Here is a 142,837-nt window from a genome sequence, read left to right on the forward strand (position 1 = left end):
CAATTTTAAAGCAACAGTGAAGACAATTTAGTCCAAGGTGTTATTAGAGCCTCTTTTCTTTCCTCTCAAAGGTATTAAAGTGATATTGAATGACAGTACCTCAGCAGCTTTCCTTTATATATATTCTCTTGTGTTCAGCACTGAAAATATATATGATGTCTAACACTTTGTAGTTAAAGGTTTTATGAATGTACCCTATTTTCCACAACACCAATACAGATGAGGAGCTCAATTGCAAAGGGGTGGACCGCCAGAATAACTGCGATTGCATTCACTGAAGACCTACAGTAGTGTCCTATACAAACACAAAACCTTCACACCAAATTACTCTGAGGACTTCTGGGTTTGTTCATGTTTTTCTTATTTTAAATTAATCACATTATTGTGGTATAGGAATAGAAGAACACAAGGAAGGTGTAAAGGAGAGGAGGCATCAAGTCCCATCTTGCTTGCTTTGTTTTCTAGCAGCTTATTGATCAGACACTATTGCAGCCTGGCTGGGAGACCTGTTGCACACTCCCAGGACCTGAAATTAACTGTATACCATTGCTTTCAGATTAATTCTCAACACCTCAGTTAAAGGCAAGGCAACACACGCCCAGGGTAAAAGCGAAAAGAAAAAGCCCTGACGTGTGGTCTAGCACTGCCGATCACGGCTTCGGTGACCCCTCACCTGTGCCGACACAGTCTATGGTATCTTTAGGCCTCCAGGCGACTCTGCCCCCCCCCCCGACACTGTGCCTGTCCCAGCCAGGGAGGCTGACCGGGGCAGCTGCGTCTTCAAGTGCAAAGATACACAAGTGCTGGAGTGGGTCGAGATTAAAGGCATCGGCGCCCTCTCAGAATAATTGGCTGAAACATGCCGCACACTTGGAGAAAGTAACTAATTATGAGAAGAGTGCCTGGCTATCTTTTTCTTTTTTAAGATCCTTTGATCTTATTTATTACTACACAATTAGCTGTTCCCTCCCTTTTGTCTCCATCGTGGTGCATCCGAACGGCACAGCCTCTCGACCCATTTAGGCGGAGCAGGCTTTTCGGTTGCTATCGAGAAGACGTTCTTTGGGCTTAATCTCTATTAGCCTAGGAGATGTTGCATATACTCATTAAATCTGTGGTATTGTGATCATTACAGCAAACACACCCTGTATTCAAAATACCAGTAAGCAGAATTTCCAGTCCATCTAGCCCTACGATTGAAATATGAAATCACTGAGGCTCAGTCAAAGCCAAATATTTTATTTCGACTTTCCATGAGTCATTCTGGATTCACAACAAAACAGGAAAAGAACCAGAGAAGGAGGGGAATAAAGATTTGTGCCCACCATGCTTTCTTAAGGCGAGGTTAATTGCACACTACGCCACCTCCGTGTTAGTGCGCTTCCTGATCCTTTTTTATTTTTTTGTGTGCCTAATTGTGAAACAAGAACACATGTTACATGGTTTTCAACTACAGATAAAAACATGAGCTGGAGTTATAGTGTCTTTCTACATTGAGCCACCTTTTAGCCATGACGTGGTATAGAAAATGTCAGTATTTTATAACCACTAACTAACCCACTCCATAACATTGAAATAAGCCGCAAGGGAGTTAATTACAACAACAAACGCAGCTCAGACAGAGGCATTCCTCCCTTGCTTTCTGTCTATAGTCTGGGTACGCCTTCGCTGGCTATTAGATTGCTTTTGATTCCTGCTGTATTGTATCTAGGCCATTTACAGAACATGTGTATGTATGAGGTTGTGCCTGCTCTTAAAAGGCTTGACCTTTAACCCCAGACTCAGCCCACACTGACCCTCGGCCATTAAGCATGATTGTGCTTTTTTGCAAGTCTTCCCATGGGTTAATGCTGTGCTGTTTCGCCAGTGAGCCGTGATTCATGACCGAGCCTCGGTAGATCCTACTCAAATTCCTGTTTGCATGCTGGAGAGAAGAGAGCTGGGACATTCAGCGAACCCATCCGATGCCACCACCTGCCTCTGATGTCACCACCTGCCTCTGATGTCACCAACTGCCTCTGATGTCACTACCTGCCTTTCAGTGTCACTACCTATCTCTGATGTCACTACCTGAACTAAATAAACAGTTGCCATTGGAGCAACTCGGACTGGTATCTCATTGCAACATACATATTTTGTGCCACACTTCATATAGGAGGTCAACAGTGAAGTTTATTATAGTATTATTATTATTTATTTATTAGCAGACGCCCTTATCCAGAGCGACTTACAGAATTATAGACTTGAATCTGAAATAGGGGCTTTTCATTTTATAGTCTGTTGTTTTTCTTTTACATATTTAAAAATACTCCACCGTGTGATCAACGTGCTGTAGCTAATCCCAACAGATGGTTTAGACACTCAGATCCTCTTCTTATGGCTGTGTCTGGATTCCTGGCTACAGATATATATGACTTGAAATAAATGTGAGAGATGTACCTGCGCATCTCAGCGCTCACATAAAATCTGTAGAGTAGGAAACAAAAAAAAAACAACTATGAAACCCTTTGTCTCCAGCAGAAAGAGTCAGAGCATGCCATGTTATTTACAGTCCCGAGATTCCTTTGATTGTGAACAATGTGGAAAAATGCTCCTTTATTCCTGGGGGGGACTTGAATGCACTCAAGTCATCATGATGTCGTCAGTATCTATTGAACAGGACAAGATTGGTTGTATTGTTGGATGAGCCCACCTCAGTGTTGAAACGAAACTTGAACTGTGATGAATCAGGTAGTAGTTCCTGATGAGTAATAATTTTTTCCTCGGGGTAAAAAAGCCTTCGACTGATGGCGCGAGTGAGAATAATGGGAATATATGTGTGAGTGTCGTTAATTAGAAACCCAGGGCCAAGAATTACACTACAGAATTTTAGCAGCCTGGATTCAGTCCATTAAACACCAAACACAGTCTTATCCAGCTAGTTTTGTGCTCAGTATGAATGAATTAAAGAATAGCGTGTTTATTTTAATATTGGTCAATGCACAGGTCTAATTATTTTTCATCCTTGTGTGTCTTTTCAACTTGTATATCTGGATTTAGAAAGCAGCATAAGAAACGTATCTTGCACACATCACATGAAGATTGGTGTGTTCAGTTGGACCTCCCAGTTGTCCAACCATCAACTCCAGTTGTTCAAAGAGACCTCCACTCATCCCCTCCCCAAATCCACCATAGAAAGAGTCCCTGTGTTGATAAAAACCACGTCAGCGCGGTAAATGTTTGACGTTCAAGCGATAGCCCTTTAAATAACGCACCCTTAGGCATTACCCCCCGAAATAGGCCACACCGCACCTCACCGTCACATCACGTCATTAAATAATTGAACGTGCTCAGCGGAGGTCTTTGTGTCTTTGTGTTCTTTCCTATCATGGTCTCTAGAAGACAGGTCCTTCACTCCTAGCTTTCTAAAGTATTTCGATTTGTGGGGAGCACACTATTGTATCTAGGCCTAGATGTGTGAGTAGGTGTTGTGAGCCCAGGCTATCAGATCCCTGTTCTTGACCGGTGAGATGTTTCTTCACTGCTCGTGTCACAGGAGGAGTGAAACACACTGGTGTCTCGCACTCCTACAGACACACTCCCGTCTTGTGGAACTGAAATCGTTCTCCTTGGAGCTCCGCCCACTTTGTAAACAGCCAGGCTTCTTCATAACATGTCAGATCTATGAGTAACTGCAGTAAACCACCCACTTGAGTTTTATCCATTTTCTTTACAATTCTGGAGAGTTATATTGGGAGTCTAGGAGGTTCGTTATAATAGTTTTAACTCAAGCTCAAAGAATATCATTCATGGTGTCGGGATATTTGTTACATGAATGCAATCATTAGGCACTGCATTTCAGCGACAGCCCGAACCATGATTGAATTCATGTTTTGTTCCAGCGCTTAATGAATGTTTGTGAATGTGCATCAGTAAACAGATAAGTATTTATCCAAGAAAAAAGACAGAGTGGCAAAAATGGGTCACTTCATGTAACACGCCTGTTTTTTCCTCAGATACTCATTAATTATGTCCGCCAACGCTACGCCTGTGGATATCCCCTGTTGCTTGAATTATGCACACCGAAGTGCCAAGACTTGTACTCAGAAGTTCAAGGCAGCAGAGCAGACGATCAAAGCCTCAGCAGACACAGGGATTTGGATCTCACTGCGAAGTCTAGCGGGTGGGGGGCTTTATGGCCTAGATACATCCTGGCTCGGAGCATCGATTCTGTCCAGGCCGAGCCAATCAGGAGAGCGCACGTTTCAGGGTTTTGCCGTCGTCGATCAATGGCGTGTCCACAGGAGATCTGCCAGTGACCGCCCCCTCATCGCCACCGCCCTGCCCCGCTCCCCTCCTTAGTCTCCGTCTTCTGTGTTTGCATATCTGTCCTCCTCGCCCAATTCTTTCTGGAACATTTTGCAGGCCTCTCCGCTCCGCCTTATTTTTGTTTTGAGATTTATTAACGCAAATTAGCAGCACTTAACAGTACAGCCTCCCATCTGTCTCTCTGCGCACATGGGCAGATGGCCCCTCAGTCCTAGTGAATATTTCAACGTATTTATGCCACGTTCACTCTGCCTGAGGCAACGGCACTGTAGGAATTTTTATTTCCTTTGTCATTGTTCCTAAAACACCAGTGAATTTAATAAAATATGTCAGAGAGAGAGCTTAATGTGAAGCACCGGCGCCTAGAAAATATGATTGGAGATGAGAGTCCCCATCAATAAAGGATGATTGACAGGGACTGAGTGTTTTGCTAGCTCGTGCAGCATTGCCGAAGCTATTAACGACCGCACACAGACGGCAGCGCCTCTGTCTTACAGTGAGGACTGTCTGCATCCGCTGATATAAGCCGCTGTTCGTGACAAGCGGTGATCCGTACAGGAGGGAACGTGGAAGTTCTTATCGGGCATAAAACACAACAGCGAATTGCAGCTTTCTACATCTGTAACGTCTTTATTAATGCATTAAACTGTCCTGTGCCTGAGACGGGCTTCTTAAGTCTGGTGACGTCATTTATCTACAAAACTAACAATAAGAGAAGGAAAAGGATTGCCAAGAACAGACAAACAGGTCAGGCATTGTGGGAGAAAAAAGAAGAAGAAATTAGTCGACCACAACGCTCTATTGAAAGAAAATTAATTCTCCAATATATTATTTATTTATTTTAAGACTAAAGTATTCCCGATGCTGAGGAGGCATGTGTACTTTGTGATAACATGCAAGCGTAACATGAAGAGAGTTCAAAAAATCAAAATAAAACTACAGAAGTCTCGTACGTCCGTGTTGTCCTGGGAGAGCGAACAGATGAATAAATCACGATGCTGCCGATGAATAAGTTATAAGACTGGGCAGAAACTCAAAAGAATATAAAAACCGCAGCGATGGGAGGCTGTCGAGCCGGTGGGGTGCGGGGGGCCGCGCCCCACTGGTTCTTTGGCGCTCCCCTCGGCTTTGGCCGCGTCAGATCTGCTAAGAAAGATGTTCCGTTTCTCATCCGCACCAAGGAATAACACGGCGCACGCCCTCATTAATCAACCAGTTAGCGCTAATTAGTGTTGATTCTCTGGGCACTGTTGCTTTCTCCATAACAAAGAGGGGAAACCCAACATCTCTCTCTCTTCTGAGTGGTGACATAATTGGTAATCCACTGCGGAGGACGGGAGGAAAGACAAAGAGAAAAGCTGAGTGTTGCGCCTGGATGCGAGAGGAGGGGAGACCTGCTGGAAAAATCAAGAGGGCACGGATAATGAGAGCTTGTCACCCTTGATTAAATAAACAAGAAGGTCTCTGTAATCATTATGTTTTAAGTGCTTTACTTATAATTCTGTCCCATTACTCTTCCTAGGCAATTATCAGTCTGAATACATGAATATTTTAACACAAGGCAGATTAAAGGCAGTAGAAACACCTACTCAACCCTCACCATTGTCCAATATGAACTCCTCCTCCGCGACTCTCCTGGGCAGACCTGGGTTCAGGTATATTAACCTTACTGGTGTTGATTTGACTACATGCAATCGAGAAACTGCTGTCTAAAGCAATCCTGTGATACTCCGTTTGACATTGGTCTTGTGTGTTGTCATCCAATAAAATCCAGACCTCAGTAACGTCCCTCGCCGACTAATGATGCCCTCGAGGTTCTCCGACACCCTTTCATCTGTAAATGATTATTTTAATCAGAGAAAGAAATATAAATGAGAGGGGCTACAATCACTCAGCTGAAATTTAAATCTATTTCATCTCAGACTTTATGAGAAGCATCTGTGTTATCAGACCCACTCTGAAAAGAAGGCCAGTTTATTCCTATTAGCACCTAACAGAAAGCGAATGATGATGGTCTGAGTTGATGTCCAGTCTGGAAGCTGCCCAGTAGTGCCAGCTGGTTTGCAGGGCGCCGGTGAGCGTGCCGGGACCTGGTAAGCACGGCGGGGGGGAAGTGATTATCTTCTCACGCCTAGTCTGTGAAGCACTTTTCCATGCTGAGCTCTCCCCAGGCCGGCATTCCTTGCCTCCCCCGTCAGACGGCCCAGGTTTTTATTAGGGGATTTCTCCGCTCCCCTGCTGTAAATGCCACCGAGGCCCAGATTGAATCGAACCTTCGACCCGGCTCAGACTCCGAACACCGCGGCCTGGAGGCGGCTTTCCATTTAGCGGACGTGAGGGGCCTCTGGCAAACGGAAACCTGCCACCGCGCTCTGAACGGGACGTGTTCGGCATGTGCTCTGGGATGGAGGAGGGTGGAGGTTTTAATCAGACAGGAGTCTTCTCGGGAGAAGCTAGCGAATGAGGTTTGGCGTCTCTCCACCTACTGAGCTGGAGGTCAACTAATACCTGCCTCCAGAGCTACAGTCACTGTAGTGGCAGAGAAAAACAAACAGCCTGAAAACCAGCATTACAAGATGATGCCCTTGTGAACAGGGTCTCGAAATGGGATATCTAGTAAATTAATTAATATAATAATGTGTAATTGTAAAGGCTCCCAATATAAAGTTAGTAAAACAGTTGCTTAGCTTTAGCGGTCCAAGCTGCTTTCACTGAAGCCAGAAAATGACAGCTATTGATTCCGTTAAGGTATTGTTTACGCTGAGGTTTACAAGACTCATCTGTCAGACATTGTGAACTAGATAAAAGCTGTTATAATTGACTATCGCTCTGGACTGCCTGAATACCACTCCAAAAGAAAGATTACTATCTCCCCTCTTTATTCACCATCATAGAGACGTGTTCTCAGCCTCTTTTCTCTTGTTCAGTGAAGGCGCTGAACTCGGTGAAATCGAGGAGGGATTCGACTCTCAGCCCCTTGTCAGCGTGACTCTAATGGCAGCTTATTATTTCTCTTTAGTCGGGACTGAGCTGTGATGGGGAGCAAGATTTCCTTTCCCGGCATTTCATTTCAACGCAGCTCCCTGAGGTTCTCATTCTTCGTGAACAAAAAAGCTTTTTGAAAAGGCACACGAATCTCCAAGAAATACTTCAATGGGCCTCTTTGTCACACACATTTCTTGGTTGTTTTTTGACCTTTTTTGTGTATTTGCTTTTAAATGGTAACAAAAGAACATGGATTCATAAACCATTGCTCTTTTTCATGAGACACGTGTACCAAGGACATGTAGAACTGCAAGGAAAATGTTCTACCTTCAAAGATGGTTCTGCAGCCTTTAGAAGCAGCTCGGACAGATCGTTTAATTAAGTTTTTATAGACATTGGCTCAGTTGCACAGCTTTCCAATGAAATAATACAAAAAAAGTGTTATTAAAGGAGAGAGTGAGTGTCTGAGATGCTGAAGCAGAACCGAGCGCTCTGTTATTTTTAATTAAATGTGAAACTGTAATTCAGCCTCTCCTGGCTATAATCAAAAGATCAGAGAACCAGGAAAGGTAGACAAGTGTGTCCACAAGAGATAGCTTGCTGGGCACTGAGACAAACTGTAATTCACCAGGATGAAGGAGTAGCCTTGCTCTCAGTCAACAAAGAAGTTTCAGACTCCGATTTCAGCGGTAAATATATGTTTGATTAGGTGATAATGCTGTGCGTGTTTTAATCGCACTGACAAATCAAAGCTGACTTTGGCCGGGGCTGGGAATAGCACTTAATCAATTTAATGTGATTATTCAGTCCTTGTAAATGTAAATGTATTGAAATGAATTTGATTCGGAGCAGAAAAGCGGGCGTGTATTACAGCACCATTATACATAAACACTAGCATATCATGAGGATGATGAGAATGGCTGATTATAAATCATCTGATAAATCTCATGTATACATATAATTCGATTTTTTTTCTATAATGATTAAGTTGTTCAATCAAGTCTCAGGAATGCAAGTGCCTCTACAGCAGAAAATCATACATTTAAACATGTAAACTGATTTGTAAATCATCCTGGAATAGTTTATTTGGCTGCGAGCGCTACTGTGAAGGAAGCCGCTTGTCTTTTGTGCTCGTTGGTCTCTGGCCTTCTTGATATTTATTGTTTTGTGATGGAAAGCGGAGACCCTGAATCACAGACGGTGCTGCAGAGGAGTGTGTGAATTGATGTACGCAGCACATGTGATGACAGCACCAGCCAGCTGCGCTGTTCCTTGGTGACAAAAAAAGTCAAGCAGTTGACCAGGGGACAGAAACCAAGACCCCCAAAAAAATGTAAAATAAAATAAACAACTTGCAAAATTTAGAAGAATGTGGCCACTACAGTGTCATGTTTGCAGAATGATTGCCTTCCTGGATGAACTCATCCAAGAAGGTTTCATTTGTGAATGTTGTCAGCATGTTGAAATCCTAGAGATCAAGGTCCGTGATCTTGAGGCTCAGCTTGTTGCTCTGCACTGTATTAGTGATCTGGAAGAATCAGTCAATCAGTCCATTAGAGAGATGCGAGAGTGTGCACGCCAAAACCTAGGAGAGTTGAGACCTTAGAGCAGGAAAGTGTACAGAACTGCTGGACACCGAGTTGGTCAGTGACAGCTCCGAGGGTGATGGGAGGGCAGTTGAGCACCAGAGCACCATGGTGCCCACTCCCGCCAGAACAGGGAGGTAGTTATAGTAGGAGATTCAATCCTTAGAGGTGTAGATCACACACTGTGTTCTAGTGATAAGGATGGTATCTTGCCTGCCTTGTGCTCAGGTTGCAGATCTCCCTAAACTAGTAGACGGGCTACTGGCCAAAGCCGGGGGCAATCCACTGGTCACTGTCCCCATTGGAACCAATGACACAGGAAAAGATAGGGCAGAGGTTCTGCAAGAGAAATTTAAAGAGTTAGGAAAGAAACTAAAGAGCAGAACCTCCACAGTAGTTTTCTCTTAAATACTTCCGGTACCACATGCATGGCCAGGGAGACAGAATGAGATTAGAAAGTTTAACACGTGATTGAAATCTTGGTGTAGGGAAGAGGGGTTTAGGTTTATGGAGCATTGGTCTTTCTTCTGGGATAGACGGGACCTGTACAAATCGGATGGTCTACATCTAAACAGAGGGGGGGCTAATGCATTGGGAGAGCGTATGGGCAGAGAAATTGAAAATCTTTTAAACTAGGGACCAGGGGGGCAGGGAGCTCTGACAATGTGAGATGTTCCACTAAGGAAAGAGAACCAAGGGAACCTGCTAGTAGGAAAGTCCTGAAGTGTTTGTACCTCAATGCCAGGAGTATAAGGAACAAGATGTTAGACCTAGAAGCCACAGTGCTGGCGTGTGACTATGATGTTGTGACGGAAACATGGCTTACAGAAAATGATGGGGATGCATACAAGTTGCAAGGATACACACAGTTTAGGAGAGACAGGAATAATCGAAGAGGTGGTGGGGTAGCATTATGTGTCAGAAATGACATTGAGGCAGAAGAACTCAAATCAGATCCTAGTAATGAAACAGAATCTTTGTGGGTTAAACTTTTGAACAAGAGATCTGGAGGATTAGTGGTAGGAGTTTGTTACAGGCCACCAGACTCAGATATTCAGAAAGATGCTGCATTGTACAGTGTAATCAGGACTGCATGTAGCAAGGATGTGGATGTTATAATGAGGGATTTCAATTTCCCAAACATAGACTGGGAAAGCCCAGTCGGGACTACAGAAGCAGAAATAGAAATGGTTGAGATGGTAAATGACTGCTTTCTAACTCAATTTGTCAGGGAACCAACAATAGTCAGAGGGACACTAGTTAGAGAACCAATGGCAAATTGTGATCACAACATGGTTAGCTTTGAGGCATTCTTTCAAAAAACAAGGCCCAAGTCTAAAACACTGGTCTACAATTTTAGAAAAGCTAAGTGCCGCCTCATACCTTCAAGGTTTGAAGAGGTAGACTGGAGCACACTGGATACAGATTCAGGTGAAAATGGATGGGTATATTTTAAGAATATACTATTTGAGGCTCAGGAGAAATTTGTACCATAACTTAGCAAATTGAGGACCAAAAAACAGTGGCCCAAATGGTTTAATAGAGAATGTTGTATAGCGCATACAAAAGGGATAGAGATTACACAAAATGCACATGTTGAACTGCAAAGAGATCTTAAGAAAGGGATCAGGAAAGCAAAGAGGGAAATAGAAAGAAACAGCTCTTGGAGCTAAAACTAATGCAAACAGCTTTTCAATACTACAACAGCAAGAGGACAATAAAGGAGGAAGTGAAACAGATAAAGGACAAAAATGGAAGTATCTTGGAAAATGAACAAGATGTGTCAAATGTTCTAAATGAGTATTTCATAGAAGTTTTTACAAAAGAAAAAACAGATGACATGCCACAGGTTAACAATCAGTCCAGTCAAACCCTAAGAGAGATCAGGATAAATGAGGAGGAGGTACTAAAGGGACCAGCAGAATTAAAAACAAACAAATCACCTGGGCCAGATGGGATATTTCCAACAAGGGAAATTATTTATAGGCCGCTAACTCAAATATTCCAAAAGACACTTAGAACAGGGGATGTGCCGACTGACTGGAAGACAGCAAATGTCAAACTAATCCACAAGAAAGAGGACAAAACTGAGCCAGGAAATTACAGACCAATCAGTCTCACCTACATCACCTGTAAAATGTTGGAGAAAATGATTAGACAGAAAATATCTTAATGAAACCCATATTCTTAGAGATAGTCAACATGGGTTTAGACGAGGCAGATCATGTCTTACTAATTTATTAGGATGTTTTGAACATGCAACTGCAGCTGTAGATCATGTGAAAGCATATGATATGATATACTTAGATTTCCAAAAAGCTTTTGATAAGATTCCACACCAAAGACTGATCCTCAAATTGGAAGCTGTAGGCATTCAGGGTAATGTAAGTAGATGGATTATGAACTGGTTGATGTCTAGGAAACAGAGGGTGTCGATTAGAGGAGTCGCTTCTAACTGGAGTGAGGTTGTTAGTGGAGTTCCACAGGGATCAGTACTAGGGCCTGTGCTTTTTCTAATCTATATTAATGATCTGGACTCTGGGATAGTTAGCAAACTTGTCAAATTTGCAGATGATACTAAAATAGGTGGCTCAGCAGATACAATCTCGGCAGCACAGGCTATTCAAAGGGACTTAGATAATATTCAGTTGTGGGCCGACACCTGGCAGATGAAATTCAATGTGGACAAGTGCAAGGTATTACATGCAGGTAACAAAAATGTCCACTATAATTACACTATGGGAGGTACAGATCTAGATTAAGTAACACATGAGAAAGACCTAGGAGTCTATGTGGACTCCTCACTTTCTCCATCCAAACAATGTGGGGAAGCAATAAAAAAGGCAAACACAATGTTATTGTCAAAAGTGTAGAGTTGAGAACAAGGGCAGTGATGTTCAGACTGTACAATGCACTAGTTAGAGCTCATCTGGATACTGTGGACAGTTCTGGGCTCCACACTTCAAGAAAGATATCGCTGCTCTAGAGGCAGTTCAGAGGAGAGCAACCAGACTTATTCCAGGTCTGAAGGGAATGTCCTACTGAGAGACTGAGGAACTGAACCTTCTCACCCTGGAACAGAGGATCCAAGTCTTCAACATCATGAAAGGCATCGACCACATCAAACCAGAGGAGCTTTTCCAGATCAGCAGGGACACACGCACCCGGGGACACAAATGGAAATTGGGCTTCAAGGCATTCAAGACAGAAAACAGGAGACACTTCTTCACACAGAGAGGCGTCACAATCTGAACAAACTCCCCAGCGATGTGGCTGAAGAGACAATTTGGGAACATTCAAAAACAGACTGGATAGGATCCTTGATCACTGAGTTATTAATGGACACCAAACGAGCACGATGGGGCGAATGGCCTCCTCTTCGTTTGTCAACTTTCTTATGTTCTTATGTCCTTATTGTAATCTTATATTGCCATCAATTCAAATCCAAACTTGCCATCAATATGTGAATTATTTTCCTCTGGCGTGTCTTCTTAAAATGCTTCATGAGTGTAGCGAATTAAATCCCCCTCTGTGGCGCATGGAGCTTTATAGGGCAGCAACATCATTTTTAAGGCTTCACATTTCCCAGAATCCTCCAGTGTGCCTATGAGTTGCATGCAATGTAGTTAAAAACTCACTCCGGATTTAATTTCGATCATTGCTTTGAGCGAAATGCTTGATTCTGCAGGGAGATCGTATTGGGCAGCTCAGGAGGAGAAAATAAGCAGTGCATTCCAATTGGTACAGAAATTATCATTCAAATTGAGCCAAGCCAAGGGCAAAGTATACTTAATAAGAAAGTCTGGCTTCATTATTCTTTTAATTGCCATTTATTACCTAATTCACTTGCTTGTGATTAATCGCTGGCCTGTCTGTGCTGTACTGATTCACCGCTGTACATTGTGTATTCCCCCCCCACTCCCAGTCTGTTACTGTGTGTTTAGTGTGAGACGTGTGTTCAGACTCCCCAGCTGACTTCATGCCTTAAAGACAGACAGTTTCTTACCCGAAACTCGCTGAAGGATCCCAGATGGCTTGTGTTAATGCATTACCTATTGATTTACCATCCAGAAAAGCATGGATTGTTCTCTACACCTAATGAATGCAAGAAGGGGCCTAATAAATAAACAAGTCGTGATCCAATATGTCTTGGTTTGGTTGCCCCACTGTGACTCCAGCTTCTGAAAGGGGCCACACATATTCATTCATGGCTCTTGCAGTAGATATTAGGTGTATTTTGAAAGCTTTGATTCTTCTTCTGTTGTCCATTGAGAGTGTGAGGGCTGCTGTGTCTGAAGCCTCCGGGGCTTTCCTCTCCTCCACCAGCTCTCGTTACTACAAACCATGGAGATGACCTGAATATTCCTCAGGGGGGATGATTTCATATGAATCTCTGCCAGAGTGAAATAACATTTCGATATTTCAGTCCCCGCCAGATGAGCACTCAACGGCCACTCACGATCCCGAGAGCAACGACAAACACAAAGCCCGTTCGAATTGAGCTGGATGGCATCCTGTTCTGAAGGGGGTCCTTGTTTTATCCTGCCCTTTTTTTTTTTACTAAATGAATACAAGAATTGAGAGCAGGCTATTAACGTGGGACTGCAGGGCCGAACGCTGGCAGGAGTGGTTTAGCTGTGTGGATCCGGAGGAGGTCTCTTTGTGCCGGCGACTGATGCTCTTCAACTTGAACTGGACCCGCACACTGTAGCTCAGAAAGCGTGTGCTGCCAGGCGGTACACAGCAGTGCTTGTGTGGGCGTGTTTATTCAGTGAGACTGGCGAGGACTTGGAGGCTTTGTTGCAAATATCAAAGGGAGAAAAACAACAACCACAACAACATAACCCTTCATTCTTTCAGTCTTGCTAGAACTGGTTTCTGACAGATTGGCTGAAGACCTGTTGGCTTCACGGGTTGCAGTTGTTTTGAACAATATGGAATGACTTTGTGTGCTGCTTACTGTGTCTAGCCTCTAACGCAACGATGTGGCCAGGAAAGCTTAACTCCCTCAAATTTGAGCAAATGCAAATTGTACCTGGCCCGAGTGACAGCTGGGTATCTTGAGAAATCTAGACTCAGATACTCAGGTGATATTCCTGTGCTAGCGCTGGGAATACGCAGTTAATATTTCAGTCTTTATTTCTTTAGAAGTTACACACATCTTAAAAAAAATACATAAATGAATACAAATTGAAATCTACAGGAGGAAATGAAAATAAATTAGTGTGTGATTGCTTGTAAAACAGCTTCCTCTTCCCAGTGAACCATGTGGGTGACCTATCCTTTTAGACGTCCCCGAGGCACAGCGCTGTACAGTGGGGCTGACAGGGCAACGCAAAGTGTTTCTTCTGCTCATTTGATTGGTTTCATTACACGCAGGAAGCCATTTGGCACCGAGCCCGTCTTTGACCCGAATCCACGCAGATCAGCCGCTGAGCTGCAATTTGAGACGAAAACGTGAATCTTGGCAGAATGAGAAAAGTGCTCTGAGTGTTGTCTAAATTACAGGGGAGAAAATGTATTCTGGGGCAGCACAGACCCTGGAGAAAATAAAACAACTCAAGATAATATAACACGCTCGCAACATGTGAAGTGCAAGGGGTACAAAGTCATATCCGTGCTGCGGATTCTGTTGAAGCCCCAGGGACTGTGCATCACTCCCAGATCATGGGTGTCTGTCTCTCAGCTGTAGGACACGCTGTCACCGAGATTGAAAGAGAGATTCTGGGGAAAGCAGGTGTAAAAGCACTGAGCTGCATTGTCAGTGCTATAGAAGCAATCTGTCAGCCCGCCTCTGAAGAACGCAGTGTTTGATGCGGCCTAATCTCTCCATCTCCTAGCAGATGCTGTAGAGTTTGCATGGAGTAAAATGGAGTGATAATGAAAGGTGCCGGGACTTCACAGGGACGAGAGATGGAGGATGCACCCCCCCGGGAGACTTGACACTATGTGCTCTCGGGGTTTTATCACATCAGGTCTGCGATTCAAAATACATGTGAGGTTTCCTTTCAATCCTCTGATTTTATTCGTTTTTTTAAATTCATATTAAGAAGAAAACTTTCAGAACATATGCGTATGTTTATTTGTTTTGATTCGTGACCCCTGGACAACTGAGAAGATTTAAAAATCAAGAGTCTAAGTCTTGCAAGTAGCATTGAAGCAAAATTATAGAAAAGAATACAATCAATAATCTGTTTTCTTTGTTGTCCAAATTAATGCTGTATTTGTTTTTTTGTAGACTGAAGCAAATAACTTCTTATGGATTGGACGAAGTGTAACTATTAACTCACCGAATGATTGATTGCCATTCTCGCTCATTAATGGGCGACACTTTGTGGGAACTTGGCATTTCAGTTCTTTATAATAACAGAACCTTGACAAGGCTTTTTCAGCATGGTTGATGGCCAACACAAGCAGTTCATAGCAATGGATTCAAAGCCAAAGAAAGGAGTACAAAATGAATAATTATTTACTAGATTAATTCTGTGCTCTGGCATTGATTGTAAACTCGGGCATGATGAATCATTCCCTCTGCTTTTTCATCAAAGCTTGAAATGGCAATTGCCATTGAAATGTGAAATGGCAAGGTCTGCTTTTTGTGTCCTGACAGCACAGCAATAAAAAACTATTGTTCACGTAAAACCACAAACACTTACAATGTAACTACTTACACACAGATTGCTTCTTTTTATTATGGAGTACTTAAGTGTACAAACATTGTATATAAATATATGTGTGTGTGAGAGCGAGAGAGCAGGCACCCCGGAGGCAGCAACAGAACTAAACTAAAAACACTGTTGGGAGGGGGCAACAAAGTACTGGAAACTAGGGTGCTGATCATATAAACTAATACATTTAAAATTAAATAAATACATTTAAAATTTGAGAAATGTGTCGTTCTGGTTGATTCCCTTGAATCATTGATATAGTACAATATATTCCACATGTTGGAAAGTAACAATATAGCTCATTACCAGTGTTGTTCATGTTATAGAGGGTGTCGATACCTTCGTGTGTGTGTGTGATGCAGAGTAAAAGGCTGTTGTATTAATTGAACTCTTTAGTTGGTATTGTGCGACTGGCTGCCCGTCCTCTGCTCTGAAACACACAAGACCTTGACTAATGCGATAGAGTTGTTGCCATGAGAACAATGCTGTTTTCAGGCAACGCTGCCGTCTGCGTCTCTTGCTGTTTTTTTAGGTTTTATATAAAACGATAACTCAGAAGAGGCTGGTAAATTGAAAGCAGGGGCTCATTGAGTGTCTTTACACCATACTGCCATTTAATTATTTTTTTGCACGATGAGTTTATGCTGTATCAACATGCCATTATACATTGTTGATCGGCCTCGCAACCTTGACTAAATGAAGTGTGTTTAAATGCATTAACTATTTATGAATGCCCATCGCAGCCTCTGTAGCTCTCCCGGAAAGCATCAACAAACACATCGTACTCGTTTCCACGGCTTGAGTCCATTTTCTGCTCTTTGCCACTTCTTAGCAGAAGTCGTTTCAGACGTCCGATCGTTAGACTCTCCCCCAGCATCGCATCTCTTTGAACTCCTGGTCAGCTGGAACCAACTGCCAATTCCAAGTGTTGCTTTCTTTCAGTGTAGCAGGAACATACATATTTGTATCATTTTTGAGATTGCGTTCTTCCAGAATCGCTCAACGGCAGAGCGGTTAATATCTTCTGCCTCCTGTATGGGCTGCTGAAGGAGAAACACTAATAAAGCTGGGTCTTATGGGACGATATCGATCGTGAAATTAGTTATTTAATCTAAACTGCATCGGCCCTCACTCTTGACCTTTTCTAAATTAGTATTCTTCAGACTCGAACTTGGTTCAAATAACCCGACCTATTATTGTGACCAACTGCCTCGTTTTATGTATTTTTTCCCCATTTCACCTCAATTGAATTTGAAAAATCCCCCAGAGATTAGAAGTTAGAAGTGTTTGTATAGCAAAAACTAATAAAATTTTCTATACTATATGCTGGGAAAATAAATAGCAGCACAGAGGTTTTATTGAATGCATAGCTACATAAATGTCCCGATTACTTAAAGGGAACCTGTTCGGGGCCTTCGGCTGAAATGATGGGTCTTCTATCGCAAGAATATATTTATACCGAGTTCAAGGGGAGTATAGTTTGGTTGATGAACCACCTCGGTGATCGGTCATAAACCTGGAGGCTTCAAATCACATTCAGATCAGACGCATGAATCATAACCCCTCAGTCTGCCAGGGAGTGCATTGTTCTAGTACAATAAACACTCACTGCATTGCCTAATTAATAGACTGAATGGTTTCCTGTTCAATAATGGCTTACTTTCTTAAACATGAAACACTCGCAAATCATGCACTATACATCTGAGAAAAAAAAACAAAAACACAAACAACGGAGCTTTTACAAATAAAATACATTTATTTTCCCCAAGAATAATTACAAGACCCCTGCTGCGCTCTGGTCGCAGTATAGCTCCACACCCGTCTGTTCCCTAGAAACCCAGATCAGCCGGTTGAACCTTTCACAGTACGAGTGGCGTTCGACTGTTGTGAAGAATCAGTGGCGGCGATTTACAGAGTCCTATTTAAATCACAAAGCTGAGTAACAGCACACTGATTTGGACATGCGGAGAGCGGCCTCTGCGAAGCTCACAGGCGAGTCGTTTGAGGCGTTACAAGAGCAGGAAAGCAGGACGGCAACTTCTGTATCTCACTGAAGCTGCGCCCACACAAGATGCTGGTAGTCTAACTTTCTGAATGTCACTCTTAATGGTCCTTAAGCATTCACAGATTGAAAAGCACTCCTAACATCAGAACGACTGAACACAAGCGGTGAAGCATCAGACTCTGTTTCCTTTGGCGTTTGTTGTACAAGCGGTCCCTTCAAACACACGACCCGCTGCGCGTTGGCCCCCACACACAGACTGGCACCGGCAGACAGTGCCAAGAACCCACAGGAGAAACCCACCTCTACTCAAAGTGATCATCTGTGCGTTACCCGGCAAAGACGAGAGAAAGTCTGTAGACAATGTAGTCACACTATCGGACCTCATGCCCTGCACAATTCAGGGCTGGTTAGAACCATCATGTGATTTATTTTCCTTAGACACCCCCTTTCAAACACACACACACACACACACACATTACTGTACATGCAGACAATCGAGATCCCTTTTGGACCGTTCTGAGTGAAAGGTAAGGTCTCCTACCATCCCCTCTTTCACAGAAGTGAGAGATTATGTAGTTATGAGTGTGCGACCACGGAGAGGTGACCAAAGGCCTTGGGAAAGATTCCTTATTGAAATGAAACTGGGGAAAGCCGTGAGAAAGCCGAATCGCTGAGTGGGGGTGGGGGTGTAAATAACAGCCAGGGCTGAGCACTGAATTGAGGTCGTCCAGGTTGACAGCATTTCCTTTACAAAGTCATCGTTTTAATCTTATAATAATTATATCTATTTATTATTATTAACACAAGGTGAGGGGCAGGTGCCGGGAGGCTGGGTTCACTTTTTGCGCGGCTGGGCGGCCATGTAGAGCGCGACCAGGCAGTACAGCGTCCCCCCGATCGTCAGCGCCATGGTGGTCCGGTACAGCAGCTTGTCTGGGACGCCCCGCTTCAGGTGCACTGGCACGCCGTCGGATATCTGAGTGGGGGGAAACGGCACGTCAGCACACAGCGGCTCACCTGCTTCCACAGCAACATGTTCACCTGGCAATTAGCAGACATCGCCTGTCCTTGTATTCACCTAGTCAATTATTAATTTAATTATTTCTCATTTAACTTAGCCGGTGTGCGGTCTAAAGCAGTTTGTGCATTATAGATCGGGTAAAGGCAATCCGCAGGGGTCTTCGGGTTTGCGGATGGCCTCAAACACCTCAGAAAGAAAAGAGCGTACCTGAAACAGCCTCTGCAAGTCGGGCACTTTGTTGATGCCTAAATACTGGGCAGCCTCTCCCGCCTGGGACACCACTTTGGTCGGGGTGGCGAAGATCATGGTCGGGGGCTCAGCGGGGACGCCCGGTCTCAGTCCCTGTGGAAACAGTGCCCTGCATGCTCAGTAAGGGCTCAGAAGCCACTGCGAGTCCCCGGCCACGGGCCCTGCCGGACCGTGGTGCCGGAACAGTGATATTGTAATGCTCACATACCACACACATCTGTCTGCAGAGGTTAGAGCTACGACACGCTGTGGACAATGACAGACCGCCTGTGCTTACGATCGGCAGATTAGGGCCTCCGCTCACTCATCAGAGGGTTGTCAGACATATCGTTTCACTTGCGATTCATGTTAGATGCCAACCTGTGAATAACATCTCACTGCTGACGTAGGTTATGCAAAATGTTACGCAAGTAGAATAACTTTAAATCCCACAGCAAAACGTGATTATTGGTTCTGGTTATATATATATATATATATATATATATATATATATAGATCAACCCATATTGATCCACTGATAGCTGAATGCCTCCCCACGATGTTTCTAGTTGCTTCGATCTACAGCTTCTCTTTTCCGTGTCTCATACAGTGAGGGAAAAAAGTATTTGATCCCCTGCTGATTTTGTACGTTTGCCCACTGACAAAGAAATGATCAGTCTATAATTTTAATGGTAGGTGTATTTTAACAGTGAGAGACAGAATAACAACAAACAAATACAGAAAAACACATTTCAAAAAACTTATAAATTGATTTGCATGTTAATGAGTGAAATAAGTATTTGATCCCCTATCAATCAGCAAGATTTCTGGCTCCCAGGTGTCTTTTATACAGGTAACGAGCTGAGATTAGGAGCACTCCCTCTAAGAGAGTCTCAGCTCGTTACCTGTATAAAAGACACCTGTCCACAGAAGCAATCAATCAATCAGATTCCAAACTGTCCACCATGGCCAAGACCAAAGAGCTGTCCAAGGATGTCAGGGACAAGATTGTAGACCTACACAAGGCTGGAATGGGCTACAAGACCATCGCCAAGCAGCTTGGTGAGAAGGTGACAACAGTTGGTGCGATTATTCAATTGGAAGAAACACAAAATAACTGTCAGTCTCCCTCAGTCTGGGGCTCCATGCAAGATCTCACCTCGTGGAGTTTCAATGATCATGAGAACGGTGAGGAATCAGCCCAGAACTACACGGGAGGATCTTGTTAATGATCTCAAGGCAGCTGGGACCATAGTCACCAAGAAAACAATTGGTAACACACTACGCCGTGAAGGACTGAAATCCTGCAGCGCCCGCAAGGTCCCCCTGCTCAAGAAAGCACATGTACAGGTCCGTCTGAAGTTTGCCAACATCTGAATGATTCAGAGGAGAACTGGGTAAAAGGTTTGTGGTCAGATGAGACCAAAATCGAGCTCTTTGGCATCAACTCAACTCGCCGTGTTTGGAGGAGGAGGAATGACCCCAAGAACACCATCCCCACCGTCAAACATGGAGGTGGAAACATTATGCTTTGGGGGTGTTTTTCTGCTAAGGGGACAGGACAACTGCACCGCATCAAAGGGACGATGGACGGGGCCATGTACCGTTAAATCTTGGGTGAGAACCTCCTTCCCTCAGCCAGGGCATTGAAAATGGGTCGTGGATGGGTATTCCAGCATGACAATGACCCAAAACACACAGCCAAGGCAACAAAGGAGTGGCTCAAGAAGAAGCACATTAAGGTCCTGGAGTGGCCTAGCCAGTCTCCAGACCTTAATCCCATAGAAAATCTGTGGAGGGAGCTGAAGGTTCGGGTTGCCAAACGTCAGCCTCGAAACCTTAATGACTTGGAGAGGATCTGCAAAGAGGAGTGGGACAAAATCCCTCCTGAGATGTGTGCGAACCTGGTGGCCAACTACAAGAAACGTCTGACCTCTGTGATTGCCAACAAGGGTTTTGCCACCAAGTACTAAGTCGAAGGGGTCAAATACTTATTTCCCTCATTAACATGCAAATCAATTTATAACTTTTTTGAAATGCATTTTTCTGGATTTTTTGTTGTTATTCTGTCTCTCACTGTTAAAATACACCTACCATTAAAAATATAGACTGATCACTTTGTCAGTGGGCAAGCGTACAAAATCAGCAGGGGATCAAATACTTTTTTCCCCTCACTGTATATAAAGTATTTTGTGCTAACTTTTGTTACACGAGAACAATTCCTTGAAATGTCATTGAATATCTGAAAGTTCCCCCATTACAAGTGTCCTTGGCAGGCAGAGGATGGCTGTGAAGGGAAGGCTGGTTTTTAGGACACCGTCTCAGCTCGACGGCACTATTATGCCTCCTGTACCTGCCAGCTCCCAGTCCCTCTCTGACAGTAGCCAGGGTCACCTTGCCAAACGCAACTCGGTTCAGTTTGCAATACTCCCCAGCTCCCGTCAAGCACTATTTGTAAGACAGGGGAACGAGCTGAAAGCTGAATCACTGGTTGGACTTAAATCTATGCAATCAGGGAAACACAAATATAGCCTTCAGCCTCCCCCCCCTCCCTCGTGTCAGACACACTTACTCCCTGACAAATCTGATTTCCTTTGTTGCAACTGTGTCCTATTGCTCCACAATGTGTAATGAGCTTCACTAGGTGCTACGGGTGCTTTAGCAAACTAACCAAACTTGCTCGTTATCAAATCTATAAAGGCCTGTATATCTACTACACTGTCTTTCAAGGTCTTACTCCAGCTGGTCAGGAAGGGTAGGCTATTGTGGAGAAGGTCAACATATTCCCAACAATACGAACGGGTTGTGAAATCCCATCCGTGTCATTTGCTGTGGATTTATTGGCAGGAGTGTAATTAGTCTCGTTAAAATCTAATTTGATCGATTCATCCATTCACTCAAATGAATGGCTGCTTTTACCACAGTGAGATTCAGGAGTGACAACTGTCCAGCTTTCCAACCCAGACAAGAAATAGGAGATATTTGAGTAGGAGTAGGGCAGCAGTTTTAATTGAATGTTTTAATGGGCTGAATTAAGTGGCACTAATGTTCTTCAACTGTGAGATAAAAAACGTCTGTTATCCGTGCAAACAAAACACTGAAGCTGAATCAAAATAGTCTAGACTGTAATGCGTCAGGGGATATACACTTCATATTAATATACACTAATTATTAATACTAAAAGTACCAACAGCAAACAGCTTAATCCCATATGGATAAGTACTATACATTAACTCATTTATTTCAGTTGTCTAGATCAGTGGTTTTCAAACCTGTCCTGAAGGAGCCCCTACCCTGCTGGTTTTTATTCCAACCGAGTTCTAAATTACTTAATTGAACCATTAATTGGACTAATAATGTCCTAAATCAGAGTTCTTTAAACAGTAGGGGGTTCACAGTTAAGTATATAATTGTATAGATAACTTAAGAACCAACTCATTACAAAATTTAAAAAGTCAAATCTAAGCAGATTAAGGATCCAATTAATCAATTAAGTAATTGAGAGCTCACTTGGAAGAAAAACGAGCAGGGCAGGGTGTCATCCAGGACGAGGGTTGGGAAGCCCTGTTCTAGATGATTAGAGATAAGATACAAATCATGGCTAACTGTACTTCGAATAAAGGAAAACAGAAATCCTGAAATGGAAGTGTATTTCACAAATCACAACATGCAGGAGGCACCTGAATAGTGTGTGGGTCTGGATGGAGCATGGCATAGGGCATGTTTGAGACCGGTCTTAGCTCCGGTATATCAAGCCACACATGCATCTGTCCTTAACAATAATAATAACAATAATAACAATAAAAATACGCCGAGTGTGGAAGATGCATTTGTAATGGTATGGGACACCGGTAGTGTCCCGCTGACAACCTGCGCTGAAGGTCACCCTTGAAACCCCGTGTCTGTCGTCTCTGTGCCGCTGCTGGTCTTACCTGGGGGCTGTAGGCGGTCGTCGGCGCCGATCCCGTCAGTCTCTGTGTAAATCCGCTGAATTTGTAATACATTTTACACTTTTATTGTCCGGTAAATAGGTGACTAGCTGTGCACCGCACACTTCCACCGGCAACCGAGTGGCAAAAGGACGGACCCCGGATTTCGTCGCGCAGCAGTGACGTAGTAGGCTGGCTTTACAATGCCTGATTGGAAAGATGATCACATTCTCAGTTTCATAATTATCTTAAAAAACAACACATACATATATATATACACACACACACACTAAGGTGGGTTTTGGTAATTAAAAAAGTAAAGTAGTAATGATAAAGGAGTAATGATATATATATATATATATATATATATATATATATATATATATATATATATATATATATATATATATATATACACACACACACACACACACACACACACACACACACATAGTATGTATATAAATAAATAAATATATGTACAGCTCTGACAAAAATTAAGAGACCACTGCAAAATTATCAGTTTCTCTGTTTTTACTATGTATAGGTATGTATTTGGGTAAAATTAACATTTTTGTTTTATTCTATAAACTATTGACAACATTTCTCCCAAATTCCAAGTATAAATATTGTAATTTAGAGCATTTATTTACCTTAAATGACAACTGGTCAAAATAAACAAGATGCAGTGTTGTCAGACCTTGAATAATGCGAAGAAAATAAGTTCATATTAATTTTTTAACACAATACTAATGTTTTAACTTAGGAAGAGTTCAGAAATCAATATTTGGTGGAATAACCCTGATTTTCAATCACTGCTTTCAGCTCTCCTTGTGACCATCCATCTTCCTCTTGATCACATTCCAGAGGTTTTCAATGGGGTTCAGGTCTGGAGATTGGGCTGGCCATGACAGGGTCTTGATCTGGTGGTCCTCCATCCACACCTTGATTGACCTGGCTGTGTGGCGTGGAGCATTGTCCTGCTGGAAAAAACAATCCTCAGAGTTGGGGAACATTGTCAGAGCAGAAGGAAGCAAGTTTTCTTCCAGGACAACCTCATACGTGGCTTGATTCATGCGTCCTTCACAAAGACAAATCTGCCCGATTCCAGCCTTGCTGAAGCACCCCCAGATCATCACACCGATCCACCACCAAATTTCACAATGGGTGTGAGACACTGTGGCTTGTAGGCCTCTCCAGGTCTCCGTCTAACCATTAGACGACCAGGTGTTGAGCAAGGCTAAAAAATGGACTCATCACAGAAGATGACCTTACTCCAGTCCTTTACGGTCCAATCCTCATGGTCTTTTGCAAACCTCAGCCTGGCTCTTCTTTGCTTCTCATTGATGAAGGGCTTTTTTCTAGCTTTGCAAGACTTCAGCCCTGCCTCTAGGAGCCCGTTTCAAACCGTCCTCGCCGTGCCAGCTGCCATTTGCCATTCTTTCTGTAGGTCACTTGATGTCATCCTATGGTTGTTGACTGACATTCGAATGAGCTGGTGGTCATCCCGGTCAGTGGAGAGTTGTTTTCGCCCTCTGCTGGTCTGTAGCTTTGTTGTCCTCAATGTCTGGTGCTTGACCTTGTTCTTATGAAACGCCGTCTTTGAAATTTTAAGGATGGAAGCAACCCGACACTCACTGTATCCGTCTGCCAGTAAAGCCAGAACTGAACCCTTCTTTTCCTCACTCAAAACTTCCCTTTTCAACTCTTTTGGAATGGTCAATAATTATTTTTTGATTCCAATTACTTCTGAGGTACTACTAGCACTGTATTTGCCATCCAGCTGGTCCTATTGCAAGAGGATAGTGATGACCACAGCAGTGGTTTTTATACTTTTCCTCATTAAATAAGATTTGGTTCAGGTGATCACCTAATCAGTACCTCATTCAGCAGAATGAGGTGTGCCTGTGTTGGAATTCAACAGACACTGGAATGGAATGGCTGCCATACATGTAGAGATGCTGATTTAAGAATTGCAGTGGTCTCTTCATTTTTTTCCAGAGCTATATATATATATATATATATATATATATATATATATATATATATATATATTTATAATTTAGAGAGAGTGAGAGAATTCCATGCAGGTTAATATCAGTGATAGTTTGCAATCGAAAAATAAGTAGTAGTTCTGTACAATTTGTAATCTTATAAATCAATAATTATACTATACTGTACTGTACCGCACTTTGCACTAGAACAGGAGCAGGATTAAATTACTCTGACACACCCGCTATAGCAAACTGCACACCTGTAGACTACATTCACAAGAAGTGTATAAGCCACCCCTGAGTACAGTATTATAGTTTTCTGTTAATGGCTGGGTGCTTTTTTTATTTAATCCCACCCCAAATCAAACTTTTGACCCGCAAATCAGGAAATTGATTTATAAATAGTATGAAGTGGCTTCTAACAATCAATACATTATCCAATCTGCATTGTAGGTCAGTTTGATTTGGTCTAGCCCTTTGTCTTTTCTTTATTGGCTTTGTAATTACTCATTAATTAATGGATTATTTCCGGTGTGCGATCAGTTCAACTGTAGAAGGAATATCAGTCAGGTTTTGCAGTATTGCAGTGTGTATTATGAATGCTGCAGTGCTTTCTAATACAGTGTAGTGTCGGTGTGTTACATGCATACTGCTGTATCATCACAGCTTCTGACAGACCTACGCTACAGCTTCTCATTTAAACTCGGAAGTATTAAATGTGTGATCAACCATAAGGGATTCATCCTCTCGATATGTCATCTCAGCTCAAGACATTCTTCCTCGGCTGTGGCTCTGGATGCGATGCACATCAGTGCGATCTCAGAAACTGTATACAAAGGCCCTTGGCAGTCACTCAACCCTGCCTCCTCATTCCCCATTCTGTTTCATGTGCCAACCTCTGGCCTGCCTGTTTGACAGCGTTCACGCGGCACAAACATGGGTTCTCAGTGCTGTCGGAAACTCTCCGCTGTGAAGGATGCTAACAGCAGTGGTAATTGATCATTAAAAGGAAAATGGAATAATAATTCAAGGGCAGAGGGATCTCACCCTTTGAAAGGTTGGGTTTAACCTGAGTTCCCGGAGGATCTGTGGAAATATCATGCTCTCCAACAGGACCTTTTGTGTTTGCGTGCTTTTGAATGTGAGAAGTGTGTTGGTGATGTTGCCAGACTGGACACAGTTCTACCAGTAGGCTTCACACAGGCCCGGGCTGTCGGATCAAAGAGCATCCTGGGAAGCACCGTTCTTCTCCGCAGTGTCAGCGGTCAGTGTGGAGGAAGTGACACCGATACAGTCCTTGTAGGATTCAGGTCTCGAGCTTTGCTTGAAGTTTCTCCATCATTAACCCGAACATAAACCATCAGAGACACAGGAAGTGAGAAGATTTGTTTTATTCATATTCAAGTTTTTTTTCTTTTGTAGCCATAGCCATTCTATCTGGAAACATAAGCGATATATAAAATAGATGTTATATAAAATTAAAAACTATAAACTTTCTTTTTCTGCTAATGAACAAAAGGGTTTCCTGCAGAAATCGCAGTCACATTGTACACAATAGAGATTGAATCCCCATATTGAAAATAAGATTTCTATTGAAGCAGAGTATTAGTTACTAGAAATACCAAAATAAGCTGTCCTGTGATCTCAAATCTTGTAATATATTATAGTTATATAATAAAGGGAGAGTGTAGCCAATGAAACCCACAGGTTTGTGAGCAGTTTTCTACTCTTATACTGCGTGTGATTCCAATATGGGTACAGTTTTACCATACTGTTGTTTTTATAAGGAAGAAGAATATAATGTACAAAAGGGTGCTCCTATACAGTGGATATAAAGCCAACTTCTGTCAGCTACTAGAGCATTAACCCTATTGGCTATCTAATGATAATGCCACCTAATTTATCAAGGACAACTCACCAGAGTGCAATACATTCCACATCTCTTGCAAAGAGAGAAAGAAAAAGAAAAAAAAGCAATGAGAGAACTTGAAATGTGAATTTCCAAACTAAAATGGGCACTTAGCTGTTTGTAGAATTGAATAACTTAATTTTCTCTTTTAAAAAGAAGGAATTACACGATGATGAGCAGAGCTAAATAAATCTGGCAATGTAGCTTGATTATAAATTCACAATAAAAGCCTTTCTGATTATATATTTGAATATGTAATAATAATAATAATAATAATAATAAAGTCCTTTTGCATCATCCTATTGAGTCAAACGCACGGCAAGTCCCAGACAGACAGTTCCCAGACATTTTGTGTGTGGTGTGCGTCGTTCTCACTCCTCTTTGTAAAGAAAGGCCTTTGTGTTGACTATCGGGCGACACAGAGGAGAGAACAACGGTGGAACACAAACACGGCGAACAAATTGACAACGAAAACCCGACAGCGACTGCGGCATCTGTGATAATTATCTCAGGATTATCTCTGAGGAGCAAACAAAAACAGGATATCCTCGAATCGCGCGCAGATTAACGGCAGGACTGGATGACGTGAGATCAAAGCTTCCCTTTGTTTTTATCGACAGATAGTCAGATACTGGAGAGAAAAAAGCAGTGCTGAGCATTGTAAAGACACGAAACAACACGTCACACACAAACAGATGAGAAGTGCAGTGTGCTGATGTGGAAGTAGGCGTCTTCCCAGAGCAGTGTGTTGATGCCCTCCAGGAACCCTTTCAGGTCCCAGGAGACTTGTTTAACTGTGTTTTGATGTGTGTATTGTTCACTGTGTGCTGCTGTGCTGTGTCATGACACAAACCCTCCACAGGGGGCAGTCTGCACCAGAGTTATTGTATCCAAGCAGGCTGGGGAAGATCTGACTCAATCTTGTTCATCTGTCAGTCCAGAGCTGTGCGGGGTTACTTTAGTATGGCTGGCATGCATTTCATTCATCATCGTTTCTTTATTGATTTGCTATCCCGTTTTAAGAGAAAGCAGAAGCCACACACACGGTTATATCCACTGTCGTTCCCACACGCGTGCACAGGCAGCTTTGCCGAAGCTAAAGATCTATCAGTTCTGATATTCCTGCCCCAGTGCGCTGATACAGAGGCTGAGGTTGTGTGGCGTGGATTGAATTCACTGCCTTGCTCTATTTCAATATACAGCTCGAGCCATTCAGGCCCTGGTAGCTGTATAAACCCCAGGCACCTGAGACTGGTGAAATGCTGAAGCAAGCTCCGGGTCTTAACGAATGGTTTCATATCAAAGGAACGCCTCGTCCGCCTTCTGTGTTGTACTGTGAGCGCTGAACCGCCGTCAACGCTCGCTCTGGCGTCTCGGATGAGTTATTCGATAGCTGTCTCCATGCTGGGAGGCAGGCCGGGTCGCTTCCAGCTCCCAGCTTCCCCCAGTGGCACCGTCACGGCACAGGGGGATCGCTGGCACTCGGTGGACTGGGAGAATGCCAATTAACACCTAGGAAAAGCAAAGTGTGTGTGACGCCTGTTGTGGGAGTATATGAAGTTATTTTGGGCGAGAAAGACAAACGAAAATCAATTGGAGAGCAGGTATGAATGTCATCCACGCGTTCCGTGCAAAGAGCAGTCATCTCTGTTTCGGTTCACCTTCAATTACAGTTGCTTTTGTTGGACAGCTGCCTGCATGAAAGGAAATCACCTGTTTGTGACCCTATAGTTGTGCTTCGGGTTAATACAGACGCCTCACCGCCTCAGTTACAGCAGAGTTGGGTCTCCTGCGATCCTCAGACACACAGATACGGAGAGATCTCTGCTCTTACTGGGGGCCGAAAGCGCTGGGAATCACTCAGACGTACAGTGAGATCGATAGCCCTACTTAAGCGAACACGTTTGACGTCAGTGTGTTTCCGAGGCAGACCTGGTAGTCAATAAGCTGGTGTTTTAATTTCATATTAATGTGCAATTTAAATGCTGTTGGCATAAGCATGGTTGTAAATAATTATCTCTGTTGCCAAGGTCACACTAAAGCAATAGACTTCATCTGTGTCTTTCGGTGTGTCTGTGCAGATTTCCGTTACTTGGCAGACTTCATCTCGGTCTAATTGAGAGGCAATAAAACACTCTTATCTCACAGCTGTTGTGCAGTGTTCACACACACTTAATAGATATGTGAACCGACATGTTGCAAATATTGTGTAAATGACATCTTTTCATCAAATCAAAATCAGCATAATCGATGTTGGTTTAGGTTTGCATTTGGACCTTGTATTTTTAATTAGGGTGGTTTAATTGGCTGAATTTACATGTGTAATAACCAGAGCAGGTGGCCAGACAGACACACTGGAAGGAGATCAGAGGAGCAGCTGGGCACACCTGGCAACATCTGGACACACCTGGGCACGGTCTCACAAATACTGCATCCGCATTCTGTAACTTTACTTATTTCTTATTGTTGTTGTTGTTGTTGTTGTTGTTGTATTAATTTATTCTGATGCAGGGAGTTTTGTATTAAACAGATGTTATTTTAAAAGGCCGTTTTAAGAATCTCTTCTCAAGCGGTTCTTCCGATAAAATGTTTGTGGTGTAAGACTGTTCAAAATAAACGAGTTAATTGACTTCCTTTGAGATGTCTAAACCTGCTGTCACACAGGGCCGCTCCTCGCGTGTCACGTGTGCGGCGGAGTGACGGCGAAACAGTGGCGGGAAGGAGAGGGATAATCCCCTGCCAGGGAGGTGTAAATGAAGGGATGAATCCTCAGGTAGTTTGACTTGGCTTATGCTCGACAATGTGCGCCCGAAATCGTCGAGCAGAGACAGTGGGTCTGCTCTCTTGTGAACGTGAGGCAATTTAGAAGATGAGAGACAAAAACAAAACAAACAAACAATAATAATGATACAAAACTCAGACAAATAATGTCTCAATGTGTCAAACTAGCAGTACAACAATGTGCGCTAAGACAAAAATGCTTCCTCACACACTTCTAACCTACGGATGAAGCTTTTTACTTCAGAAGAGACTGTGCCTGAAAGAGCTATTAAATACCATTCATAGAGATGGCTCAGGTATGCGAGGGCAGTAACCACAGGGAACAGGGACATGGGAACAGTTGAAACAAATAGTTGATGGTTTCAAAAATCGAAATATATGAGAGAGAGACCTGCTTCTGTCCTTCAGATCTTGTTATGCCTATTTTTTTGCTCCCAACAAATTGAAAATAGTAAGTTCTGTCCTGGAGGTAAGGTCCTGTATGTCGCTTTGGTATGGAGACCCCAATAAGCACGGCCCTCCTGTGACGAGACAAGCAGTGTTCGGTGAAGCTCAGCAGCCCGGTACCGTATCGGGAACACTGCCTTGGCCGCCAGGAGTCAGCCGTGCCACCCACTTCTCCGTGGAATACCGACACGGGGAGACTCAGCGCCACACAGCCGTCAGTACCGGCAGTGACCTACGAGCCCTGTTTCTGTCAGTCCCCCCAAAGGATGGGTCAGTCCAGTCCAGTCGAGCAGATAACAAACACACCAGAAGTCAAAGGCAGATCCACGAATCGGCTGGCTGGGAGGGGCGATTGTACGGCAGGTTTTTCAGATATGCTATGTATGACAGGCAAAGGTTTTTGCCCCAAAGTGTACAAAGTGCACAATTTCTGAGAAAGGAAAAATCAAATCGGACATTATACAAAAATGGCACGTTTCTGGTTCCGCTCTCGGTACGGGTTCTGCCACTTCTATAGCTCTGTCGGAAAGCAGTTTGTTTTTCCTTCCCCAAAAGGTTTGCGCAGGCTGCACTTTGCAGTAAAAACCTCTATCAATCCATCGAAGATAGCAACCCAATCTCTCTCCCCCCAGCCAAAGTTCGTGGTGCGTGCCGTTCCACACGAGAAAACAGCGTCGCCAGACTCGGCCTCGTCTCCTCACCTCAAGGGATGTGCTTTCGTTCAGACCATAAGGAACTTTAGGCTGGTTACTTATAACTGTGCGCCAGAGAAGGAGCTCAGGAAACCCAAACAACAGCCCTCCATGACTGTGGACACCAGCAGTAGAGAAGGTGGGATTTTGACTTGAATCCCTTGCTACCATTTGTAAGGGAGAAGTCTTTTTTTAAGGCCATTAAAATGAAACTGTCTTTCTCTGGTTCGCTCCTTTGTGAGCACCCAGTCTGTTTCTCTGTCCACTCTTCCACAGTGGGTGAAGACCCCTCTATGATCTTCTACAATAAAGCCCACTTCTTCATCAGCTGGACAAACCCATATCCAAAAGCACATCCTCAGATCCCACTCCCCAGACCCCCGGAAACAGAGACATTAAAGAAATCACCCAAGTAAAGAGTCATTAGATCATCTATAAATATAGGCAAAGAAACGAGTAGTAAGCAGGTAGGCACCGCAGATGGTTTGAAGGCCAGGGGCCGGCTGGGGGGGACGTGTGTGTCCTGGCGAGTGGTCGGGTCAGTACCGGGGTCAGTTTAGGAACTCGGCCGACAGGCTCCGGCTGCACCGGGCCGAGCGGAACTTGAGTTCGTGATAGCACTGGACGAAGCTGTGGTAGATGAAGGTGATGGGCAGTGCCAGGAGGACGATGCCACTGACCACACAGACCCCTCCCAGCACCCTCCCGGGCATGGTGATGGGGTACATGTCTCCATAGCCAACGGTGGTCATGGAGATAATAACCCACCAGCAGGCGGCAGGGATGCTGGCGTAGTCCTCGTTGCCCATCTCCAGGTCCAGGCCGTGCTCCAGCAGCTGCGACAGCGCTCCGAAGATGGCCATGGCCACGCAGATGAACACCAGGAGCATCACCATCTCCCGGTAGCAGCGTTTCAGTGTCAGGCCCAGCGTCTGCAGCCCCAGGAAGTGGCGCGCCAGCTTGATGACCCAGAAGATGCGCATCATGCGCAGCACCCGCAGGGTGACGCCAGCGCGCTGCAGCTGCGAATTCTCGCCCGTCAGCACGGTCATCAGCACCGAGATGTAGTAGGGCGTGATGGCCAGCAGGTCGATGATGTTCAGGGGCCGCCGCACGAACTCGCACTTGTCCTTGGACACGATGAAGCGCACGATGCACTCCGCCGTGAACCAGCCGATGCACACCGCCTCGATGATCCTGCAGGGCCCAGCGTGGCCCGGGGGGGGAGAGAGAGGGGACAGCCTTTACTGGGAGCACTGGGACACGCGCCACGCAGCCAACTCAACATTACTCAACACAGCAGCCTCCACAGCTTTGTTTCTTCCTTATTTCAAATTGGGACTAGATAAATGTACATACAAATACATATATAGTACAGATATATGTCTATATAAAGGTAAATAAACCCAGCTGACTTTAGTATTTTAAAATTAAATTGGAGTATCAGCCCTTCAGTAGCCGTGCAATCTATTAAGCAGGATAAAGACAATACCTGCTCACAATATCTGCTCAAGACCCGGCTGAAATGAAACATGGTTCAATGGCTACTTCTCAATCAAGAAACATCAGCATAGTGCACAATTAAGAGTCTTTATTTATTTTTTAAATGTGGCTGGTGAGTATATAAAACCAGCTACGGTCCAGACACCAAGCAAAGAGCTTCCAATGGTGAAAGATTTCACAAGACTAGAAATCATGGGCAGCAACAATTCACCAGCAAATGTCAGGTCCCTTGGGTGCCGCCGGGTCCACAGACAAATGGCACCATCAATTCCCATCAGATCCCATAGGCACACAGAATACATCCACAGTATACTGAATAAATGCATTAATATGAAGACAGTATTTTAATCTCTGTCGTATTAGATGCAGGTGTTTGACTATCCCAGTGAATACAGTTCAAAATACTGTTCTCATGTCAAAAAGTAAGTTAAATGTCAGAAGTACATAAGGGTGCATCCTAGATATATTTATTTGTCACACAGTCTGAGATTAAACGTCCAACGTCAGTCTCTTTGTGTCTATAGGTCTATATGAGTTTGGCAAGGCTGATGATAAATAAAAGGTCAGGTCTCTGATTGATTTTAAATGATTAATTAATGGTTTTAATCAGGACCTTAACTGTATAGTGGTTTTCATTCCTGCAATTATCATCCTTACAGGAAGATATGACTGCTTTATAGTTTTCTCTTTTTCTTTGTCATAATAACATGGGTATTATATTAAATACCAAATGTGATAAAATATTTGAATTGCACCGGCACTCTTGTGAGATTAAACCCATCTGACTGGACCCCTTGGGCTGTAACTCCAGTCAGCCGACATTTGTAGCTTCATGCGTCTCCCATGATCACAAACCTCACCCATGTGCCGCTGCGCTGCCCCTCTGAGCGCCAGGTGTTACCCCTCACCTGGCCTGAGATCCTGAGCTGTGATTGGCTGTAAGTTTACCCCGAGCTCACCTGTCCCCAATCGCACCCACTCACACATTTACACCCTATCAAACGGGTGCAGGGGGTTAGGACTTCTGGGTCGCCTGTGGCCGGGGCCGAGTGACAATGATGGGAACAAAGACAGACACAGGGGTTAAAACACACAGGACGCGCCTACTGCGAGGAAACGGACATTGTTGGAAACGTCAAAAGCCGTAGGAAACCGGGGATCTGATTCAGTCGAAGCCAAAAAATAATAAATCTGCAAGCCTTGGACAGCATGTCTGAGGTACGAAATCTGAGACTGAGGCTCCGGTCCATTAAACACTGAGCTGACATTAGCCACCCAGATGGTTATTAAGATCTTCAGTCTTATGTCTGTGTTTTATCCTCTGGGTGCAGACTGCATCGCTGCAGAATCCTATTAAGAATAACAACATATAATTACCAACTAAATATATCTATCTTTATATAATATACTGTAACGTTTTATTATTGTTATAAAAGAGAACAGGCTGTTTTCTGGTTATGTAATTATGACGTTTCTGCCTGTACTGACTTGAAGTTGGACAATGCTAAATCAGAAACCTCTGGCTGAAGTGGTTACAGCGGGGAAAAAACGTTTTAATTAGCATTTACCGATTTACCGAAACTGATTTACTTCACGACTTTCAGTTCAGTTTCTAATTATTTCTTTGTGTATCTATTATATGCTGTATCGTGCATTCATAACCAAGGTGTCCTGCCTTCATCCTGAATATTGGCCATCAAATAAAACATTAAACATTTTACTACACAAAAGAACGTTCGATTAAAAGTGTCCTTGATGATCTACTATTAAATCTGTTTATTATTATTATTATTATTATTATTATTATTATTATTATTATTATTATTATTAGCCTATTATTTCACTGTGTAGTTTTAACGGTTGAAGGGAGCTTCGGTATATGTAGTTATTAACAGAAACCACATATTGGAGACAGTTGGGGCCGGTAAATTGTATTCAAGGGGGATCGGGGGGCCATTTTCATGTCTTAAACAGCTCCCCGCTGAAATCCGCTTGCTTTCTGCATCGGGCAGGCTTTGAGTTGAAACTCGAGCTGTGAGACACACGGCCTCTCCTCCGGGCTCAGCCAGGTCCCTCCTGCCAGACAGAAGAAGACCAGGGTCTCCGAGTGGCCCCAAGGCCCCTGTGCGTCATCTCTGTCCAGCGGTGCGGAGGTCCAGACACCACCGATGCTGTTGATGTCGTCGAGCAGAAACACGGGCTTGTGGGTCTCCCTCCCTCTCTAAGTGCACTAGTGTCTCAGAGTGGCCCCAGGTCCCCTGTGGGGCATCTCTGTCCAGCTGTGGAGACACTACCGATGCCGCGGCCGATGCGCTTCTTGTGCTCCGGGTTCATTCCCCCTGATCGATGCCTGTCTAAGTGCACTCAGACCGCCGCTTCAGACCCCAGTGATGGGTGAGAAAGCAGCTGGATTAAATTTTAATGCACACTTTGTTGTTCCGGCATCTCTCGTATTTTTTCAAGCACGCAGGTCTTTAAAGGAAAATACAAAAATAGAATTTGAATGCGATATAGAGAGAGAGAGAGAGAGAGAGAGAGAGAGAGAGAGAGAGAGAGAGAGAGAGAGAGAGAGAGAGAGAGAGAGGGAAATGCAGTGCGAGGTCTCGAAACGGTTCACGGAGAGAAAGAAAGGATGAAAGAATCAGGCCGACGGCGTTTCATGTACTTCTTACCTCTTTCTTATGTATTTAAATATTTATATATTTATTTATTTATTTGCTTAGTTATGTGTTTGCTAGTTTCTATGACTACTAATCTCTTTAGATTGATAGGCTGATTCGACTGATTTGGTCGAAATTATTTTATATCAACGTTTCAATTTATTATAATAATAATAATAATAATAATAATAATAATAATAATAATAGTTATATCAATTGTTGGCGTTTTCCTTAGAACGATTTCGGGGAACACATTGAAACATAAACACAGGAAGACACTAAATCACTGTTAAACCAACGTTTGATTGTTAGAAAATACACGAATGACTGATGGCTTTTGTATTTGATTTGATTCAGATATATAGAGAGAGATCTAGTGTGGCGTACATTTAAATTCTGAAAAATAAAAGACAGAAAAGTCGTGAATACTGACACAGAAAAGACAGGAGAACATTAGACATTTGACAATGACTTTCTGCGGTACTCAAGACAAGGCTCATGAATAGCACTCCTATAGTCACAGATCCATCTGATGTGTGCAACCAGACCGTCTCTGGAAACATCTGTGTACATACATGTGCTTGACAATAAAGCGCACATCGGCTGTTGTCTAAAAACAACACATGCAATCCCAGTAAAGTGTAATGGTTTGTATCATTACAATTTCGATTTGAAAATGTGTCTGTGAAAGCCAAATTAGCGGTCATGTAATCTCGGTCAGATGCGCGTTTCTGTTAGCCTATATAGCGCCTTTCTCTGGAATTGTGCAGACCCACATTCTGCTTCCATAACACCCGTCAATCACTACTGAAACCAGGTCATTGAAGAGCAGGCGCCGTATCTACCGTTTTGGGTGCGTTTATGCGTTTGAGAACCCTGCTTTTTATTGTGTTGTCTGTTTTTGCTCTTCATACCTGCATCGTGAAAGAGTACAGGTTTCCTAACACCATCTCTGTTCTTTTAAGCATGACAAGTGCTTGTTACGGATGGTGGATGTGTTGTCCTAATCACTTATTCGTATTGCTTTTTGGGAAGTTCAGATGAAAATGCTAATTTTAGTAATACAAAGTATTGCACCTCGACGGAAACATTCTTGCATATTGTGTGCATGCCTAGATCATGTGTGCGTGCGCATTTCAGTCAAGTAACAGGATGGACCAACACTTTGAATCTGCTTTAGCAATTCTCAACAGACAAACTGTGTTCAAAACACCCGACAGAGTGAAGGCAAAACATCAGCAACCATGCATTGGAATGAAATAAGATATAAATACCCTGATGGATCCATTAATGTGTCTGTGTACCTGTGCTCCTCCACGCTGTTATTCTCGGCGGTCTTCCAGTCCGGCAAGGTGCTGGCGCACAGTATCACCATGGACACAATCACGAAAATCACGGACACTGAGGCCAGGATCTGCGCCGCCACGGACGAGGTGGGCTCCTCAAAGGTCCTGCGCATCCTTTCCAGCCACTTGGTGCTCCCCCTACCCGGGCTCTCCAGCTCCTCCTCGGCCCTCAGCTCGTCCTCCGTTTTGGGGTCCTCCTCGGAGTAGTAGGTGTAGGTCTCCGACATCCTGTCGTCCAGGCGCCGCTGGCAGCAGAACTCCAGGTGCGAGCTCTCCAGCCCCCAGTAGAGCATCTCGTTGTAGAAGGAGAGCTCGCACATCTGCGGCACGAAGCGCAGCTTGCCGGACTTCACGTAGAGCATGATGAAGCCAAACGCCTCCGAGTGCCGGTCGAAGAAAAACTCGTTCCTCTCCCGGTCGTAGTCGTCGCAGACCTCCAGCACCTCTTTCTCCGACGCGCAGCTGTGCAGCCGGCTCACTCTCCTCAGGGGGAAATCCTTGATCACGTCCCTGGGGAACGCGTACTTGGTGCCACCCACATTCAAGATGCAGATGCTCTTTCCAAACTTCATTTCGGAGCAAGTTTGCGCAAAGCCCCGCTGCAGTGAACTGTGAAAGGACCCCCCTCTAGTTGGAGCGCACTTGAAAAGAGGGGGGACTTTTCCTCAGGTCGACATCTACCTTAACCGTCATACTTTTCTGTTTTTTTGGTTTGCTCCCCCCCTCTCCAAATGCAGTTTCAGGTCACCATGTAAGTTTCCAGGCCAGGCGCGATTTGAAGGGGGGTCACCAGCAGACCAGTCATTGTTTTTCCGCTCGGAATCGCAGGCGCTGGGCTGGCGCAGATGGAGAGGAAAGTCACTTCCACACAGCGCCTCTCTCGCCGGCGTTGCGTCTCGCTGCCAGGCTGGGTTGTGGCTCTTCTCTCTCGCTGTCTCTCCCCCTCAGCTCCAGCAGGCAGCTCTGAGCATGATGTCACAGATCGGCACGCCTCCACAACCCCCTGGAAAAGTGGCTCAACTTGCAAACCGCTTTACGCGCCTTGGAAACCGTGTTAACAGGTGTTGTCATACATGCACAGGTGTTGATTTATATAACGCGTTGTGGTTTTTTTTATTGGATTTGTTTCATATTTCGTATTTTTCTATTTTGATTCTGTAATGGCTCTATCTCCTGTTCTTAGTAATGCTGGATACGTGCCATGGCCGTGCGCAAAAATCTGGGGACGCTCAGTTTGTGACACGGATGACTGTGTGGATGGCTGGTGCTTTTGGAGTTGCAGTGAGAAGTTATCACACTAAATGAATCCATGTATAATAGGCGGAGTCGAAGTATTACGCATCTCCAAATGCTAATAGCCTGCCATCAACCAACTTGACAGACGGGAGCAGGAGTAGTGTTGTTCATTAGTCCGCATGGCGTTGTGTAACAGTCTTTGTTTTGCGTCTTGCAAGCTGCCAATGACACGTTGTGCCAGGAATTAATACGGCGCTTTCTTCTTAATTAATTGTTCACTGATTGTCCTTTTAGTTTCGAATTAGAAGTCAAATGAAATTACAGTTCAGCTGCACCATCTGGTAATCGTCTCATAGATCATACAGGCGGCGCCTTTGCAATACTGATGATGGGCAATTTTTACTCGGTGGGAAAAGTTCATTAGGTTTAACTGAACCGGTCAATGTGCATTTACACATGCGCACATCTAACCATCAGAAAGGACTCTTGTTCCCAAGCGTGGAAACTGAGAAAATAACGCTCAGGCAGATATATTTTCTCTCTGTTTTGTATTTGAATTAGTAATTCAGTGGTTCCCAAACCAGTGTTGGGGACCACTGCTGTAGTCGAGGAATATAGAGCAGCATAGGTTTCTGACCGCTAGAGGTGGCATTTATTAATACTGTCATCGGTTTACCTGCACTGGGGAAGATAAGAAGCTCAATTTCCCGATGACGTAGACTGGGTCAGCACTACATAACCAAATTGCCAAATCACGAACACTAGCCCATGTCTGACTATTCAGTTCTGTGGATTGTTGTCAGCTCCCTTGAGCAGAAGGATCTCAGCGTAGATCCCATGTTACAGTTAGTTATTAATACACTTCTCACAGCTTTGCTTTATGAGTTGTAAGAGTCCCAGGACTCTCCACCAAGCCTGCACAAGGGAACGACCATGTCTTCTGTTTCATTTAGTACCACATGGGACTGGGAACAATGGGAACGTCCCTGTCTTAAAAACAAAGCTTCCTGTACGGTCTGTAATGTAAAGGATTTAATCTGAGGGTGCATGGTGCCCAGTCAAAGATTCAAACTGTGTTAATTGTCCGTAAAAACCAGGCAAGCCTATAATCTTGTGGTGCAGTGCGTGTTGTTGTGTAATTTGGGAGGAGGAATGAAGGAGACACACTCACTGAAAAAGCTCATGTACTCGGGCTACAATGTGAAACATAAGTATTCGGTAATGTGATGTAGCAGTAACAGGTAGTCATTTAGTGAAGGAAAACATTACTCAATAAGACCAGTTAGCATTAAGTAGAAGTCAGCCAAAATGGTGCCATCAAGTATTGGTTTTATCATTTGTGATTGATGGGTGTGGGTTTAGGTTTTCGCTAAATTCAAGCCTTGGTTTTATCGAATCTATACATTCTTTAAATGCAGCACTGGGACATTTTTGCCTAGTTGGCACATCTAGGGCACACAGTGACACAACAAAGAAATAAAATTGCCACTTAGCCGAATGTGCTGCAGAACAATTCTTGAAAGCATGTCTCCCTCTGAGACGCTGACGTGCTGCGCTGCCTTGCGGTCCAATTAAACACATTGATTGGGGAGAGAACATTGAAAGTTTGTTTTTCGTGATTTGAACATGTTCAAATATAGATGGCTCTCATACATTCAGATCTTCAAACTGCCAATCCAACAATTTCACTCTCAGTACAGTGAAATTCATTTATGTTTAATTTTTTCATTTTTGGACTTAAAGGAGATTAATTTGTTGATGGAGCAGTATCCTAACCTTCTGTATGCTCTTATTATAAGGACCTTCTCATAGATTTAATGCTTTCAAAATACAGTCTTGTCTTTAGGATTATAGATGCAGTTTTATGCTAAAGAGAAGACAAGAACGTCTGTAAGAATGTATGTTTTGGAGACAACAGTGTCACCAATCTGGCTGGACAGAGGGGTTCATAGAAAAAAGATGGAATCTCTGCTCAGAACAAAGTGACACAAACAGTGAAAAATGTTTCTATATGTATAATATTTTATAGAGCTGCATTCCTTTTTTGCACAAACCATAACTGGCAGTTGCTTTGATAATTTCTATCCTCCCAAAGTTGTGCAGCCAGTTGTAGTTACGCCCAAATGACTAATTGCACACCTGCACTGATGCACTCCTGCGTTCTCAACACGCGTGCCTCCGCCAGCTCTCCTGTGCGATTCAGGAAGGCCTCGGCTGAGCTTTGGTGCCAAGCGGGGGACAGACGCACAACTCTGGTGATGCTCTGTGGTGCGGGGCCAGTCTGTATTGATGGCAGCTGGGCTGTGGTGGTCATCTGAGGATCTTCTGGCTCGCTCCAGCTCCACTGGCCTCTGGTAGAGCTCTCCCCACATGGGCTCCACAGCTGGGAACCCCAGGACATGCAGCTGGCGAACAGCACAGCCTGGACTCAGCAGCCTCTCTGTTGTAGCAGAAGCCTAGCTGTGTGACTGCAGATGCTGGAGGAGCCTATTTCTAATGCAGTTTAATAACATACAGTGAGGGAAAAAAGTATTTGATCCCCTGCTGATTTTGTACGTTTGCCCACTGACAAAGAAATGATCAGTCTATAATTTTAATGGTAGGTGTATTTTAACAGTGAGAGACAGAATAACAACAAACAAATACAGAAAAACGCATTTCAAAAAAGTTATAAATTGATTTGCATGTTAATGAGGGAAATAATCTTGTCCCTGACATCCTTGGACAGCTCTTTGGTCTTGGCCATGGTGGAGAGTTTGGAATCTGATTGATTGATTGCTTCTGTGGACAGGTGTCTTTCATACAGGTAACGAGCTGAGAATAGGAACACTCTCTTAAGTGCGTTTTTCTGGATTTTTTTGTTGTTATTCTGTCTCTCACTGTTAAAATACACCTGCCATTAAAATTATAGACTGATCATTTCTTTGTCAGTGGGCAAACGTACAAAATCAGCAGGGGATCAAATACTTTTTCCCCTCACTGTATTGAGATAAACTGGAACTCTTGAATGTGAATAGATAGAAAAGAAACTGCATGTTTAGTTTTGCATGACAGGTTGTTTAAAGTGCAATATCCTCATTGATGTGTATGTTCTGGGTTTCCCTCGTTAGAGTAGGACAGTGGAGAGGATGCTTAAATCCGGGAGATTCTGCTTTTCCTATCAGATGATCCATATTTTCCATATGGAGAATATTGGTACAGATTTATTACTGTGCTACCAGGATGTAATTGCACTCTTAAAAAATCCCATCTGTTGAAATACACACAAGATATATATCAAAGACGTGTCCTATAGAGTTCCCAGAATGCACTGATAAAACAGCTGGTTCACCAGTGATATTATCAGTTTTGTGATACCTTTATTAATTTAGCTATTTATTGCGCTTATACATCGATCGAATCTTCTGGAATGGACCGGCTGTCACCACTGTCAGTATTTGATTAATAATAATGTCTATCCTGTTCCTCTTCTTTATTTTCTTCCTGGAATCAAATGTTTTCTTCTGATTAAATAAAATAACAAAAATAATATATACTTGCCAAAATGGCTAAAGTGACAGCCTGGCGTATTGAATTGGTTTGCAATTTATAACCCAGAACATGAAATCGTAAAGATCAATGTTTTAAATTCTGCAATTCAGAGAAAAGTGGGCTTGAGTTGGAGTCCCGTTGTCTGCCAACACATCTACACAAAAAGAACAATAAATCATATAAAATAAATACATTCACAATAATGAACACACAAAGACCCAGCACCACAACCACCAAAACAAAATATAAAACAATGACTCGTTCGGGTATCATAGTGAGGTGTCAATCCCACACAAAGTGCAGGGGTCATGTTCGTATGGCAAGTTATCATTTAGAGATATCTTCAATTGCATTTCAAGATATATTTAAATAATGTACAGATATCTTTAAATTAATTTGAGATCACATTTAACTCAATTTAGATATCTGGAATTATTTTAAAGATATCTAGAATACATTTAAAGATATCTTTATTTCTTTTCGAGATGACTTCCTGATCATTTCAAGATGTCTGTAAATGACTTCCTGTATGTTGTGTGAGATCATCTCTTCCTGTTTACTCTTTCAGTGACACAGACATGAATAAACACGTAAACAGGAAGTGATAATCTTGGGCTGCAAACAGGAAGTCATTTGCCGATATCTCAATGATTTGCAGATATCTGTAAATGAACAGGAAGTCATTTGGAGATTATTATTATTTATTTATTGATTGATTGTTTTTTTTAGCAGACGCCCTTGTCCAGGGTGACTTATAAAATATAAGAGCGATACAAAGTGCAATAATACAGTGCAGTTCTTCAAATCATTTAAAGATATCTGAAATACATGTATTGATATCTGCAAATAATCTGAAGATATGTAAATTATTGTTCAGTTGGAGATACATTTAAATGATTTAAAGATATCTCCAAATGACGTCCTGTTCATTCGCAGATATCTGCACATCATTGAGATATCTGCAAAAGACTTCCTGTTTGCAGCCCAAGATTATCACTTCCTGTTCACGCGTTCAGCAGCACAGACCGAATGAGCGAGTGAACAGGAAGTGATAATCTTGGGCTGCAAACAGGAAGTCTTTTGCAGATATCTCAGAATGATGCACAGACATCCGGGTATCTTTAAATGGCGTTCAAGGAGAGATCTCTGATTAGGGAGCTGTGCCCATGATCTGAACTCATCCCGGCACTGCAACTGCAGTCTCAAACTGCAAACTGCGCCGCCTGCCTGCGTGCGTGACGTGACGTGACGTGTCGTGCGTGGCGTCGCCCTCGCGCTGCTGCATTGCTGCTCGCGCGCTTGGCACGGGGGGGCCACTTCGAGGCTCTCGCGCTCCGGTCCCGCCCGCCCCCCGCCACGCCGCGCGCCACGCCGGCCCCCGCCCCGCACGGACACGCGTGGGGTCCCGCACGTCTGCGCGTCTGCGCGTCTGCGCCCCCGCCTGCTCTGCGCCTCTGCGTCGCGCCAGGAGGGCAGCAATGGCGGCCAACATGTACCGGGTCGGAGGTATGTGCTCTGGATGCTTCCCTTGCAGGGCTGCCGTTGTCCTTTTAAACCCGCAGGAGCGGCTCTCACCCCCGCACCGCGCCGCCCCGAGGAGGCCGGGGATCGGGGCGAGGCGAGCCGGGGCTCCGTGGTCGGGGTTGTGGGGGGGGGACTGGGATGTGGGATGTGGGATGTGGGTCGGGCCTCCACACTGTCCCGGAGCCGCCGGGCTCGGGGTCCCGAAGCCAAACGCGGCTGTGTGGGTGTCGGTGGGGCCTCAGCCGCGGCTCCGGTCCGCCCGGGGTTCAGAGCCGGGGCCGCCGGGGGGAACCGCGGCGAGGGGGTTTGAAACGGCCGCGCCGGATGCGAGTCCATTGTTGACGCTCGTTCGGGGCTCGTCTTTGTATCCGGCTGCTGCGCTGCCCGACCCGGCCGCCCACAGCGGCTGCAGCCCGGCGGCGACACCACGGGCCCGGCTCGGCAGGGGGAACTGGACCCCCAGAAAAACCGCATTTGTGCTCTAATGTGATTACAGATGGGGGTTTAAACCGGTGTGTAGCGCATTGTATCCCCCGCCTCACACTAACACTGAGCATGCCTGTACTGCTGCTGCTATTACTACTACTGCTACTACTGCTGCTACTACTGCTGCTGCTATTACTACTACTACTACTGCTGCTATTACTACTACTACTACTGCTGCTATTACTACTACTGCTACTACTACCACCGCCACAGCCAGGTTATAATGGCGGGTTTGTTAATAAAGTGGTTACTGTTGGAGGGGAATCGGTGTCGGGACGCACCGGAGAGTCGTGGTCACATGACCGGCTTATTGTGTGTTGTGACCATCGGCTCCTGTGCGAAGACCAGCGTGTCGCTTTCATATGATATGATAAAAGAAACATGGACCCCCCACCACACACACACACACACACCAGGATCCCTGTGTTTTTATTAGTAATAGAAAACGTGCCTTTTGTTTTGGGGCTAAATGAGGGCGGATGTAAACACGGGTGGCGTAAGCAACTGAGCTGTGCTGACGTATTATTATTATTATTATTATTATTATTATTATTATTATTATTGTCCAGGACCTAGGGTACAGTCCTGCAAAAACCACTTCTACAACTTCACCAACTTGATTTTCATTATTTGAATTAATTTCTGCACACACAAGTTCAAGCCACACTGATTTAAATATAAACACATAAATGGGAATGAGTTAGGACTGTTAGGAGCTGCGCATTACTTAAACACATGCACACCTCATTGTATCGTGAAGTTGGGCCTTTTATTTTTACATAGACGAGTGTTGAGCATCCGGTCTGTCTGGCGTTGCTTCCGATGTCATTAAGAGATTTGTTTCCTTAAAAATCCCCTGTTCTGAGGCTAATATTAAGGTTTGCAAGCAGGAGCTCAAATTGATAAATCCATAAATAAATCCATAAATCGGACACCTGCTGTAGCTGCTGCTGCCCTGTCCTGGGAAACGAGTTCATCTGCAACTGTTGTAAACTGCATATTATTTGTCATTGTTGTCTTGTGTAGAAGATTATCGAACACTATACATGACCTTCTTGATGCATACCAGTCAATCACACTTATTTAGTTTCATTTAGCAAACATGTATGTATTTTTCTCTTTCTACAAAGCATTTTTGACATCTGTGCAGAATGCAACATGCGTCGGTGTCAGATGCCTTCCCGTTGTTCAGAAGAAGTGTGGCCAGCCGTTGCCCCTTTATAAGTTCAGAGTGAACGTTATTGTTGGTTTAAAAGTGCTCTGTGTGACACAGTGTTCAGTGATTTGTGCAGAGCACGGGACAGCACTCACTGAGGCTATAGAGCGTGAGTGCAAGACAAGCCTTTGAAGATGGATTCATCTCACTCTGAAAGGATTGCAGATGCGTTTGCTTTTTAAACTGTGGCGAATATTGCTGAGTGAAATACTTTTTTTTTTACTCGTACACTGGAGCTGTTTTCGCTCTTCCTTAATCGGAGTGGTTTTTCAAAACGTACTTAACTATTGAAAGCTTGTTGTGTTGAGCTTATGTTGTATCTAAAAAATCAGATTTTGCGGTCTTCAAAAGTGAATCTTGCAGTGTGCTTTGCCACTATCCTAAACACTGTTTTTGAAACCATTCACAATCTGCACAATAGTGTCACAAAAGCACGTTTTCTGTGTACCAATTAAATGTTCGTTTTCTTACAGATTATGTCTTCTTTGAGAACTCCTCCAGCAACCCATATCTGATCAGACGAATCGAGGAGCTAAACAAGGTATTTAAAAACGCTGGGTGGCTGCACGCTTCGTGTGCTGGGGGGGGTGGGGTGGCTGTAGCTTCTAGAGGTAAATATTTGAGAAGTCAGACTGCTGGGGGGGACTGGTGAAACTAAACGACCCAATATGTAAGATGTCAGTTTTTCTACCATGTAGTTGGCACGGTGGAAATCATGTGGGGTTGAATGAGGAAGTCCTTGTCAGAGCTTCATACGCATCCTCTTGTGGTACACAAACATTGTGTGAAAAAGCAAGCAGCGCCACCTGCAGGGCCACCGTGTACCTGCAGATAACAGCTCACTGTGAGGAACCTGTGTTCAGTCTTTGCCTGATTAATGCTCTTTTCGACACTATATAACGTATAAATGTTGTCTTTTTGGTGGGGGGTGGGTTATGTGACCGATGACTAAACGGATCATGGCTTTCACTGTGAAATTCAAATAACAGACGGGCAATTTTAAAATTGTACTGAAGAGACGGACAGCAGGCAGTCGAGATTGTCTGGATTTATTTCCTCAGTGTAATTGCTAGGTAGCTTTCTCTCGGCGCACACCAGCAATTTGTGATATAATTTCATTCTGTGTGTTACATTTGATTCAATTTCTGTGCTGGTTTGCTTCTGTTGTTGCCGTTTACTTGGAAAATGAATTCCCGTGGGGCGGATATTAAGTTCGTCAGTGTTTTTGTGTGTGTGTGTTGTTGGGATGATGGGCGAGGTGATGAGAGAGAGAGAGATCAGTGAAGGCCGAGATTAGGGTGCAACTCCAGCTTTGGCTGTTATGAATAAACAGGTTGGAAACTGCAGCGTTGGCAGACGATGTGACGAGCTTAAGATCTCGTTTCGCCGTCCTCGGTGAGGTGCAGATGTTTACACGGGCCCTGAATGGCTGGTCTGTGTGTTCGTTGGCCACCTGTGCAGTGTAGTCTTTAATTTCAGCTGTACGGAGAGAAGCGAATCCCTGCTGACTTTCCCGTCTGGTTGTTCTCTCTCTCTCGGCCACTTTATTTTTTTTGGCATCTTCAGACAAATTCATAAAAATAAAGACGTTCAGGGAGTTATTAAATGAAATTGACTTCATTAGTTGGGATGTTGAGCTTGTGCAACTGGACTGATGCTACTGTGTCGGCCTGTGTCTGGTCATTATTACCAAATACGGTAATCGGTTCACCAAAAACACTGATAATTCAATACCAGTCCAGTGAGCTTATAAATCAATCCACTATCACTCGGTTCAGCCAAAGCAGTTTATTGTTGAAACCTGACCCACCTCCCTCTCTTTGTCAAGAAATGGGTTTCACCGTAATTGCCTATGATACGGCTGTTGCGGGAAACAAGGCAGGCTATTGTTTGGTTTCGAGGGCTGATCCGCGGCCGCTGTGTGCCAGGGAGGCCGCGCTGCTCTTCGCCGCTCGCTACCCCCCCCCGCTCCAGACTGTTTACCCTCACCAGCGCAGCGCCGCTTCCTGTGGTGGGCCCGGCTCACAGGGGGCTTTGTTCTCGGGCGCAGCGCCGCCGTGCTCTGGCAGCCCCACGGTTTTCAGAAGGGGAGAAGGGTTTGCTTGCTTGTTTTGTTTGATTTTTCACACAAAGCACCTTGAGGGGCTGAGCTGTGCATCTGAATACTAGCGTCCCAGAATTCCCTTTGTTGTTTTTTTGGGGAGTTAGTCAGTGAGGTCCTTCTGGGTCAGAGGTTTCTCTCGGTCTTGCTTCAGTGTCCATATTACAGTTGTCTTTAATATGATAAGTTGTAGTGTAGGCTCAACAAACAGGGACAGGCCTTCCCAGACTGGAAACTGAATTATTTATTTCCTTTGGTGTCTTGCATGGTCTTGTTTTGTGTTCCATTCGGGCCACCCTCAGCACAAAGCCCAGCAATGATGCATTTTTGTGTGTTTTTTTTTATTGAATGAGCCTGGTGTCAGACTTTATTTATGGTTTTTCAAGAGATATAGAGTAGGAAGGGTTTCAGAGACGGTCTGTTTGCGGTCCCTCAGAAGGAGGCCTCTCCCAGGCGGGGGCTGTGAGCGAGAGTGTTTGTTGTTTTCTGACCAGTGCTGTCATGTGACTGTGCACAGCTGCAGTCAGGGAGAGGTGACCGCTGGCTGCGCCGTGTCGTGTGTGTGTGTGTGACACATAGTGTGTCTGTGTGCATGAACAGAGCAGGTCCGGCTGCAGCACGACCGGCAGTGCGTTTGTGTTTTTATGAATGTGACTTCAGTGTGAAGGAAGCTGGGAAATGCTGTTGTTGTTGTTGACTTGTTTACCTGCTGTCTGAACACAAACTAATCAGTAAGAATCTAATTCTTATAAAGCCTGGTGTTGGTGAACACATTTTAAGGCTTCTTGCCCCACAGTGTAAGTATCCGTCCCCCTCCAGTGTTAAAAGCGTTGCAGTGGAATCCGATACTGAAATATTGTCTCTTTGCTGAAGCTCTGCAGTGTCTGGACTCGCTGAGTGGCTGATAAGTATACGTGTGGTTCTCCCCTAATTATCGAGAAGACGCGATGATGTCTTCTATAATGTGTGGTTGGCTTGCAGATAAATGCTTTAAGGTACACAGACATACAATACACTAAACACGCACAAATACTTGTTTACTTTGGGAAGATGGTGGGTGGTGATACACAAAACAGCGCAGCCCTCGTCCAAACTGTTTATGTCTGTCTGTTCAGAGGGAGCTTATGAATGTGGCGTTTCTGAAAGACAATCTAAATATCTTCTAGCTTAAATCAGTCCTCAACAGTGCATGGCCAGCGTGGGTCTGTGTTGACCTTGGTGTGGCCATAAACACCCGGTGCTGAGGATGGGACGGCGGACCCGGGGGGCACGGAGCCCCATTGTCCTGCTCTGCAGCTCCATCTTCTCTGGATATTGATTCACGCTTTTAGCCGAGAAGGTCCCGTGACGGTTTATCGCCTCCCTTTGTGTTTCAGACGGCGAGTGGCAACGTGGAGGCGAAGGTCGTCTGCTTCTACCGGCGGAGAGACATCTCCAACAGCCTGATACAGCTGGCAGACAAGCATGCAAGTGAGTCCCTCAGACAGTTACATTTAATCGCGTCTGGATTTCGGTGTGTAAAGATCTGTCCTGCTGCCCCCCCTCTGATTATTTTAATTAGCAGCTATGAGAGACCCCATGAAGACTCTTTACACAACTAATTAACTAACTGACGTACAAACCCACCATTTTCAATTTGTAAAGCGCTCTGGCGTTAATTAGGCTGTTAGAAGAGGGGCTATTCTGTTTTTCTTATGCAGATGCTCCGCATGGAGTCTTATGTATTTTTTTTTTAATAAGGAGATCTGGAGGTTTGTTAAATCTCTTGCCAGTTGCTATTCCCATATTTGAGGCCGCTCTCGGATCAGTTGGCACGGCCTAGTGTTTCCAGGCCCTTAGAAGATGCCGCTCATCCCTGTGTTTGCGGTTCTTTTACCCTCCTCTGAAGTGAGTCTGCACTCCAGCACAAGGGCCTCTCGTGGACAAGGCCAGGGGGTTAAAGCGATGGACACGTTTAAAATAAACATTCATGATTAATAGCATGAGTGTTTCTGAAAGCGCAGCACAGAAACCCCCTGCCTTTAAAGGGACAGTTATTCCTTTCATGTGCAACTGCAGCAGTTTAGCCTGAGAGAGAAGTGACCACAGAGCGGCGGTTAGGACCCCCATCTGCACAGTTCGACCGTTACGGGCTGCACAGGAAATCAAGTCACGTGTATTTACTGTCCTGGGTCGTGTGTGCGAGCGAGTCTGTGTGCGTTTGCCCCGCGCTGACCCCTCTCCCCGTGTCCGAACACAGAGGAGCTCGATGAGGAGAAGGAGAGCCCCAGCGAGCCGGATCTCAGTGACAAGCAGAAGCACCAGCTGCGACACAGAGAGCTGTTCCTGTCCCGCCAGTATGAGTCGCTGCCGGCCACACACATCAGGTACGCACCCACACAGCCACACTGGGGCCAGAGCCCCGCCGCGCGCTGGGTTCAGGGCCTCTGCACGACAGATGGGTACAGGTGGTGCGATCAGTATAACACACACAACTCTATTGGTACACAGTCTGTGTCGCATCCGTCAGACACAATGTGATGTGAATGGTATCCGTTTCGCCACACAGGCAGTAGTGTTAGGCCTCTCTGTTTCCAGGCCAGACTCCCTCTGATCAGTGCTTTGCTAGGCTGTCCTAAAACGTATAAGTCAGGTTTTTGATTTAGTGGTTGAGGTTGTTCAAATCAACGCTACTGAACAAATGAGAGCTGTGAGCGGTGCAGAACTGGACTGATTACAGCACTGAGGAGCTGGGGGGCATTTGTTACGGAGACGGTGTGGAGAGCTGAGCTTCTGTCGTGTTCCTGCGTTGACGTAAAAACAGATTTTGGATCTTTTTGAACTGTATTCAATATAAACTGAAAAGGGTGTCTGAAGCTCCTGACAGCTGTGTAGTTTGGCTTCTCTGCAGATTTCTCTGTTGGAAGGCATTTCACCGTGACAGTCACCCACCAAAAGCTATTATTTGATGTGTTTATGAATGTATTGAGATAAATATTGAACTGATCAAGCAGCCCGCTGTGTTCAGCCAGAAAGTGCCCAGATCAGGACTAACTGGCTTTCCACTGTAATAGATCTGCATTTACATTTACCAGCGCCGCTCGTGACAGCGGGAGGAATGCTAGTGCTGATCCGAACAAACGGGAATCAGTCGCTCGGGTCTTGGAGCCGCGCCCGCTCTGCGAGCCGATCGATCGGCTGCTGAGCTGAGGAATGTACCTGCTGACTGTGGCCTGTGAAATGAACGAGCGACTCTCTTCTTTAACGGCCTGGCAGCTCAGGGGCTGTTTAGAGCTGCCAGAATGAGTCACGAAAGCAAAACGGAGGGGCGAAGTGTGTTTGTGGATATATTTTATTTCTCAGCAGATGCCCGTATCCAGTATGGCCACCAGTGGTTACAGTATATCCATTTAAACAGCTGTAATAATCGGTGCCGCCCACTGTTTAGAGGGATGGAGCAGGAGTTTTTCAATCTGTGTCTTAAGGATCTTAGGAAATACTTAAACAGCATTAAATAAGCATAATGGTGTTCGTGGACTGCAGCTCTGTTCAGCCAGTGTTTCTGTACCCGTTTTCAAGCCTCTTGAATGTGAATTGGGACAAAACCTATTTTTAATGTGTGGAGGGGCGGGATAGATCTACATTTTATGCATAAATATCCTTAAAACTGCTCTGAAGTGGCACCATCTCTCTTCCCCTTCCGATCACCTTCAGCTGCAGGCGTGTAGGTGGGGAGCTGATGTATTCCTGTCAGGGCTCGGGCGCTCACGACTCGCTGTGTTTTCTCTCTGCAGGGGGAAGTGCAGCGTGGCGCTCCTGAACGAGACCGAGTCGGTGCTGTCTTATCTGGAGAAAGAGGTACTGCCGGCACACCCAGCTCGCCTCCACAGAGCTCGGAAGAGTCACCGGGGTTTTAAATCACTTAAACCGGGAACACAGACTGTCACTGTTTTATTGCAGGGGGTTCCTGCAAGAATGTTGTTCCATTAAATGTTAATGTTGCTACAGTTTTATTTGACTGATATTGTGGGGCGCCCCGTTAATTCTGCTACCCTACATGTGAGACGAGAGTGTTTGTCTCCCGGGTTGTGTGTGAAGGAACAGAGTCGTGTCTTTTAAAGCGCACTGTGTCTGCGTGTGAGAGCATCTGGGGGGACCGGGGGCAGATGGGAGTGGGGGGATACGCCAGAGCTGCCACCGAGACTCTGGCATCGGGGAGATGGGAGACATTAAACCCTGCCGTTCTCTGCCCTGTGGCCCTCAGGACACCTTCTTCTACTCGCTGGTGTACGACCCCACGCAGAAGACCCTGCTGGCAGACAAGGGGGAGATCCGTGTAGGACCCCGCTTTCAGGCCGACGTCCCCGACATGCTGCAGGAGGGTGAGTTTGACCCCCGAACGTTCCTCGCACGCCCCCCTACCTCCGTGCTTTGTGCTTCTCTCTTCATCGAAGGGGGATTGTGTGTGTGCTTCTCTACACTAACACATCCGCACCACAGCCCTGTCGGCGACGCTTGATTGCTCTTGGCATGTTTACGCGTGAGAGAAGAGATTCGTTACTCGATGTCTTATTGCTCGCCGTCTCTGCAGCCGGTCAATAATATTTCATTGAGGCTTTTTGGTGCCAGATCTCAGTCAGACCTATTTCGGCTTTAATTAACCTCTCTGGTCTGTGGTGAACAGAACGAGAAGTTCAGTCGTTAATTCCCCAAACAAGGAAAACTTTTGGGGCCTTTGTGTGACGGTGCGGAGGAGGTGGGCTGGTAAACAGAAGTCTGATGTGCCTTAGCATTGTCCTGTTGTACTAATGATGCATTAAGCCATAAAATGCGCATAACTTTAAGATTTAATCCACTTTAATTTGAGGTTTGTTGTGTGTTGATGTATATGTCGGACTTGGGGTTCGATTTCTTGTCCGAAACGTCGGCGGTCATTTTGATTTCAGCTCATCCGACCATTACAAGGTGACGTGCTATACATTAGCAGCTTCAGTGAGGAGGGGGGAGAGCGCTGAGGTGTGAAATTGTGAGATTGTACACGCGGGAAGGTAGGGGGGTCTGAGAGGGATTTCCTCTGCTGACCTTGACCTCATAATGTCACTGTTTGCTGAAGCCTTTTAGCTGCCACCTTTAATATAGCAGCGATGTGTGTTACCAGCAAAGGAGGTGTGTGTGTGTTATATATGACAGTATACACATTAGATATTTGTTTCCCGCAAGAAAATAGTGTTGAGATTGGTATTGAATGTCCATTACTTGTTGAACAGAAGGATGGCAGAGCACAACAGCACTGCTATAGATTTACTGCAGACCACCTGCACTGCCCTGTCAAGCCTCAATACTTATGGTCCTCATCTGACATGCTTTTGCTCTAAATGTTTCCCGCACGCTGTCTGGTTACGAGCTGGCCATTCCTGCAGTGTTTGGGATCAATCTGCACTGTTTAAACCATAAAAACACACTAGTAACAGGCACTGTGGACCAGACTGGGAAACACAACCTGAATTTATAGCGCTGCAGTCGCGTAGCTGGAGGAGAGAGAGAGCGGGAGGAGGTTGTCTGTGCTGTTGTGAGCGTGCTCTGTGCGTGTCACGCCAGGGCCACACGGTGCCTCCTTTCAATCCCATTCCCTCTCCGGATGAAGGCTCTTCTGCATTAAGGAGGTCAACCCCAAATTGTGTATTTGTAAGAAGAGCAGGTGGAAGCAGATGTAATGTCCCCTGTTGGAAATGAGGACAGAAATAAATCTCCCTTCAATCACAGAATAAGTCGCTGCTCTCACACACATAAAACATGACCCATTTTTATCTGCCGTGTTCAATATCAAGGATTTATACCCGTGTTAGTGTTCTACTTCTCGTCTCTCTACTACGGAGCGCTCGCATTTAAATATCCTGAAGGTTTCTGCGCTCTCTTCCCTCCGCTGTCGTTTACAAAAGCGGACTTAACCAATCTGAAGCTCCCCTGATTAAAAGCACACGACGGGTCTCGTAAATTAATTTTTAAATGTGTGTGTTAAGGAATGCTGCGGATCCGTTTAGGAGGAACTGAAATGTATTGATCTCGTCCGAACCGTGAAGCAGGGGCTCGATCGATTTTTGAACGGGTTTGCTGATATCGAAAGAAGCGCCGCTGCTTTTGTTTTCTTGGAAACCATCGATTTCTTGTGAGGGAAGTTGTTTGTAATGACACACACTTTCCCTGATGACTTCACTGTCGAGATGTTGAAAGTGAGAGCTGCCTGTATGATGTGACTGTTTGTGGGTCCGGACCACAGGACAGGATGTGATGCTGGGATGCCTCCCTTAATTAGCGTCTCCTGAACTGAGCTGCCGTCTGAGGGTCAGGGACTGTTGTGGTGGTGTAATATAAATCCTCATTAAGAGAGTCGGACGCTGGGCATTGTTTTAGAGTCTGCTCCTTCGTTAGCATCTCTCGGAGCCCAATATTGCACGTCGTCTCGTCCAGATTTGTTCAAACCTCAAAGCATGTTTGACTAATAAAATAAATTAAATGGCAGATGTCTTAAAAAAGTGGTAACATCTTTTGTTTGGTATCCTTTATTCCACGTTCAAGAGGAAATCAAAACTCGACAGTACTGTACAAGAACTCTCCAGTGAGGTAATAATGTCCTGCGAAGGGAATCTCCTCTAAAGTAAAGTCATCTACCTTCTCTGCCTCCCCAGCGCGAGCCGCTCTCTCTCCCGTGTAATAACAGTGTAATTAATGACCTCCCAGATACCGCCGCCGCCTTCTGTTCTCCGTGTTACACGACAATTAGCCGATAAATCCCGGAGATGTAAAGCTCTGCCTCCGTCCTCCGAAGCAGAAACGAACGCGCTGCATTGTTGTCATCTGGGGAATGTATTATTGAGAGTGCGCTTGGCTCGCGGGTTGTGAAAATGTGCTTTCCTGTGCGGTGATGAATTGTCCAGACGGCCCCGGTATCTGGACTGATTTTCCACCGTGTGAGATTGTCATAAGTAAGAGACTCCAGTTCAGTTCCTTTGAGGTCCGATGCGTTTTTTTCTCTGTCATTTCGATGCGCTGCATGTTGCTTTTTGCTGCCTGTCAAACGTGCCATCGATTTCAGGATGTGTTTATTTAATTGTGACCTTAATGGAGGTAAAATGTTTCTGCACAAGCTTACCTGCTGGCTCTGAGGGTCCTGGAGGAGCAGTTTGGACGGGGTTTGATATGATGCAGGGTGCGTGTTAGGAAGCGCAGATTGGATTTGGCTGTGGAAGTAGTGGGTGGACAGGTGTTGCATGCAATTCAATTAAAAACTTTTAGATGTTTTTCCACGCACTTAGAAATGGAAACACCTTCTCGCATGTGATGTTTTCGTGCTTTTAATGCGCTCTGTTTGCTTTACAGTTCATGACACAAGACCCAGGCTCTGAGATGTCATTTGGTTTGGAAAGAGAGCCATTAATGTCACAGCAGGAGCGAGAGAACAGCGGCATGCAATTCTTTCTCTTCTCACGTTTGCTCCCTCCAGTCATCGTTATCTCCCTTTTTCTTTGTAATTGGTCAAGGTTTATCAACACAGTCACGTACAGTAATTTAAGAGTAACGCAGCTTCATTAATGGATTGTCGTGAATAGTGTCTCTTCTCCGGCTCCCCGTTGACTGCTTTTGATTATCATTTATATTAATCCAACCCCTTTCAGAACATGTAATTATCGTTTTTTTTTTTTGTCTTATAATTGACACGGGAAAGTTTAGGCCCCTCCTGATAGTCAGCACGACTCCTGGGATTTGGCGTTGACCGGGAAGAGCCTTGATGGCTGCATTGTCTGCCTCTTGGCGGGGGGCGCAGGCGGCACAGCGGGGGTAGGGCCCCCTCACCCCTTTGTCTGACACGCGTGACTCCTCGGCACACTTTGGCTGACAAGGGCAGTGACCTCTGTCCCGTTCCCTGATCGTTTGACACGAGAGCATCTTGCTGGGGTGGTGGTGGGCACCAAAGGGAGGCACGAGGAGAGGTTGTGCATCATCCCAGAACAAATAAGTCACATGACTTTGACAGCCGTGTGACCCACAACTGGTACAAATTAAAATATTAAAGTTCAAGGAACAGGAGCAGCACTCCTACGATTTTAGTTTTTTGTTTTATGTATATTTTAGGCCTCTGGTCTGTTAGTTTTCACTGCTGTTTTTTGTTTTTAGCTGAACAGGAGTATAATAACATTGAAATGTTCTTCTGCTAATGCCTAGTGGTTTGGAGTTGCGTTCAGTGAGTTGAGGAAACGCACCAACGATCTGACCTCTTGTCTGTTCCGGCGTCGGAGCTTCAGACCATTTTAGAGGGCCGTGCGTTTCATAAGCTGTGCAGACACGCCCAAAACTTGGCAGCTGGTCCGTGCCATCTAACTCCCATTCCAGACATTTTAATTAAACTAATAAAACCAGGGCGCTGATAAAGAGTGCTTCTCTTCTGCCTGGACTCCTCGCGCTGATGCGATTTGATCTGTGTCGGTGAAGAGACGGCGTCGAGGTGTCGCCGCTGATGAATGGCAGTGACTAGTCTTGGCACACGGATAATAAATCCTCCTCCATTCCTGATTGCATTTGAAAATGGCCCTTTTTTGGCGGGGGTAGAAAAGTAAAAATACATAATCTCTGGTTCAGTATCCGGCTTTGTAAAACAGCCTCAATGCCAGCAGATGATCTCCCGTCCCCACCCGAGACGGCAGGCTGGGTCCCTATACTCTGGGTAATTCATTAACTGAATTCCATTAAAAACTCCCTTCATCGATACTAGACCAGCGACAACCAGTCATATTTTCTGGAGGTGTGCGTGGGCTGCAGCCGAGAGAATTAATTGTGTGTTTTTGACATTCCTGTTGGCTTGATTTGCTGTGAACTTAAAAAAAAAAAACTAAAAAAAACTAAAAACCAACATACAAAATCCTCCCGTCTTCGCTGCGATGTGCTAATATCGCTTTTCACAGGCAGGCGAGCGCGGTAAACAATACTTGCTTTGTAGAAGCGGTAACATGAAGAGGTGATAAACTGCGGCTCTCGGGAAGTATTTTTTTACACTGCTTATTAGCATAACCTCAACCTGGGTCCCTCTGCCTGCGCTAGAACTGTGACACCGAGCATCTGCAGTCTCCGGGCCTCGGATCAAGGCTACTGTGATTCGCGATTCCACCGATCTGTGCGTTTGAATGGATGCTTTCTGTGTTGCTTTGCATATCTAATCATCACCGCTTTTGTCAGACATTTCTCACATTGAAGACACAAACTACGCATCCCTCAAGCGGTCGTTTAGTTCCTCCGCACTGGCAGGGGGCTGTGGGACCTCAAACCAGACTAGCGCTGCTAGATACCCTCAAACAAAGCACTTTGCACCAAGAGTATTAAACAAGGAAATAGTAGCTTACATACTGGTGAAGTATCTTCTACTATTGTTTTTATTTTTAAAGTGATTTCCTGGATGATTCTAGAACCACATTGAGAAGTTATTTGAGTCCAATCCTGGCTAAACAACTGGAAATACCATGCAGTTGCAAGCTATTAGTTTAAAAGCACAGAAAATGGGCTGTGCTATCCACTCCCTAATTCACCTGAGTTTAAAAACTGCTCAGCTGGTCTTTATGAATGGATGATGGAGCCGTTTCTCGCAGTAGCACTTTGTCTTCGGCGCTCAGTGAGGTTTCGGAGGGCCTTCGAAAGCACATAATGTCTCGTAATCACATAATGGGGTAATTTCACATAGCCTTGATTTCTCTTTTCTTCGCGAAGACGGGAGGTTTGTGTTCGTCAACAGAAAGCAGTAGGGTACTGGGGTGTGCAAAAAGCAAATGAAGAAAGGGATGAAAAGCTACTTTAATGATTGCTATACAGTATGTGTTTGTGCTTCACACTGGTGAGGAATGTGGGTTAGGATATATGTGCTAGTCCAGTACAGAGCACCAGCTAGTGTATTGTACTGTGAACCAGCCTCCCACAGCTCTGCATTTCTCAAATTTCTGCGCCCGGCTGCCACCCGACCCGGTCTCCTCTGGGATTCTGGGAGCTGTTGTCAAAACATGAAATCTGTTTCCTCACAAAGCACTTGAGGAAGGTGGTTTGGTAGTCGGTTATAGTTCTAGACTGGCCCCCTGTGCGCCTGTTGTCTTTCTGGAGATTAAACTAAATTAAAACGCAGGCAGGATGAGCTACCCTCCTCTCTCGCGTATAAGTGATGTGCTAACATGGCTTCTTCAAGGGAGAGGGAACAGGGAAGGTGTGACAGCTGTGCGGATTAAAAGGCTTACAAAACATGTTGAATAAAACCAGGAACAGTCTGTGTACTCTGAAACTGATTGCCTACTAAGCTGCTGGTGCTTTCAACTGCCCCCTCCATGGAAGACTGAATAACCACCCCCACCTTATTAAAGAAACCCTTTCCTAGCGAGCTGCTAAACCTCGGCACATCAGCTCGGTACTGACCTCCCCTGGTCGGGATCTGGCACAGAGGAGGGAACCTGGTGCATCTGGGCAGATTAATTTATTTCGGTTTCTCCCTCAAAATCCCAAACTAATCTTTTCCTTTAACGAATGCATGAATTATATATCGTCCCCTGAAACACAGATTGATATTTTAGGTTTGTCTGGCCATAGTGTGTGACGCTTCACACAGTCCGAAAATAGGTCCAGCTGTACTGAAGCAAATTTAGCTCGGTGAGAAACGGGGCAGAGACTCCTGTGGCTTTCACAGTGCTCAACCTGAAAAAAGCATCGCCTAATTAGTGACGTTTCTATAAATAATGTATGACGTCGCTTTGAATGTGTCACGGCAGGGCAGGTGACTTATGATCCTTCCTGGAGGTTGTTTCCACAGTCGTTCACACATTGTATGCAGTTCGGGTCAAAACCAGCTCCGGTTTTGAGGCCGTTTCGAGTGGCTCCTAATTGGTTGCTTGTGTGCAGCCAGCTCAGATGCCTGGATACGCAGTGGGTTTATTAGACTGTTAAATAACCCACTGGGTCACACAAAAACAAACATTTGATCACCTTCAACACTGAGTGACCTGCAGCTAATTAAAAAGTAACACTTTGTCCCCGAGGGATTTTGTGCGTGTGTAATCGAGTGGTGTTCAAATTAAAACACGACCAACTTGTACTTCCATCAGAGGAAGTTGCGATGGAATTGATCTGCGTTGGGTCCCTTTGAAGTGCGTTGGCTTTGGCTGGTGGAGACCTAATCGTCTGGATGATCAAAGAACGAGGGACGCTGGAAGGTGTGTGGGTGTGAGGGGGTGGGGGTGCTGTCATTAGAGCCACCAGCATCTAACCAGCCCTGAATTCAAAGTTTCTTTATGAGCACAGCTATAGATAGCTATAGCAGATTCGGGCATTGAGTTTTGAATTTGCATAGCAGGATTGGATTGTTGGCCACTCCCAGTGTTCTAGTCTGTTCTGTTCAGGAACACTGACGTTCTCCTTCAACGTCGTGTTGGATGCCTGTGTGGTGACATCTCCTTTGCTCTTGACCACCATGTTCTGTCCCCTCTGTGCTGCCCAGTGGGACTACAGCGCTACAGTGTGTGTGTGTGTGTGTGTGTGTGTTTTCCCTCTTAAAGACGGCTGTTGTGCGAGGACCGTTGGGGCTGTAGCCGAGTGTGTCAGTGGCTTGTCACCTCAGATGGGTTTTGGCAGCACATTAGTACGGTGACACGAGTGAGATGATGTATTTAATTCCTAATTAGCATTGAGAGGCAGGTAATTAACTGATTAGTCAAATGGAGTTCAGGGTTATGGTGAGTTTTTGTGTTGCTTTTAAGATCTTAATATGAAAGCCAGCATTTGCAGTTTAACGTTGATCAAAATCCCCCAGAGGTCAAATGTTTGGAAGTCAAGAATAGGACGTGCTTGTCGAGTGGAGGACGGCTTTTTTCTCTATCACTGATGTTTCTTTGCCCAATTAGATAAGACTATTAAAAATGCGATCTAGACACAAACCCCACCACAACCATATCTTGCAAATAAGAAATGAGGGGAAAGATTGAACAGAGAGCCCTTGTGCTGCGATTTTGGCCTTGAGGAGTAGGTCTTGATTACGGGCCTCTCGTTATTCCCTGTCATCTGTGATTTACACTTTAATTCACACTTCCTCTGTGAATAAAACAACACCGCGCCTCCATCTATTTATATTCCGGTGTTTTTTATTTTGAGCCTGTCAGAGTTGCTTTTAAAAAGTGGCGTTCGAAAGGCAGGGTGACAGCGGCGCCTATTAGAGGTTAAATTAAACTGTAAATAATCAATGAGCGCCCGTCTCCCTGCGATGAGCGATCGAGGAACAGGTCGGCTGTGGGGGGGGGGGTCGGTGGGAGCTGCTCACCCACACCAGCCCGTCTCCCTCGCTCCTCCGTCTGCTGAGCCGCTCTGCACAGATCAGAGATTACTCTCCACCCTGACATCCATCACTTTTTCCTCGCGCTGTTTTTATGTAGATTAATTCTCACGATGCACAGCAGTATGATTTTTTAAAGTCTTAATGGATCTTTCTGTATGTTATAATGTCCCGTCAAGTGTGTTTCTGAGCGATGTTCGGATCTGAAGTGCATACGAAGTGTTTCAAGTCAAATTTTGATAAGGTAACTAAGGTAATGTCTTTAACTTCAGCTTGGGTCCGTGTGAGCGGTGGGTGTGGTTTGCATTTCCAGGCTTTCGTAAACAAAAGCCCATTGATCCACTCCCATTGCTTCGGCACCCCCGGGCCCCGGCTGTGGGCCCGACTGAGTCTCTGTGCTCCGGCAGCCAAGGGGTTAATGCAGTCCATTAGCTCTGCCACTGATGACTCTCTATGGCCACTCTGGAGACCGTGCCGGTGGGGGGGGCAGGAAGCTCGGCAGGGTCTCTGGGACATCTACCGCAAATTAACATTTAGAGAGCCTTTTCTGGCTGGCCGGAGCTGATAGATAGGTGGTTGTTTCCTCAAAGATGGGGAAGCCCAGGGGAGGCAGGAGGCCGGTGAGTCGGCAGAGCTCACTGCTATTAAAGAGGGGTGGGGGGGGACATAAAAATAAGATAAATCTCATGTATGAATTTCCCTTACATCGTGACTACAGCAAGTATTCTCCCCCCCTCAATGTTCTCACATTACAAAGAGAAACTGCGATGCATTTAAATGGCGAGAGAATTTTATTGCCAAATGAGTTCATGAAAAATAAAAAGACTGAAATATCTCGGTTGGGCATTCCCGACTGGAGCGGGATCTCCTAGCGCTGCCTGGGGGGACTGTGTCGCTGTGTGGCAAAGAGGCGGTAATTGAGATGTGTGTGTGTGTGTCAGTGAGATGTACCTTAAATGCAAACTTGCTTTCCACACTGATGACTTCAAGGGTGTCATTTATTCTACAAGTAATTAACTTGCCTTTTTTTTTTATACCAGTTAGTGAGTAAAGGCCGTGATTATAGTCCTTCAGCTTTCGAACAGCAGCTTGGATTTAAAATAAATAAATGCTTGCTTTCCTCAGCCAGGGGAACAGTCAGGCCTGGCAGGTTGTGGTGCCGTGGTGTCGTCTCCCAGCTTCTCTCGGCACCTGTCGTTCTGTTCTCTGTTGCCGACTTAAGAGAGAAACCCAACAGGCCGGCATATCGGGCTCCTTGCGTAATGAAGCGCGGTGACGGAGTGCAGGTGGTTCTGTTGCTCGTTAAAGATGCGCCGACCGACTCTAACCCCATTGCTCTGTCGCTCAGGGGAGCCGGACGAGAGGGACCAGTCCAAACTGGAGGTGAAGATGTGGGACCCGCACTGCCCGCTCACCAACCGGCAGATAGACCAGTTCCTGGTGGTGGCAAGGTATGGACCTGCATACTTCCTGTTATTCTCTGTGTGGAAGGGAGAGCGAGAGAGATTAATCTGACAGCAGCAGATGCAGGGTTTCTACCTGCCAGCCTGTGTGACACTAACTACATGCATGAGCGCTGCTGCTGAATGAATAAACTTTCACATCTAAACCTCACCGCCTAATTAGTGGGGGCTGCTCTCCGAGGCCCCTGCAGCCCCCCGTTCGCCACTCTTCAGTCACTGTTATTGCTCAGGAGGGGGCTCTGGGGCCAATCTGCTGCCCCCTACTGGCCAGCGGACCGGAGATTCCCCGGCTCTCGGTCTCGACAGGATGACGTGCGACTGTCTGCGTTCTCCGCAGGATTGAAAAGGTCAGCGAGGCTTAGCGTGACAGAACAGGCGGCTGTCATTAATGTCCGTTCACAGCCGGTTCATCACACTTCCTGAAGGGTGTCGCTTCTTTGGCCCCCGACACTCCATCGGGTTTTTTGACGACGTGTAGGAATGCATTTAAACACAAGCCGTTGCTCGTGGTTAGAGGTTCTGTCTGTGGTGATCATTTTGATAAAAATTAAATGCATACATACAAAATATACAGTTTAAAAAGGACAAAGGTGCAGAAGTACAGTCAATGTTAAATTCAAAGCACGCATCCTGTATTGAAGAGGTGGCAAGTGCAGAAATGAAGTCCTAGATAAGAGCTCGGGGTGGGGGGGGCAGAGGAGAAATCCCAGTAAACCAAATCTCTAACAGTGTATAAGTAAGCAGGAGCAAAACGCAGCGTGGTTATATGAAGTGCAAAATGACAGGCGCGCCAGAGAGCCCACGAGAATAAGCCTCTATGTCACGAGCACGCTCAGGACAGATGTGTCTTGAGGAATCGCCGGAAAATGATTATAACTCCCCTCTCCTAATTAACCCTTTGTGTATGTTTTGGTTGTTTTCATTCTTCTTTTCTGTGTGTAAAGTATCTTTTGAACCCGTCAGCGCTGCCTGCCGGGCTTTAACGGGGACCAGTTCACACTCTGTTAAGCCCGTGTTTGCGAGCTGCTGTTTTGGCTTCATAACAACAGCTTGCCAAGACAAGGTTGCATGTTTGTTTATCTCCCCATCTCTGTCTCCCTCCCTCTCCCTCTCCCTCTCCCTCTCTCTCTCTCTCTCTATATATATATATATATATATTAATATATAATATAATCTCTCTCCATCTCTCTCTTTCTCTCTCTCCACACCCCCCCCCCCCCCCCAAAACAAACAGCTTAGCTTTCAACCGCAGAGGGAGAGTAAACCTGTTCATGGCGATAATTGAGATTTTAGTGCCTGGATCGCGCCTCTGTCTCGTGGCCAGTCCATGGTGACTGTCTCTCTCAGTGTGTGTGGCGCTCCACGGGTCAGAGCACCCCCGACTAACTGACCGACCTCTTTAATAGTTTGTTTGTGTGACACAGTCCTGTCAACTGGACGAGATTCGTTTTGGTTTTAAACCTATAGCCGTAGCAACTGTCTACGCACCGAGTCATCAGCGTTGCGACCGACCCGCCTCAAACGTCTGTCCTGAAGTGCCAAGGTCAGACCAGGTGTGCAGCAATTCTCGGTGGATCGTATCGTGAGCCTCGTCCTCATACAGGGAGCTCTGTGTGCTGTGTGAAACTCCGCAGCCATGCAAAGACCCTAATTGTGCATGCTTGGTGATTCAGGTTTCGATGGGAGAACGAGCATTTCTGTGCCTCTTTGATCTCCTACCGTCTGGGCGATCGAACCGCTCTTCTAGACTGGATCACAAGTGCAGCTGTCGTGCTTAGACCTCAGCCCTCCTGCCTCCTCCTCACAGATGCGTATATTCAGTTTCACGTCCTGTTCAGGAAATGCAGGAGATGAAAGATACGGCGGCGACGCAGCGATGCAGAGAAACGTGGATCGCTCTCTGTAGATGAGGAGCCATCCGTCAGCTGTAAACGGTTGCGATGGCGGCGGCGCTCTGGAGTAATGATAAAGCATGAGTGTAATTTTGTGGAGGTCACGTAGTCATCGATAAGTCAAATAAATAGCTTGCTTTTCCAAGCGGGCCTGGAGGGGTTTGGAGGATATGTCCTCCAGTAAGATAAACCTACGAATTTAACCTTTTACTTGTTCGGCGTCTGGTTGCAAGTCTTCCCACGTTTTTGGATCTGGTTCTGGTCTCGTCCTCCCTAAGTGCAGTGTGCTGACCCGTCTCCCGTGGCTGGTTAACGCTGGTTGCTCCGTTTTGTGGCGTGTCCGTCTTCTGTTCGAGACATTTGGTGGAAGCTTACGCCCCACATGAAAGCAAAGGCACCACACCTTTTCCTTGCTTTTTCTCCGTTCCCTCTGGCAGATTACCATCAGAGCCCGGCACAGGCAGACACCCACACATCCCTCAGTGCAACCCTGTATTCCCGTTCACTCTCAAGCGGCCGAACCTTTTCCCCGCTGACGGCGACCGTGTCCCCTTGGCTCGGCAGCTACGATGTGCATTTCAAACCCAAGATGTTCAGAAAGGACCTTTTGGGAGCGCTGAGCATTTATTTCTGCCTCTGGTAGCAGGTCAGCCACCCCACCCCCGCTCCCTGGCCTTTTGCTGAACCAAATTTTCAGTGTTTTCACTCGCATCAGCAGCTCTGAAATCTAGTTCTCGATCCTGCAACCGCTCTGACATCGGGGGCGTCCTGTGCGAAAGGGCAAGCCTCAGAGTCGGAGAAATAACTTGCTGATTGTTCGATTACAGTCCTGAAGCCGGTGCGGATAAAAGGCCCCTCCGATCCCGGCGCTGCTCAGTTGTGTGTGTAAATATAATCCACAAACACGCGCAGATGTCTGGCTCCAGATACGCAGCTGAGAGGGCCGATAAGAGCAGCCGTCTGTGCCGCAGTTGGCACAAGCGAGAGCTGGAAGTGGTGGAAGCTATACTTTCATTAATTTCCAACTTTTTATATGACATGCTTCTACTCTCCCTCCCCCTCTCTTCCTCCCTCTCTCTGTATGTGGCATTAAATGGAATTGTATTTTATTGACCTCTCTACGGTATCATGTGTCACACTGTTGTGTTGTGCTGTGTGCCGGTGTGTTGCCCGTCCCTGCGCTGCCGTGCCGTGACGTGACCGCTGCCCTCTCTCCCCTGCAGGGCGGTGGGGACATTCGCACGGGCCCTGGACTGCAGCAGCTCCGTCAGACAGCCCAGCCTGCACATGAGCGCCGCTGCCGCCTCCCGTGACATCACACTGGTAAGACCCGCTTCCGACATTGTGCCGTCACAATATTTCAGATTGAGCAGGGTCTGTGAGAGACTGGAGTTATGCATCAATCTAATCAGATTGTTTCTAATGAAGCGTGCGATTGTGTGAAACGCCCCCCCGGTCTCCCAGGATGTGATCCGATTTCTCCGTCTCGCCGTGTGACTCTCTCTTCACGGGGGGGAGGAAGGCGAAAGAAAGACTTTTGGATGTGTGTGTGGTTCAGTCATCCGTGCATGTTGTCCAGGGAGCTGAGCGGCGCTGTTACATGTGGAGGGCAGTTTGGGGGGGGGGAGTGATGGTGGACCGCAGCAGGCAGGGTTGCGGTTGCCATGGTGCTCACGATGGAGGGAGAGAGAGGAGGATTTCGGAGGGGTGGCGGGGTCTTTACTGCTGGAAAAACGCCAGGAGTTTCAGCGATTTTTCTCCTGCTTTTATAATAATCAGTGTTATTTTCCCAGTAAATGAGCATCCATTTGTCGATCACAGTTTCAGTTACATTTTTTGTTGTTTGGCACTTGTTGTGTTGGTTAGGAGTAGTTTGGATTTGAGTCGGTAGCTGAAAAGGATTTGCGGTAGAGACAGAACAGCTCGGGGTTTCGTTTCCTGTGTGCGGTACAGCAGGGTGAATAAGCCGCTGAAGGAACAGCAGCTTCTCTCGTTCCTGGAAGGCAGTCGTGGGTGGTGATGGACCAGAGAGGCTCGGCTGGGGTTCGGAGGCGGACAGTGATGTCATTCTGGGCAAGAGGTCCGAGAAGATGCTTTTCCTGCAGGAGAGCCGGGGAAGGGGGGGGGGTGGCTGGCGGACACGGGCGAGACTGTGATCAGAGCTGGGTGCGTGCCCAGGTCTGCGGGCTGTATTGGCACGAGGGATGTAGATTTTAGCTTTTATTTATTTATCGAATCTGTACTTTTAGTTTTTTTTTTCCTTAATCTCTCCCTCTGAATGCCGAGGAGTTGTGTAGGGGTTTTGTAAATGGAGCCTACTCTCTGTGGCATCCAGGATCCCCAAACCCTGTACTTCAGCATCCATCTGCTGTGTTTCTGTCTTGAATGCCTTGAAGCCCAATTTCCATTTGTGTCCCCGGGTGCGTGTGTCCCTGCTGATCTGGAAAAGCTCCTCTGGTTTGATGTGGTCGATGCCTTTCATGATTTTGAAGACTTGGATCAAGTCCCCACGTAGTCTCCTCTGTTCCAGGGTGAAAAGGTTCAGGTCCTCAGTCTCTCAGTAGGACATTCCCTTCAGACCTGGAATAAGTCTGGTTGCTCTCCTCTGATCAGCGATATCTTTCTTGAAGTGTGGAGCCCAGAACTGTCCACAGTATCCAGATGAGGTCTTCACAGGCTGCAGGTTATTTAGTGTCAAACAATAACCCGGCCAGGTGATAGTGTTACTTTATTTTGAGTGTGTTTTTGTGTTAAATCACACGTATGTTAGTGAATGTTAAATCATATAAGCTTGGATAAAGGCCTCTGATGTTAGTTAATAATAAATGTCTAGTTAAAATCCAATTTGAAAAACAAACGTATGAACGCAGTAGCTATAATGGGCTATGACAGTCTGACCCTCCCCATGTGTGTGTCTATCCCTGTTTCCCCCCCCCCCCCATCCCGTCCCCACAGTTCCACGCCATGGACACGCTGCACCGGCATGGCTACGACCTGTCCAGTGCCATCAGCGTGCTGGTGCCGCAGGGCGGGCCGGTGCTGTGCCGGGACGAGATGGAGGAGTGGAGCGCCTCTGAGGCCAACCTGTTCGAGGAGGCGCTGGAGAAGTACGGCAAGGACTTCAATGACATCCGGCAGGACTTTGTGAGTACGGGGCCGGGGGATGCGATCCAGGCAACCTAATATTTCACTGTAAATGCCACGTCGGACTTACCTGGGCCTCGCGGTGTGACAATATGAAGTTATCCTTCTGTAACCTGATAAACAAATAGCACTGGGGGGTGAGGCCTGTGAGAGTCGAGCCTTAATTAATCACTGTCGCACTGAGCCTGCTGCTTAATTGACTTAGTGTTCAATTATAGTGTGCAGCGAGTTGCACAAAGAAATCCACAGACAGCCGTTAAAAGCAATTAGCTCCTTCCTCGGCGATCGTTTTAAACGTCGCGTTTGCTCCATTTGTCGCCATCACTCGGGAGCATGTTAGTCGGGCGCTGTTCTGCCATGACACCCTAACGACCGGGAGCGCTGTCTGGTGGTGATCTGTGCTTAATTTGACTTTTAATGTTCTTGCTATGTTGTTTTAAAGCGGAATCATAATCTGATTGTGTTTTGTTTATGATTCCAGCCGGGGGGATTCAGCTCATGCGGTGACTGTTTGTTTCTCTCTTTCTCTCTCTCCCCTCGCAGCTTCCCTGGAAGTCCCTCACAAGTATCATAGAGTATTACTACATGTGGAAAACGACAGACAGATACGTGCAGCAGGTGAGCAAACTATTCACGACTGCAGCTTGTCTGAGATTTCATTGGATTTTTTTTCGGCGTACGACGGCGAAAACTATCTCCGCATTGTCCCGTAAAACTGGTGTTTTGTTTCTGCTCTGGATTAGAAGCGACTCAAGGCAGCAGAGGCCGAAAGCAAGCTGAAACAAGTCTACATCCCCACATAGTAAGTGTACTCCCAGATTCGGTCTGTCGATCCTCTGCCGACTCCCCGCACCTCGGCTCAGTGTCGGACACCCCAGACTCCCTCCGCCGGGTCTTTAAATCTGTGAAACGGCAAAAGAACCGCGCCAACACGGACCTGGCCCCCAGAGTCTGGCCCGGTACTGACACGGCCTCTCTCTCGTTTTCAGCAACAAGCCGAACCCGAACCAGATCTCGGTGAGCAACGGGAAAATGGCCACCGTGAATGGTGTGGCTGGAGTGGCCAACTTCCAGCCCCCTGGCCTGGGCCGGGCCTGCGAGAGCTGCTTCTGTAAGTTCTGACTGAGCCCGGCTGGACTGACTGACTGACTGAGCAGCAATGGACTGACCGAGCCGTCCCACTGAGCATTTTCTGTCCCCCCCCAACTCCGCAGCCATGCAGTCGCCGCAGTGGTACTCCTGGGGCCCCCCCAACATGCAGTGCCGGCTGTGCGTGTCCTGCTGGCTGTACTGGAAGAAGTACGGGGGTCTGAAGATGCCCAGCCGAGCAGAGGGTGAGGAGAAGATGTCCCCCAGCCCGGCCCCCACCGTAAGAGCCCCTTTTGATATCGTTATTGTGAAGAGCTTAGTTTCCTGTGCCGGTCTACTCTCTAGAGGGAGGGAGAGAGAGAGGGAGAGAGAGAGAGAGAGTGAGAGTGTCTCGGTTAGGAGTCCAAAACAGCAGCTTGCAGATGTAGGCTGAATGGGTCAGCACGTTCACTGGCTGTCTTGCAATTCTTTCTTTTTAAATGTCCTCCTTAACAGCCGAAGTGTTGCGTCCATCTCTATCCCCCTCCTCACCTCAACATGTTTAAACCACTCTGTACTCCATGACGGAGAGCTCAGGCACAGCTTCCCGTTGACAGCGAGGCATCTCTCATTTCTAACCTGAATAATTTAATTAAAACACTTCAGCGTATTAGTCATCTCTCCATGATGCGGCAGTCTGCTCCATCAAGCATGCGTCCTCTAACGCTCCCCGTCTCCGACACTGTCCACAAATATCTACTGTGGATTAATTGGGAGGAAAACGCACATCCCATTATATTGTGTTTTGCATCCACTCGGGTCTCTGGGATGCGGCGGTCTCGTCTAATTGGCGTCTCCGCGGGTCCCGGAGTTTTTCACTGTGAATGAAATGTGTGAGGAGGGGTTGTACGCACTTTCCTGCGAAAAAAGCTTTTAAAAGTACTCTGCCTTTATAGAGAGTTGAAGGATGAACCTAAACTGTGTGCCGTCTCTGGCGACATCAGGAGGATGTAAAAATAAATAAATACAGATCGGTATCAGGTCATCCGTCTCTCAAGGGGACCTCAATATTGTCGTTGTTTTCATGTGGGAAGCCAATGAGAGCGTCTTGGTGTCTTCCTTCTCTCATAGTTCAGCTTATTACAGACAACAGTGATGTGCAATTGTATAAATTTGATTAAACAGACATTTGATATCTTCCTCTCTCTTGTTCTGTCTCTCAATGCAAACCCTTCCTCCTCCTCTCCATCGCCACCTCCCTGCACGGCCACCCTCCCCCTCACTCTCTCCAGGAGCCCCGGTCTCGGGGCCACGGTCCCCGGCAGTCGGCCTACGCGGTGCCGGTGCGGAACAGCGGCAGCCCCAAGTCCTCCATGAAGACGAGGCAGGCCTTCCTCCTGCAGGCCACGCGGCTTACCAAGCTGGCCCGACACATGTGCCGTGACCTCATCCGGCTGCGCCAGGCCGCGCGCCGCCCCTTTGTGCCCATTAACTGTGCTGCCGTGAAGGCAGAGTGTAAGACCTCTTTAAATTCGTAGCTTCCATCACCCCCCACTCATGATTTCAGCCATTTCCCCGTCTCTCGCTGTCGTCGTCGTCGTTATTATTATTGTTGTTGTTATTATTTTATTGTTTTTTTTTTGTATTTTGTTTTGTTTTTGTTTTGCAATAAACAGTTTCTGCCCCCACACCTGTTTTTATGCGTTTCTATGTTTTTTAGTTGTTTTTTTCGTTGAGCATCTTTTAATCATAATCTCTCTGGCTGACTTTAACATCACCTCTTAAAATCGTTTCTCTGTCCAGATTGAAACAAAACGACCTTTTTCAATTAGCGTTTATTCTCATTAGATTCACACGTCTAGTGCACAACGTAATCCAGATATTTTTATTTATGTACATAGAAATATAATGTATTTTAATTATAAAAGTTTATCTTTTGCACAACATGTACTGGTATGCAAAACAATATAAAGAGAAGGCTATTTTTGAAACGGTTTCCATGCTGTCTGAGCATTGGCTCCTCTCGCAATCCCCTTTGGAGCTCGTGAGCTTCGACCTCCATGTCATCTCCGTTTTCACATCTCCTTAACCCGGTGTGTCTCATCTCTGGTCCTGGGCGACTCCTGTCCTGCTGGGAAGCTCCCAATTACTTAATTGAACCCTTAATTGATGTAATTACATTTGACTTTTTAAATTCTGTATCTGGAAAGTCTGTTCCTTAATGAGAGGTTCCTGATACAAGTTTATACTTGAAACCTCTCTGATTTAAAATGAAGAACTTGTTAGTTAAATTAAGTAATTAAGTGAAACCATCAGGGTGGGGTTCCACCAGGAACACGGCCAAGAACCACGGGCTCTGATTTTTTTTTTTTTTTTTTTTTTTTATTCATTTGTTTGTATTTCTCCTCCTGTTTTTGTGTTTTGAGTCTGACCTCCTCCATCGCCTGTTCATGGCTGTCCTTGTCGTGATGTGTACAGTCGTCCTGCCTGGAGCTGCATGTGACGTGTGTAGTGATTAAATGTTTAGCTCACGACAGACATCTCTCACGGTTTGTGCACAACTGAGCGTCTCCCACCGATCCATACATGAAATCACACCTGTGTCATTGAATCTCAGTGCTTTATTTACAAGAGATCTGTGTTTGTAATGGGGCGTGTTGGGGTTGTTAAACTGAAAAGCTCGCGTATTGAATTAGAAGAGGTAGGTCTCCCTAAACTGCACTGATCGAAGTAGAATTTCCTCTCGAAGACCCGGGTGAACCTCGGAGGACGCGAGGGGGGTGTCTGTAACGCTCGATTCTGTAATCGCTGACGTAGTCTTCCAGTGCCGACCTTCTCAAACCAGCCCTGGCTTCGGGCTTCAAACTGCTGTTTCTCCAACATGGGAGTCCGCGGCGCCTCGTGAGTGTGCGTGACGATCCCCCACAGGCAGGATCGATTGCCCTCAGGTTCGAGCCGCGAGTTCGCAGTGCCGAGCGCCCCGTTTAAAAGGGTTCGGCGTGTGAGAATGGGCTCTTGGCGTTGGTATAATGGAAATGCGCTCTGGCTTTGAAATCGCTGCGGCACGGAGGTGGTCCTGGTCTTGATGACCCGAGCAGAGTCGCCGCGCTCTGGGGCCGTAGGTGTCCGGTGTGATCGCGGGGACGGAGCGCGGAGGCACCACGATGGACCGAAAAGCACAAGAGAGACTACGAGGCGATTGAGTTCTCTCTGGTGTCATCTGTATGAATACTTCTCCTCTTTTTAAGAAAAAAAAGTTTGTTTTGGTTATATTTATATAATTTTATTCTGGTTGAGAACAGGATGTGAAAGTGTTGTTGTTATAAAAAACATCAAAATGGAGAAGTGTCTTTCGAAGATTATGAATCGTACCTCGGTCTTAATACAGCTGACTTAACGCTGACCAGACAGTGTTTTTACCCCCAATTTCCCTCTCCCTCAGTTACCCCCCGGTGGCCTCGTCCTAGTGTGGACGTCCCTCGCCTCTCGGTCCCCTCGGAGGTCACCAGCTCCGTGTTCCTCCGCCCCTCCGATCCAGCTGTGCATTCCAGCCGCAGTTTCTTGATGAGAATCGGTCTAATTGCAATTCATTACCTCCCTCTCTTTCTGCAAGTAACTCGATTTGCATCCTCAACCTTTTTCATTACAAGCAGCAAATCCAATTGGGTCTGTCCATCCCTTCCTCTCCCTGCTTCCCGTTGTTATAAAAAGACTCTGTCACAGGATGCGCTTAGCTCATGTCTGCTCCTTAATTGATTGATGTGTCCGTTGCCGTATTAGATTCGGTGCTGACCCGTCGGCTGTCTTGCTGCTCCTTGGTTGGGTCTCTGCAGTCCATCGCACGGGTTTCTGCAATGTGGTGTGTTTGCATTTCCTCTGTGACACCATGACCCTACGGCGAGGGTTTGGTCGTGATCCTTCATCAACGGGAACAGTGTCTGTTTTTCACCAGTTACAGACCCATATCGATCCCGCATCGTTCACCTACATTAAATGTGTTCATATTTACACTCAAACAGAAAAAACAGCTCTAATAAAACCGTGATTTACTAGCTTGTTTAAATCTAATGGTTTAACAACTGTGGGGGGACCAAACCTGAACCCAAAGTGCCGTTCGATTGCTGCAGATATCTTCTGTGTCTGTGCTTTCTCTGCGGCCCCGTGAGTAATCGAGTCATAGCAGTGTTTTCTCTCCAGCCCATAGCTTTTAAAAAGTGATTAAATTTCCCTGTTAAGGTTGAGAGAGCTATTGAATCTTGCTCTGTTTCGGAGGCCGGTGTTTTATTAAGCCTTCCCAGCAGCCTTTACTCTGCGTGCGTCTGAGTAGCTTGAGGACACCTAGGCAAAGGTTTTGGCGGTTTCCTCAGAAATTTGGCACCTTTTACTTGCGTTGTGAAAACAACAACATCGCGCTCGCATCGCGGTCAAGTGTGAATTTGATAGAGCTGAAATGAAACCATGTAAAAATAGAGAAGGAAGGGGAGTTTCTTTGAAATGGTACATGTGTTGAAATCATTAAATAAAAAAGATCAGGCAGATAACAATTATATATCACAAAAGGTTAATCCAACAAGATTTACATTTTCTCTTGCCTGGAATCTCGAGGAATCAAAGTGATGTGTTTCTCTTGTGTGTGAAGACGTAAATGAGGAATTGTTATACAGATAAAAAAACCCGGGAGCAGTGGTTTTGTTTGTTTGTTCTTTCATTTCACCACGAGGTGCTGGAGAGATACTCCCACCCGTCCCCAGCGCTCTGAGTCTTACTATCGCAAACAGACACCTCAGGAAACGCGCTGTAAGAACATTTCTCCTTAACGTGTGAAAAGGCGATACGGGTTTGTTTTCTTTTTGACTCCACATTACAATTCGGTAATTAGGTAAGGAGTCCGTTAACCAAAACCTACTCTTCAGTGTGACCTTCCTTGTGCTAGGTGGACAATATCTATTCATTTAAATAAGTGGAAGATGACATAATCATCCATTTATTTATTTCATTTTCTTTTTATACATGTTTTTGGTGTTTACTTTAATTCCCACTGTTGTCTTTCACGTTGTTTCCCACCCCCCCATCCCCGTGTGTCTGCCTGTGTCAGAGCTTCCCTGCATCTCGGCGATTTTCTGCATCCACGCCAATTTTAGGTGATACATTTTTTTGTTGTTGTTATTGTTGTGACTGTTGTGTGGGCTATTCACGCCATCTGGTCAAAATAAAAATGCAAAGGTTGAAAGTATTCCGAGTCCTTGTACTTTTATGTACAGTCCTCTGTCTGCTGACCTCGCCGAATTGGCAAAGCAGCGCCGTCCAGAATTACAGGCCCGGGCTTTCTCTCTTTTGCACACTCTCTCCTCCACAGGGGGTAGTACTTGTTCCATCCTTTCATTTGTTTGTTTCCATTCCCCTCAGAGCGCTGTAGTCTTCACCGGGCAGAACGTGCCTGGGAGACGCTGAGACGGGGGGCGCTCAGACTCCGCTGCACAATTGTCAATGCGTGTGTGTCTGCCTGTCTGTCAGTTTGAAGAGGGTAGACCTCGCTAGTGGCAGGAGGCTGCTGAGCGGCGCGGAGACCTGCACAGGACAGGGGGGGAGAGTGTGAAATTGTGTTCGGGCCGAAGGTGAACCTGTCTTCGCGGAGGTCTAGTGAGCGTGTGGGATCTCTGTCCCCCTTGCTGACATTTCTATGTGAAACTGTTTTACATGAAGCCAATCAACATGAAGCATCTGTGAACACGTCCCACCAGAGCTCACCTAAAAGCATGTGAACAGTATTTTGTGGCAGTGATTATTTTACTGAATTATTACACTGGGATAAAATGTTTTATATTCAATATATAGGCAGAAATGTAACTGCATATTTAAAACAGACAAAAAATAACTTCTGGAAAGTGTGTGGGAGACCCACAGGCCTCCAGAGAGCGAAATACTGAGACCAACAGGACATCCAGAATGAGAGCAGTGTTTAAAATGCAAATGGTGTCCATCAGCTGCACGGAGCCAACTTCATTGTGCCCGATAACATGTTGTGTCGTCCGTGCCGTCGTGTGTGATGTTTAACGCCCTACTCGAGATCTGAAGTCTGGCTTCTTTGATCTCCAGACATGAGCCGACTTCCTGAAGGAGCCGAGAGACCTGCCCGGATGAAAGCCTCTCAGAGGGGCACTCTCTCCAGCGTGCTCAAGTACCTAGGTGGGTGTGCAGTCTGTCTTCAGCGGGGATGCCAGATAACAGCCAGAGAGAGTGAGAGAGAGAGACACACACACACACAGGGAAAACACTGAACATCTGCCTGCCTATCTATCTCTATAGTTCTGTACATGATATGTGGAGATGCCATTGGATTTACAGTTGGAGGAAGTGAGAACTGGTGCATCATGGGAGTCCACTCCAGGGAGGGCTTGAGAACAAGTGGGACAGAAAAAACAGGAAGTTGAAAGTCCAGATGTCTACATACACTGAGTGTTTTCGATATCGCAATATCGCCTCCCACCCTCTGACGTTTGGGGGCGCTCGTTGTGACAGCGGTGTGTTGTGTGTTGCAGAGTCCCGGCCGCCCCCCCACAGCCCCAGAGGCTCGCGGCCCCTCAGCCTGCAGTGCCAGCCCCCGAAACGCCTTCTCTCCTCCCTGCCCAGCCACGGGCCACTCGGCATGCTGGGAAAACGCAGCTACAACCACCACAGCAGGACGGAGGGGCTGGACAGCAGGGGGAGCATCGGCGGGCAAGGTAATCCGCTCTCTCCGTCCCAGCTGCCTCGCCCACACACAGCACAACAGCACAGCACTGGACACGGCTCAGTCTTCCCCACTTGCCCTTCTTAATGTGTTAACTTGTAGTGGCAACTAATCAAGTATACAGCATGTTTTTTAAACACATTGATGTATGTATGTATTTATTTCAGTTCCCCTGTGAAGGAGCCTGGCTCTTTTGGATTTTGGATTCAATCTCAAATCTCACTTTCCAGCTTTGTTACAGTGACCTCTTGTGGACACACTGCTTTTCCCCTGAGACTCGGATGAGAAGAGACAACAATATCCTTTACAGCACTACCCCCTCCCCTCCACTCCCTCTGTTTTAACCAGACTTGACTCTCTGTGGTGAAAATGCTATTTTCTCTAGGTTACTCATCTCAAGCAAGTCTGAACTTCCTCTCCGGGCATGTTAACACCATCCTCTGGAAGAAACGCAATGACACCGAAGCCTCTTTTCGGTGTTTCCCCCCTTTCTTTTTCTCGCTGCCTTTTTCTCGAGTCATTCCTGTACTTCTCTGAAGCGCAGAGGAAGACGAACACAAACCAGGAAAGAGTCTTTGATGGCCAAGACTCCCCCAGCTAGTGAAACATCAGTTGGGCACCTGCGGAGAAGAGAGAGATGTGAGCGAGCAGGATTACCTTTAGAAGTCTCGCTCGCTGGCGACGGGGCTTCGCCGTTGGACACAGCGCGAATTGAAGGCCGTTCTGTCACTTCTGTCCCCGCAGGCGGGATCCCGTGGCGAGGGGATGGAGAGAGCTGTTCTCCCCGGCATCCCACAAGTTTAACGTTTTTTTCTAACGAGCTTCGGAGCTCCGGTGCACAGTGCGCTTCGCGTCGAAGACCTTTATTGTAATTAATAATTATCTTTTTTACTCAGGTCCCTGTATTCCTTGCATTCTTATTTTTGTGTCACGCTGATACTATCACACAATTGTACGCATTATGTTCATACATGTGTGTGTGTGTGACCTGTGTTTACAATGTTCTCTCAGTTTTCGGTTACAGCCATCACAAGTACATAAGACTAAAAGGTCAGCTGTGTGTTTGTGTCGCTTCCGGAGGTGCCTTCCGTTTCACTCGTCCTCTTCCCCACACTCTCAACTCACCCCTTGTCTCTGTAATCTATAAATAAACGTGTTCCCAACAGGTTCTCGCAGTGCCGTGTTCTCTCTCTCTCTCTCTCTCTCTCTCTCTCTTTCTCTCTCCATCTCCATCGAACATGGAGCCTCTATTGGATGAGCCTGAAGTGTATAATTGGCGTTCATTGTCTGGTGCCGTGAATGATGTTAATCAGTCATTCTCAGCTGGATAATAATATCCCTGCGCCAGTTATTTTTACTCTCTCATCTGCATAACTCCACAGGATGGATTTGTAGTCGATCCATGAGCCCTTAATTAGAGGCATCTGGATTGGCTGTCAGGAGCCTCTCTGACCTCTCGGTGGCGCGCTGGCTGGTGGCGGGTCCAGGCGTGTACCCGTGTCTTCACCCCTCCGACCACCGCCTCGGTCACGAATGATTCACACAGCCCTCGCCCCCCCCCCCCCGGACGTATCGGCGCTCTCGTCGGCACCTGGGGCCTCGTGTCTTGTCAGAACGCCTAAAGTTAGAAATAATTAACGCAGGATGAGCCATGCCAACACCTGCCTGCGCGCCGGAGCCCACGGGGGAGACCAGCGAGAGGAGCAGCCGCTGATTGTTAAGCCCCTTGATTTCTGCTCGTTAACGTGAAACCTTCAAAGGGCACAGCTGCCAGGATGTGTACCTGTCTGTCTGGTGCGTGTGCGTGCGTTTGAACACGAGGTTCGTGAGGTTGTCTTTAAAAACCTAATTATAATCACGCACACTTTGAAATGACCGTTTTCTTCGCAGATGCACCCGTGTCTCTGTTCTGCTTTTACAGGGGGTTCCGCTGAGAAGGGGAAACTACCGTAACATTATTTTTCTCCTGCCACACTTTGATGCAATATTTCCCGGCAGTGCTTGGACTGCAGCTACCCGGCCGTTTGCACATTAATAACAATGCCGAGGTGCAGGTAATCTATAATGAAAATCAGCAGCAGACCGGGGTTGATGTATCGTTAATGGATTTCCCTCCGAAGTCGTGAGCATCAGAAGGGATGCTAAGGAGGAATATTTCTGTGATGATCCGATTAGAGGCCAGTTACCTTATCTGGACACATCTGGGATTAATATATGATGGAAACAAGCGTCCAGCACGTTTTACAGTTTCTAAACAGCTGGATGAATCTTACAAACCCAAGATGAATGTCTGCTGCACTCCTAGTGGTGGAAAACCAGAGAGTTTGCTTGTGTGTGCGTTTTAAAATGGATCCATACTGATCGTGTCCTTTCGCGTCTTTTCTGTGTCATCTTCGCAGATAACTCCATCCACGTCGTGGGACCCGTCTTGGTAAGTCCCTGCCCCGCCCAGCCCTGGCGCGCCTCCCTCCTGCGCTGTGAGTATGGTCACACTCGATGCTCTCCGCTACACAACGAACCGCATGATAACGAACACGGCCAGAGCTCAGAGCATCTGAGTGTGGCTCGCTGTGGGGCCCCTTGTTTAATGAAAAGCTGGACGAGATGTTTAGGTTAAGAATAACAGTTCCAAGAAGCCGTAAAACATCACTAAGGGCACAGATTGAAAGACACACTAACAACAACCGCTCGGTCCAGATAAATTATCCTAAATATCCCTGGTTCCTGATACCAGTGTCAGTGCAGAAAGTCCCCCAAACAAACAATCCCCTTGTTATGCCTTCATTCCCATCATGCATAGGGTTTCGTCCCTGCATCACTCTTTTAAAAAGGCCTTGGTCGAGGGACGTTGAGAAGAGAAGGGATGAACCGACTCAGGGGGCATATTAAAGAGGAAAAAGGCAGGGAAAAACATTCAGAAGCTTTCCAAAACAATCAAACCCATGATGGGACCCACCTCCGGGGACGGTCAGTTCCCCCTGCTGGAGCCCGAGTCCAAGATCTTTTAAATATTTTATGGATGATTGTTTTTAAAACGATTTAATGAATCTTAATTGTTTTTAAAGATTTAGTTGTTTTTAAACCACTAATTGTTTAGGGTTATTATGGTTTGGTTCTGTTATATTCTTTTGTCAAATACATTGACCGTTTTGGATTTAATTTTAAATGCATTGGACCTTTTTTGTTTGTTTTTTATTTTTACCTTTTTAATTGTTTCTTTATTTTGTCCAATGCATTTTCAGTTATTTTCAATGTATTTGACTTTTATGTTGGTGAGCAGTTTTTGCTTTAATCACATTTGTTTTGTTGTTTTGGGCACGTTTATTTTGAAGTTAATTGTTTTGTTTTTTGTTAAAATCACAGATTTTAAAAATTTTAAGTGATTTTAAGAATTGATTTTTAAAGATTTTAATCATAAGTATTAAAAAATTGAATTGTTTTTTTCATGTAAAATGTAAAATACTACACCAAATAAACAGTATTTCCAAAACAATCAGAGACAGAGCTCCGAGCACCAGTCTTAATAAAATATTCACTTTCCCTGTCCCTAGTCTTTGATACAGTGTAAACTTTGATTTTGAAAAGAAATGCACATTTTTCTGGCAGTACAAAATCAAATTTAATTGATTCTACTCACAGATATCATGTTATATATGAGTTACGGCAGTTCAGTTCACTCCGTTTCTGCACCCAGAGGGTAACGCCTTCCTTTGCGTGTCGGTGGCTGAAGTATAGGGTCCCAGGTTTGGCCGGGGCAAAAGAGTGACAAGAGGGTGCTGGTAAATTGAGATGATTGAGATGCCCCTCGGTCCGCCCGGCCACAAGAGCTCCTGCAGGGCGCAGAACTTGTCTGGTCATAGGTTTCGTCTTGGCGATTGCGATTTTACAAGAGTCGCAAAGCGCAGCTGAAAACAGGATCATAACGCAGTGTTATGAGTTACAGCGGTTCAGAGGTGTCCCTCATCCTCACAACGTAGCCTCCGGCTGCTCTGGTCACACACGAGGGATTAATGAGCCAACACAGCCTCATTCATTCAGGCAGTTGTCAACGTGCTGCGATGGAGGAACTGGCTGATCTGTTGACTGTTTTCTCCTCATTTACCGTCTGTCAGCGCGTTGCACGGTGCTGCTGGGGGCGGCCGCAGTCGTGATTCACCAGGGTAAAAACACGGTGAAGTAATGCACAGGATCGCCGCAGGAGAGCCGAGGACTGTGCTTGAATGAATAAGACGCGCTGTGATAAAACTGAACTGGTACCGATACGTGTTTCTCTGCCAGTGGAGAGTAACATCTCGGAAACCTCCTGCGCGACCCGCGGCGTAGAGCAGTGTTGTGATCATTAGCTCGGGAACTTTTGCTTCTTACACCCTGAGTTAAGAGCCAGAGAAGGTCTTCGTTGTTATGAATATGGCAAGACGGAAAATATTATTTTGTGGCAGCCAAACAAGTGTACCATTATGAGTTTATTATTTGAGAGCATTGATAAATTCAGATATAAGATCCGATCTTGCTTTTTCAGACTGGAGACGCTGCGTGGAAGGAGAGAGACGCTGTGTTTTGTCTTATGAATGCATATCAGATATTAAGACTGAAGTGATGACCTGAAGTTCGCGGTGTAGCCTAACCGAGCTTTGTGTCTCTGTCAACCCCCCCACCCCCACCCCCCGTCCCCTCCTGACTCCAGCACAACGGCCGGGCCGCCGGCAGCGCCCTCCGAGCCCCCGGGACGATGCTGCGCAAACGGAGGCCCAACTGGATCAATGCCCCCGACGACGGCTTCTTCCTGGTTTCCCAGGAGACCAGGTACGCACAGCCCCTTCCCTGCCCCCCCCCCCCGGGCACAAAAGACCCAGGAAGAGTGGGATGCACTCAAGAAAACTGCTAAAAAGCGGCTGCAGTGTAGCGCCGCCCTGGGCGGGGTGGGGGGCTGGGTGCGGTTGTAAATGTGATCCCTCGGGGGCCAGGAAGGGACACGCCTATCAGGTGACACACTCCTCCAGCAAAAGTAACACGAGGCTGAAATGAGACCTGAAGGATTGGGAACTGCAGATGCAATGTCGAGACCTCCGGGGATCACTGTCCTTTGTTTAATCACCAATAATCCGCGGTAATCTGTGCCGGATTGCTTGTGACATCGGGGCTGGGGGCGGCGGGGTGATATGGTAACATCTGCCTTCCTTTTTTGGGTAGTTTTACCTCCAGTCAGCATGTCCTTAACCTGACAGCTCAGCACTAAGACCCTGTGCGCATAATCCTTCTCCTAATCAGAAGTGATTTAGATCCCGCTGTGAGCTGCGCCCTCAGGTCTGCCCACCGCAGAGTCGGGCCTCAGTAGCGTCAGTGTGAGGTCTGAGGATTTATCTCCTTCCCGTTTCTGTTCAGTGCCTCGTCGATGTCTTCTGGTTAAATCATGTAATCTGCTGTGTCCTGCTGAGGATGAAGGATGCCGGTGGCAATGAACTCACTGCACCTGTTAATGAATTAAAGTGCAGTGCAACTGAGTCTTTTGCAGGACTTGTGTTGCTGCACGAAAATGCACCGCACCGTTGAGCAACATTATGACCTGCAATCACTCAGAGTAATTTCAGGGTAGCGATGTCATGAGGCACATTAGCGCAGGGTTATTTGTACGCCGTCAGGGGAGAAAAAGTGTTTCTGCCCGTAGCTTTACACTGTTTCATGGTATTGATTATAGCATCCCCCCTTCTAGGCGAAGCTCCCTGTGTCTGTGAGATCAGTGGGACCTGAAAAAGACACCACTGGGATGCAACAGATAATTAAAACAACAACAACAATATGCTGTCCATCAACCAAGGTCTCCCCAGGTCCCCTCAAAGCCAAGTCCTCCCCGTTGTATTGACTGACTTATTAATGTGTGGCTGTCCCTGGTGGGTTTGCCTCTGGTGGGAGCCAGGGCCGTCCGAGTGGACCGGCTCCGTCCTGCCGGACCGGAGCAGCTGTGTGTTTGTGTCTTCCTGTGCAATGACTGGCTGCTTGTTTCATTTCAGTTCTGCAGCCGTTAGACAACTCCTCAGGGTAAGTCCAGCTTTAACCCACCCCTTCACCTGACGCCGGGGATCCACAGACAAAAGAACACGCCCCCACGTGTTCTTTTGGCGCTCATTAAGCAGTCCGCGTTGGGACCCCCAACCGCAGGCACTTGGTTTCAAGAATCTAGGCCATCCTTGGTTCAGACATCCACTGGAAGTGACAGCCGCGCCAGGGAGTGGAGTTTCAGCTCCTCGGCCTTAAGCTGGGAGCTCCTCGGCGCTGTGAAATATCCAGATCCACTCTGGCACGCCTAATGCTCCAGACACGATTCCCAGATGGGGGTCACGGCCTGGACTTGATGAACTGATACAGCAGATGAACCTCTGAAATTATAACCTCTTTGGGGCAAAAGATTCGTAAATAATGTGGTAAAAATTTAAAAAGAAAGAAACCGCTACCGTGAAATAGTTAGCAAATCATCTCACGGAGGAAAAAAACTCCTTTTCCATTAGTCAAATGTCTGAATGAGTCACGATTCTTCACGGCACCCAGTAGTGGCTAAATTTAGATGGTGGCTGATTAATGAATCTTTAACTACATTGAATCATGGAAAAAGAGGGCGGGGGGGAAGCAAGTGCAGATTCCTAAAGTATTACTTTATATTATTATATGTGTAAAACCATTATTAGAAGATTAAGGTGATATAAGCCGTCATTAGCTGGGAGATACGCATTTATTTATTAATTGCGGCATAATGGAATCGGTCCACTACGTATCAGTCACGGATTTAATTACAGGGACTGCTTTCCCACGCTCCCAGATTGTGCTCTGATGGCGGTTTGTTTTCTTTGATTTCATTTTATTTATTTATTTGTCTATTTATTTCGCCTTCGACTCGGCAAAAGGCCGCACGTACGGCGGCGAGTACGATGGCTTCATCGAAGAGCTGCAATTCATCATAATTCATTATAATTAAGCTTCTTCGCAGTTCAGAATTAGGAGCCACACATGTCTGGGCTCATCGAAGGTTTGAAATTAATAATCTGAGCTGCTGGTTTAAAAGGCACCTCTTATTAACAGCTTTAATCCATTTTCCAGCTGGGCATCAAATGTGACTGTAATGAAGCCCACAGGGGAATATGAACAACATTCTGCTTCAATAATATAGTAGTCCTTTTTAATATCAACGCCTTATCCTTTCATAAAACATCAATTAAGGCTGTCATCTTTATTAGTGTATTTAGTGTTTTACAGCATTTTCATAATTTAATTTTACAGATATAACTGCAAATACATTAAGGGGAAGAAGTCTGTAATATATACTGACTGTATATATATATTTTCAGATCCTCGAGTTTACATGCTTGAATAGTTGTATATGTGTATGTTATTTTTACTGGGGCCGGTTGTATAAACACAGACTAAGTCTTTGCCTTAGTATAATTATAAATCAAACTAACGATAGACACTGCGTTCTTTCCTTAGACTGGTCTTACTTAGTCAATCATGCAATGCATTCTGGGAATTTAAAGGCCCTTTGGCAGACGCTTTTCTAAAATAGTGACAATCCCAGCTCATAGTCACTGAAAATCTGTGCTACTTATTGAAATATAGTGACGAAAAATATATAATTTGTCTAACTGTGAACATACAAACTAGCCTGTGGGAGGAGTCAGTGACCGTGGGAGGCAGTGGGAGGAGTCAGTGACACGTATGAGGCAGTGGGATGAATCAATATCAGTAAACAGTGGGAGGCAGTGGGAGGAGTCAGTGACACGTATGAGGCAGTGGGATGAATCAATATCAGTAAACAGTGGGAGGCAGTGGGAGGAGTCAGTGACACGTATGAGGCAGTGGGATGAATCAATATCAGTAAACAGTGGGAGGCAGTGGGAGGAGTCAGTGACACGTATGAGGCAGTGGGATGAATCAATATCAGTAAACAGTGGGAGACAGTGGGAGGAGTCAGAATCAATGTCAAGGGCACTGTAGTCTCAGGCAGCAGCTTCAATGGAAAGATGGACTTAAATTTTCAGTTATCCTGGTGGTGAGGAGGTTAACTTTTCAGGCTAAGTCTTGGTCAGTCTTCATTTTTATGCAACTGACTATCTTGCATTAGACTAGACTAACTGTCAGATTAATTAATATAGCTTTATGCAACCGGTTTCAGGGTTTCATTAGTCTGTTGATCCGCAAGCCAGAAGAACTACAGGAAGAAGTTATAAGAGTTCAGTCTCACACTGACTTGTGTGCATTACAGCAGCACTTCCCCCCCAAACACCCTGCTTGGTACAATATGCCAGGCTGTCTGTTTCTTTCTGAGACTAAAACTCAAGACGTGCCTTTCAAACGAGAACCATCATTTCTCCTCAGTAACCAAAAGTGCCTCCGAACAGAGCGAGTGATCATGTGGGAGCAAGGAGTGCCTCTGTATTGCTTGCCTATCTCTTAGAACCTTAGACTGGGGCGGGCAGCCTGGGCACGGGAACTCACTTACCAGCCTTGGCTACTGCTAATCCTCAACTAATAAATCAATTAATCAATTAATGAAGTGACCTCAAGCTGAAGGGTCAGCGAACAGATTTGAGTGGTTAGATTGAAATCCTGCAGTGGATTGCAAAAGCGGTGCCAAGGCTGCCGGCCCCCCGCTGCGCTCCTACACCCGCTTCAGCCTCCTCTCCCCAGCCGACACCACCCCCCAGTGCTCTGGCTCACAGCACTGTGCACTGTGCACCCACACAGCAGAGGTTGTGTGCAGACACGTGGGTTTGGCGCTCTGATCCTGCAAAGACTTTCAGCCCAGATGGATCTGCAGCCAGACTCTGGAAAATGCCTGAAAAACTAAATCAATATGTACCCAAGTGTGGAAAACGGTAGCGTCAGTCAGAGCCTTCCAGAAGCTGCTTTAAGCGAGCCACAGGGAAGGCCAGCTGGTCTGAGAACATGCAGGGCCACCGGATCACTGCCGTGTCTCGAACCGGGTCCAAAGCGTGGCCGAAGGGTGGAGAGCAGTCAGGGATCTAATGCAAGTGATGGCACGGCTGTGAAATGTGAAATGTGCAGTGAGAGAGGCAGATGATCGTTAAAAATAAAAACACAGAGCTTGGCTGGAGTTTGGGCATCTGTGCAATCTCACCCCAATGTGGAGGTGGCACTTCTGAGGGAGAACATCAGCTGCTAAAAATCATCTCTGCTGTGTCTGAATGTCTGTATACAATCAATGTATAATGAGATCAGTGAGGTATTGTATGGCGTATCAATAATATGTTCATTACATCCCCCCACACACATACCATTCTGTTCTACATTTTCATCTCTGGGTTCCTGCTCTGCTCAGGGCGCTCAAGCATCGTTAAAGTCCTCTTTGCTGCCATGCTTTTGCACCCAGGCTGCTGTGTCTGTAGCATGAAGGGAGATTGATTATTAATTTGTGATGGAGAGACTGAGAAGCAGATGAAACATAAAGTGGCCGTTTGGGTTTGGGTCACTGTGAGAGGACAAGGTTTTACCTCCTCTTCCTCGTCCTGGTCTCCTGTGGAAAGGAGTTGATTGGCCATTCATCTGGGTGGTTTGCAGAGCAGAATTACCTGTAAACAGGCAATCACCTTAAAGATCACAGGACTGCTATCCAGCATTTCTGCACAACGCTGCGCCTGTACACCCTGCCCGACACCCGGACTGCTTCTCAGAGCTCCCATAAACTAAACTACAGCCCGTGCGAGCAGTGGAGCGGCAGGGCCGACACAGCCAAGTGCGTTTGTTATCTGCAGGTTGTTTTTATGTCGCTGCAAATCCATAATTGTCCCTCAGCCGGGCCACCAGGGAGAAACTTAATTAAACCTCTGGAGGACTGGAAACCATGTCAGAATCACACTGTATATAATTCATGTGTTTTCCTTCTGCTTGGATACGAAGACAGGAACATTATTTTAAACTGGCTGCAGCCTTGAGAAAGAAATAAACATGTGCTGTTGTAACAGGACTACTGGAGCCTGCGAGGGTGAAGTCATTCCCCTAGACACGGGTATTTAAACCCCCAGTATCAGGGGACTGTTCTCATGGTGCAGCCGGTTTGGTGCTTACTTGGCACCATGTGGCTCAGGCGCCTGGAGGCTCACAGGAAACAGAGGTGCGATTGTGACTGAGGTGCCACTGTGCACACAACAGCTATGTTACAAAGAGGAACTAAGCTTTGACTGCTTATATTCAAAAACTACATATTCTCTCTGACATTGGTGGGTTGAGTGTAACTGTCTGGAGATCGACAGCATGGAGAGTCAGTCTCGGCCATTGATAGTCAAACAGACACACACAAATTAAGAAGGCATTTGCAGTGCCAGAGTCTTGATTTCTAAAGCTGTATCGCCACATTGGCCTTCAAGTCACAAAAAAGTCTCAACAACCTAATTTTCTTGTTTTGGAATCAGAATAACAACCACCCTGTCCACTTTGCAACTTTGTTACAACTGTCCGCATTTTACAGCTTCTCACCACGAGTGTAGGTACTGATTATAAAATGTTTAAAGTAAAAACAGACAGACGTCCCTCACAGATACCCACCGTGGCAGGGCGAATGTGGAGTCCCGGTCTGGGCTGGACACGCCTCTCTGACTGTCCTGTCTCGTCCCCTCGTCCCCCTGTAGGAGAGTTCGGAAGCTGCTCTCCAGGCCTCAGCTAAGAAGAGCGTGTAGGCAGCCCTGCGAGCAGATCCGAGTGCGCCGGCCCCTGCACTGCCCTTCCTACCCCGGCCTGAGGACCCGCGGGCCCATCGTCATCCACGACTGAAGCTCCCTCTCCGCCCCACTGCCCTCCCCATGGCACTGCCGCCTCCCACTCTGCCACCCTCCTTTGGCATCACCCCTCGCCTCCACGCCAGATCCCCGAACCAGCAGGGCAGTTTCCGGCGCTGACCGGTGCCCGTTCCCTCTCACAGCTAGTGCGCAGGCATCTCACCACGGAGTAGACTGTTTAGTAAATCACTAGCGGCACCGGCTACGAAATACAGCCTACCTGTTTGAAGTGGCAATAAGTTAACGCTCAGTGCCTCTGAATTTTGGCCATTTCTTTCTGAAAAATGGCAAAAGGACCCAGTATGAACAGCTTGTCTATATTTCTAAAAGATCCCCCTCCCAGTGTTGGAGTGGGGGAACTGTTTTTCTGTTTTGCTTTGGTTTTAGTTTTGGATCTGTTTGTTAGTTTCATTTCCCTGCAAGAGCAAAGGACTGTAAATATATGTGAGCACTTGTCTGATGTATTTTCTAAAAGTACTCGTTCTCTTTTTGATATCTTTCCCTAAGGGGGTGAGAGCTCCGCGGCTCCCGGGTTTCACGGAGCCGTACGTGTTTTGTATTTGACGACACATTTCTAGTTTATACCACTGACAATCAATCTTAGAGTGTGTTGACCACCTAAACCGTGTCGAGAGACCGCCAAGAGGAGTCTTGCGCTTCACGTCCTTAGGAAAGCGGGACTGACAGCTTTCTCTCGCTGTCGCCTCGCTTATCTATGCAGACAATCTTGTTCAGTGTCGGCGGGCGACTGAGCCAAGACGCGTTTCCTCTGCGGTCAGGCCCCTCCGAACGCTGCTTCAGAGTACCGAGGCAGATATTTTGAGCCTGACTCAGCACAGTCCTCTTCCTGTTCTCTGTAGTTCGTGTCACAAATAAGCTACTTTTTGATAGTTCAAAGGGGTCAGAATAAAAGGAATTGTTTGTATTTAAGTGGAGTTTACCGATTCAGCCTCGTTCTATCAATTATCGTTCGCCAGACGTGTGTAAGTTTGATTCGGATTAAACTGACGTCCTCGTGCATTAATTAGGCTTTAACCCCCCCCCACAACATGCATAGCATAGTATGATATTTCACAATTTTATAAGCAGAATCTTTAAAACTCCACCTCAGAGTTAACTATGCACCCAACCCGGCAACAATGGCAACTGCCAGAGAAAACAGTCCCGATTTCTTGACATTTCTACCACAACAGACCGTGCATGACCTGTGAGTCGATTCATGTCCAGTGTAGCTCTTTCTAGCTGTCCTTTATGTTGTGTAGCAGGGTATAGTTGTCGATGTGCTTTTAGAGTAGTGATGAAGGGTGGGGGAATCTGTTTTTTCTGGACACTTATCTCCTGAGTTGCCACTGCCATAGGTATATGTGGTACGACTCAGTGTTCATGTTTTACACAATACTGGTTGAACTGAATCCCCATTCCTGGCAGGTTGTGATGCTCAGATTTGCTTTTCACCTGTAAGCGTGTGATGCACTTGCTTTATTGAACTCTGTGTGACAAAGTGCGACCCGTCTCGCCCTTTAAAATGTTCTGAGAAATGACACAAGAGAAATTAGATGGCGGTTAAAAAATGAGGCACTAACATGCGTGTAAACGGTGCAATGTTAGTGGCGTTGACAGAATGTGTTGTGAGGTCATCAGATATGACGGCATCTTTTCTGTCATGCGGCGCTTTTCCCGTTGACGCTCGCCTCTCGATTTAGCGTCTGGCTGTCGTGATTTGCCAGGCCGGGGTTAGGAATCCTCCAGTAACAGACCGCTAACGAGGCTCCAAACACTAGAAAATGACTCCTTAAAAAAAAAAAAAATGTTGTCGACATTGAGTTTTTTGCAGAAGTCCGTTTCGATGGTTGACTCCCTTGCTGTTGTTGTGCTGTGTGGCTCTCCACGGGCTCACAAACTGAAGATGCTCTCCTTTGGAAACCCCGATCCCTGGCCCCAGAGGAGCTTTACTGAGGGCAGGGATGTCTTATAGACTCCATTCACAATTTCAGTTTGGGGTTTTTTTTTTTAGGGGGAGGATGTTAAATTCATGTGCATCAATCCAAGGTTACAGACTTAACCATTCATGTGATCAGATCGTTATGATTAGTATTGTAGTTTGTAGCAAAATGTGTGTCAAATTACAATAAAAAATGGCAACTCATATTTTTAAGAAATGAAGCTCTAAAGCCATAAACTAATGTATTTATTTTAGTGTTTGTTTATTCTAAGGTTTATCATGTGTAATCAGAGGAATGTATCATGAGGACTTTTACAGTGTGCCCCTTTGCAGCATGTGATTTCTGAATTCATTCATTTTATTTACTTTATAATCAGTTCCTCATGAACGCATGTGTAAGATCTGAACTGCGATTCTGAGTTCATCTCAACAATCTGTGGAGCCTAAAGGTCGATAAACCTTGCCTACAGACCGCTGAGTGACACCGTCGATCTTGTCGAGTCGAACCGAATCACGACGACTCGCGTTCTCCTTCTTTCGCGTCAACTCAGAGGGTCCGACGTTCGCCCAACACCTTCTGAATGAACCGATCGACCCCCTTCATTTTAAAACGCATGAATCAGTACTAACACCTTATATTTATGTTGTGTTTTCCTGTCGGTCAAAGATGTTCAATGAAATATGCAAAAATAACAATAAAAGGACGATACAACCAATGCAGCGGAAATCTGTGACTTGCAAACCAATTCTTCGCATGTATATACAATCATGGTCTCATTTTCCCAGGTTTCATTCACAGACGACTCGGAACATGTGTTTCTGTTTGTCAGCATTGCAGATTTTATTTGACTTTTTGTGATTAAAAGAAACCTATGTACAACATTTCTGCGTCTTCATAGTTTTGTAACAATTACTGGCAGCACAGAGAAACCTTTCTCTTTCTGGTTGATAGTTAAGCTAATAATACACACCAGTGCTTTTATTATGAACAACATGTAAAAACCCCTCCCACTGCTGTTGAGAAATATGCAAAAAAAAATGCCTAGTTTGCGGTTTCTATAGTAAGACTGTTGATACGCTGTTGTTTCCCGAGCTCTGAGTTGTGTGTCTGTGGGTTTCCTCTCGGTTGCTGTATTGCGTTGAGTTGAACTGTGTTGCCAAGTTACAGCCCAGGAAGGAACGTAAAATTATAATTTCGACAATAACAGAGGCTGCTGCTTGAGGGTGTTCTCTGAGAAAACTGATAAGAAAACTTTGTACCTAAATTACACCAATATGTTTGTTGTTTTAAACACTTAGCAAAAACTTAGCTACGTTCTCTTAGCTGTTCACTCTAGAATTCAGAATACAGAACTCATAATTATATTACAATTAAACATTTAATAGTTAACACGTTTCGTAAAGAAATATAAAGTGTGAAAAATATATGTATTTTGAATGCATATGTTTTTGTTCTTATGCAGCTAGAAGTCCCCACAGTATATTATTCCACATGTTGCACAGTAAACAGCCACTTAAAAAAGAAAAGAAAGTCAAATACAAGGAAGAAAAAAGTGTCGCATTACAATCAAGATGAATGTGGTCTGCTGCATCATGCCGGTTGGGCAGTATTGCAGTGGAAGTGTTGCTCAAATATAATGTCAATTGCAACATCAAATATCATCGCAATACTGACCCTGTCCAGATCCTACAGCCTTTCCAAGCTCTGCTGGAATGTCTCTCGTCCGTTACTCCTCTTCTCGTTGCCCTCGCTGAATTCAATCTTCCTCGGGCGGACTGACCGCAACGTCTTTCTATAGGATTGTTTGAAGGACCTGCTGGAGAAGCAGTATATGACCGGGTCCAGGACACTGTTCAGATAAGTGAAGGCAAAAGTCCCGTGAAACAAGCTTCCGTAAATGAAGAACTTGCCGCAGTTTTTGGGGTATAGTGTCTTCACCCCCAGGGCCAACACTGCGGACACGATGCTGGGCATGAAACAGATGGCAAACTCGATCACGATCAGGATGACCAGCCTGGTGATGCTCCTGATCTTGCCTTGAGTGCCTGCTTTCGTGCCCCTCAGTTTGCAGACGATACGACAGGTGCAGAAGATGATTAGGCTGAACGCCACTAGGAACTCCATGAAGAAAAGCACGCCATGCCATATCATGTCGGGGGTTGTTTGTTCGTAGGAACTGTAACTTCGGCAAAGAGTTTTATTTTCAGACCGTTGTACCAGCTTGGCGTTGACCAGGTGCATAGACATCAGAGCCGTCCAGATCCATAACACCACAGCCACCTTTACTGCTCCAGTGAGAGTGATGATGTTGAACCGGTGGTTGGGATGGACAACCTTGAAGTAGCGGTCCATGGTGATGGCGGTGAGGAAGCAGATGCTGGCCGTGCGGTTCATGGCCAACATCAGCAGGTTGACCCCGCAGAAGGTCTCAGAGAAGACCCAGTCCTCCCCGCGAGTGTAGTTGTCAATCCTGAAGGGCAAGAAGATGATAAGGAGGAGGTCTGAGATCACCAGATTCAGCATGTACACCATGTAGGTCTTCCAGACTTTCACACGGAAACAGAAGACCCACAGAGCCAAGCCATTGCCAGCTAAACCGAAAATAAATTCCAAGGAGATGATGGGGGCCAGAACATACCCAACCAATGTGTGCGGTGTCGGGCAGTAGAAGAGACTTCTGTTCTCATCCATGTGAGACTCTGAGGCATCTACGCTACGGAGGAAAGCGGGCACAGAGATGCACGCTCTTCAGCACAGGAAGTCAAATAGAGAGTCGCTGAAGAAAGCAACCGCTTCATATCTCTTTCTGTGATGATGACAGCGTTTTGGCTCCTTAGGCTTAAGAGGAATTTGTGAGACGTTGACATCGCTGAAGACATGGGAGGATTGTGGTTTGGACACACAAAGGAGGCGCCGTCACGGGTCAGTGTTTGGCATGTCTCCATAATAAGTTTATCAGATGTTTAGGCTTTATGTAAATGCAATTCTGCTTCCAAGCAGAGAGGAAGCATTTCTGTACTTATATGGTATTTGTGGTTCGGCTAAGGAAGTTTATTTTTCTTTTTTACTTCAGTGTCCCCCTGCCTCTGCTATAGTCTGTCGCAAAAACAACAGACACATTTCTACAAACATGCATTTCACATTTAAATTGAAACTCTTTGGAACATAATGGCAAGAGATGTTAAGCTTTGGTGAACCAACTTCCAACCCAATCACAGATTCAGCGCTGATGTCTGTGCAGGGGGTTTCTCTATATGGTTAGAATTTGTTATTGAAGTACATCGTAGATAATTGTGGGGTAATTTAAAACATCTGACAGTGGCTTTAGGTCTTTCCAAGTTTAAGAATGAGAGATTATATATATTTTTCATTATTATTAAAAATCTTAAATCTTAAAAAACAAGTGTTGGTAAACTAGTAAAGGATAACTATTCATATTATTGTTGTTGCGGTTGTTTTTTGTTGATCAAATATCTACTGATATATATTGACATAATGGGTATATAAATACAACATTCAAAGTGTGTCACAGTTTATAGACATTTATTTTGTATCATACAAATATACAGCATATATAAAAAATATGAATACAAAAAATATACAGTATGCTTGTTACTCAAAGACCTTATACATAAAAAATGAAACGTTTTCACAACATTCTTCTACAATACTTACAGAAAAACTGAGATATCATCTTGTTAAGACAGAAAAATTACTTGAGTGTTTAGGTTATAAAAACACACAATCACAGACTGAAAATAAGCATACCACCGTTTTATTAACCACACCTTTAAAACGGACAAACTAAACTTTAATGCTAGGCAAGAGAATGCTTTACGATTTCATGGCATTAATATAAAATTAACTGTAAAAACATGTCATGATTGATGTGTTACTTTTCTAGAGGAAAGACCAGCATTCTCGTGATGTGCAAATCTGGCCGTAATTAATTTCCAACATTGATTTACTTACTTACAGGAGGACAGTCTGGGAAGTGGGTCTGACTCACGCACTCTGCACGGGCGTTCATAACATTCAGTCTACCGATGAGCACGTGCAAATGAGCCACCAAAACATCTGAGCGTTTCATTCCAACTACAATCCCACGTGTGTGTTGTGACGACTCTGTATCTCACACACGGCCAGAGTCCTTGTGCCACTCATCACTGGTGGCAACGCTGCCCCTCCGGCTCACGTCCAGGTGGCACAGCCCCAGAGAGTTGACAGCGGTCTTCAAAGCCTTGTTAAACATGGGGCTGGAGAAGCAGTAGATGACCGGGTCTAGGGCGCTGTTCAGGTAGGTGAAGCCGACGGCGATGCTGAAGAGCTCGGCAGATATCGAGTATGAGATGCAGTCCTTGGGTCTGAACTTCTGGATGAGCAGCGTGATGATCCCCGTCAGGATGCCAGGCAGGAAACAGACGGTGAACACGCCCACGATCACCCTGATGACCTTGATGGCCCTGCGGACTTTCTTCTCCTTGTCCAGCTGACGGGAGCGGAGGATGCAGGTGGTCCTGAGGGTGCAAAAGAGCAACAAGAAGAAGGGCAGGAAGAACTCGCCAATGTATAGCGCGTAGTGCAGCCGGATCCCAAGGGTGGGCTTGCTGTAGGAGCTGAAGCTGCGGCACAAGCTGCTGTTGTTGTGCTGATTCAGGAGTTTGTTGGCTAGTAAAGGGGTCCTGAGGGAGAACACCAGCGCCCATATGGAGACTGCCACCACCACGGCTCTCCTCGCTGACAAGTGGTTCACAGGGTGGTGAGGGTGGACCACCTTGAAGTAGCGGTCCAAGGCCACAGTGGTCATGAAGGCGATGCTGGCCGAACGGTTCGTGGCCAGCATAAACAGGTTCATCCGGCACATGACGTCCCCAAACACCCAGTTCTCGTTCCTCATCCAGCCGTCGATCCGGAAGGGCAGGCTGAGGATGAGCAGGAAGTCGGCCAGCACCAGGTTCAGCAGATACACCGTGCTGGGCTTCCAGAGTGTGATGCGGAAACAGAAGATCCACAGCGCCATGGCGTTGGCGGGGAGCCCCAGCAGGAACTCCATGATCATGATGGGAGGAAGGACGATGGAGACGTGGCTCTGTCTAGATAGGCAGTGCATGGAGTCGTTGGCCATGGTGGAGCACAAATGGGCACGAGGAGCACTGAGCTCGTGGTTCTTCAGAGGAGCTTTTGCTTCTGCAATTCTATTCCAGCCCCCTTGTGAAGCAGCAGTTTTTGTCTGTTTGGGTACCAGCACAACTTCCGGCAGGAGGTTCTGTTTAAATGCCAACACAGGATAAGAAAATGTGTGAGCAGAAGGCACCATTGATCTAGAACGAGTGATTGCAGCAATGCCCTTTCCAGGAAGGGTCATTGAATCATCCTAGCCAGCCCTAAAATCAAAGGGTTTCTCTTAATATAGTCTATGTTATATGTGGGTGGGGGGGTATTTTTGTTTTATCAGAACATTTTGATCTATCGATGGCAGTATATTCTCATCAGAATAACTTCCTGTGAATTACCTTAGTCGTTACATTATCCCACCGTCGTCTTTTTACAGATGAACTAACTTAAGCCGTAAAAACGATCAGTCACTTTAATCACCTAAATAAATAAAATATATTTACAATAAAAAGTGGCGCATACATTCATCAGTTTCAATATTTTAAAAGGCTCTGTGGCAAAGTGAGCACAGGATCAAAAGGATGACGAGGTCGAAACTGAGTTTTGTGGTGAGCTGTTTGATAACCAAATGTGAAGTCTACATTTTACTCAAGCACATTTTGTCCACGCTGTCATAAATATCGTCCTCTTGAACAATGATTTATTCAAATTAAATTCCTCCCTGGAGAAACTGCGACAATTGCAACATAATTACTCTCTTCTGACAGAAGACTAAACTGACGAAATCCATTGACAATGTTGCGTGTAGCGCAGAAACTGCAAAAGTCATCTTTGAAGCTGAAAAGTGAATTTCTGTCGGTGAAATTCAGGCTTGGTTTTCCCCTTTTCAATAAAATAAAATACCTAGAAGAATCTTAGAACTAGACCAATACGTTTAGACTTAAAAAGCATTAAAAACAGATTTTTGGCTTACCTATATGCTAAAACCAGGTGGGTACCTCATCCGTTACGTTGAGAAGACGGGGCCCTCTTCTTCTGAGAGAGCGGGGCACAGACATCTGCATGGATTAGTGCCAAAACATATCTGATATCTGTGCAAAGCTTTTTTCAGTGTGATGGTGTTTTAGCTCTTAATAGCTGTGAACTTCCTCTCAGTTACAAGACTCAGTCACAAATAGTTAAGTGGGGTTAGCGGGGCGGGGGGTAAATTCGAAACTGCCTCAAGCAGCTAGAGTACAAGAAGTGTTTAGTTTTAGTTTTAAAGCAGACTCTGCAACCTGGATTTAAAATGCAGTTTAATTTAATTTAAATCAACAAATGTTGATAAACTAGTAAAGGATAACTTCATTGTTGTTGCGGTTGTTTTTTGTTGATTAAATATCTGATATATATTGACATAATGGATATATAAATACAACATTCAAAGCGTGTCACAATTTATAGACATTTATTTTGTATCATACAAATATACAGCATATATAAAAAATATGAATACAAAAAATACATGCTTGTTACTCAAAGACCTTATACATAAAAAATGAAACGTTTTCACAACATTCTTCTACAATACTTACAGAAAAACTGAGATCATCTTGTTGTTAAAGACACACAACAATTACTTCAGTGTTTAAGCTATAAAAACACACAATTACAGACTGCAAATAAGCGGGGTGGGGGGTAAATACGAAACTGCCTCAAGCAGCTAGAGTACAAGAAGTGTTTTGTTTTAGTTTTAAAGCAGACTGCAACCCGGATTTAAAATGCACTGTTTTCAAAGGAAGAACAGCGATGCGAAATCCACTGGCACTCCAACCCTGTCTTTGTAATTCCACAGCACACTCTTCCTTTAAATCTATGTGTCTCAGATGTTTTAATAAGTGTATTTAAATATAAAAAATTAATCTGCTAAGGCATACTTTTAAAACTTTTATAGGAATGTTGTGCACCAAAATGTTTCTGTTCTGTGTGTGTCACAGCAGTGCCTTAACGAATGCAGCATTTCTCTAATTAGTTGGAAGCTTTTGAAGTCTATCCAGACTAGATGAAGGAAGTGAGGAGGAAAACAAAACGCACGTCAGATAATCCTTGGTCCATTAACTCCTTGTCTGAATGGGCCCTCCTTTCCGTACCCAAGCAAACAGCTGAGGCAGCCTCAAGGTGTTCAGAAACCCCGGGCTGGAGAAGCAGTACAGCACGGGATCCAAAACACTGTTCATGTAGGTGAATGCCACAGTGGAGCTAAAAAACTGCACTGCCACATTGAAGGTGCCGCAATCCCCCGGGTAGCTCATCCGCACAATGAAGACAGCCACCCCGGTCACGTTCCCCGGCAAGAAACAAAACACAAAAATGACCACGACGGTGATGGCTATCCGCATGGCCTTTCTGATCTTCTTCTCCTTGTCCATCTTGCGGAGTCTGAGCTTCCAGATGATCCTACAGGTGCAGAAGAGCAGGGTGACCAGGGTGCCGTAGAACTGGGCCAGAAACACGCCGCTGCGAAACGTGTCCTTGGCGGAGCCGCGGGTCTTCATTCGGAAGCTGCGGCACAGCCGGTTGCCGTTCGCGATCTCCATCCCGTCCGGGTTGGCGAGCAGGTGCACCTCGAGGGCCGCCACCAACGCCCACGTCAGGCCGGCCACGCAGGTGGCGCTCCTCACCGAGATGCGGTTGAGCCAGTGGTAGGGATGCAGCACCCGGCAGTAGCGATCCAACACCACGACGAGGAGGAAGGCCATGCTGGCGGAACGGTTGGCGGACACCATGAAGAGGTTGACCTTGCAGAAGATCTCGCCGAAGGTCCAGTCCTCCCCCCGCAGGTAGCTATCAATGCGGAAGGGAAGGCTGAGGATGAGGAGGAAGTCGGCCACCACCAGGTTCACCAGGTACACCGTGCTGGTCTTCCAGGCCTTCAGGCGGAAGCAGAAGATCCAGAGGGCCACGGCGTTCCCCGGGAGGCCCAGCAGGAGCTCCGCTATCAGGATGGGGGGCAGAATGGCGGCGGTTTTCTCGTGCCTGGACAAGCAGTAAGTGCCATTTGTGCTCATCGTGTCGGTGTGAGAGCAAGTGAAGAGGCTGTGGTGACAGTAAGCTTCACTGGTTATCCACATCCATCAGTCTCAAAATAGAAGAGAGGAAGCCGATGAGAAACTGAAATCACGATCAAGAAGATCTGCACTGAGAGGCAGGCATTTTTTGTTGTTGTTTCTGCGGTGTAAAGAAATGGTCCGGCGAGCTGTTTGTTAGCATTGTGTTAGTATACGTTTTGGGTCAAACACACCGAAGAGCTTAACACCAATGTGTGCGTTTAATAATAACAAACAGTCCTAAACCTCAAGGGTGTGAGTTTTTATTAAGTAGGTTCTGTCAAAAAAAAAAATCCTCCCTCACCAAATCGCTCTCGATGAGCCCAGAAAAATGGGTTCCCACTGGAGATCCTCGGCTTCCTCCTCAGGGACGTTTCTGGGCTCCAGCAGTTCACAGATGAGCACGGATATGTCCTGATGTCTGAAATGATGGCTGGCAAGCTCAGAAACACAGATATGCATGCAGAAAAGATTAGATCAAACCAACCCTAGTGTCATCACAGGATGGACCTTTATAGATTAAGAAATCTTCCAAAGAGCGTTTTTAGTTTTTCATCAAAGTAGGATTCAATAAATTAAGATTTTTATTGCAACTGATACTACTGCACTGTGTAAGTACCATAAAAGTGCTGTTTTTAATTTAATTTAAATTGTTTTAGCTCAATCAAGAAAGCAAAAAATATCAGCAATGGCTAACAATCTGAGCACCGATAGACAGGAATTAAACTGAATTTATTGCGGCAAAGAAAACTTGTTCATTACTTTATGTGACCGGAAATGATACATCATTTCACTTCTTCATAGCTATTTTGGTGGATTTCCTCTTAAGAAACGATAAACTTTACATTTTTCAGGATAATGTAAATTGCACAATGATTGTATTCCTCCTTTCCCTCTGACTTAAGATCTCTAACTCCAACTGCAATCAGACAAGCTGGTCAAGATGACCCCACTGGAGCTGTGAAGCCACAGAAAACGTGTTCAGCTGCATTTAAAACACATCACAAAATGCTGATATATGTCACTGGACTTATATTTTATAACATTGCAGATATAAAAGAGAAACTAAAAGCTTTCAGGAAAAGCTTCTCTCTATAAGGCCATGTCAAACATGCAAGATTATTCTGGTGAGTCCTCTCAGAGGGTGAGAACTAGGAGGCCAGCTGGGAGGTCAATAAACTTAAAATGTCTTCCCTGTAAACAAGCATGACCACCTTTGTAAAGCTGTCCCTCTCCTCTCTGGAGCAAAATCACAATCATGAAAAAAATAAAACCATCAAATATGGCCTGTGGTGATGTCACAGCGTTATTATATCCACGCACCATCTCATCTGTAAAGTGTGTCAGCTATATATGTCTAGACCCAATTTATGTTTGTGCGTTTGTTTTGAAATGCCACTTTTAAATCCAACCCTGCATTCATTCATGGCTTGTGTTGTTTTTCCGTTGACATTTGTAACAACATCTGTTTCTCTGCCGCTGAGAGGTGTTCAGTAGTAAAAAGATATTTAGGTCACTCGGGCTGGATTACTCTCTACAATTATCCAGAGAGAGAATAGCGTGGTGGTCGTGTCTCAGTGCGGTGACCTTGGCTGGCAGCCGATTGTAAATTGTCTTGCAGACTTTCACAGACCATCCCTTTATGCAAAGGACAGGGGAAACTGTGTACAGTCGGTAAATAATGGTCAGAACTGGATTAATGATTAGGAACGTTAAGCCAAGGTGAAAATCTGCGATCAATTCAGCCTCCCTGAATTGTTGTCATGTCCTGTCGATGGCCGTTTGTCATTGCAAAAGAATTTGAATCTCTGTAAAATATTGAATTTGCCTGTGTCACTCATAAAGCCTCATTATACCTGGGACTGATAAGCAGGCCACCGCCCCCCCACCCTGTATTTTTGTTAATGGAGATGTCTCTGTCACACTCTGACTAAACTCTAGATTAATATTTAGCCCAGACACACTGGGATCTCCGACACCAACACGAGGATAATAGGCGAGATGCGAAGCTCAAAACCCCATTTTCAAATCCAGGAAGCATGGACTCCACTGAGAGACTTGGCAGGATGAGTCTGGGACCTGGAGATGTAGGTAAATATGATAATTTTCCTATATATACACACATACACATACATACATATATAGATAGATGGATGGATAGTGAAGGGTTATTGAATCTTGGTCATTTATGTATAAGTGTGAGACTTTTGTGGATAGTTCAGTTGTTTAGTTCAGTGGTTCCCAAACCTGGTCCTGCAGGATGCCCTACCCTGCTGAGATCTCAGTTACTTAATTGAACCCTTAATTAAACTAATACTAATTTTAAACAGTAGGGCTTTTAAGTATTTGTATCAGTAACTTATCTTACTATGGAAACAACTTGGTATCAATTACACAATTTAGAAAATACAATGTAAGCAAATCATTATTTAAGTTAAGGGTTCAATTAAGTAATTGAGAGCTTAGGCTTGAGAGAACCAGGGTGGGGAACCACTGGTTTAGTCATTGAAACATTGACCTCGACTGGACGTGTTGAGCAGCAGTATAGGATGCTCTGAAAGCATTCACAACAAAACATGCCTACCAGGGTCACTAAACTGGCTTGCCAAGGGCACCTGTCTCTTAGGAAGACACCAGAACAGCAATTTTATGTAATTTTAACAGCATTTGGCCAGTTTTCCCCAGGCTGGCTTGACTTCACTCTTGTAAAAACAGATGGTCAGTCAGTGATGAAGAGTGGGATGTTTCTTGCTGCAGGTAACTGTGCAAGGCTATAATTATTCTAATAATAATAATTCTCATTGTGGTACCAAATTCACGGAGATCGATTAAAACTGCGCACAGGTGTGTCGGAAGGGCTGAGAGCGGAGTGAAACATCCGGGATGTCCAAAACCACCTTCCTGTGTGATTTCTATTGAAAACCAGCTCCTAAAGATCCTACGAACTGTGGCGTGTCAGTTCATCTAAATGACTCAGACAGGAAGCAACACTTTACTCCGTCATGTCTGCTAAATCACACTGTATGGGCTGACACATACAGAAACTTCAAAGACACATCGGAGAGGAAAGAAATACATGACTATGAACTTTATGCTGTCGTGCTCTAAAATACCTTGTTTTATAATTGAGGATAGGAGTAGCATGCATCAGTAATAGTGTGTAAAAGTAAGTATGTGAGTAGATGTAGTGTAATCGCAGGTATGTTCATGATAGTATGTAAGTTACTGTAAGTATTATTATTATTATTGATCATACAATGGAAATAGCGCCAAGAGTAATTAGACTGTTTGTACACCATGACCCCTCTATAACATGCAAATACAGCCAAATAGGCAACACACAAGCTGTGTTAGAAGGCAGCTTGAAAGTGTCCTAAGGGAACAGGAAATGCAGTGTGGTGTACTGTGGTAAACGTGATAAAGTGTAGTTTGTTGAGTTGAGTGTCTGCAAGAGCATGCAGTAATATCACGCCAAGTGATTTTGGCGTTGTGGCCCAGTGACTTCAGACAGTAAAACACACTGCTCTGGGCGTTGCGGTGTGAGGGTGAACGCAATCGCTGTGCTCACGCTGATCTGGTTCCAGAGTAAAACCTCACCGGCCTTTGTTCCTCTTCCCACTCGTTGACCGCTTCTCGTTGGTTCCCACAGCCCGCCGTGTGCAGAGAGGCTGCGTTCAGACGGCGCAGCGGAGGGCATACAGGCCGCTGGGTGCGTCGACGCGCTGGTACCTCTACGCCCTCCACGGCTACCTGTGCGAGGTGACTTTCACGGCCGCCTGGGACTTCGCCCACACGCGTGCCCGGCAGCTCTCGGGGCACAGCAGCGTCTGGGCGCTTCTCATCTACGGCACATCGATTTTGGTCATGGAGAAGATGTACCTGCATCTGCGCTCTTGCTGCCCCCTCCTGGCCCGGGCGCTTCTCTACACCCTGTGGACGTACGCGTGGGAGTTCGGCACCGGCTCCCTCCTGCGCCTGTTCGGTGCCTGCCCGTGGGACTACTCTGCCTTCCGGGGGAACTTCATGGGGTTGGTGACGCTGGAGTACGCGCCCCTCTGGTTCCTGGCGTCCATCGTGGCCGAGCAACTCATCATCAGGAGTACCCTGCAGCTCCGGCTGGACAACCTGCCCAACCTTGGGGTCAGGAGAGCATTGTAGGCTCTCCTGACCCCTTGTCTGGCATGAACAAGATACAAGTGGTTGATCAAATAATCCCTGGGCTTTTCTGCAGGTTAAGAAGTTGCACGCCATTGTGGTTTGGTTACAAAAATATGTATGTATCACCATGAGATCTCTGCACGTTTACTTGAAAAGGAAATGGAAGTTTCAAAGTAACCGTCATCTTCTGGGTTTGTTTTGTTGCCAAATGTCCTACAAAAACCACATATAGAAAAGGAAATGCTTTATCTCCTGTTTCATGGTTAATTTAAAATGTTACCTTTTCAAAATTAAATACGAGTACACACACACACACACACACATATATATAGACAGAGTAAGTAGATCATGGAAGTTTTTTGCGTTTCATCTCTATATATTTACAAACAAAATATTTTAAACCTTTCACGAAACTTAACTGATATTAAATACTGCGCCTGAACAAGTGTTTCTGTTTTATTTCTTGAAAATCTTAAACACACGTCACTTACAAGGGAAGCAAGTGATGCTGCACTAAAGCTTCCTGATGACTTAATGGAACAGGTTGTGATGTAAAGGGTTTATATAAGAAATACGCCTGACAATAGGGTACACAACATTACTTTATTTCACAAAACAAATCTCAGTTAAAATGCATCTACTTTTACACGTTTTCTCAAAGCCTCAAAGTTTACTAGATGTGTTAATCTTAGATCTCTTTCAATAACTTATTGTGCAACCAATTCAATTAGTTATTCTTCTATATATTATCAGTTTATCTTATTATTGTACAATATTGCATAGATACAGAGAATATGACAAATTGGCATACATCTCATCTAAAGTGGTAAAAGGTCAATGAGCTTCTACTAGTGTTTCATAACCTTTATATATAAATCTACAGCTACAAAACATTTAAGGATATATTTAAAATTATACAATTCTCCCAACTTCACTTAAACAACAGCCATATTCTCAGAGCTGAAACAGGATATAATCTGTTGTTTAAATTATCTTTCAAAGATAGATTTTGACCACACATCCTTTGATTTACCTTGATAATTGTGTCCGAATGTCAGACCATGTTTGTACCTACATTATAGATTAGAGTTACCAGTAAATCAAATAAAAATTATCTGTTAAGAGCAGATGACTCTTCACTCGGCGAAGCTTAAACCTTTGCCAGCAGCAATTTTCACAGTAGTAAGAGACACGAAAAAAGAATTCACACACTACTGCAAATCAAGCCAGGACTGAGGTCTGCAAATGAACTCCAAATGCTGGATTGCAATGCTGCCGTGGTGCTTCGGTTGCTGTCTGTGGACTCAGTGCGGTCTCTTCCTCTCGGGATCTTGCACCACATACAGGGCTATGCTATCGCTGGCTCTTTTCCAGCTGTACCTGAGAGGATGAGACAACGTGGAGCAGAGATCAGAGGCTGCACAGTACAAACACTCGAGACCCCCGAAGGTCAGCAGTTTTGCAGAGCGCTGGCAGGGAGCCCACACCCCCGGGCCGCTGGATCTAACAGGAGTCAAACTAGAAAACAAGTTCCAAGACAAAGGGGAGCCGTTTGCGTTTACAGCACCGTGTTGACTCGATCCTCGATACAGAATCTCCCTCTCTCCCCCCCCCCACCCTCGTCCATCTCGCTCACTCACTCGCTCTGTCCCGGGATGAGCAGACTGTCCCCACGTGACAGAGACAACGCCTGGCCGTTCAGGGTCACCTGAGACGTTCCCTCCTGCAGAGAGAGAGGGTGAGAGAGAGAGAGAGAGAGAGAGAGATTGTGGGTTTGTGTTTGCTGGCCGAGAGATGACCGTTATGGAGAATGATCTGCCAGGGCTGCACACACGTCACATGGAGACGTACCAGTTGCCAAATCCACGTGTCCACGTTGCTCCTGCATCCATTGCTCTCTCCTGACCCGTACAGAACCGTCTGTGAGGAAAGCAGAGATGAGCGCTGAAGTCAGTGACATCCAGAGACCTCCAGACGATGTCTAAGGGGAGTTAAACACAGTCCTCCAGTGGACTAAAGTATAAAATACCTCAGTCTCAAACTGAGCCCCAAACATGTCCAGCGCGCGACCCTTGGCCACGGCCTGGCGGTTCTTGTCGATCCAGTCCCGGAGCGAGAACGGCACCATCACGTGGGTGGTGTTCATGGGGAACGGCGGCCGTTTCAGCAGCTCCTCTGTTTCGGCACAGAAACCAGTCACACAAACATGCGTTTCCCGACCCCGACACCCACAGGCAGCGCAGCCACTGGAACGCTTGAGCTTAGGCACGGGATTACGCTAGCAGTGTATGAAGCCCTGTGCTCATTTACACAACACAAAACAACACGATAAATGGATAAAAGAAGGAACCTGGTTTGGGTTTGCCCGTCCGTTGCTGCTCGGAATTGAAGAACCTTTAAAACAGAAAAGATGCAATCAGCGCTGCGGTGTGAGAGCACGGCTCAGGTTACGAGCAATAACAGCAGCTGTAGAGATACATGAGGGCGTGAAATAGCAAGGGAGTCAGACTGTACTTCCTAACATGCACTTCTTCCCTTGATGGGATGAAAGAAGGCTGCAGGGCTCTGTGGTTTATTGCTGTGAAGGGTGGGGGGAGTTATTATAGATCTCTTCCTGTTCATTTCAATACAGAAATTGCATCCTTCTGTCTCAGTCGCTCTTGCCGGTGGGCTGCTCGTCACGAGACCTGACCTCTCCGAGCGTTCACGTCTCCACAGAGGACTCACTCCTGAATCACCGGCACCAGCTGGGTCCCCAGGTTTTCACAGTAGAACCACCTCTCGAACAGCACGTCCGTGGTGCCCTCAACGTAGTACCTGCAACCGCAGAGCACAGAGCTGAGCAGACACGCTTTAGTACTGGGAGACAGTGCTGCCTTCCTCTCCTTGGGTCTAGCGTGGCTCACGGTGATCTGAAATGCACATACATGGTCACACCAGACCTGCTCCAGAGGATGCTTTTAAACGCCTCTTTACTGCCCTCTGCTGGGAAACCATCATGTTTGACCATCATATCATGAGCAAGCAGGACAGGCGATGTTGCCCTCAAGTCATGAGGTGCTGGAGATGTTTACTAAAGACAGTTTCTAAGAAAGCTTGTTGTTCTTCTCTCTCTCCCTGCTGTGGGAAGCCCTGTGTTTCTGTAGTTTCATACTGTACCTCAGGCCGTCCGTCTCGGTCTTCAGCCTCCTCCTCTCCACCACCAGCCCCACTGTGTTGGCCTGCCTCTGCGGGGAGTGAGGGATGCGCGCGGGCAGCAGGAACATCTGCGCACACACACACAGCATCACCTATACCACACACAGTATAGGGCTCTGCTGTTCCGTTACTGACTGCCAGTTGATGGTATGATATCCGTAGGTGTCATTATAACATTACTAGAGTTATTATAACAGCAGATATCGAGTTCCTAGCGGCGAGTGACCAGGACTCACCTCCCCCTCTCGGATGTGCACGTCCTTGTGCTTCCCGTGCTCGATCACCTTCAGACACATGTCCCCGCGGAGCTGGAAGAACAGCTGCAGGACAGGGGTAGAGTTGGACATGTTTTGCTAAGACCAGAGACCATTTTCACATTGCATTGTTTCTCTCATTCGGTGTTAATGGACACTTCTGATAAGTAGTATCTTTCCCAGCAAGTGAATTATGTGAAGCAGACAGATTTTGCTGTGCTCACTTCAGTGGGAGACTTTAACTTATGTAAAGTGAAAACACTAAATAAATTGTGGCAAAAGACATCTGATCCTGAAGTTAAAAAGTTTCCATGATATTGTAAACATCTGGGACTACAAATATTCAGACTCAAGGGACCTTTGGAGTGACCTTACTGCCTTAATACTTTGTGTCAAATGAAATTACTTTGTGATCCCCATGTATAAACAAAGTGACAACTTGGCGTAAATTGCAGTTATTACGAGAATAGTCTCCCACAACTAAAAGCCAGTATCCCATGCGATGCAAAGTGTGGGAAACATGTGAGTCAGAGGAGATTAGACAGCCAACTGGACCAGCCTGATCAATAGAGGGATGCATGATTAAAAATAAGACAGGAAAACAGTCATGACCTTATTTAAAACCCTCCCAAATACCACAGAACGAGGAAAATGTGACAAGCTACTCTGGAATATTTCACATGACATTTCCCAGAAACTGAAGAAACCTGCTATTGGAAGTCGCCCTTTCTGATCTTTTCTTTTCCTGATAACTTCGTCAATTCCCAAAATTGCCTGTTCAGAAAATAAATAGTAAACTTCTGCATAATCTGTGCATGAGCCAAACTGAACCCTTGAAATAGTTTTTGCACAACCCCCCCAGGGTCAATCCATGTGAAATGTGGGACTGTCAGCTCACCTCCTCGCCCTCCTCAATGTGATAGTCCTTCCTGGTGTTCGGACCTCCGACAAACATGATGTTCAGCTGGGAAAAGTGCCTGCATTGAAAACATAACATGACATTATTATGACCATAATGTAGTGGTAACTAATTCTCGTGATCCACCGATGAAGAAGTAAACAAGTTTATTACAAAACAATTCATACTCAAATCATCTCACGGGACGTGAAGAAAAGAACTAAGGATGTGAGTTGGACTTTTAAATCTCCAGACAGATAACAGGCTGCAGTCTCATCTATCAGAAGTGATCACATCTGGTAAAAAAACAGCTGTGCGAATTGACCACGCAGGCCTGAGTGTGTTACTGTCCTCTTTGTGCTTGATGTGCTGATTGGTGCTGGCCACCTTTCTACAGGCAGCAGATGTATATCAAAGACATTGTTTTAAGTCCTCAACCAAACACCTGTGTCCCCAAAACACACAACCTTTGTACTGTTTTGGAGATTGACTCTCCTAAAGACAATAGCCACTTACAATCCATTAAACTAAAGTAGCCCCCAGAAAGGAGTAAATACAAACTGATGATTATAGAAAAAACAGAATGAACAATATACAGACTATAAAGAGAATAATAAAAGTAAATGCCCCCACTACAATTGCATAATAAAAACAACATTAACAATAAGCTGGCCAAACTGATAACTACATCCGTACTAGTTGTAATTGCAGCTGATTTGGCTGCAGTTTTGGCGCTGATGGGTTTATTGCCATAATTCCTGCTTTCATGTAAACTTCCGCGGCATTTTGTACTGGATCTTGTTCACGTCCCTCTGCTGTGGGCTGCAGTTGTGTGTTTACTGTGTTGCATTTCTTGCTCATAGCTGCAGATGCTAAGTTGAGCTTCCTGATTACTTTGACACTGATTTAGTCGTGCACACATGAAGTGAGAACAGCTGCTTGCGGTTTCATGTCCAAGTGGCGCCGCCTGTGCGCACATAATTGTAACATAATTGCGCTGAGGAGAGAAACCCCGAATTGCGCACCTTGCAAGCGAGCGCATCAGGAGAGCCAAGCAGCCCGGACACTCACATGAGTTTGTTGCAAACCGGTGGGAGGAAATCAGCTTCATTTTGGTCAATCCATTGATCTACATTGATCTGCAGGCCATCCGTGTCCATGTCTGGGGTCCTGTAGAGTCCTTCCCCTTATAATTGTGTTATTATATTAATCCTGAAACACAACCTGGCTGGCTCTCCGTAGCCTTCACTGATGGTTCATGTAGTGATCGATAGAGAAACTAAAGTTCATGGCAGATTGGAAACCGAGGGAGGAGCCAGCTGGCTTTTGGGTGAAAGTTAAATTCCCTTTTCTCAATAACAGTCATTGCAAAGATCTTCCCATTTCCGCTCAGTCACAATAGTTTCTCTTTTTAATGTGAAGTCACACTGAGGGATTGCTATTCATTCAGTGAAGAAAGCAGGTGTCGCCACATCAAAGAAACGACTGCCTGGAGATGATGCACATCGAAATTAATGAATGCACATTTTCCCAATAAGTACCTTTTAGCGCTATAATGATCTGTTGATGATTTTTAACTTCAATTCAATATGATATATATACACAGAAAGTAGGCAACTCTTTTTGTTCAAATCCCATGCCGTTAAATGAACAGAATAACACTGAAAACATGTGACTGGTTGGGTTACTCATTCAAAATGCATTGAGAAATCTGTGCAAATCCCAAGAATCAGTAACAGGAAGAAACACAGGCGCTGCATTGTCTGCTGTGGATCAGCTGAGCGCTAGAAAGGCGCTATACATAATATATCGTTGTCTGTTATGCAAACCTTGCATTGTAACATGATTGTTTCCCCATACCTTTCAAATGCATTTTGTCTGTCATCAGCAGTAACACAACAACACTAATATATTGAAGTTTTTATTAAGAAAAACGAATATCTGCTATTTAAAGAATATGTGTTGCCTATAAGGAAATTATTTATATTTGAGACATAATCCTATAGACAGGAGATAAAGCAGAGGCATGTGTAAGTCACAAACACAACCCTGCTTTATTATGCAATGTCACTGTGCTACACGCATATGCCAGTCAAACAATGAATGACTGAACATTTAGCACACTGTCCTACCATGCAGCCCCTCAGCAGAGAGGCCGGTTGTGAAATCTGGTGACTTTGAACTTCTGAATGATTAACAAAGATATTCCTAGATAAGACTGTGGACGTGCAGCCGGGCGCATATTATTTTCTTTACGAGCTGCTGATCCCTCTGACGAGCTGGACATTTACTGCCAATGTCTCCTCATAAACAACACACTTCTCATGGGCAGAACCACAGAGCTATTTTCCATCACATGAGAGGGGGATTGAGATGCGCAGTAGAAAGTTATTCAACAAACACACACCGTTATAGTTATTTTCATGACATAGGGGCCAGAGGTTTTCAAACCGGTCCTGGAGGACCCTCTGCCCTACTGTTTTTTGTTCCAATCAAGGTCTTAATTGCTTAATTGAATGGTGTATTGCTTTGTTAGGTCAATTGAGGATTCAATTAAGCAATTAAAACCTCGTTTGGAACAAAAACCAGCAGGGCAGGGGGTCCTCCAGGACCGGTTTGAAAGCCCCTGGCATAGGCGAATGAAGCTATTCACATTATATATATATATATATATATATATATATATATATATATATATATAGAGAGAGAGAGAGAGAGAGAGAGAGAGAGAGAGAGAGAGAGAGAGAGGGAGGTGTTTATTTCCATTGGAGCACCACGCTTTTGCAGACTCTGCTTTCAAACTACAGACCTTCAGTTTCATTAAAAACAAAAACAAAACAAAAAAGCTGGAGCAGCTGAGAACAAGACCATGCTGTCCTAAATAACCAAATAATCTACATATCCGCACCGCATAAACAGTGTAGTGCTGGAGGGCCGGCCTGGTGACTGCAGTGACTCCTGGCGGAGGCTGGGCGCACTGCAGCCCGGAGGAGGGAGACAGGGCTGCTGCTTCCCCTGCGCAGACCGCGGCAGCGCCTGCATTTACCGTGCGTGCTCCCCCGTGTTCCCGGCCCCTGTCCCCAAACCCTGCCTCTGCTTAGACTGGCACGGATGTCCCGGCGCAGGATCGCCTGTGCCCGCTGTGTGAGAGAGGTGACCGAAATGAGCATCGGACGAGCCGAGCAGCGGCGCCCGCAGCCCCGTTGAGCAGCAGCAGCGCCCGCACGGTGGAAACCCGCAGCCGGTGTTTGCACGGTCAGGCTGCAGACCCGCACATGCACGGGCTGCACAGTGAAAGCGTGCGGTTCCCCCTCGGGTGCGGGGCCGGTGCGGGGCTTTGGGGATATGGGGCGAGGTTTGGCGCAGACCAGAGGAGCTCCAGTGGCGCAATCGGTTAGCGCGCGGTACTTATACAGCAGTACGACAGGCCATGCCGAGGTTGTGAGTTCGAGCCTCACCTGGAGCACAGAGCTTTTTGCCCCCAGCCCGCATTTTACCCCTCACCCCGGCCGCAGGCGCACAAACCGGAGATCAGGCTTGTCTGTCTGATTCAGGAAGCTTTACTGGTATTACAACAGTTTTGCTGAAAACATTTACGTTTCCATTACGGCGCAGGTGCAGAGTAGTGCAATTATATCACTACAATATGCATCCGTTTACAACACAGTATGCATTGTCATAAACATGCCTTTATTTGTATAGAGATATGGATATTATTATTTTTCAATATTTTAGTTTAATTACACACATGGGGGATTCATTATCTCGGTATCTAGTCTCACTTTGCGGCGGGAGACAATGGAGTGATCATATCTACTTTCTGGCAAGTGAGATCATTAATTATCATCATAAATAAAAGCTTCCAAAAAGATGCCAGTGAGCAATAAAAGGCGCAAATCTTGAAAGTGAGCCACGTTTCAACGGGTGACTATATTAAAACACCTTTCACGAAATGATATCGGAATCCATCATTTCTATTTCTTTTTTAAAAATAAGCGAACATTTTCACAATGTGTTACATTTTTGTGTCTAGTACGTCATCTGTGAGAATGACGCGGCTCGGCGGTGATGACGGTGTCGTTCAGTAGTTCAGCCCCCAGGTAAGATGGCAGCTGCGCCTGTGAGCAGCGTATCCGGTTACCCACAATCCTCTGTGTCAGAGACGCGCCAGGTCGTGCTGGCGCAGCGCAGTATTCCACCAATGGGTGCGCTGTGATCCTGCAGATCTGCGCAGCAGTGTGGACATCTGCGCTGCAAGAGCACATCTCTGACATGACCCCTGGACGCCGAGGTCACCCAGACGCGTCGTGCGTGTTGTTGAGTGACCTTTACACGCTGGTGTGACAAAACTGTGGACAAAGCTTGCATGTATTATATACTAAATCCAATAAAATAGTATTATATAATATATAATGATGATGCAAAGAGAACAGCTGTTTTTCTTTTCAAATAAATCACTTGTAACCCCACGTTTCTGTGGTTTTGTTTTGGCTTCTTTAGGGATCCTCTCCAAAGTAATAGACCGCCTTGAAAAACAGAACAACGTGCAGACGCAACTTCTGAAAACGTGTTTGCTGACTCCTTCTCCGGGGACTGCAGCGCGCACAGGATGGACCCCATCTTGATGAGTCCGGATCAGTTTCGGGAGAAAGGCCTCCAGCTGTCTGTGCTGTAATGCAAAGGAGAAGGTGCTTTTTCAAACTGAGCACTTTTCTCCCTGCGGTGCCAGTAGAGGGCACTAAACAACTGCACAATCATGGATATGTATTATTCAGAGCGTTTAAAGAGAGATGCAGACCCGCCTCACCAGCTGATAATGAAGCCCGTCCTTCAGCACTTGTCTGATGATAGGAACAGCAGCCTGTGCTATTTTTATCCCCCCGCCGGGCAGGCGAGGCCAGGCCATCTCTTCTCGCCGAGCTCAAGGGTGTGCGGTCCTTGACGGCCGGCGCTGGACGCGGTCGGGCCATGGCCACCGAGGAAGAAGCCCCTCTTGTGGTTGTTTAGACCGAGAAGCAACGATCAGGAGATAAAGACTGGACATGTGCCACATAAACACGAGGTGTCCGGTGCTGTGTGTCCAGTCGGGGCTCCTGTTGAAGTGCATTCTGGGTATTCAGAGGAGAGTCGTGGCATTGGTGGAAGTCAAAGTCAGTTCGATGGTACTGAATCATGGGAAGGTGATGGGTTTTGGTCTTCTCTGATGTTGTGGGGGATGAACCGCTGCCCGGCGATGTGCCTGCATCAGCTGAGCCTGATTTCTGTTGGCTGCTGTGACAGACGGTTGATTGCGCTCTAACCCTGTCTGTGCTGTTCGATTTGTTCGTGCGGACACTGCTTTTAATACCCAGTGTCTTTGTGTTGCGGACTAAGTGCCCACCTCGGACGAGGAGGTGCTGGAAGGATATCTAAACGTTCTCGCCTTCTGCCTGTGGGTCCTGAATTGGGGTCCTCTGGTTAGAAGAGTGAAAAAGACACGTCTCTGTGGCTTCAAAAACAGTGCTTGACAATGATTTACAGTATTATTAACCACTCTTTGTCTGAAAGTAGCCTTAACAGTCTGTAAGCGTTTCCCCTCATATCCCTCCGCTCTGTTCTGACCCTGTTTCAAACCACAGCTATGTTCTTCACAACAACAAACCGTTCCTGGGAAACCTGCTGCCTGCTCCCCTGCTCCCCTGGCTTGGCAGGCTGGTCAGACTCCTGACTTTCCCACATTTTCACTTTCCATCCATCAGTGCCGAGGAGAGAGATCTTTTGGCCAAGTCTGAGACCGCGTGTCTCTCAGAGCGCCAGCCAGGGACACGGGCGGCCCGGGAGCCAGATCCTCCTCAGAGCAGCAGTCAGCCCGGGCCAGGCGCACATGAAGAGCTTCCTCTGTGAGCGAGCGGCGCACATCTCCGGACTCTGCCCACATCCCCGCTGTGCCAGCGCAGAGAGGAGGGGTGCCGGAGGGATGTGTTTTTATTTTGTATGGCTGAGATTCCCCACCCACAGCAGTTGTCCTGTATTTTAAATATGATTTAGTTTTGTGATAAAGGTAACAGTGTTTTTATGGACCGAGGCAGCAAACTGGGCCCACAGTAATATAGGTGTCAATTCAGCTTGGATGAGGTGGAAATGAGTATTGAAAACGGCACGATCATTTAGAGAAGCTGACAGAATTCATAAGACATGAATCCTAATGAATTGGACAGAGTTCTAGTCTAACTACTTATGAACTATTCTGTGGCAACCCTGCATGGCCACTGGATGGCACTGTTGTCTACCTTTTCAAACCAGTAGAGCTGCTTCAATCCAGCCAGGCGGGGGCGCTCGTACTGACCAACCCCTTTAAGGCCCATAACGCCACTGAAACCCGGCCTGCCAAAAATCTGCCCTGACCTCTGCGTCTGCACAGATGTAACTGCTCAATTCAGAAAAATGTAATAACCAGCAAAGTGTGAAGATAAGAACAAGGAATGTGTGTTTAATGGAATTGGGCAGCTTTTAAAACCGAATTATTGTCAAAAAGGAACGAGCTCTTACGTCCGCTATGACGGCAATATGAGACGTTTCTGTGTAGAGAGCAGTCCTGTCGGCCTCTCCCAACTTTTGCCCTGAGAGTTGCCTCCTGCCCTCGTCTGCCTGCAGGAAATAAGTGCCTTTAATCCCCACCCCCCCGGGCAAAGTGAGCGTTTAACAGTTTGCAAACTTGCAACATCGCAGTAATTAAAGGTTATTAAGACTGATTAAGAACCCTGTGACATATACTCAGATCTAGATATAATTACTGCCACCTCAGAGTTGTTTTTGGTTCAAGTGTTGTGCATTCGCCCCCGAGGGAGCAATTACAACAGTGTTGGGACTGGTAAAATGCCTGGCACTGCTTCATACCCAATAAACGACAGCGCCACGGTACCTTTACTCGCCCGGGTTTACGCATTGTTTCGTCCGAAGCTGAAATTAATGAAATACCTTGATCTGAACGGCTCTGCAGAATTCCCAGGCTGATTAGTAAAGATCCCACTTGTTCCCACGAAAGAAAATATTACTTCCACGAGTCAATTCCTGTGAAATGGCATTTGTTCAATCTCACACTCTGCAAAACTACCACTTCAATAGCAGCTAAGGTATTGTAAATGAATGATACATACTACAGTGATCGACAGCTTCACTGCAGTTTTCTTTGGTTTGTCTGTAATAATAATAATAAGGCCGCAGAGTTTCATTAATATTTACATTCCTTTTTAGCAAATAGAGTTGCAATCTGCTGGGGAGTCACTGTAAATAAGCGCAGGATTAATGGGGGTTGTGTCCCATTATCAGTTTTAATTCTGTGCTTGGCGGTACTGTGTACAAACACCGGCCAACTCTGCCTTCTCAAACTACTGCTCCTCTGAGAACTTAATTATTTAAAACAAATAAAAATCATGATATTCCGAGAGTTTTCTGTTTTGCTAAAGCCAAAAATGTACAGAAATGAAATCGACAGCATGCGTTCCAAGTTCCCATTAACAAAAACCCCAAACAAAATGAATAGTAGTAATATTAATAATAACAAAGCTTCTTTTAAATATCCCAGGAGTAAAAAGGTCAATTATGAGGAAAATACATTTGATATCTTAATTAGTCTGGATTTTCAGATCTGCTTCCCTCCCGTGTTGTGTTGTCGACGTCGACATTGTTTTGCTTCTGGTTTATCTTGGCATCAGAGTCGGTCGGCCTTGTGGATCCGGCGGCCAACTGAAGCCAAGGTCACGGGGGCCTCTCTCGCTTTCTCAGAAAGGCATTCATCTGGAAACGACTTCTGCCTCCTCTCCATGCGGAAGGGAGCAGGTAGAGGAACTAGGAGGTCGTGTGGGGAGGCGGGAAGGGAATGTCCTACTGAGAGGGAACTGAACCTTTTCACCCTGGAACAGAGGAGACTACGTGGGGACTTGATCCAAGTCTTTAAAATCATGAAAGGCATCGACCACATCAAACCGGAGGAGCTTTTCCAGATCAGCAGGGACACACGCACCCGGGGACACAAATGGAAATTGGGCTTCAAGGCATTCAAGACAGAAAACAGGAGACACTTCTTCACACAGAGAGGCGTCACAATCTGAACAAACTCCCCAGCGATGTGGCTGAAGAGACAATGTGGGAACATTCACAAACAGACTGGATAGGATCCTTGGATCACTTAGTTATTAATGGACGCCAAACAAGCACGATAGGGCGAATGGGCTCCTCTCGACTAGACACACTCTTATGGTCTTAATCTTATTTCCACCCTGACCCCAGCAGATTCATATTCATGTGACAAGGAATTGTAACTCAACATCAGCATCACAATATTTCACTTCCATGAGCTCTCGGCATGTTCATTGTTTGGGGGGAGGATGAACTGATGAAGATCATTTTCATCATTAATGCTTACGAAGACAGTTACAGCCTCATTGTAGACGGTTGCGTAAAAGTATCTGGTGAACCATTTGCTCGTACCGTGTGTGAGAGTTACAGCGACGAGGCCGCGCTCATCCAGCATAGTGCAACTTGATTCCCTTTCAAATGTTAAAAACATCCCTACAGAAAAAACAAAAGCACTCTTGGACACGCGCCCTGACCTGAGGCATGACTTTCAGATGTCGGTTTGAGTGTCATTAAAGTATTCTTACAAGGGAAATTAAAATAATATATTATATCTTTCCACCCACGTTGACAAGATCCTTTTAGCAGATCTGCTTCACCTCAGAGCTCACGTCCAGCTTCCTTTCTTCCAGGGAGCAGAATTGAACCAGAATAGGAGGTTATGAGGGATTTCTCCTCTCAGGTAGCAGTCTGTTAGCACTAATGGCGTCCAGGCATACCATAATAACTGCACTGCAAGAATCCCTAAGTTACATGCCTCTGCTTCCATTAACCTTGCTTTTAATGAGCTTGTGTTATCACCTGTACGGCTGCTACTGCTGCTGCTGGGAAGTAATGAGTCTCAGTGAACGTGCCGATGTCTTTAAAGAGTCTTGGAAATCCCAGCGTTTCCCTGACATTCAGTGCGTCTTGCCGTCTTTTTCATGTCGTCTCTGATTCCTCCTCGCCTCATCTCCCCAGTCCGTGCCGTTTCCTTAGTTCGGCTTATTAATATTGAACAGCGCCGAGCAAAACCAGCCGAGCATGTGGCCGAACGATCTGAGCTCCCCGTGCCTGATTGATTAATCAGCAGGTTGATCCAGCCAGATTGTAATCCTGAAACGCAGACCCCTGATTAAACAGATAAGGCTTTATAAAGCAAGTAAGTGGGCTGTAATTCCTGGCCGCTCTCCAGTGCTCTTCCACTTTGAACATCGATGTAAATTAAATGAATAAAATTCATATAATTGAGTGTTGTTAGGGAAGAGAACAGCTGATTCAAGAATACCCTTTGACGGGGCTTTAAAGTTCGTCTGTACTCACTCGTTAGTGCGCTCGAGGCCAGATTCAATTAGCCTTAGATCTGGGGGGAAAGAAGATAATCGGAGGGTGTAGGTCTTGCGCTGAATGAAGTAATCTGGAGTTGATGTTGATTTAGATTTATGTAAACAAGAGACTGTTCGATGGGTTCTAGTTTCATTATTATTTGAAATGTTTTGATGAAGAATAGAGACAGACATAAACTGACATGTTTGCGATGTTACTAAAAGGCACAGGAATGTAAATAGTAGAGATTTGTGGAATCGGCCCCCTATATTGATAATGGTCTATAAAAAACACACACAAAAAAGACAAATCAGAGGATATTTGATGTTTTAGTAAGCGCTCTCTCAGCTCAACTGTGTTCACCAAATCAGCAGTTTTTTCACAGAATTCAACTGTGTTGTGGCAGAAAGTGACTGAACAGAGGTTGTGCCCCTTCCCGTGGGCGGTTTTCTTTCAGTGCATGATGGATCGTGGATCATTTTGGTAATCTTAGGTCATTCAAAAACTCTTTTTGTAGGGTGGATAGGGTCTCCCAGGAGCCCAGGATTAAGCACATGTGCCGGGCTTGACGAACCTGCAAAACCAGTGCCCGAGCCCTGCCTGCAGTTCCCACGACACCTCCTTCAATTAGCAGAGCACCCCCCCCCATCGAGCGACTGACGATCGCTAAAGCGCCGCGCAGCTGCCGGACGGGCCCAGACGCGCCTCCGTGTCGCAATCGCGTCAAACCAGTCCTGAATGTGCAGGTCGGCTCGCGGCGGCGGAGCTGTCGCTCTGTGCAGTGGGTCAGTAGACGAACGCTGAAATAACAACCTGTCTGGGCCAGGTGTTCGTGGGTAACCGCCAAAAATTGCGGCACAGAGATTTCACATTTGCAGAGTGGTGTAGAGATTGATCCTGCGCTAGAAAACCTTGCTCAGCGGACCGTACCTTGTTCCCATAGTGGCTCAGGTGTGTGATGTTTATCTGTGTGTCTGTGGCGGTGGCACAATGTTCTCAGACCTTCCCGGCTTGCTCTGCGGTTCATTCCGGTGTTTTCTGGCACACATCAGCTGAACGCACTGGGTCACAGCACACCAGACTGTGTTAAAAGTCACAGGCGGTTTGCAGGGTCAGCCAGTACGCAGTAGGTTCAAGATGAAACTCTACAATAACTAAAGAATAAACAGGTCACGGTTTCCTCCTTTACAACATGGCACCTTTAACACACTACAGTAGTAGAACTATCAGTTTGTGCGTTGTCGTCTGGGGGCGTACAGTCGAAAGGGCTTGCCTGCATCCCTCTCTCCGTGATTTTAAATCCAACTCCACCTCGAGTGAATGAGGGTGATGTTTGCCACAGGTTAGCTGACTTTGTTAGGGAATATTTATTTGCAATGACAGCTGGCTGGCCCACAGCGCAGGGACACCCTCAGGCTACCGTCAGAATGAATTGCAGAAATAATTAGCACTGTAGCTTTTTTTAATCGGTACAAATCAACAGTGTATACCCCTGAAGGCAAACTGTAACTGAAGTAAACTGATTTATTTCTGTGCTTTGGTAGTGCGGTCGTGATGTAATTGGGTTTTCAGAGTGAAACTGGCCAGGGGTAATGTCTGGAGAAGGAGCAGTAGAACAGGAGAATACGTTTTAATACAAAAAGATGGCGACGCACTTCAACGAAAAGTTGTCGATGATCTATAAATGTGTTGTAACTGTTTAGTAAGCCCTTCAAAGCATGCTCCTGTCTTTAAACCCTACCTGTTGTTGATAATGCGCAATCCAGAAATTAGTAATTACTAACGACCCAGGAATAGTTAGATATGAAGGAAAGATTGTTAGATGAAGCTGATTTATTTTCAAAAGACGTTTCTGTCGATGAAGCAAAACACGTTCACAGAGTTTGGGTCTTAGTTAAGCCCTGCAGGCCTTTTTCCATTACGGTTTCAGTTCGCTGCTCTCCAGTGGGTTATTCTTCGGTGGATTTGGGTGCTTTTGTTTCTTCCGAGAACTGCAGTAAACATGATGTTGGGATGATTGAATTTTTAGAAATTGTAACTATTAAAACAAATAACGAGGAAGCTGGGATTAAAGAATCCAAAAAATGAAACCTTTTTGTAATCTCCCAAGTGTTCTCCACCCTGAACCACAGTGACTCACACTCCTCTCTCTCTCTCTCTCTCTTTCTTTCTTTCTTTTCCCTCTGTTCTCCACCCAAGAGACCGAGGGTTTAAGTAGCGTCAACTTGCATTGCCTGGAAGTGACGAGATTTAAAGATAGAGCGATTCAGGAAGGGTGTGAGGTTCATGAAAAGCCGGGACATCCCCGTTAGCCTAGAGTTTATTCCCGGATGCTCCGGGCACAGTAAACATGGCAGATTTAAAATGGAGACGCCCCCATGTGGAAGAACGTTTCTGTCACTCAACACTCTGTTTTCTAGCTTAACAATATCTGTATCGATCGATCATTCCTGTCCCCTTTCTTCTCTGCACCCTCTCTGCTGTGCTTAGCTTCTCAACCCCAAAATCTTTAACCTCTAGCTACTCTCCACGCACAGCCGCAGTCCAGAGGTTTCGAAATGGTCTCCAACACCAGACAGAGAAAAGACAGGCGGACCAAATAGCGGTAGATATCCGCTTAGTGGATTACGAAGATGCAAGGAGCGAAGCGCAGAGAGGAGGGGGGAAGAGGAATCCAGTGGAAGATTCCAGGAGGGCCAATGCCTGGCCGATCTGAACATTGTGTTTCGCAGACGTGCTCCAGGGAAAATCTCGGGGGTCTGGAGGCTAATAACGTGCCTTGTATTCTGTTAAACTAATTATAAAAAACTTTTCTGGGCTTCTGGGATCGCCATCTGTGTTTTTTCTCTTTGGCCTTTTTTCTGTAGCTCTTGCAGGCTTAGTGTTTTGTGAGGAACTGTCGCTGTACTTCAGTGCGGTCCTTTCTTTGCAGACGTCTTTCTGGACGCCTCTCAAATCCCCCATAAAGCAGGCTTAGTCCCAAGAGCCCGGACCCAGACTAATTAATGCACCCCAGCACTTACGATACCCGGGCTTCCTGTCGCTGCAAGAAAAGGGGATTTTCCTGCCGCTGCACGCAGGTACCATGTCATGCTTTGTCAAATGTTATTTGGCTTTTTGGTGCTGCTAGGAAGACTCATACCTGCATTTCATACCAGGAGAACTGTGGAAATAAAACTATTCAGAGAAATATTTCTAGACTATCAATGACTTTAGGTGAGAATATACCGATTTGTTTTTATGGATTTGAAAACCATTTATGTCTTCAAGGAAAATTACAGTATTTTTAAGTCTTGAATAAGGCTTTGAATCGTTTGAATGAGTCATTTAGAGTGACTCTCTCTCTCTCTCTCCCTCCCTCCCTCTCTCTCTATTCACTGATCTGCTGTCTTAATGAAGTGCAGATCCTCGAGATGATTTATCAGGCCCAACACAGTGGCTTGGTGACTCTTCAGAGGGAAACTGATGCTTTCCCCGTCAGTCTCTCCTTATTCCTCTTCCCCCCATCCCTCGGACTCCTCACCCCGATTGGTTTAGTTAACGATCATGCAGTTTGATTTATCCTCGTGGTATGTTATTTGTTTGGCTGTGTACCGGAGCTTCCCGCTCATTTCCCCATGGCATCGGCCGCTCTGTGCCGTGCTGCCAGAGAGAAATAGTCAATATTTCCAGCTGTCTACAAATGATTTGCCATAATTTACGATTGAGACGTTATTAATATCGGGATGGCACAGAGACTGCGAGCGCGGGCCAGAGCCACAATTGCTTCAAGCTACAGAGCGGATCAAAACAGCTGGGTATTGGCCATGGTACACAGCAAGAGCCTGCAAAAACCAAGACACGGACACTGTTTTTTTAATTATCGGTGTGATACATTATTCGAAGGGTGTCAGAGTTGATCCTGATGATAGTGCATACAAGATGATTGATGCACTATCTTGTGTCGGCTTGCGGGAGGATTATCCCGGACAGAAAGATGGATCAAGGAGCTTCTCCACATTAGGAAAGAAAGGAAAGTGACAGAAAACTTGTCACAATGGAAGGATAAACAGTGGTTTGGATGGTATTCCTCATCTGTGCCAGCTGTGTCAATCCCCGTAAACACATCCCCTTGTGACTCTGAGAGGGCCACCCTGATTGGCTGGCCCACACACCCCATGACGAGAGGAATCGAAGGTTATTCTGCCCGGCTGCCCATTAAAACGTGCCAAGGTCACAGCTGCGATCTCCGAACGCCAGTGTTTGCATTAGCCAATCGATGATTAATGGAGAGCCGTTACATGTTTGCGCATTCCTTTCTGTAATTGCACTCCTTGGTATCTTTTATCAGCAACACACAAGGCAAGACAGAAATGAAGGGTTTATGTTCTCAGGGAAAGGAAATGGCATTTTGCACTCAGACAAAGCCAGTAGAGTAAGTTATAGCGTTGTGTCGCGTTCGTAATTAAGACGACTCACTCTGATGCTCGGCTGTGGTTGGGCTGACTAGACCAAACAAGAGAGAAATGCTGTGACGGTTTCTGCAGAGCCCTTCTCTTGCAGATTACGATTGCTACTGTCAGACATGACACTTTCGTGGACTTCAAACAAAGTTGTAATATGAATGTAAAATAAATCACTTTGGAGATGAGCACAAGAGATGGAAAAAAAACATATGTTACGTATTTCAGCCATTTTGTCGGTTTTACTTATTTTATTCCCTTTTGTGGATATTTTGTCATTCCACAGAGCCACTCTGTGCCAGAAAATTGATCTTAGGGACAGCAGAGAGACAGAGAGAGAGACGGGGAGAGACAGGGGCATCTTTCTTCGGCGCGCTATCGTTCTCCGGGCACATCAAGGCTGGTATGCTAATGTCCTCAGACCCGCTGACACGGCCGCCCTTTCAACGCAATCCAGGCCTGGATTTTGGCAGGGGACCGAGGGCGCTTTGCGGGTGGAAACAAGCCTCCTTTTAGTTTGCAGAGTTTGGAGAGAAAGGGCCGCCGCAAATTCCTTGGATGGGACGCCGACTCCCGGGGCGACTTGCCCGACAGGTGTTGGTCACCGCTCTCCGTCACCTGGAGCAGCGAGGCTTCCAGATCCAAACATACCTGTCGATCCACACACCTGACAACACGCATAATCTACCCCTGATCTAACGGTGTGCTCGGGGGTGGTAATAAAGGCAGGATTTGCCCCCGCGCCAATCACATTTGGGGGGCGCAGCCATCTGAAACGCAGTGCCTCACAGGGCTTGATTTCATGCTGAGATATCCTACTGCAGATTGTTTGCTTTCCTCAGTTAATTAACTTCCCCAGGCAGGTACTAGCTCTTGTATCCAGGCTGCCTAGATTATGCAACTGAATCAGAGGCAAGTCAGTGGCATTTTGTATATCAATTGTTTCAATGGATGGGTTGATTTTATTTCTGTACATAGGGATGGGGGTGGGAAACTGTGAGACAAGCCGTGAGAGGAGCTGTGTCAACTATTCCATGCCCCTCTACCACTGCTCTATCATTACACACTGATGACTTTGTAACTGAACGGTTTAATCACAGGCTGCAGGTGTTTTGTGGTTTGAAACTGCAGGATCATCTCTGTACTGAAAACACCAATTACATCTTAAAATAAGACCTTAATCCTTTTTCCAAAAGAAACTCTACCAGCAGCACACGCATGTGTTCTCGGCACCGATGCAGCAGACGCATTCGAATGGAATTCCATGTTTACAAACCGTTTCAAAATGTCACGACCGCGGCTCTGTGTCTCCCGATGTTTGTGCTGGTGGCAACAACGCAACGCAACATTTATTACGCTAGTAAATTTAATCGAAAGAACCGCAAGGAAAACTTCTCAAAAGCTTTGCACTATTTTAATTGAAAATGGATACACACACCATAGGTTAAAGTTGTTGTTTTTTTGCAGACACTAAGAAATCAGGAGCAGATATTTTGGTTGGTTCAACTACAGTGTATAATGAGATGGACACAGAATGACTGCTAATTTACAAGAGGTCTCTTTAGCTGCGATTAACTGCACGAAAGCCTCGCAGGGAAAAAGAAAACATGAATCAGAAAAACCAACAATCTTTGGGAGTAGCGCAATTAGAGAGCTCTGTGGGAATGTTTCTCTAACCTGTCTACGTGCCTCAATGCCGGTCTGTCATCAGATCGGGTTCTGTAGCCCTAAACTTGCAACCGTGAAGCTGTGGTTGTCGCTGCCCTGGCAGGCTGATGAAAGACATAGACAGAGAGAGAGCGAGAGAGAGAAAGAGAGAGAGAGAGAGAGAGGGGGCTGGCCAGCTGTCAGAGGGGTGGGAAACTTGGACAGGAGGAAAAGAACTGAAAACCCATCTTTCCACTGGAGTTTTGGAACAACAGAACAGGACTCAGTGGAATTCCCCCGCGAGAAAACCGCAGCCCTGGATTACAAACAACCGGTCTGAATTGTACATCAGAGACTGGGTTACGAAGCCTGTTTGTCTCTGTTTGTGTACCAAACACACCTGTGGAACCACATGCCTATACATTTAATTCACACGTTTCTGCTTCTCAGAGTCAATAGTAGGTGGCTTTTGTGAGAGCACAGTTTGCTCATACCAGGTGAGATTAATGTCTCCAGCGGACCTATTGTTGTCTGAGCTACAAAGCATGTTGTGCCTTCTTCCTCAAATCCAGTTATCCCATTCATGTTGCACAGCTGTGGAAACTTGCCCCGTCTCTAAATAACAAGAGCGTCGCATCCAGTCGAGTTCGCGATTCGTCAATGCTCTCTCGTTCTTCCCTGTGTTTATTTACAGTCACAAACCAGTGGGCATTGTTTCTGCTCTATGAAGGCCAGATGTCTGTGGTGGAGCCCCTCTGTGTGCCTGGAGAAGCGTACCTTTTGCTTCCTCTGCTTCTGAAATTGCGCTCAGCACAATCCCATCGCAGGTAAACCGCGGCCTGTTCGGGATTTTGCAACGGATCACAGCACTGACAGCTTGTGTCATTGTGTCTCCACCTGGGCAAACATGCAGAGTGCCTCAACAGTGTGTTGGATGCCTATAAAGCACTGCAAGGAAAATGAAACAATAACAGCCTTTCATATGAGCAAAACAGGCAGATATTGGGAAATCAGTTATAAGCCAAAACTCAAGACAGGGAAAGCACCTACTCTGGCATTCAGGAAGTGAACTGTGCACATGCATTGATCCTTCAATATCCTCCAATTCTGATTCCTGCAAATGAATAATTGATAATTGCTAGAGTGCCTTAGTTGACCTTCTCCAGAATTTGGTCCTGGGCTAATCGAACATCATTTCGGCGTTCGAATTCGAGTCCTGTCGATGGTGTCAACTCTGCATGCTGCAGCACGGCGTGCTTGGCCAGGTTTAAATGATACCCCCAGCGTAGCCAGCTGTCTTGAGTTTGAACCAGTAAATCCAGAAATGAAATAAGAATGAAGAACAGCTACTGTGAGGTAAAGAAAGCAGCAGTGATTGCAAGATTAATGAGAAATCTTTCAACTTCAAAGGCATTCTTCTCCACGTGAATGGGCTAGGGGCTCTTTGAAACATGCAAGGAAGTTATTTTTATAGATCGATGGAGATGTTTCCAGAGACCGGAGCAACAGCCTATTATGAGGAGCCTTGCAGCTGCCCGGGCCACACAAAAACCCGGGAAAAACAACCTCGAGACAAAGCCAAGAAACAAATCAAGTCTGCCTATTTATTCTGCTATCTATCAGTGTAATCTGTCATGGATGTTGTGCCATAAATGATTTACGGGAGAAAGATATTGCATAAGGGGACAAAGAAACAAAAACAGAAAAACGTCCTGTGTTTCCACAAGCTATTCCGGTGTCGGTTGTCGTTGACCCCCAGACAGCAGCCTGGCATGTGCGTCTCGCTGGGAGGGAAGCTTGGGGGTTCGTGTCTGCAAGGTGATCCCGCTGCCGTGATCCGCAGAGATGCACATTGCCCAGCGGTGCATGAGAAACGCCCCCTTCTCGACGTTTGTTTTTTCACCACTCGCGGCGGGGATTACTGGGGCTTTTCAGACCGGCCCGCATTCCTGCCTGTGCACGAGGGGTCCCAGAGCCCCCCGTCACTTCGACCCTGCATAGCCGACATCCAGAGCTTACACCGAGATCCGCAAAACTAACACGTGGCTCGAGCTATTGTGGCCCAGCACTGTTGCGTAGAGTGTTGGTTTAGCGTCGCTGGGCGTGTTTGACAGCTATTTGATCCAACTTAATCGCGATGAGAAGAACATTATGGCCCCGACACAGTACGGCTTCACTCACAAGCACCGTTTGATTCTTAGCTAGACTGGGACACCATGTTGTCCATGCAGATGTCTTTCAGTCCTTTTTCTCTGTATGGTTTGGTTTGATTGCTGTTTGTCATACTGTATTGTGTTTATCGCTTATTTTATTTTCTGATTCAGACCACTCTATACCAAGTCATGTTTGCACTATTTAACTATTTAAAAACATAACAACATGAGACAGTGTCCAATCGAGAGGAGGCCATTCGCCCCATCGTGCTCGTTTGGTGTCCATTAATAACTAAGTGATCAAGGATCCTATCCAGTCTCTTTTTGAATGTTCCCAAATTGTCTCTTCAGCCACATCGCTGGGGAGTTTGTTCAGATTGTGACGCCTCTCTGTGTGAAGAAGTGTCTCCTGTTTTCTGTCTTGAATGCCTTGAAGCCCAATTTCCATTTGTGTCCCCGGGTGCGTGTGTCCCTGCTGATCTGGAAAAGCTTTAGGGAAGTTGTTGGAGATCAACACAGAAGGAAGCAAAACTCTTAACCGAGCAACAGCAGACATGAGAGTTTTCAGATTTTTTGCCGGACATCCGACAGTTTGTACGGGCCATTTCTGAGATAAGCGCAAATCTGATGCAAAATATCCTGTGTGTGTGTGTGTGTGTGTGTGTGTGTGTGTGTGTACATGAAGGCATCTTTTTGACAAGTCACACGCACGCAGAGTTGCAAGAACATTGTGTCACAACCACTGATTTGTCACATTGTAATTTGGACCAATCAGGCGAAGGAGTTGAAGTTTATTTACCTAGCAGTTAAGGCAAGGCAACTCATATTAAAATTGATTACTGTGTTAAAAACACAACAGCAGCCCTGGGACCCCCATGGGGGCTGAGGCGGCCCCCAGACCCAGACCTACATGAGCCATCGCCGCTCCTTTTCTGCATCTCAGATATCTTTCTGTTCTGCCACTCACATGTCTGCAACAGCAACTCAAAACAGATAGTTTCTGTGACTCAGTATCTGTAATCTCAGTCCATCAGAAGTGAACCACCAAAAGGCGGGGGAGACTTGCTGAATCAGGCCTGCCCTCCTTTCTCCCCCACCTCCTTCTGACGGACTATTGTTCCTCCCAAGTCGAGGTGCCCATCCGAGATAGGAGTGACGGGGGGACCCTCTCACTAATCCGATGCTTCAGAGCGGATTAGCCCCCGGTGCCTCCAGCCAAGTAACCCGGCAGACGGGCTGTTGACACAGAGGGCCTGCATGCCTTCACGCCGGGCCTGTCAGAAAGACTCGCGCCGCCCCGACCACCTCGCAGAACCCCCTCCACACACGCTGCGTCACTGCGCACGCCGAGACGCGCCGGAGACAGAACAAACAGAACAAACGTGTTGCACAATCCTCAAAAGCTCCTTAGTCAAATACACAGAGCGCAGATATTTCCTCTCCTGCACAGTGCCTGGTAACTGCTGGATGAAGAGAAAAGAAAGAATAAAGGGCTTTGATTTGAAAGTGCCAGCCCACAATGATACTTTCTGGAACAGTGGCCAAATAAAGACAGTAATAAAGTGAAAATAAATACAAATATATATCCATGAGTGAGAAATGCAAACCAGTGGAATTGCTGTGTCATTCTTGTTAAATATTTTTGTGTCTTATTTTGTTTTGCATCAATGAAATAGAAAAAGAAAAAGACAGCATAAGAATATTTAATCAAAACACCTTCTGGTTGTCCTACGCCTACACAGAGTTTGGAAAGAGGCATAAAACGCACATGACGCTTTCATTATTGTAGACCAGCTCTTTCCACAGTACTATACACTTATGGTGGATCGTTGTCCTTTTCTTGTGGGGTTTTGTAAGAGTCAAATTGTTCTGTGGGGTGTTGACCTGTTTCATTTTGTCCCAGAGTGCACTTGGTCTCAGAGTCTCAGTGGTGAAGTCAGTTTGGATACAGTGTCACTCCTGGGTCAGTTTCTAACTATAACTGTGGAAAATATAACGAAAACAGGGCTATGCAAGTACACTGCCTGCTGTAAGGATGCAGATGCTGTAAGAGATATCATCGTCTCTCATGGTCTCCAGAATCATCAGATGATGGGTTTTCATTAAAGTGCAATTATAAGAGACTGGCTCTGATTACATTGAAAGTCACTGGGAGGGTCTGCAGCGTTAATATTAAACATTTGGAAGGATCCCAAATAAAACAGTTCCCAACAATGTTTTTAATCCAGAGTTGTTCAATTTACTGTCATTCTTTAGACACTATAAACCATCTACCTCTTATTGAGCTTTGACTTTATTTTAATGTCATTTATCTTCGCTGTCCCTATGGTTGGAAAAATACAGACTTTAAAGCAGCGCAACGCAAGGTAATCCGTGCTTCAAAAGCTGCCCTTTTCCCCAAATCTCAGTGCTACCCTGTCCGGTGCTGTTTTTTATTATTTTAAGGTGATGCAAGGTCTTAGTTTCCTTTCAACTGGCCGGGGAATATGAACAAACCTGCATTTATACACGCTTGCCTCATCACGCAATCATGAAAGACAGACAACATGCAGATCAGATCAGGACTGTTGATTATGTAGGTCAGGCTCACAGGAAAGCTATCTTGATGAGTTTAGAAGAAACACAGAAAGAAGTTCATTCTGGTTCACGCAGATTAAAGTGTCTCTTCCTCTGTTTTAGATCGGATAGGTTTGCTTAATCACGAAGGCTCCAATACAAACGCTTGTGGAAAGAGCACCGCCGGTTGATGAGTGAGGGGCGTAGCTGTTCGTCTGCGGGGTCTCGACCTGAGAGGGGTCTGAGCACCTGGTTTGAGTGCGGTGTGCTTGGTGTTTTGCTGATTTCTCTCCAAATTCCCAGTGCCTCCCTGCTGGGCACACGGACTGCTCTGTTTATGTGCCATGTCCTTTCAGGGAAACGGGAAGTACGTCTTACTTCTTTGTGTTTGAACGACTCAAGACGTACCGTGAAAAACAAAACAAACAGAAAAGAAAAACAGTGTCTGCTCCAATTATGTTTCCCCGAACATCCTTTTACAATCATTTCCCATTTCTGTTGCGGTTATCATAATTATTCTCTTTAAGCAAACAAACTCAGGTTTTAACAAGAGTTTTAACATGAAACGAGTTGGTTTTGTCTCCGAGACACAGTTTCTTTGACGGTGATTGTGTTTTAAAAGACCTCTCTGTGTTCATACTACCTACCACCTCAGGCCAGAGTTTACAACGCGAGACAATCAAGTGACCAAAACATGATGATTATCTTTGCTTCAAAACGAACGTGTCATTGGGGAATTTTTGGGTGTGGTTGTATATTTGGGTATCATTGGTTTGCAGGCGTGCAACACACTTATGTAAGAAGCCCGAATAAGCTGATAACCGTTTACGTGTGAAGAGTTAAAGCCGAGTTATTGAACTCTCCCCCTTGGGTTTGCAGCGCCCTGCGGTGGCCGGGTGATGTGGTGCGTTTATGCAGGACTGCAGCAGAGGGACAAGCTCAGTGTGTGTGTGTTGGGTGGGGATATGAACCATGCCTCATGCTAATCTCTGCACAGTCCAACACACACACACAAATCTGAAGGAGAAAGTTCAGTATGAGAAGTAGCAGCCCCTGTGATAAAATATCCTCCCCAGCCTGCATTTTCTGTAATTTCCTGCTGTGTTGCTTGACTGCAGTTCTCTGTCTTATATCAGCAACCAACCCTCCCCCCAACACACACAAAATCTCAACTTAACCAAACTTCTCCTTCTAAGTGCTGTTAGTTTTATAGGTCATAATAGTTTAGACTCACAGACATTAATAATACCTTTCACAGTAAAAAAAACAACAACAAAACACCAGAAAGCGGCTCGAGTGTGTATGTGTGTATATCTGTGTTTGTTGTGTTTATTTGTGTAGGAGGTGAGGCCGGAGAGGCTGGGAACGGGGGAGTGGGCAGCAGCAGACTTGGGAGTTCAAAGTCGAAACGCATGTCTGCCAGTGTAATCAGGAAATTGCAAACAATTGTGAAAATATGCGTTTAAAAGCAAACAGCTGTGCGCACCGTGCCAGCAGCGGCGGATCGCGCTCCGTGCCTGAACTCGAGGGAGATGGAATTTTCCACTCCGCGTTCGGCTGACTCGGCCTTCATCGGCCTAACCATCGGCCCTGCGCTCGGCTCTCCCGGTCCGGGGGATTCGGAGGAGCCTTCCCTGGCCCGAGACACTGAGAAAAACACCTGCCTGTGTGTGCGAAAGAGTTCCTTTGTTCATTGACTCTAAAACTTGTTCCTACTTGCCGTCCGATAAAACCTGACTTATGGAAAAAAGATTGCCATTTCTTTCGTGTTGTATTCTCGGCCCTGATTACTTCCTTACAAGAACTGCTAGAACAATCCCAGGCTTCCCAGAGCGCAGCGAGATAAGGCTGTCTGCCCTTGGCTGGTGGGCCGGGGAGGAGTGTTGTGGTCTGCTTTTGTTCTCTCGCTGCTTGTTACTGGCAAATGTTTTTCCTAGTCGCAGGAGAAATCCCTCTCTGCTCCTGATTTACTGCCAGAGGAAACGGCATGCACTGGACTCTTTATGTGCGATCGCCATGTGTTGTTTTCCTTAAAACCCTTAAAGATGTGTTAGCGAAAAGGCGGTTAGCCGAAGCTGCACCTCGGAGAAGGACAGATAATCCCTGAGAATCTAGAGACAGTCAGTGTCTCATTAAGCTGCTGAAATCCCTTATTTTTCATTTTCTCATATTTGTTTTTGAAATAAAACCTGAGAGATAATAATAATAATGAAATGATGGTGGAGGGGGTGCAGGGCTCTCCCCAGGCCCAATAGGACTTTGCAACTCAGATACTAGTTGACTAGCAAAGTCTGGGGCATCCATGAGTTAAGACCACCGCAACTCTTAGATTTATTAGAGTCAAAATGTATTCAGGAATGGATCGATTGCCGTTCTCTCTACACACTTGCGATTACAGACCTGGGCTAAGGCCTGTCCGGACAAATTAAAGTGTTCCTGTTAGAGATTGGCTTTTACTACCATTGAAACAGACCCAGCCTCACTCTAGCCTACTTTGTTTAGCTGCTTGGCTTCCTGAGATAGACGCCTTTCGTTGTGAGCTTCCACGTCAAACATCCACTTAATATGAATCTGATGACATTATTTTCATTTGACAACTGTTAGACTCCATTTGTACATCAGCCAAACACCAGTTTATTGCTTGTCCTTGCTGTTTACCTGCCAGAGAAACCACCATCCAGATTGGAAACCAAACCAAATAACAAATTGTTCTGGAGGTGTAAGCATTGTGCCCCAGTGCATTGTGGGTGTAATTTCATATGGCGCCCTGCAGCTTTGCCCGGTGACCTCATGATCCTATGGACGGATGTATCACTTATCAAGACAATGAACTAGAGGTCACACATTAAGTGTGGGCTCTTGATTTGTCTGGGTTATGGTGCTTATATTCACATACACCAGTGGGGTGTGTGGTTTTGGAGTTTTTGTCTCATTACAGCAAACAAAAATGTTGATCATGTGAGCATTGGGTTGAGGAACTAGGATACGTTATTCATTTCTCAAAAGTTAGGTACTAGGGGGTCTCTGGCTGCAATAATTAATAATCATATTAATAATAGCAGGTCTAGAAAGCCATAGTTTAATAAAAACACATTGAATAGTTAACAAATATTTCAAACAAAAACATTAGCCATTACAGAGTAGGCATCGCAGTGGGAGCAATGCAGTCTCTGTACATCTGTGAGATATTTTTGCACAACACAACCTCCATGCTTACAAGGTGTCGACTTTCAGTGACTGACAGAGATCTCCTGCTGTACAGATCGGCTGTTTCAACTAACTTACTTTGTCCGTGATTGCGTGATAAGAATAGAAAGAGAATCGTTTCGTTTAGAAGGTAACAACATCTTTTATTTCCTTCCTTGCTTCTACACTTGGACAGCTTATCAGTTTCAGAACGAGGGACAGTCTGGCCAAGCGGGTCAAGTATCTTCTCACAGAGCCCAGACTCGGGATACTACGGCTGGGGGTTTACACACCTTACAATAGGTGCATTTACACGCCCAGTTCTGAGCAGAAATGGCAGTGTAAATGCACCTATTGTGTGTGGTTTTTTTTTTTTTTTACATGGTATACTACAGTAAACCTTTAAACCCCAGCCCTGATGTGGATCCGATAGCAGATACCACAACACACGATTGTCTACGTGACATCGGTTGAGTGCACACACACACGCACTGCCCCTCTCTGCTCGGGGGGACACGTCGAGACGGGTCTTTGCACTCAGATTTCTCGTTCGTTTTCGCAGGCTTTTAAAAATTGTATGTTTATGATTGTGCAAAGTAAATATAACTTGAAGTGACCTTATCTCAGTTGAACGTGAGGCGCCCATAACCCCAGGGGTGCGGAGGGGTGAGAGATTGCCAGGAGAGGGCTGAAAAATGCGGGACCACGTTGCGTTCTCAGGGAACTATTAAGGAAACTGTGAGAAATCTGAACTAAACTCTGCTTTCAATTCACGTCTGTCCCCTTTAAGACACACAGAGGATTATATTTGACTTGTTTGTCTGTGTGTTTGTTTTCTGAGATGCAGACTGAGATTGTGTGCATGCTGAGCGTTATCTAGCTTGTTGTGTTATGGGTGAGCATGAGGGAAAGCAAACAAACAAGCTATGAAAACAGTTTGCAATAATGATAGCGTTGCTGGATTTCTTTCCAAATGAAGACGTGGTGAGAGCAGACATGACATGCCATGCGTGTGACACAGGCGGGCATGTGTGTAGTTGTGGCACAGCCCTGGCAGGCAGAGACAGCTACATCAGTGCAGTCTTTGCCAGGTAATGAGTTTGTTTAATAAGTGAATAACTGCTGTGTCTATGAGCTGTGCCTCCAGTTATTAATTAGAGCAATTCATTTACGTTTGCAAATATGTCAAAAGATTATTTTATCTGAATCATATAAAGCAAGCAGTTTTTTAGATTACAGACACTCAAGATAAATGTCTTCCTCCCCCAGAGGAAACCGTATAAGCCTATCAAATCAGATACACTAATCGTGCCGGGGCCGGGTTAATCATTCAGAAACAGGCAAGAATGGACTAATGTCAATGTTTGCACACTGTATACCTGTGTAGTCGCTTTCACTTAAAGAGCATTTTCCTCTTTCCACTTGATAACGAGTTCTTAGACACGTTTGAAAGAAAAAATGGAATATGATCAAGTTTATTCTTGGTTGAAAAACAGAACTACTGCTGTCTTGTGTGACCGATTAAAACAGTTCTCTTTGATAATTTATACATTTTTAATGAATATGTAAGCATGTGTGTTACATGGTTGATGAATGGATGAGAGAATAGTGTGTTATGGTAAAATGAGGGGCTTAAAACCCAAAGCCTGTGCTGCAAATATGTTTTTTTCCCTTTTTATTCGTAGTTGAACTACACTGTGTAAATCCCTCCTGTTCCACGGTGATGGATGGTGCGTAAAACTCCTCCCTGTACGCAACCGATATTAAAAGCTCCCTTGCCTACCCAGTCCTCACTAATTTACTGCCGAAGCCGTACAGTGAAGGTCAGGACGGGAATTAAACCCTGTCTCCAGTGTGTTTAACACCCCCACCAAAACACCGAGATCTTCAAAGCAGTCAGTCAACCTGCAGGAATGAACATAATGTACATTTTAAAGAGAGCATTTAAGGAAGCAATTCGGGTTATCAGAGGTTTCTCCTCAGCTCAGATTTGGGCTAAGCTCGGTAATGCACACCAAAGAGCAACACTTTGCGTGCAGATGAGTCCCGAGTACGAGCAAGACTCGTCATGCAACAGGAAATCACGCCGTCCCATTGAGAGGAGCAGTGCTGTTCACTGCACTTATTCGACATACCAGTCGGATTTGCAGTCGCCTGAGGAATCAGCCCATTAATCCTCGGCGATACCACGACCCGCCGTTACCCCGTCTCTCCGTTGTGTGCATGCAGATAGCATTGTGTTTGGGTTGCAGGCAGCGCAGAACGGGGAGCAGCAGACGGCTCTATGGTCTGTTTCGGTGTGCTGAAAGATCGGCTTGTTTTCATTAATCCAGCCCCTCTGTGATGTTTTCACAGCCAGCTGTTTCTGCGCAGGGTCCCGGGCTCGGAATCTGTGACAACTGGATCGGATTCCAGGGCTTAAACAGAGGCCAGAGCAAGGCACACCTGCGGGCTGAATTCGCTGGCTGGAGTGTGGCGAGTGCCAGCTCGAGCATCACTCAACGCCAAGGCCAACCTTGAGTGAATACACACACACACACACACACACACACACACACACACACACACACACACACACACACACACACTCTCATGGCCCTTTCTGTGGGCACTTCATGTACCCCATGAGCCAGGCGGGAGTTCGGGGGGAGTAGCAGAGGGATAAGGCGATCCCGAGAGTTGCAGAAACTCTCTGCCGGGGGGCTCGTCTTGCCTCCTAAATTGTGGAAACACAGATCTTTTGTTGGAAGGAAACTGTGCTGCCCGTTCATCAGCTGTGTGATTTACAGTTTCGCACGGCACGTGGTTCAATGCTTGCCCCTGTCGAGGAGGCCTGCCAGGTTCACATGGATGTGAAAATACGCACTGATTCAGAATTCCTTTGCTCGGGCCCATCTCGCAGAGCTCCCCGTGTCCGGGTACTATCTGGCCGATTCATTGCTCTCTGAGACCGGGCGAGTGCTCCGCTGGGAACTGTGGGAGATCTGGACTCGCTCAGGAGCTCTGTACATGAGCAGGGTTTCACAGAGGAGTTGATGTTCCTTCCGTACATGTGGCCTCCACTCTGAGAGACCATTCATCCTGGGTCTGATCCACAGATACAGGGCATCCCATGGAGAAACCTGATCAATGTGTGTGTGTCTTTGCAATTGAAGACTAAGTTTAGTGCTTCAGAGTTTTAAATTCAGCAGCCGCTCATGTTTGATCTGTGTGACATAATACTCTGGGCTGAAAGTGAGTTTTATTTCGGTGCTGTCAGTTGTTTTTCGGAGGAAATGGGGAGTCCAGATCTGTTATTTTCAAGCGATGTTCCTGTCAGAGAGAAGCCGTTCCAGCCGGCCGTGGGGACTCCAGCGGCAGAGTTTTTCCACAAGGAAAATTCACAGTGAGATAATTAGAAGACTTCCAGAGTGACTTCAACCTCACAATCCACACGAGCGGAGGCCCGAGCCAGATCGGCAGTGTGGGCCACTGGCAGGGGAGAGAGCGGGCCGCGGTGGATGTCTCTGATGACATCAGGGAACAAACAGTGCTAATAACAATGCCGCTGCTGTGGAAACGGGTGAGTCCAGCCATCAGCTGGAAGACGGGCACTGCGGTCTGACCGGTGCGCAGCGCTCTCCTCCACACTGACAGGTGATGTGTGGCTCGTTGGCACGTCTGCTAACGAGCCTTTTAAGAGAACGGGATTGTGGAAAGCGAAAAGGCCTCTTCACAGGAGTCACAGACCCGACAGAACGCATCGTTTTTCCATAGATGACGCGATTCCATTCCTTCTGAGTCAGAACCTCATCTCTCTCTCTCTCTCTCTCCGTCCTGTAACGTCCATCGGCCCGCAGTCAGTCAGGCAACACAAATTCACGATAACTGTGTTATTTTAAACTTGCGATCGTGTTCTTCAAAGGAGATGACGAAGCGATTTATATTTATTCCTGCTGAACTAGTGTGTCTTTCCAGGACCCAACAGAGAAGTAAAAGTTCACATGCAGGATAGCGTTGGCCGGGAGGCTCTGATGGAGTGTCCCGTGATTGATGACTGTAAAATACACTCCGACTGTTTATAAGGCTCTGAGTTTTGTAATTATGTCTTTTTGCTGTGGATAAGGATGCTGCAAATTCAATTACTCAATAATCGAAGCGATACATCTGGGTTCCATTGCTTTAATGACTTGCAGATAAGGAGGATGACAGATGGGGAGGAATGCGTGATTAAAAATGCTGGCAAACGTTCTGATTCAATTAGACTTACAACCCCATGAGATAACTGAGTTATGACTTGTGGCCTCTGCGTGTTTTGTTTTTTTTTCCTCTCAGATTTTTCGCCCATTCTGCAATCTTGTGTGGCCGCCTCGTTTCTCCAAATCTCCCGGCGCATTGTAGAGTTTCATTTACAGGTGAAACGGGATGGATTTTGTAGTTATGCTTTGTTTTGTTTGGTTGAACCCTAAGCAACAGACGAAAAACACAAACACTTATAATTAAACACAGTTGTTTGCTTGAATGTCCTGATATTTGCAGAACTGAAAAGACAGAGTATCATTGTGCCACTAAGATAAATTATTGCTTCAATGTGTGTTGCTGTCAAATTGTTGTTGTCTAAACTTGTGTGCTTGAAACTCACTGACTGAAAGCTTTCCTGGCTGATAACATCTCCTTGTAGGACAACTGTTCTGCTTGTTTTTGCATGTAAGCTGACCCGCTGCAATCCGAAAAGGAGATGATTTACAATATTGCAAAATCTAAACAAGGGATATGGTTTTGGAGTGGAAACCACACTGCTCCAAAAGTTCCCGTTGTTTCAGAGTTGAGCTTCAGACCATGAAATACAAAACGAAACAGCCTTGTGGCAAACAGTGTAATTATGTCAGTGCAGAACAATATGGCATTGTGGCAACGCAAATCTGTAGACTTGAGGAGATGTTGTCAAAACATGGTAAAATAACGATATAAAAATAAATGTATGTAACTTTAATGCCAAGAAAAAATACTCGCAATCAACAAAATGACGTTAATTTAACCATAATATATATATATATATATATATTTAAAAACTGTACAATTCCAGATAGGGACCTCTGAAATGTGAGAACAACATTAAAGTGCAACAATCAGAGGGAATTAACGTCACCGAGTGGTCAGGGGTAATAGGTTTCCGACAATGTTACTCTCACGTCATTATTTGTCAAAATACTGTACATCCAGACTACAACGTCACACAACGTGACCAGAGTGAAACAGGGAAACAACAAAGTAGGAAACTGTGACGTAGGCCATGACTTTTAACTTATCTGTGTGTTTATTTCAATGTTTATGGTGCTGATGTTCCCAGCAGACTCTACCAGACCCCAATGCGACTCTTTTATATGAACAGTACCTGGATTACCTACCCAGGTGTGTGAGATAAACACTGTGAAGGGCACATCTGCACGCATACACAGGCGCGCTCGGGTTGATCGCTGAGATTTGCACACAGAGCCGCAGAACCTTTCAACGGCTCTGGAATCGTCCCAAAGTTCTGACAATGAAAAGCGTATCGCTGCTTGACATGCGATCTTGGAAGTTCTGGGAGGACCTGCCAACTGCCCGAGACTGCGCAGGCTTTGTGCCTCGAGATTTTGTTGATCTTCTTGCCCTCCTTGGCAAAGTCTGAATATATTTAAAAATAGTCAGACACACACACACACACACACACACACACAAAGGTTTAAGGTGTGGTATAAGTCCTGGTATAATACTTCTTCTTCATAACCTTTGCTGTTTTTTTTCGTTTCTTTTTTCTCATTCCCCGATAACGAGCTGTGGCTGATTGTGGGCCGTTAGCCAAAGAAGGTGGGACTGTGTGTGAAGGGCCCGAGGTGCTGAGCAACACCTAATCCTCAGCCCTGATTTCTTTAGGCTGGTTTGGAGCCGCGCCAGAGAACAAGATCTGACGATAACCATCCCTTTATGTCGGATAATGCGCCGTTTGGAGCCGGAGAGAGAGAGAGCGAGAGGGGAAGGGAGATATTTTTCTATCCCTGAGAAGTTTGTTCTCCCATGTGACACAGGTTGGCTAATTGGGTGCTGGAGGGCTTCTTCTCCAGGACCTCTCCTCTCGTGTGCTGTAATTACCGAGCCCCATCACGCCCAGAGAGGAAGGAGGGCAATTAGGCTGATTTTAAATGTCAAGGAATGCCGTGGGTTTTTTTTTTTTATATATACCTTTCTTGTTCAGTACAGTGTATTTACTTGTGTGTACGATTGCAGGGTCTTTACACACGCTTTCATTTCTTTCACTAAAGTAAACGTGTCATGCTCCAGGATGAAGTTATGTACATTTTCTTTACCTGATGTAATTGCTGAGGATATTTGATGTCAGTCAAAGTCACGAAGTCCGTTTTTATCGATGACGGCATGTTGGCAAGTACGCGAAACTCAAAAAAACATTTTATTTCTGTATTTCGCATCAAATCGCCTAAGTATCAATATATGTATAGTTAGAGTTACAATCAGTTGGCAAGGTTGCAGTTTTAGGTATAACAGTCACTGCCATTATGACAACACACAAAAAATTGTTCTGCATTTGTTTAAGACAATCATTTAAATATTTAAAAACAGACTGGATAGGATCCTAGGATCACTTAGTTATTAATGGACACCAAACGAGCACGATGGGGCGAATGGCCTGCTCTCGACTGGACACTTTCTTATGTTCTTCTTATGTTCTAATATCGGCAACATGCAGACACACAGAAAAGCGTTCAGATTTCAAGCTGCAACAGTTATTGTTCAGCTGTGGACTCCTAGGTGTCTGTAGGTGCATTATTTCAAAACACAATCTGTTCTATCACATATATATAACCCATCTGCTTCTACATTTTAGTTTAATTAAAATGGGACTTCTTGGCTTCTGAAAGAGAAAATGATACGATTCCCAGGCCAGCAGGCCAACTTGATGGCATTGTTTAACTTAGGAGCCATGCAACTACATTGGAGATACATTATTTTGTTCCCTTAGGCAAGAAGCAGGATCACACGGCATTAATAAGCACCTACTCCTCAGCGTGTAGGCGTTCTCTGGTGTCTTGCGTTAAGATTGAGAGTCTGATGTGACCGGTGGCGTACTGTGGGCAAAATCACAATCTGATGGACGTAAAACACAAATAAAAACATCTTTCTACTTGGCTGTAGTCTGCAGGCCAAGGCTCTGGAGGTTTCCAAAACAGGTAATACGTATTATAATATCAATAAGACTAAGAAACAATACAAGGAAAATGAGAGAAAATAAAACACTTTTTAACAGTCCGGGAGTGTTATGACGAATTGGAGAGTTCTCAGGCATGAGAATGATGACTGATAACTCCAGCCGACTATTTAGAAGGGGCAGTCTGGGTTTTGACTCGGCCCCGTGGTTCAGTGAGGCTCGCTCTGGGCAGAGGACTCGAGGGGAATGTTTTCGTAGCCGATCAGCTGGCGCGCTGTTGACAGAGGCCCATCGTGTGTGAGCAGCATTTCGTCTGGCTTTCGCCGGCTTAACCTTTAGACCGTGCAGTCAATCTCCGTGCATGCCGTTGTTTTTCAGGCACCCCATCCGAAGCTGGTCCAACAGTAGCAAACTCACTCGTACACGGGCGAGAGAAAGAGAGACTGTGGGAGAGAAGGAGAAACTGTCCAACTGTCCTTGTACCAATCGGACATCAACTCCTTTAGTAACTTTTAAACCAAACACAAGCTTGTCCTGAGATACAAAGTTGTGTTTGTGTGGCAGAAAATATGAATCTATTTAATATTTTAATGTTCTCATTTGTGCCTTTCCAAAATTAGAATATTATTAGAACAATGATATCTCTTTTTTAAGTAGGGTTCGGTAAACTAAGGATGTCCCACAATAGTGCACAGTGTAAGATCACAGATTCACAGTAAAGATTCTCACAGAAAAAAATGAGAAAATCCCAAATTTGGAAATTGTGACCAACCTATATGTGAATTAGGGACACAGATGGAAGTAGGAATGGTCTTATGGTACATTTAGATTGTTTGCACAGCATTGCTTTGGGTAATTTAGCTACATTTTGTATTCAAGTGAATTTAAGCGATCGCATTTTGTTTTGGTCTGGGCTAGGGTTAGAGTCCCTTGTAAAGTAAGGCTTAAATTTAGATTAGTGTTGATTTGTTTAATGGCGTTAACTGTATTGTGTGTAGATTACCATAGGCTTAGCTTGACATGCAGGTGTTGGCTAGGTTTAGGGTTCAGGCTGTTATTAGGGTTTAAAATGTGACAATTGTAGACTATTGAAGCCATATAGTTATTGTACAAAGTCACTGCTTTTTGACATGTGGTGTCAAGGATTCTTCATTGTATTTAGTGGTCATATCTATTAACTGAAGATTTGTATGAGTATTAATCAAATACATATATAATTAGAAACGTTGGCACACTGGGTGGGAAACAAGATATTTTGTAGTCACATATTTTCCTGTGCAGTCTTTCCTTGAAACAATGGCTGGCAAGGGAGACGTTCGACTCACGGGACGGATCGCTGCGCGTCCATACGGACATCTCGGACAGGTGCCATGCTGGTCCAGCACACATCCCACTGAGGGGAGCTGACCGTTACAATGGGCCATTGTGGGGAGCGATCAAAACAACCAGAGAGCATCAACAACGACACAATGTGCGCGTTGGGTTCCAAAGATTGGAGCAAGATCTGGAAGAGACTCTATATTGGTATGTGTCTGCCAAATTACATGTACTTTCTGAGAGGATTTCGATGAGCCGTACGGTTTGCCAACCAAATGCTGGTGTAGGATCTTAAAGGCACGACGATCAAACATACAAACAAACAACAACTTAAGGAACGGAGATCATTGATTTGGTAGTTTTGGTTACAGTGTAAATGAACTGAACCGTTATATAAGAGCTGACGATAGCCCAGGAATAATGTCTGAAACATCACGCCTGCTCCTCTGAGTCCTTCACCACGGCACCCATAGAGTCAACTCAAACTGTATCTAAAGTTTATATAAGAGCTGCTGGGCATACCTTTCATTGGGTATGAATAATCTCCTCCTAATTCCTCTCTAGCCCGCAGACACTGACGAGGAGATACAGCGAAATACAGCTGAGCACGGAGCAAGGGATATGACAGCTTGAGTGCTCAAATCAAATGGCCTGATATTACTGCGCATTCCCGTCCCGCTCAACCACAAGAAACAGGCAGCGGTGTAATGCGTCTGACATGCATAGCGCTGCGGTGTCAGTTTACCACCATTAGTGCTGGTTTCTAGGATTAGAAAAAAAACACAGACATGCTTGTTTCAATAGCGAGTTTTACACCGGGATTAACTCCGAACGCTAACGCAGAGCAGCTGTTGCGATCGCCTCTTCCAAACCAGCGGTTTCCTCTTTAGATTTCGCCCACGACATGGTGTTTGACCCCATTAGCTGAGAAAACAAGAACACAAAAGCAAGACACTTCCCTTTTGTCGTATGATCTTTGGGATAACAGCAGAGGTGCTCGTTGCGTATATCGGGCCAAGACAACACTTACAGGTTAATACATTTCCTACCTGAAGCGTAAAAGTTTAACAGTTTCCCATCCAAGCGTAGGATTTTAACAGCATTTCAGGGACTGTTTTTTGTGTCATTTTGTATGATGGTGCCCAAAAGATAATCAAACACAAACACTAATAAAATATTCTGACATTTATTTGCTCTATAAACTCTCAACAAAATAAAACATCTTGATTACACTAACAAATTACAGAGCAGTTTGCAGTTCCTTGTCACTTAAATTGTGTCACATTTTACTACAGCTGAGGCAAATTACCAACAGGATAAGAAATTAATCGCATTTGTAAAATTGACTTTATTCTTTATTAATTTAGAAAGTATTAAACAGACCGAGGACCCAGTGAATGAAAACGCAACAATTGTGTGAGGCATGAAAACAATATTCCTGTCTTCGGTTTGTGTTGATGCCCGAGTTTGAATTACTTTACCACAATAAAGAAGTATCTTAGAAGTATCTATTTCTCAACCTCTTCAAGCAGGCCACTATTTTGTTACCCCCTACACACACAAACACACTCAAAAGACAACAATCACAACAGAAAACAGAAGAAACAAACACGTTTCATAAGCAAGAAGTTGAAAATGAAAATTTCTCCCTACACATTTAATCAGAAATGTTATTATAAAAGCAAAATATGTCTGGGGTGTGGGGATGGGATGGTTAATTACTCAGTTTGTAGGAAGAAAAATACACATTTTACTGCATGTATCTCAGACATACTGTGTTTACGAAGACTTGTAGTCTTCTTATGAAGCTGTTTGTGCTTTATACTTTCATATTTATACACAGCACTGTAGGCTTTTACAGAGCGAACCTCCAGTAGGATATAGAGTTTCGTGCGGCTGATGTTCCCTCTCGCTGTCGGCGGGGGAACATTAGTCTCCTTCTGCTCCCAGATAAAACACATAAAGCATGTCTTTCCCAGACATTGCAACTGTCAGTTGCTGGAGAAGTAGATAAATGACTGATTCCAGGTTTGCCAGGTTCACAGTGTGAGCGTATAAAACCTCTGTACGTTCCCTCCCCCAGAAAACACCACCCACTGATTGTTCAGACAGGAAAAATTGCCGAAAAGTAGGTCATCCTTTAATAACGGCCGCAGTCGGGTAGGAGAGTCATAAACTGCACCTCTGTGACATAAGAGCCGAGAGAGCCAAGGTAGCGTTGCTCAAGTGCAGTTGGATGAGAGGAATATGTTTGGCTGTGGAAATGATAGAAAACTGGCCTTTAAAGAAGCCCAATGCCAAGCTGTAAAAACGATTTACAGACTGGGGGTTCTTGTGCTTTCGAGACCGAGGTCCTGGCAGTTTTTTTCTAGGAATATTTTCCTTTTAGGAGAGCAAGGCCTCGTTAAAAAGCCAGCTGCACTTATTTTGTCCAATTTAGGGTAGTAAAAAAAATAATATATATATAGTCTATATACATATATAATATACTGTATTAATCTCCTCCTCAATTAGTGACAGAGCGTGTTTTTAAAATGTTGAATGTTTATCACACCATGGACAAATATTGATCTTGCAGCAGCCGTGTAATGATGAGAAAATAACGAGGGGATTAAGCTTCCCTTCATGGAGTATTTATTAAAAAAAAAAAATCTTCCCCTTCGCCCGTTAAGAGTTGAACCAAATACTATCTCAGCTGCCGTGTGATATATTGGTATCCTCACATGAATGTGCTCCTCTGTGCGTCGTTTCAGTCTGGTAATTGATGGTAATGATTGTGCTTGTGATTATTAATAATAGAAGTAGTAGCAGAATTTATTATTAAAAAACAAATCAATATCTTAAAGCCCAGGTTAGAGTAAAGCATGCATGTAATATATTTAAATGTTGAGGGATATTGATTTGTTTCTTTTTGTTTTGTTTAATTCTGTACTGAACACTAAACTGCCACTATAATCTATTCAAATGCAGGGAATGCTTTTAATGGATACTGCAAAGGTTTTAATGAGCATCGGCCAGTTCAAATGCAAACTGAGCAAATAACTAACTAATGAGACACAAAACAACACGGAGGATGATGTAATTTTCTTTACTAAAGGTGTGGATTATTTTGAAGTACGAGACACTCGCCGAAGGGCAATGTGTCAGTGTGAGGTTACACAATGCAACACAAACGTGTTTATGAACAGCTGCTGCAAATATAATTGAGGCTGCGGTACATTATATAATCTTTTAATAACAAGGGGAAAGGTAATCTGAAATGACTGTCTCTGTCTGTCTGCCTGTTCTGTCACCTCTCGTTTTGTTGTATAACTCGGCACAAGCTGCGTCAGATTTCCCCAGAAGCCCAGGACTAGTTTAATCGATATTAGTCACAGGTCTGTTGTTCAAGGCTGCACCTTCACATTACTTTTTATCTCTTTGAAAGAGTTGCAGCTTTTTGATGCACAAGGAACGTTATTTGCATTTTATTGTTGGACACTTCTAGAGAAAGAGGAAAGACTTAGTCATCTTAATTTGCAAAAGAGGAAACACTTCTAACTGATCCTGGGGGTGAAGTCTTCAAGAGTCCAAAAATAAATGAATAAATAAATATGTACTATATACTTCTTTTCGTTTTAGAATGAAAGAAAAATTTAAAATGTATACTGAGAAAATAATTTGCTGTTCATTCATTCATTTATTTACTTATTTATGTATTTGTTTATTGTGTGATGTCTCTGAGAAAACAGTCCTAAGGACAGTTTTCCCCCACTTGAGTCAACTACTTCACTCAAGCCAACCAATCGGGCTCCCCCACTAAACCTGTTTGTGTTTTAATTTGGAGGGAGATATAGTTCATGTACTGAGCGAAGGCAAACACTCTGCGTTTACAGGATTCGGGCTTGACTTCTCCCCGGGGCCTTCTTCTCCAGACACATAGATCCCTTTAATCCATCTCTGAATGGCCGCAGTTATTAAAGTCCATGCAATAGCTGCTCCATCAGACAGTCCGTTGAGCTCCGCTGTGTCTCAAAGACATGCATTCAAAGTGTCTGAAGCTTATATTGGAAAATTACACTCAATGCAAACTGAACGCGGTATACATTACTGTACAACTGAACGTCTGAGGGAGATGTCAAGGGCGAGGGGAGAAACAAATGCAGGCAATTAAAATGTGGAACTGGGAGCCATTCAGAACGTATGATTGTCGGTTAAAGTGTACATTTCTTTGTTATTTTATCCCGACTTCAGAACTCTTAGTGCTTTCACATGTCTGTGTTTATATTGGCACAGATATATGTAATGTAAACTCAAGTTAACATATTAAAATTAGATATACATGTGGAAGCCTTCAAACTTCACACTTCAAACACTTTATAGTGTGTTAATGAATCAAAAGATAAAATAACTAAACTTTAAAAACAGATAATCTTGTAGTAAACCCATAAGGGTGAGGATTTGATACCATCTGACTTACTAATGTGTTATTCTCATGTTATAAAGCAACATTTTCTAACCCTATTCCTGGGGAACAATTTGTTTTCATTCTTGCTGATCTCACTTACTCAAAGGGGAACCCAGTCTAATTTTTTAATTCCCAAAATATGTTAATGAGATATATCTTGAGCATTTATTGATTCATGTTTCCTTTTGGAGTTGGATCAAACATGCAGTCTTCTAATTAAATATGCTGGACTAATTAAAGAGGTTTTTAAATATTTATAAGCTAAATACAAGCAAGTCTGAGGATACAGGCAATGCAAAAAAAAAGTGAACACATCTCGGGCACAAGTACAATTTAAAAACAAAAATGAAAGAAAATAAGTGAACAGCATTTCATAATGCCTGTCTTAAAATGTTCAGCTGATAATAACTAGACAGGAGTCACTTGATACCTCACCTGGGACAAAGGCGTCGGCTAAACAAATAAATAATATGGTTAGAATTTTTTGGGTTTTAGCCTAAAGAAAAAAACTGTCCTGTTTCGAATTTCACTGATCGTCAGTATTAAGTGTATGTGAATCAGCCGTTTTTGGCATCTTTACACAGGCAGCCACAGGCCTCCCCCTCCCCCCCAGCGCCTCTCTCCGCTCTTTCCTACAGCTCAGGATTTGGCTCCAGCCGTCAGGTATAATTTGGGGTCACTGATATTTTGGAAAAGCACCGCAAAATGAGAAACAGCTGCTGGGATTGTACGGTTACCAGTGGATGAGATTTACACAATTAACTAACGAGTGGTCTTTGTGTTTTCTGCAGTTATTCTGTGTCCTGCTATGGGTTGTTTAGAAAAGCTTGTGGCTAAAACTCAAAGATGGAAACTTGTTGCTGTTGTTATTGTTGTTGTTGCCGTGATGGCCTGCTGACTGTTTAAAAATATGACTTTCTTATGCGTTATGATTAACTTACAAAACATTTCCGGGAAGAAAAAAATGAACCGTTTCCAAAGTCTTTCCTCAGAGGTCATAAAAACATAAGAACAGAAGAAAGTGTCCAATCGAGAGGAGCCCATTCGCCCCATCATGCTCGTTTGGTGTCCATTAATATCTAAGTGATCAAGGATCCTATCCAGTCTGTTTTTGAATGTTCCCAAATTGTCTCTTCAGCCACATCGCTGGGGAGTTTGTTCAGATTGTGACGCCTCTCTGTGTGAAGAAGTGTCTCCTGTTTTCTGTCTTGAATGCCTTGAAGCCCAATTTCCATTTGTGTCCCCGGGTGCGTGTGTCCCTGCTGATCTGGAAAAGCTCCTCCGGTTTGATGTGGTCGATGCCTTTCATGATTTTGAAGACTTGGATCAAGTCCCCACGTAGTCTCCCCTGTTCCAGGGTGAAAAGGTTCAGTTCCCTCTCTCCGAGTAGGACAATCATTTTGTTGACCTTCACCCAAAGGAAGCAAACATGAGGATTATATTTAAAAAACACAGACCAAGTTGTCAGCTTCAGTATCTCAGCATGGTTTGGAAAGTGGTTTAACTATACTTATTGTATCAGCATTTGTGCCTTAAAATAAAGTTTTCTGGGAGAGAAGTGACCCTGTGACTTTTCCTTAATGGTGGATCATCCTAAAAGAAAAGTGTGTGGTTTGAGTATAGTTCACTTCTCAACATAAAGAGTTGCATCCAAGAACTGTGGTTGCACTCCATCTCAAATGGTATAGACAGGAAGTCCCCTAAAATAAGTTCTATAGCAGTAAATTAAATCACTCTGTTTCACGGACCCGCCTCACTGACCCTTTTGGGCTGGGGCTGTTCTCCAGTACCTTCACACTGATGCCAAGAGGAACCATTTCCTACATCCATGTTGAAGACGATGAAACTGACGAGAACGGGAAATTGACCGAGACTGCTTAATACCCCCGAAATAACATGGGTCGGGGAAGAAAGATCTGAAAACATGGACGCAGAGAGCCAATTCCTAACCCACAGGCAACAGAGTCACACAGAGTCCACGGGTTTGTTTGTTTTCTTCTATTTTTTAATCTGGTCCCTATTTTTAGAACCCCTTCCCCAAGGTTCGTAATTCCAGTCATTTCAGCATAAAATCACAGCTCGTTATTTTTATTGAATTCTCGATAATTGGCAGCAATTACCAAATGTGGTGGGATTGGAAGTTTATTGAGGGAGTTTGGCCAAAAGAAATGGGGTCAGCTGCCAGAGATGGAAAGCCAGACCTGAACTGAAAGGCCAGGAGAAATATACAACAATCGTGGTCTTTATATCTGCTGCACCATGAGCCAGTGCCAGAGAAACCAGTTCTAAACATGGTCTAAGTAATTATTAATAAAGTCAATAAACAACGAGATCTCCAAAGCAATACGGGCATGAGTGGGTTTGTTTATAACCCTCTTATCTGCTTACTGACCTTGGCCTCCCTGGATGGCATCATTTTGTTTGTCTGGTGTGGAAGGTGGAAAATGGAGGTTTTTATTTGTTTGGTTGCCTAACATTCACTTCAATTAATGTGTTTCATAACCTCTGAACTGGTTAGCCAAAAAAACACTAGTCAAAACCAAACCCATCCACCCTTAGTTAGTCCAGCCAACAGATGTCAACAGGATCCCTGTGGGAATGGCTCTGCAAAGCCCAGTCACAGAGATGCCCAATCTATGGTTTTCATTTGAAAGAAAAACATCCAACTCCCTCCATTAGGAAAGCAGCTTACTTTGAACTATTTTCTCACAGAAATGGTGTCAGCAACTATCTTAATGGTTGGCTCACGGGCTCCACATCATATTTTCCTGTGCGGTTGCCCATGCATTAAGCCTTGGCTGGAAGGCTTCACATCTGCATGATCCCTGCAGTAATCCCGGTCTGAGGATTAACTATTAGAACAGTGTGCGTGTTGGGAAGGAGTCTCATCCCACGGGCAGGGATGCCAGGGTGTGCAACAGTCTGTTTATTCAGTGCCTAGAACCAGTGGTGCCTTTCTAGACTGCAGTCTCAGATGCAATAGATAATGTGTTGGCCCATCTGAGTGCAATAAAGCAGCCTGTATGTGTTGTGTGTTGGCCAGGCTGCCCCCTCTATTTATATGTGCAGAGATGTTGTTTTCATTCAGAAGTAAACATCTCAAGACCACATGTGGGTGCGGGCCGATAATCAGAGTCCCACCTGACAGCTCAGACGGAGATGATATGTCCCAGTAGCTCTGAAACATTAGTTGGAGTTGTGAAGACTGGGAGATCTGTATTTCCCGATGACCTTGAGTCGAATCAGCTGGAGCCTGGAGATGCCCATGCTCTCCACTTGGCTTCATGGCTCCGGGTCAGGATGGGTGTAGAGGGGCCCAGGTGTTTGGGGAACTACATTCTTCACATTTCACAAAAAGCTTGGGCCCTCCTGTGGCTCATCAGAGCCTTTGCACTCAGAAGAGTTGACTCTTGTACCTGCCATTGCACTTATTTGCTAATTGATCTTGAAGATTAAGACCCCAGATCTCTCCCAGCAAACCCACACCTACACAGAGGAGGGGTGTACTTATATAAGCACTGTAAAAGCAGTTTAGTGAAAGGGACAAAGATCCATCTTTAATGCAAATAAAATATAAAACATATGAATAAGAATAACACTGACAGACTTCAACCAGGGCTGGCTTTAGTGTGTCAGCTTTTGTACAATTCTATTGTAATATGTGTTCTGGAGAAAAAAGTAATATGCATCATAAGTTAAACAAATTATAACATATACCCCCCCCCCACGAACTCCACGATTCATGCTGTGGGGGGACCGCAGACAAACCCATAGCATTCAATTATGAAACACGTCTCCTGAAGTCATGGAAACAAAAAAAGGTCAGAGAACTAATGGGCAGCAAACATCTGGAGTGTTGATGATATAAGGAACATTCCTCTTGCATTATTCCAACCTGGCACCTTCGACAAACAGTTTTCTCGTTTGTTTTAGAGACTCAGTTCACAGAATGTTTTTTTTCTTTCCCTTAATAACAATAAAAAGAAAAACCTGCTCTTCATTTTCAGCCCTTCGGATTTCCACAAGCATTTAATTCATCTCAACTTCATTAACATGAAACGCTGCCATGATGAATATTTCAAACCGCTTCCTGCGCTGCAGACAATGTACATTTTTCAGCCCTGACTGCACAGCTGTTAGAAATGTGGAAAGCTTTTACATTTTGGTCCCTTTTCCCCCTTGGCTGAAAGCAGAGCTGTTCTCTGTGTTTATTAGCAGAGGATACAAGTCGTGGGCGTCACTCCAGACGCGGTCCTGTGCAGACAGGGAGCAGAG

The 142,837-nt window shown here is 45.3% G+C and overlaps 8 protein-coding genes and 1 non-coding gene across 12 annotated transcripts; 3 read left to right on the forward strand and 6 right to left on the reverse strand.

The window, feature by feature from the left end:
* Nucleotides 1-17,283: 17,283 nt before the first annotated feature.
* On the reverse strand, nucleotides 17,284-22,897 carry cox7a2l (cytochrome c oxidase subunit 7A2 like). The gene is made up of 3 exons (XM_066696789.1): nucleotides 22,734-22,897; nucleotides 18,781-18,915; nucleotides 17,284-18,528 (listed from the first exon to the last, which is right to left on the reverse strand). The coding sequence occupies exons 1-3, from the start codon at nucleotides 22,803-22,805 to the stop codon at nucleotides 18,388-18,390; spliced, it is 348 nt and encodes a 115-aa protein (XP_066552886.1). The 5' UTR covers nucleotides 22,806-22,897; the 3' UTR covers nucleotides 17,284-18,387.
* Nucleotides 22,898-26,100: 3,203 nt separating this feature from the next.
* kcng3 (potassium voltage-gated channel, subfamily G, member 3) lies at nucleotides 26,101-37,032 on the reverse strand. The gene is made up of 2 exons (XM_066696884.1): nucleotides 35,991-37,032; nucleotides 26,101-31,750 (listed from the first exon to the last, which is right to left on the reverse strand). The coding sequence occupies exons 1-2, from the start codon at nucleotides 36,632-36,634 to the stop codon at nucleotides 31,105-31,107; spliced, it is 1,290 nt and encodes a 429-aa protein (XP_066552981.1). The 5' UTR covers nucleotides 36,635-37,032; the 3' UTR covers nucleotides 26,101-31,104.
* A 4,909-nt stretch (nucleotides 37,033-41,941) lies between these two features.
* Nucleotides 41,942-86,217, forward strand: mta3 (metastasis associated 1 family, member 3). The gene is made up of 19 exons (XM_066696890.1): nucleotides 41,942-42,335; nucleotides 44,529-44,596; nucleotides 47,533-47,626; nucleotides 48,396-48,522; nucleotides 49,930-49,993; nucleotides 50,400-50,517; nucleotides 59,830-59,932; nucleotides 63,060-63,159; nucleotides 64,792-64,980; nucleotides 65,524-65,598; nucleotides 65,724-65,782; nucleotides 65,970-66,091; nucleotides 66,195-66,349; nucleotides 67,341-67,563; nucleotides 72,145-72,234; nucleotides 72,588-72,770; nucleotides 75,178-75,209; nucleotides 77,463-77,581; nucleotides 83,413-86,217. The coding sequence occupies exons 1-19, from the start codon at nucleotides 42,308-42,310 to the stop codon at nucleotides 83,552-83,554; spliced, it is 2,091 nt and encodes a 696-aa protein (XP_066552987.1). The 5' UTR covers nucleotides 41,942-42,307; the 3' UTR covers nucleotides 83,555-86,217.
* A 100-nt stretch (nucleotides 86,218-86,317) lies between these two features.
* LOC136719064 (hydroxycarboxylic acid receptor 2) lies at nucleotides 86,318-88,419 on the reverse strand. The gene has a single exon (XM_066696892.1). The coding sequence runs from the start codon at nucleotides 88,191-88,193 to the stop codon at nucleotides 87,189-87,191; it is 1,005 nt and encodes a 334-aa protein (XP_066552989.1). The 5' UTR covers nucleotides 88,194-88,419; the 3' UTR covers nucleotides 86,318-87,188.
* A 626-nt stretch (nucleotides 88,420-89,045) lies between these two features.
* Nucleotides 89,046-92,294, reverse strand: LOC136719063 (hydroxycarboxylic acid receptor 2). The gene is made up of 2 exons (XM_066696891.1): nucleotides 91,591-92,294; nucleotides 89,046-90,768 (listed from the first exon to the last, which is right to left on the reverse strand). The coding sequence occupies exon 2, from the start codon at nucleotides 90,625-90,627 to the stop codon at nucleotides 89,635-89,637; it is 993 nt and encodes a 330-aa protein (XP_066552988.1). The 5' UTR covers nucleotides 90,628-90,768; nucleotides 91,591-92,294; the 3' UTR covers nucleotides 89,046-89,634.
* Nucleotides 92,295-92,710: 416 nt separating this feature from the next.
* Nucleotides 92,711-93,727, reverse strand: LOC136718973 (hydroxycarboxylic acid receptor 2-like). The gene has a single exon (XM_066696784.1). It carries the CDS (start codon nucleotides 93,725-93,727, stop codon nucleotides 92,711-92,713), a length of 1,017 nt encoding a protein of 338 aa, XP_066552881.1.
* A 3,555-nt stretch (nucleotides 93,728-97,282) lies between these two features.
* On the forward strand, nucleotides 97,283-98,309 carry LOC136718974 (transmembrane protein 229B; the record flags this gene model as incomplete). The annotated part of the gene is made up of 1 exon (XM_066696785.1): nucleotides 97,283-98,309. A coding segment is annotated over one exon (579 nt), but the record flags the coding sequence as incomplete, so codon positions are not given.
* Nucleotides 98,310-98,450: 141 nt separating this feature from the next.
* Nucleotides 98,451-103,628, reverse strand: haao (3-hydroxyanthranilate 3,4-dioxygenase). Of its 4 annotated transcripts, none has more exons than XM_066696893.1 (10): nucleotides 103,283-103,628; nucleotides 102,212-102,290; nucleotides 101,296-101,379; nucleotides 101,021-101,127; nucleotides 100,589-100,678; nucleotides 100,212-100,255; nucleotides 99,891-100,036; nucleotides 99,713-99,781; nucleotides 99,502-99,584; nucleotides 98,451-99,241 (listed from the first exon to the last, which is right to left on the reverse strand). In XM_066696893.1, exons 1-10 carry the CDS (start codon nucleotides 103,369-103,371, stop codon nucleotides 99,166-99,168), a joined length of 867 nt encoding a protein of 288 aa, XP_066552990.1. In that variant the 5' UTR covers nucleotides 103,372-103,628; the 3' UTR covers nucleotides 98,451-99,165. The 4 variants fall into 4 exon arrangements, with proteins under 4 accessions (XP_066552990.1, XP_066552991.1, XP_066552992.1 ...); XM_066696894.1 differs by having other exon boundaries at nucleotides 103,237-103,292; XM_066696895.1 differs by lacking the exon at nucleotides 103,283-103,628 and adding an exon at nucleotides 102,908-102,992.
* Nucleotides 103,629-105,586: 1,958 nt separating this feature from the next.
* Nucleotides 105,587-105,677, forward strand: trnai-uau (transfer RNA isoleucine (anticodon UAU)). The gene is given in 2 exon segments: nucleotides 105,587-105,624; nucleotides 105,642-105,677. It is a non-coding gene; the product is annotated as a tRNA-Ile (tRNA).
* The last annotated feature ends 37,160 nt before the right edge of the window (nucleotides 105,678-142,837 follow it).

This window comes from Amia ocellicauda, chromosome 23 (assembly GCF_036373705.1).
Source record: "Amia ocellicauda isolate fAmiCal2 chromosome 23, fAmiCal2.hap1, whole genome shotgun sequence".
Taxonomy (NCBI): Eukaryota; Metazoa; Chordata; class Actinopteri; order Amiiformes; family Amiidae; genus Amia; species Amia ocellicauda.

Excerpts from the sequence above, each read along its gene's own strand:
- kcng3 (XM_066696884.1), bottom strand. The coding sequence starts at position 36,634 with ATGAAGTTTGGAAAGAGCATCTGCATCTTGAATGTGGGTGGCACCAAG. Across the intron at positions 31,751-35,990 it reads ACATTAATGGATCCATCAGG|GATCATCGAGGCGGTGTGCA; the intron begins GTATTTATATCT and ends TGGGCCCTGCAG.
- cox7a2l (XM_066696789.1), bottom strand. The coding sequence starts at position 22,805 with ATGTATTACAAATTCAGCGGATTTACACAGAGACTGACGGGATCGGCG. Across the intron at positions 18,916-22,733 it reads CGACCGCCTACAGCCCCCAG|GGACTGAGACCGGGCGTCCC; the intron begins GTAAGACCAGCA and ends CTGTTTCCACAG. Across the intron at positions 18,529-18,780 it reads ACTTGCAGAGGCTGTTTCAG|ATATCCGACGGCGTGCCAGT; the intron begins GTACGCTCTTTT and ends CCCCCCACTCAG.
- mta3 (XM_066696890.1), top strand. The coding sequence starts at position 42,308 with ATGGCGGCCAACATGTACCGGGTCGGAG. Across the intron at positions 72,235-72,587 it reads CAGCGTGCTCAAGTACCTAG|AGTCCCGGCCGCCCCCCCAC; the intron begins GTGGGTGTGCAG and ends TGTGTGTTGCAG. Across the intron at positions 72,771-75,177 it reads GGGGAGCATCGGCGGGCAAG|ATAACTCCATCCACGTCGTG; the intron begins GTAATCCGCTCT and ends TCATCTTCGCAG.
- LOC136719063 (XM_066696891.1), bottom strand. The coding sequence starts at position 90,627 with ATGGCCAACGACTCCATGCACTGCCTATCTAGACAGAGCCACGTCTCC.
- LOC136719064 (XM_066696892.1), bottom strand. The coding sequence starts at position 88,193 with ATGGATGAGAACAGAAGTCTCTTCTACTGCCCGACACCGCACACATTG.
- haao (XM_066696893.1), bottom strand. The coding sequence starts at position 103,371 with ATGGACACGGATGGCCTGCAGATCAATGTAGATCAATGGATTGACCAA. Across the intron at positions 101,380-102,211 it reads ACATTGAGGAGGGCGAGGAG|CTGTTCTTCCAGCTCCGCGG; the intron begins GTGAGCTGACAG and ends CCTGTCCTGCAG. Across the intron at positions 99,782-99,890 it reads GGGCTCAGTTTGAGACTGAG|ACGGTTCTGTACGGGTCAGG; the intron begins GTATTTTATACT and ends CTTTCCTCACAG.
- LOC136718973 (XM_066696784.1), bottom strand. The coding sequence starts at position 93,727 with ATGTGGATAACCAGTGAAGCTTACTGTCACCACAGCCTCTTCACTTGC.